The 119,585-nt window shown below is 41.0% G+C and overlaps 3 protein-coding genes across 8 annotated transcripts; 1 reads left to right on the forward strand and 2 right to left on the reverse strand.

Moving 5' to 3' along the window:
• Positions 1–16,633: 16,633 nt before the first annotated feature.
• On the reverse strand, positions 16,634–43,733 carry LOC115051985 (TBC1 domain family member 13-like). The gene is made up of 12 exons (XM_029515820.1): positions 43,629–43,733; positions 37,156–37,229; positions 37,028–37,068; positions 26,354–26,415; positions 21,799–21,898; positions 21,234–21,316; positions 20,975–21,134; positions 19,524–19,734; positions 19,274–19,437; positions 17,632–17,792; positions 17,372–17,429; positions 16,634–17,288 (listed from the first exon to the last, which is right to left on the reverse strand). Exons 1-12 carry the CDS (start codon positions 43,649–43,651, stop codon positions 17,223–17,225), a joined length of 1,203 nt encoding a protein of 400 aa, XP_029371680.1. The 5' UTR covers positions 43,652–43,733; the 3' UTR covers positions 16,634–17,222.
• A 2,897-nt stretch (positions 43,734–46,630) lies between these two features.
• On the forward strand, positions 46,631–65,321 carry LOC115052385 (protein zer-1 homolog). 6 transcript variants are annotated; one of them, XM_029516456.1, is made up of 16 exons: positions 46,631–46,758; positions 47,763–47,945; positions 48,049–48,199; positions 49,151–49,605; positions 50,873–51,046; positions 51,122–51,236; positions 52,247–52,393; positions 52,481–52,654; positions 57,115–57,330; positions 57,986–58,027; positions 58,767–58,886; positions 58,975–59,090; positions 59,926–60,114; positions 60,671–60,768; positions 60,911–61,013; positions 62,478–65,321. In XM_029516456.1, exons 2-16 carry the CDS (start codon positions 47,779–47,781, stop codon positions 62,563–62,565), a joined length of 2,355 nt encoding a protein of 784 aa, XP_029372316.1. In that variant the 5' UTR covers positions 46,631–46,758; positions 47,763–47,778; the 3' UTR covers positions 62,566–65,321. The 6 variants fall into 6 exon arrangements, with proteins under 6 accessions (XP_029372316.1, XP_029372321.1, XP_029372317.1 ...); XM_029516457.1 differs by having other exon boundaries at positions 46,646–46,758; positions 47,661–47,945; XM_029516460.1 differs by having other exon boundaries at positions 46,691–46,758; positions 47,759–47,945.
• Positions 65,322–81,779: 16,458 nt separating this feature from the next.
• Positions 81,780–118,948, reverse strand: LOC115052492 (peptidyl-glycine alpha-amidating monooxygenase B-like). Its single transcript, XM_029516650.1, has 25 exons — positions 118,616–118,948; positions 114,354–114,474; positions 114,121–114,175; positions 113,316–113,403; positions 112,093–112,184; positions 111,919–112,002; positions 111,088–111,136; positions 110,933–111,000; positions 108,450–108,530; positions 108,191–108,267; positions 106,025–106,128; positions 104,738–104,931; positions 104,579–104,638; positions 102,916–103,191; positions 101,227–101,356; positions 100,958–101,074; positions 100,804–100,876; positions 100,519–100,729; positions 99,336–99,539; positions 99,044–99,159; positions 98,711–98,804; positions 98,465–98,515; positions 85,585–85,830; positions 84,940–84,999; positions 81,780–84,312 (listed from the first exon to the last, which is right to left on the reverse strand). The coding sequence occupies exons 1-25, from the start codon at positions 118,708–118,710 to the stop codon at positions 84,137–84,139; spliced, it is 2,922 nt and encodes a 973-aa protein (XP_029372510.1). The 5' UTR covers positions 118,711–118,948; the 3' UTR covers positions 81,780–84,136.
• Between the last annotated feature and the right edge of the window lie 637 nt (positions 118,949–119,585).

Consider the following 119,585-nt stretch of genomic DNA (forward strand, 5'->3'; position numbering starts at 1 on the left):
AATGGGACCCAAGTGTGTGTGTGTGTGTCATCTAGTGTAAGGCAACACAATGGCGTGAGCCAGCTGCGTCCTCAAGAGACAAATCATGCACATTTGAGGTTTCATCAATCTTCCAGCTGCGGAAGTATACAGGAGAGGCTCCAGCTGAGGACCCACCTATGTTCACCCTAACCCTTTAACTGCAGTAGTTGCCCCCTGTTTTGTTGTTTCCTGAACTCTTTTAAGGACAGTTTAGTGGGATAGTGGTTATCAGTGTTGCCCTGCAATTAGAAGGTTGTGGGTTTGGTTCCTGGGCCTGGGGCCTGTATCATGAGTCAGCTGAGTTAACATACCTCAGATCTCTTTTCGTTAACCCTGACATCCAGAATCCAGATAATCGGTGTATGAAGCTGTTTATCAACTCGCCAACTGAACTAAGATGTTTTCCTATCTAGATCAGTGCGCGTTCAGAAGGGGGGGGGGGTTGCTGTAGCCGACCAATCACCATGGAGAAGACGCAAAGAGCTGCGTATTTCACAATGGAGGAGCAGAGCATCATTTTGTGAACATATGAAGAGTATAAAACAGTAATTCTGAGAAGGAGCAGCACAGTTACAGCAGCAAGACGTTGCAAGGAATGTTGGCAAAAAAATCAAGACTGTCAATGCGTAAATTACCAGGATTTTTATTTTAAATCTCCACCACATAGGCTGTGTTTGTCCCATAAATACATTTATTTATTTATTTATTTATTTTTTGACAATTTCAACCTCATTATTTCAGTTGCAACCCTAGGGGAGCAAAAGTGACTTGCAGTGTAAAAAATTTCAGGTTGGTTTAACTTAAAAACTTTAAAAAAAAAGTTCAAAAGCTACCTTAAATACATGAGTAAACTACATTTTGAAAAAAAAAAAAGCTTTATTTATAACTCAGGAAGGTAAGTTTTATAAATTGCTTAATTGATGGCCATTTATTGATTGATCTTCACTCACTCACTCAACTTCATCCGCTTTATCTATGACTGGGTCCCTGGCAGGAAGTTACGAGACACCTGAGACCACTTATGGCGCATCTGGAGCTCTGGCAGGTATTCTCTCACCCAACGTTTCCAAAAAAGGTCCACCATGTATTGGACCTGCCTCCACCTTCGACGTGCATACAGGTTATCCTTCCGGAAAAGTCCGGGAGGTAGAGATGGCTAGGTCCTCAATAGTAGCAGGTGATTTGGGCTGAGCGCCTTGAGGTCATTGGGATCACTGGAAGGGGTGACAATGGGTCGCCCATTAATAATGGCCTCTGCTTCACACAGGAATGTTTGGAGGCTTTCCTCATCCAGATTCTGTGTCTTGAGGGTGGCATTGAGGATTTTCCTGATGGATCTGATTAAACGCTCCCATATTCCTCCATGGTGCGAGGCAGCTGGGGGGTTAAACATCCATTTAATGCCTCGTTGAAGCATTCTATTTTGGAGGTGTTCCATTCTTGAATAGCCTTCCTGAGCTCACGCTCTGCCCCAACAAAATTGGTCCCGTTGTCCGAACGTAGCTCCACAACCTGACCTCTTGTGCAATGAACCGTCGAAGAGCATTAATGAAGGAGTCTGCGTCAAGGGAAGCTGCCACTTCTAAGTGGACGGCCCGAATGGCTAAGCAGGTGAAGACGACACCGTACCTCTTCACAGTAGCTCTTCCTCGCTTCGCCTCAAAAGGACCGAAGACGTCCACACCAGTTCGAGTGAACGGTGGTTTGTCAGGTAAGAGTCTGTTTCGTGGCAGGTCTGCCATTTGTTGCTGCCCAGCAGCACCATGCAGCCGTCGACACACCAGGCACCTGGACAGGACTCTTCTAATAGTTGAACTGACGTTGGGAATCCAGTATTTCAGACATAGCTTGGATAGGACATGGTTGTGTCCACTGTGACCTACGTTGTTGTGGATCTCTTGAAGGATGAGCTCTGACACTCGAAGGTCCAAGATAACGGGATGTTTGGATTCTTCCGGCATGGCTGCTCGGTTAAGCCATCCTCCGATTCTAAGGATGCCATCTTGAAGAATTGGGTTTAGCTTGTATATGCAGCTAATCCTCTTGACCGGTTCACCCTTTTTTAGGGAGGTGATTTCTTCTTGGAATCCTTTTCTCTGGCAGTGGCGTATGATCTCCACTTCAGCCTCTTTCAAATCACCCACTGTGATACTTGCTTTGCTGAGGCTTGTCTTGTAGTTCGCCATAAACTTGTGCAACTGCCGTTCCTGTTGATCTTTGTCAGTTTCAGACAGTGCGATGGCTTCTCTTTGCTCCTTTCTTTTCTTGACCATGGAAAGCAATGTGTTCCTCACCTTAAGGATCCATGCTACTGCTTTCTTAAGGCGCATCCACAAAGAGTAGTATTCGATGAGTTTCTGCATCACATCAACCATTTCTCCTGCTGCAAGAGCGTTTATGGTGGCACTTTTCTTGCTCTCTGGATCAGCAGCACTGAGATCTGTCAGACAGTCAGGGTTCTCTGGCCAGTTGTCAGACGACTGGGTGAGAAAGTCAGGTCCAGAGATCCAGGCTTGGTTTTGCACAAACACATCCACTTTCAGTCCTCTTGATGCGTAATCAGCAGGATTCAAGTGTGTGCTGACATGCCTCCATTGTTAATGTTAATGTACTTGAGCACAGCCGTGCTGTCTGTCCAAAACACTGAATTTGTGAGCTGTAGCTCCAGTTCCTTCCTTAGCAATCTGTCCATGCGCACTGCAATAGTTGCCGCTGTTAATTCCAGGCGTGGGATGGTGGTGGGCTTGATTGGAGCAACCCTAGCCTTTCCCATAACAAACGTGATATGGACTTGACCTTTGCTGTTGTGCTGAACCACGTAGGTAACCGTGCCATAGCCCTCTTCACTGGCGTCACAAAAATGATGCATCTGAGCATGTGTAGCCTCTCCTAAATGGGCTGGCTTGAAGCATCGATCAATCCCGAAATCAGCAAGCAACTGCAGGTCTTTGATCCAATCCAATCACTGTTGTGCAAGATGATCCGGAATCATGTCATCCCAGCTGAGCTTTAACCGACAGAGCACTTGCAAGATATTTTTTGCAGGCAGAACCACCGCAGCCAAGATCCCCAAAGGATCATAGACAGAACCCACCAATGAGAGAACGTTTCTTCTGGTTGGAGGTTTACCTTGGATGACAATCCTGAACTTGAATTGGTCAGGTTCCACGCACCATTGTATTCCCAATGCTCTTTCCATGGGGAGTGACTCTTGAGCTAGATCCAGATCTTTTACTTCTTTTGCCTTGTCTCAGGTATGGCTGCCAGCACCACCCGACTGTTGCTAATCCACTTGGTTAACCTGAAGCCCCCCTTCTGACAGATGGCTTTCAAGTTGTTGCAGAGCAACAATGCCTCTTCTTCAGTGCTCACTGACTTAAGGCAGTCATCAACGTAGAAATTGTGCAGTACTGTGCTGACAACTGAAGCGTCAAACAGGTCCCTGTTGTCTTCAGCGCAACGTCTGAGGGCGTAGCTCGCACAGCTCGGTGACGAAGTAGCACCAAATAGGTGCACGACCATCCTGTATTCCTCCAGTGATTTGTTCATGTCTCCACAAGGCCACCAAAGAAACCGAAGGAGGTCAGCGTCTTCTTCTTGGACCCGTACCTGGTGGAACATGGCCTCCACATCAGCCATAGTAGCCACAGGTTCTTGGAGAAATCTGGTGATGACTCCAATTAATGAACTGGTGAGGTCTGGTCTCCTGTGTTAGCTGCTCTTCATTGGCTGCCAGTAAAATATAGAGTAGAATTCAAAATCCTTCTTTTAACGTATAAAGCTCTTAATGGCCAAGCTCCATCATATCTCAGAGAGCTCATAGTTCCTTACTGTCCTAGCAGGCCACTCCGCTCTCTAGATGGAGGTTTACTTGTGGTTCCTAGAGTCTCCAAGAGTAAATCTGGAGGCAGATCGTTCAGTTATCAGGCTCCTCTTCTATGGAACCAACTCCCAGCATCGGTCCGGGGGGCGGACTCTTTAGTAACTTTCAAGACCAGACTTAAAACTTTCCTGCATGACAGAGCGTACAGTTAAAAAGTCCTCTACTCTTTAGGTATGCTGCTATAGGCCTAGGCTGCTGGGGGAAGGACTGAGCTTCTCTCTGTCTCTCTCTCTCTCCCCCTCTCCCTCTTTCTCTCTCCCTCCCTCTCGCTCGCTCTCCCTCCTCCCCCATTGCATGCGCTGATAAGAACTATCCTTAAAAAACACAGTTTCACCCAGTTCTAAGCATTTATACTGCATTTACTAACCATGTTCTGCCAAAGTCTCTGTCTCTCCCAGTTCCTCTCCTCTCTCTGCCTGTCCTCATCCTGCAGGTGGTGACTCATCACCATCCCATGTTCCTGCAACACCTGCTGGTCCCATATAGCATGAATTCTGTATTACAGCTCAACTCCATGAACTTCATGCAGCAACATGTTCCTGCCTACACCCCCCCCCCTCCAATGCCTGTCTCTCTCTCTCTCTCTCTCTCTCTCTCTCCCACTCTCAACCCAACCGGTCGAGGCAGATGGCCGCCCCCCCTGAGCCTGGTTCTGCTCCGCTCTTAAAGGAAGTTTTTCCTTGCCACTGTTGCCAAGTGCTTGCTCATCGGGGGATCTGTTGGGTCTCTTTAAATAAATTTATAAAGAGTTTGGTCTAGACCTGCTCTATATGTAAAGTGCCTTGATGTAACTTTGTTATGATTTGGCGCTATACAAATAAATCTGATTTGATTTGATTTGATCTGAAGAAGTTCCTCATTCAGAGAACTCTGAATTAAACTGACTTATAATTGACTGTTAGACAACTATTAAACCTAAAGTTTAATCCAAAGTTAAATCCAAAGTAACAATACTAAGTATGTTTAAATGACATAAGAAAAGCGAAAATATTAGCAAACTTATTATTGCCTCATACATCCACTTCCTTCTTAATGAAGGGTCCATTTAGCTTTCTCTTCATCATTTCATTGATCAGGACCTGGCAAGCTCCTTCCAGGTTATGGTCATCCATCCCCTCTGGATACTCGGGTAAGAAATTTATTTCCCCTTTCCTTGCCTTCTTTGTTTTTGTTGGGAGGATCACCATATGTAGTGTACCTTCCACGTTTACCACTGTAACAATGACATCAACTCGACCCAGCTGGCGCACTTTTGTTCTATAATTACCCATCTTGAACTTCACACTGTTCTTCCATCCATCCCAGCTAGAGACACACATGAGTTTGTACTAAGGCTTTTGCAACAGCTTCAAAATGTTCCTTCTCTGGGTATGCTGTAAATGCAAATATGGTCTCAGCCAGTTTCAAGGATATCATGTTTCAGTTCTTTTGTTATATATTTAGCAAATAACATATGACTTCAGTGTTACCATAAGTTCTCCTTGCACCCTGTATGCTGATAACGGGAGGACATCATTCAGCTCTGACATCTTCAGCACACACATAGAGGGGACATCAGTAGAGGGAAGTTGGTAAGATCTCAAATGCACACAATATCATGCTGTCATTTTGTGGCAGACAAATAGAATTTCAGTGTTAGCTGCAACAATCTTTTCAATCTGAGCAAGTTCAGGGAGACCTGAGCATGAGCATGGGATGGTACTCGATTCCATCTACACAAACAGTTGATGCCTCAAGAACTGATCCTGCCTTTGAAATGTTTTGAGCAATTGCATTCTGAACATTCAAAGGGAAAAAGGCAAGCAAAACTGGGTTACTTTTGTCATCTCAACTGATGGTCTGAAAAATGAGCTACAGTAAAGATGGTAACTGGCTGCTTTTTGATGTATTGTAAAAAGTGTCATGGCAACATTTTTGAAATTTTGTTCATTGTGAATTGCCTTTTTAAAGAACTTATGCTTGCTCTGGAAGCGCACTGTCCAAACTTCTGACAGTGGACCAAATTCCTTACAAGGTGAGGGTAATGTTCCACATAGTGATGCTTTGGCCTTTAACGAAAATGTGGAAATGTTGACAGCTGTCTGTGCTCTGCTATCTTACAGCCCAGGAAATGTAGTGTCTCTTCAGTATGCCTTGATGCCACAGCTAGCCTTTGAGAAGCATGAGAATTTTCCACATGTTGTCACATGTTGTCACCCTCAGGGACACAGTGACCAATCAGAAAAGTAAGGAGCCTTATGAGGCACCAATTCTCATGATTTCTGACTTGAACTTCTTCCAGTTATGTTCCTTGTGTACTCTTCTCTTGTGCGTTTTGAAAGTGGAGTAGACACTGCTTTCAAAGTTACAATCTTTATAAGGGCACCTGACTTTATGGTTCACTTGAAAGTGTGCAGTACGTAGGTGAGTTAAGCAGGCAGTCTCACAACAAGCCTAACAGGTGAAAAAGGTCCGAATTGGATGCAAATGAACTTTCCCACGTCTCATCATCAGCCCCACAAATTCATCCACACTTCCACACGAAAAATACTCAAGTATGTAAACTGCTGCGGATCCGCAGCAAAAGCAGGAGGGCGAGGGGCGGGGGCTACACACAACACAGAGAGAGAACAGTCACCAGCACACCCACACAGAGATGCTGGAAACAGGTGGGAATTGAAAACGAGTGGCAGGAAAAGAAGCAAAAATTTTAATGCATTTCAATTTCATTGATCAAGCAAAGGCAGAATGAGTGCTCAAGGCTTCAGTCTACCCACACCTTACACATGTGATGGCACGGAGACTGTGTATTGTGGCTACATCTGAGGGAATCTTTACAGAGAGAAGCAACAGAAGCAGCCCCTCAAAGCTGAGGCCTTTCTCAGTGCCAATCTTCTCTTAAGACTGAAACTGTTACCCGTTTTTCTTTTTGTTCCTGAGTTCATACCACTTGTTTTTTTAAGGAAATAAACATTATATACAAATTATTTTGACTAGAACAATTACTAAGATGAAACCTGCTGTACTTTTTATCACAGAGTACTTCAGTGAATGTTTGCCAAAGTCAGTTTTTTTAAACAAGTCAAATTATCTAGACTGTGGCCCAAAATAACAACTTTTGTGTTCCTGGTCAAAACTGACCAGTATGATTTATTTATTGAAAACAAATACCACAGGGGAAGGTACACAGGGAAAACTTAATACAACTATACTACAAAAGCAAGCTACAAAGCTTGCTTGACCACATTTGCAGTTTTCTATTGTAGCTCTGAAAAGACAGTGCCATAATGTCATGTCCATGGCCCTCAGTTTTGCCCTCTCATGCACATATTGGGCAATATGCTGAGGTCATGGCATGTTCTTTGCAACTGTATACACCACATCTGTGGTACACATAGCTTGTTTTTTTATCTCTTGGTGCACACAGTTGGCACCTCTTTCTTTTGACTCCTCCTCCTCTGATGAGCGTGGTTGTTGCTGGAGGTTGCAATGGAAGGGGCAAATAAAGGGGCAAAAGGTGTGTGCGTGTGTATGAATGTGTGTCTCTGTGTGTGCATGTGTGTGTGTCACCTGCTTGTTTAGGTGTGAGAAAGGAGAGTAGATATGTGCTTGAACTCTGTTTTATACACTAATTGTAGTCTTGATGACCATTTTTTCCATAAAGTTCCATAAAACACATTTTTTTATAAAAAAAATATATTAGATTTATTTTATGTGTTCAAATGCCATGTGTGAACAAAGTCATGGAACCTCGTGACAAACGGATAAAATTTACTATACTTTTTTAGACAGGAAACTTGTAAATCGGTCAGATTTGACTGGAACACAACAGGAGGGTTAAACTTAAAGTTATTTGCACATTCAAATATGTCTGGGTGTTAAGAGAATGTACTTAAATTTGATAGTAATGCAACAGAATATACTTACATTTGAATCGTAATGCAACCACACTTATCATTTCAGTATATTATAATTGCATTGTTTAATTAGATATGAAGCAGCACCCCTGCTGCTGCCGCCACTTGTTGGGAGTTGCAGAGTGATTGAACAGCTGATGTTACGGTGTCAGCTGGCATCTTCACTATAGCAACGGTCGCTAATGTGGGGTTTTGCTGACGTCCCAAACCCCGATCGATATCTCAGAGTCGTAGAAGAATTGGCCAAAATTGATCGGCCATGACTTTACCGATCATATTGTTGTGCTTCTCAGGATAATTTCGTGTTCATCTGTTGACAAACGTTCATGATGTCATTAAAATTGAAAGTGAGGAAAACAATAACAGGCATCGGGTCCTCTCTGCCCACTGACGTGCCTGATAAAATTAAAATAAATAATGAAAACAAGGATTTAATCTCGTGATTACACGTTAAGTAATGTAGCGGATATCATTAAAAATATTAAGAAATGCATGAAAAACAACACAACACTCCCGAATCCTGACTTACACAAAGAAAGATACACATACATGTCACGGATGGGCATTGCGACAATAAGAGGATAAACTGACTGGAGTTATGATCACGAACAGTGATTGAGGAGGGGGCATTGAGTGGAGATTTGGGGCGGAAATTGTGATGGGAATGGGCGTGTTTCTGTTGGGTTTTGCTTTTGTCCACAGGTGAGGTGAGTCTGTAATCAAGGTTCCCCCCTCGAGAGGACAGGTTGAAAAAAGGAGCCAGATGCGGCGCGACGGGCTGATGGGACGGACTGTGTAACGAGCTGGAGCTGGAGAGTGCCGTGTTGGCTATCGGACTTCTCACCGCACCTGAGGCACCGCTCCCTTTCCCCGAAGAAAGGGACTATCTATCCGATGCCGGCATTGTGCGTGAGTGAGCTAATGTTGGTATATCCCTGTGACTGATTGTGTACCCTCTCTGCTCCCCACTGTAGCCGGCTCCCATTGCGGGCAGTTCCCTCTACAACGTGGACGAAGGCTGTTTTGAACTCTTGTCAGCTACGCTGCCTTAAAAATGGTGTAATAAGCTATTATTAGCCGAACATCAACAAAAAGCATGTGTTCAGTGGTTTGTGAAGAGATTTGAGAACTTTGGTTGTGTGTTTTTTTTTTTTTTTTTTTGAAGCGTGAAAAACTCACTCTAAATGGGGAAGTGTTTGTGGACTCCAGTCAAAAATAGCGAAATAAGCAATTTCTAGCAGAACATCAACAGAAAGCATCTATTTAGTATGTGAAAAGATATGAGATTTTTTTTTTTTTTTGTTGAAATGTGAAAACTTCACTCTAAATAGTGAAATGCTCGTGGACTCCAGTTAAAAATGGTGAGATGAGCAAAATACCAGCAGAACAGAAAGCGTGTATTTAGTAGCTTGTGAAGAGATTTGAGAACTTAGCTTTTTTTTTTAATATGAAAAACTCTCTAAATGGTGAATTGCTTGTGGACTCCTGTGAAAAATGGTAAATAAAGCGAATTTGAGCAGACAATCAACAGGAAGCATGTATTTAGTAATTTGTGAAGCAATGTGAGAAACTTCTGTTGTATTCTGCTGAAAGGTGAAAAACTCACTCTAAATGGTGAACGGTGACCCCCCTCCCCACACACACACACACACACCTTTGGTCTATACCGGCACTTTGGACTACATTTTTGTTACAAAGCAGTGTGGCACCAAATAGGGGTGGGTTTGATCCAAATGAAAATGTTTTTTTTTTTTCATGCTTCTCACTCAAGTTAACGAGCTGCTCCATTCTAGCTTTGACAAAAAAGTGTTTTGTTTTGGGTTTTTTTTTTGACTAGTCCATCGAGCACTCGTAAAACGGATAACACCATTCCCAATTGATCTGCATGTTTTGACGTATAAATTGTTGGGCTTTTCTCAAAGCTGTGGGAGCTGTGAAGCTATGCATCAACGTCTGCAGCTGATCGAGCTGAAGCCCATAGCAATGCTCGTTTCACCTCATTTCTGCTGAAAGTTTTAGTTTCCCGTGTGTGTGTTGCACGGAATGTTGGTGGTTAGAGTGGAGGAATCTTCAGTTAGAGTGCGTTGGTGAGCTGATGATTATCGAAAAAATGTGTAAATTGCCTTCGGGGCACATAGTTCAAGGTAAGCACATAATTTTCTCCAAAGTAGTAGTCTTGTCCTCTCTTGAAAAATGTCTTTACTTTAACTGTGGGACAAACCAAATTTGAACTGTGCCCCTCTAAAGGACATGCTCACCCCTCCTCTCTCCTATTACTCCCCATGTATTTTTCTCTGGCTGGAAGGAGAAGAGTTCACATTTTCATGTGTTTTTAACTCGCTCCCATGCCCACATTTTACATCGTAGAAACACCAAAATACACACACAGCTTCAGACACTTGAGGCGCTCAGCGTCTGCTCGGTTTTCTGATAGGAGTTACCTTTTTGTCACAAATTGCCACAGAGTGAGAGGCTTTCTGAGAAGGATGATGCAATCCAAGCTCAGACACACAGCTGCAGTCAGTGATGTCATCAGACTGCTGATCAGCTGTTACTACTGACATTTGTGTTAGACTGCAGGACAGACTGATAGACACACACGCATACAAACGGGCACACAAAAACACAGGCAGACACATGCAAAGGGACACAAATATACTGACAGTCCTATACATAGACACATACATCCATACAGACACGCAGAGAAACATATACACACAAATACAGACACACACGGTTGGTGACTTAGAGTGGAGGAATCTTCAGTTATTGCATCAATGTGGCCATGATTATCGAAAAAAATATTTATAAATTGCCCTCATGTGCACTTAGTTTAGTGTGGTGCTGTTTTAACATCACAGCCAAATTCACTGTATTTGGTAAGGCTAAACATCATGAAATGTCTTAAATTTGATGTGCTTTTATATCATGGAGAACTTGATCCTTACTCCGATATTAGCCGAACAGCATTGATGCAGTTGAATTATGATGGCTTTTCTGCTGACCAAGTGCTACTGTGTGTTTTGCACTTTTAACATCTCAAATACATTGCTGTATTTGGTAAGGCTAAAAATTATTCTGAAATATTTGAAATTTGTTGAAGCTGTGCCTTTCTATCACGTTTTGCTTGATGCTTACTCCGCTATTAGCTGAACAGCAGTGATTCATTTGAGCTGTTATGATGGCTTTTCTGATGACCAAGTTCTACTCAGTGTGTCAACATTCTCTACATACAGCAAGACACTCCTAGATTTATTTGTTTGGTGTTAGTGTTAGGGTTGCTTGTTTATTGTATCTCTTAAGTTTTATCCTACAGGATGCCAAGGAAGGGAAGATGATCCCAGGCCCAGAAGCTGCGATGGAAGAAGCTCGACCTGACCAAGCCTCAGTCCGTGAGTCCCACTCTTCTGGTACTTAGAGTATATAAACTTTCATGTTGCAGTGACAACTGTCTGCACGGAAATAAAGTAGAAATGTCAAATTTAGTCCTTTTTTTTTTTTTTTTTTAAAGCTAGTGAGTGCAGTATCTAACAGTGTGCGTTTCTTTAGACGGTCCAGACACTGTCTTCCCCAGTGCCAGAGGAGACCAGCAAGGTGCCCACCCCACCAGGGACACAGACCCCCTGCACCCAATCTCCAGTGAACAATGTATGTTCCTACCACAACTGGTACAAAAACACACAAAGTAATTTAAGCAATGCAGTGTTTTCAGTTAAACATCTAAATTTTCCACAATGTTATGGGTAATTTTTTAATCATGTCTCCTCAGATGTTTGGCTCGTCTGATCCAGCCATACCATTCCGGAGATGTGATGTGTGCACCTTTTTGTGCACGTGGGTAATTCAGCAATTTTATCATGTTATGTATTTTTTAGAATATTTTTAAGTGTGTAGTGTAGTTTTTTTTCCTGCACGTTTTTGATTGTATAAAAATACAAACAGTTTTTAAGATATCCTGTTTTGAAATCTTTTCTTTCTTTTTTTAATCTTTATCCATTTTGTCTTTTTCCAAACAGACAATGGTACTGGTTACCGCCATCGGGTAAGGCGATGGCCAATTTCACCCTTCACTGGGCACAGCCACAAATTGGTCATCCCACCTGAGTCCCCCAACAAGAAGGTATTTTTTACTTAAACTTTTTAAGAATTTACGAAATTATTGTTTTTGTGAAGGACTTGTGGTGATTAGGGATTTACATGCTGAAGGAATGCTCTTTGTTGTTGCAGTTCGTTCTGATTGTTTGGGAATCCCAGCTACGATCCCTTGTAGATGGTTTGGTCTCGATGCCAGAGGGTCCTCTCTTTTAGCATCATGTAGACTCCGGGGGCTTCTGCCTCCCAGCTGCGGACTGACCGTCAACCTGTCTATTAGACCCAGTACCAACTAGCCTCTTTAAAGAGATGTTTTATTTAATTGAGACGTTCATTCTAGATTTGATTAATCTGACTTTATTTCTGGGTTATGTACCTCAGGCACTTAAGACTGTGGTCATCAAACCCCATCTTAAAAAGCCTAATCTTGATCCAGATGTTTTGGCAAACTATAGACCCATATCGAACCTTCCATTTATTTCTAAAATCATTGAGAAAGCTGTAGCAAAACAACTACATGGCCATCTGGATGGGAACAAACAGCACTGGTTAAAGTCTCCAATGACATTCTAATGGCTTCAGACAATGGATCAGCCTCCATATATCTCCTTCTAGATCTCAGTGCTGCATTTGACACCATAGATCGTATATATATATATATATATATATATATCTGTCTGCTGGACACAATGCTGTGTAATGAATAATTAGACTCACCTTTGGTCGATTCTTGTAAAATTAGACATTTGCAGTCCAAAATTTTGCTTTGCGCCAGAGACTTTCAGCGGGGTGTGCTCATTTTTGCATCACCCTAATTTGAGTAAAACTAAAAATTTTATCTACATTTTATTAACCTTACATGTTATAAGTTAAACAGATGTTATATAAAACTTATTCTTGTCAACATTTTAGAAATTATTTTTGTGTTCATTGAGATATTGTTGAAAATGTTACCTTTCGAAGGGTGTATACTCATTTATGCTGAGCACTGTATGTAGAAATAGGTTGCTAGTCATCATGACAGAACTTGAGCCTGGTAAAGATGTGCCTTCTGACCCCCTATATCAGGATGTAGTTAAAATGATCTGGAACAGTCAAAAGCTCTATAAATGTTGTGCAGAACTCTGATTCTGAGACACTGCTTGTATCCTGTGTATAAAATTTGTCTCCTATATTGCACATTACACATATCCCTTCCAGACAATCAGTGGTCTTTGCGTATTTACTAGGATTGTGGTTCAGTGTTTTTAGATGAAAACTTCCACAAAGGCCCCAGTTTGATACAGAACTTTTACATTATAATCTGGCCATGACAGACTCGGCAGAGGGAGCCATCTTTTGTTTGGCTCGCCATACCCAGGGGAGGAAGCTTCATGATTATGAGCAGCAAATGTCTTCCCTTATGTGGTGTGCAGCAGTTGCACATCAGACAGGGCACTTTTCAATCTGCTATGACGAACCAATTTCAAGATCATTCCCTGCAGAGACAGCGGATGCTCACTCTCCTGAAATCCTCAGCCTGCTGCCCAGCTCAGGAAGGTTCAACCCTCCATTCACCCTGAGCCTGTCCACCTAGTATAGAGAGGAATGATGGTAATCATTCTACTTGCCACTCTTTCCTGTCACTGTGCTCTAGGCCTTTTGATCTGCAGCCTCACTCTTACCCCACTGAGAGCTCCTGTGTGGCATTCATAACTCACCTCACAGGAAGAGGTCAAATGGGCTACGGCTGAGTTGGATAAACAATCTTTCATATGCAGCTCAGGTAAGATGTTTGCAGAGGCCATCTACAAGGGTTTTGTTTTTTCACATACTGTAATGAAATTTTTAACTATCTTATGTACTGTTGTGTAAAATGCTTTTATTTATTTATGTTATATACTCGTGTAGACCACAGCAAGAGTAGCTGCTGCTGAGGTGGAATCCAATGGGATCCAAATACACAACAAAAACCTTTGGTCAGTCCTTGGAGTCACAGCATGTCCTCCCCAATAGTGAAGGAATTAATTTTTAAGGTATCCTGGTTCTCTAATTCAGACACAGCAGTCAGGCCCTCACATGCCTGGTCCTCAGTGGCCATGTGAAACCTCATCAGGTTTCATTAAACCAGTTCACAACCAAGAGATGTTTGCCTTAGACCATAGTTCATTTTAATGCAAGTATGCAAACGTAAAAACACATGTACAAATGTGGCATACAGATTATAGAAAACTAAGCCTAGAAAACCGGAAACATGCTAACAACTGACAGACGATGGTTTCACTTACACACGTACACACAAAGCTATAAGAAAAAGCTAAATATGTGAATCATGTTCATATGATTAAGTGGCGGTCCCACAGAGACTCAATACTTCCTCACATGAAAAAAAAAGATTTTGGGTGTCTGTGCAGACAGTTGATAGGACTAAGAATTTGTAAACTTCATAGAACAGAAAGGACTTCTGTTATGTAAAGTACAACTGAGCCTCTTGAAACCATGCACTTTATTGAATTACTATCCCTGGGATAAAGATCTTAGTAGTTGATTGGAGAAGTTAAATTAATAAATGTTGTTTAAATATTTATTTGGGTCTAAAACGGTTTTTATTTTATTCATTTCTGATGTGAGGGGCGCTAGTAAAACAGAATCCCCTGTAACCCCTCATTTGATAAGCATGTGACCTGAGTCTCTCTTTGAATTGGTTTGAATTAGATTCGTCATGGGGCGCTGCTGTGTGCGTCAAGAAACATCAGCAGCAAATCTGTATTTTTTTTATTTATTTTTTTTTATCAAATTTGATTCGACAATTCATTTATGGTCTTAGCTGAGCGAAGTGGCGGACACAAACAATATGAAGGAAACTAAAATGTACAAAGGTCGTACTGAACAGTGACTTCTGTGTACCGTTACACCCCTATGTATGCCAAGGTAAATTGCGCCCCCCAAAAGTTTTTTTTTTTTTTTTTTTTTTTTTTAGCAACAGCCGCCACTGCTGTACACTCAACTCAGTCACTACGTTTACAAGGCACCTTTAAAAAAAAAAACAAAAAAAAAACAAAACATGAATTCTTGCATTAGTATAACCAAAACTGGACTTTTAAAGTACATGTAAACATGCTAGCTCGAGTGAAGTTGAATTTATAAATGTCAGACAAACACACCCAGATAATGCGATTGAAAGTCAATATACTGCATTTATATGGACAGTCATACTGCATGCGCAGTATGACTGTCGCAAGCTATGACCCAGAAGTCAAACGGCATTTAAAACGTAAACATAGGTGGTCATTTTTGGTGGGATACAGAGGCTAACTTGCTAGCTCACTGGTCTTTTTTTTTTTCTTCCCACCTCTGTTGTGGTCTGTGACGTCATAGGCCAATTTGTAGTAGCCAATTACCCGCAAGCTGAAACAGTGCTTATCGCCACCTATTGTTGTGGAGGTAACATGACTTCAACAAATACATCAATGTCACTCCCCAGCATGTATACTGGGACAAGGACAGAAGTCCTATGAGATGGTTTTATTGAGCTCTAACCATTGCTAGACTTCACTGTACATGTAAAGGTGTTGAGCGATAAATAAGACAAAAGCATACTGACAGCATGGAGCCACAGACTTTAGTCAAAGAGTCAATTCGGTTATGGACTTTTTATTAGATTAGTAAAGATGTGTGGACATATTTTCACTTTGACATCACAAGTCCTTGGCAGCGAGCTGATGAGTCTGGACAGCTCTAAGGTAATGGAGACTATCGCAGTGCCAGATCTTAGCTTGAATATGACTGACTCCAAACAGTTTTTGTCCTCTTCCTTATCAATGAAATCTTTGCTGTGATAAGGCTGAAGAATATAAAACTGTCAGATAGCCATAACTTAAGTAAAGCTTTCACCAGCCAAAGTATAAGTAAACCAACAGCAGGCTATAATACTTATGGCCTTAAGTTAGTGTTTTCTAAGAAAAAAAAGAAAAGAAAAAAGGCACAAACAAAAAAAATCTCAAACAACACATTCCTTCCCCTTCCAGAGTTGTGTTTTACTGCTTTCTTCTTCAAAACTTCAACAACATTGATTCAAATTTTCATTTCTTGCAGTAGACATCTAATTCGACAGTTCTGACTGGTTATTCATCATGTAATCATGAAACACACTCCAATAAATCCTCTTCAGTTTTAAAAACAAAGCTTCTGATAATCATGATTTTTGAGCAGTTTAAAAAACATTTAAATGGCCTGTACACACGCACACACACAAGTCTTGACAATATTGAAGATTGCTGTGTCTGCTACAGAAGATAAGCTCTGACTAGACCACCTGCTGCAGATACACAAACAGGGAAAATCAAGACTTTTAATGAACCACTTGTCACACAGATCATATGACCAAAGAATAGACCCCACTTGTGCTGCTGTTTCACACTGAACATAATCTGTAGTTACAGGCCAGAGGTCAATATAGCTGATCTGCGTTGACTGAATTTGTTTGATCCCATCATTTTGCACCAAGAGACTGAAGAGGTGAAACCTGTCCAGACATGGTATAACCATTCGTCTCAGGTGATCTCATCACAAGTAGACAGTATTAAAGTCAGGAGTGAACACACAAGTTGCAATGGAGATCGAGATCTGTTTGAAGGTTGTCTGGGCCAAATTGAAGAACTGACACTCAGTGGTCTGTTGCTGAAGTAGCTCCAGAGAGGAGCTGAAAAGATGAGATGTGAAACCACGCTGAAATGTATCTTTTATGGATATGAACACTTCAGAAAGGGCTCAATGAATCAAGTTTATTATGAAAAGATCCAGGTTCTGCTGATTGTTTCAAAATCAAATAATGTTTATCTACATTTAGGACAGCTGCTCAAGAATTTATGGTTTAACTCACAGAAAATCCCACAAACCAATCCATGTTTTCACTGACTGCAGTTTAATGCTCTGCCTGACTTCACACATGGTTGCAGTGGGATTTAAGTCAAATTTTCAGCTCCAGGTCTTCACAACAGAGTAACATTGGCAGTGGAAGTTTAATGTAGCTCCCTCAGAGGTTCAGTGTGTTAGAGCACAGCGCATTTCCCAGGAGAGACGACTGAGGCAGCCTTTCCCGATAACGAACTGGAGACAGCCGGCCCCTCCAGTTAACTGAGGAAGCACTGGTATCAGTATGTCCTCCAGTTTTTTACAGCATCCCCCAATAACCAATCACACATCCAGTTCAAGCAGAGTGCCAGTTTCCCCAGCATGCCTGTCCAGGTTCTTCTGCAGTCCTCCACACCATGTTAGACATGACAATGTTTCTAATGTTTGACCTTTACCTACCACATCTGAGGGTAGGAGGCGGAGGAGAGGGGAACAAGTTAGGAGTTATCCTGCAACTCTTTGGCCTTCGTCAGGATGGTGTGAACATCTGAGATTGGGTAATCCTAATCAGAGGGATAAATTAGTCTATAAATTTACATTAGCTGCGTTACCACAAGTGTATTACTGTATTAATAATAGGCTTTACCTGCAAAAATCTCATGTTCACTGTGAAGTCACCAGCGAGTAAATTCTCTCTGATCAGTCTGTGAACAGACAAAGAAGAAACTGTGATTGGGGTGACCCCATAGTCCAGTGGTTAGGATGTATATAATATGAGCATATAAATATATAACTCCCTCCTGCATACCATTCCCCCTCTCTAAAACCCTGCATGTCTTGCCTCTCTACATGGATTCAGAGTCAGAGGTGTCACTGCTGTAGGAGGGTGCAGTGTCAAAAACTCACATCAGCATAGCACAGCAGACCAGGATAAGGAAATTGAACCGGCCCTCATCAGAAAACAGGGTGTCCCAGATGCGAATGACATCTGGCAAGAGGAACTCCTGAGATAACAACAGGGTCAGCCAGCGGAAGGTGAAATACTGGGGCTTGATGTTTTGCTCTTCCTGTGGGAAAAAAAATATAGCAGAAAAAATTAGGGAAGCTTACATCACTGCAGAATGCACAGAGGATGTTACTCATGTGCAGACTAGACATTTGAATATTATGTGAAGACTTAACCAAAATGCAGACTGAGATCAGGAAGCTCTTTGTTTCATTGACCCAGTTCATGTGTGTATTAAGATGTTAACCAGTTAGTTAATAGTGTCAGACCAGCAGTTTAATATCCTGATATCAGCACCATCTGAGCAGTTGACCAGACTCACAGCAAACTTACCAGCTGCTGTGTGGAAGTGTGTGTCTCCTCCGCTGAAGACTGACCCTGAACCTGCTCGGTGTGAGGTTAAATGTGTGCCTAACTCATCCAGTTAATAACCACCCACCTACACTGAGCATGTTCAAGTCAGTGAAAACAGGAAGCAGCTGCTACAAAGACAAAAAGCTTAATAACACTGTAGTCGAGGCAGATAAGACTGAGGGCTCCATGACAAGATAGACTACGTTCACACTCCAATGCGAACTGGTCATGGCTGCGATGTGACACAGTACACTGTAAAGAACTAAATGAGAATTCTGGGATAAAAGTCAAAAAGGACACAGATGTGAACATTTTAATTTCATTTCATAAGATCTAATTCGTTGTCCCTCCAGTGACCACCTCACTTGCCACTGTCTGCCATGGTTTTGCTTTTTCAGTCCTTATTGTGCACAATTACAATTACTTGATGGTCGACTATGACTGGCGTAAAAAGTCACATCAAATTTCCAATACAGGTTGCATGGCTGTTCAGGCAGTGCCTCAAGGACTAACCCATTTAAAAAAAATCTGAACTGTATCCGTTACTGTGAAAATAACAGTAATTTTTTCCCCAAAGGTCTCAATTTCTGTCCAGACCTACACACAATCCAGAAGTTTTCCAAAAACATCCTGCAGCATCTCAGCAAGTCTCCGTTTTAGGGGCTGACAACATCAGAGTTTGGTTGAAAGCAGGAATAAACACAGAAGGGGAAATGAGCTCCTCTTTACAGTGAACGAAGCACACCAACTGAAAATTGCACATGGTGCACTTGAGTGTGTTCGTTTTTTTTGTTTGTTTTTTTTTCTTTTTAGACGGACGTGATCGATTACAACTTTCTCACCCTTAAGCTCTCTTCCTCCTTCCTTCCCTTCTTAAGACTGACTTACTACATGATTTGCAAATGTAAAGATTCACCTTAGGTTGTCAAGAGAGAAGGGATGTGAACATATCTCTGTGAATAAACAAATCAACAACCAAAGAAATCATTGCAAGCTTATGCCACGCACTGACATTAACATCAGTGTGAAAACTAGTGTGATGTGATCAGTAGCTCTGCATTAAAGACTGGAAAAGTAAGAACACGGCCGATAGCATTATCTTAGCTTTCTCACACTAAAGGCAGTTAATATTGAAACGTCTATAAAAGAAGCGATAATGAGAGAGTGGGCCTGCAGCCTCAACCTCACCAGCTTTAGATAGAGCTCCAGGTCTTTATCTTTGAGCATAGAGTATACACTCTCCATTTTGTAGGTGATGCCACACTGGGAGTCATCCAGGCTTTTGATGAAGTTGTCTCTGTTTTCTGACATCAGGTTGGTGAAGCAGAAGAAGGTGTCAGCTTCAGCATGCTCTGCATTTGAAGCAGAATCAGACAGGAAATTGTATTTGTCCTTTAAAACACGGGGAATGTTTAGATCCAGCTCAGTTGTCACTCACCTTTCCATTGACTGTTGGGGTCTGTGGCAAATGTGTAGTAAATTGGCCCAACAATCTCATTCATACCCTGTACATAGGCAATCCCTGGGTTGAGTTTGGCATAGATGAAGAGGATGCGCTCCACCACCTCCCAGTGTGCTTCACTACCATTTGGCAGCACCTCATATTCATTAGATGGATATAGATTTAAGGCCTTTCCTGGGGAACTGACCTGTAAACAGAGCAGGAAGTGACCACCTTTTCCAAACAATGTAGACAAGGCAGCGATGCAGTTTAAATTCAAAACAAAAGTTAAATCCCTAGAAACGTAAGAAGATTCTTTCCTGGTGAAAGAGAATACTCATTTCTTGTCAGGAGCCTGGTGGTTTCTGATCTGTTGGAAAGATACTAAGATTTCGAAGGAAGTTCCTGTCAATTGGACAGAGATTTAAACGTAGAAACCTGGACTGCCATTGAAAACAGAAATTAGTCAGGAAACAGTTAAGTTTCTGCCATGAGCCAAGCCACCTTTTCAGACAGAGCAGGAGCAGTAGCGCCTCTAGATATTTTTCATAGAGGGGCCCAGATGGGCCTACTGAAAATCATGGGGTGGCCATACTGAATTTCAGGATAAATATAACATATAACGTTAGCGCCAGCCTTTATCATGCCAAAAAGCAAGTTAAATAGCATATATCGCCAGCTAATGTTTGCTAAGCAACAGAATTTATCATGTCAAAAAGTAAATAGCATGTTGTGCCAGCTAACGTTAACTAAGTAATTGGATTTATCATCTCAAAGACCCCATTAAATAGCAAATAGCTCAAGCCAACGTTCGCAAGGTAATTAAATTCAGCACTTAAAAACACATCACTCCAGCTGCTAAAGTTTACTGATTCTATACACTTTCCACTTGTTTAGAAGTTAAGGCTTACTCACTCACTGGTAGTCCTCTTTCTTCACTCCCGACCAACGACTGTTGTTTCTTGTTTGATATTAATGTTACTGTACTGAGCTGCTGCTTTCTGAAAGCCTGTTGCCAGGGGGCGTGGCCGTGCTATGTGTGAATGAAGGTAAGAGCACCTTGCTGACTGCATTTTTTGAAATGCATGCAGTGGGGGGGCCAGCAAATTTATCAAGGTTGCCGTGGCCCCTCCTGGCACCACTGAGCATGAAAAAGCATCACTTCGTACTGGTTACTGATAACTAGTTTTAGCTCTCCTTGCAGTCACTGATTTGTCTAACCTGCCCCAGTCCAGCGGATGTGTATCAATTTATTCTTAAGTAGCCAATGGCTAAACTGGGTATCTCCCTCTGTCCAAGGGGGTAACGAGAACAGGAAGGGGGGAAAAAAAAGTCTGGCAGTTGTCCTAAATTAATGTCCACCTTAATTAATGCTTTTCCTGGAGGGCAGGTGAGGACATTCCAGACAACACAATCCCATAAATATAATGAAATCAGCACACACTTACGTTGGTCACGCCACTGCGGTTGCGATTCACAGTTTGAGCCTTCAGGGTGGTTTGTTCAATCCGTCGACGCAGCGTCTCATAGTCATTTTGAGGGTCTAGAATGAGCTGGCAAGGGTACTCAGTGGGACGCTGGAAGAACGCCATGTCTGGGTATAGCCGCCTGGAAACATCATACTTGTTTTTCTACCTAGGACCTTGAAAAGCTTGGAGACTTGTATTTCTTCCTTTCTATGGCAGAAGGAGAGATTCGTGGTCATACCTCACATCCTTGTCAATCTGCAGAAGAATTTCATTGTCTTTGAAATAGGTGTTCCACCTGCTATCTGGGTTCGGGTTGAGAGGCTGAAAAGATTTAAAGAGAACAGAGAGAGGGTTTCTGCTTGCATTATCACTCATGCTTTTAAAGAGCTTGCTAAGTGAACAGATATGCATGAAATGAAATTGTCAGAACAGAACATTGAGACACAACGGGGAGATTAAAAATGAATCTTAAATTATAGGGCTGAAGAGCTTTCTGCAGGAACAACCTCTGGCAGGCTTTTCCAGATTGAGCTGCACAGATTAAAATAATTTAATGGTAGCTCTTGTGCAAGGCACACCCAGCAGGAACAGTTAAACATTTATACAAACTCTAAACTGAACAGTTGGATCTACATCACAGAAGTACAGAAGTAGAAGTAGAAGTAGAAGTAGAAGAAGTACAGTCACAACCTACAGAGATTTTGCTCAATCAGACTACAGGCATGTCACTGCAGCAGTGGGACCTTTCAATGAACACTGCCGCCTCATCTAAGTTAACAGCACAACAAAGAGATGTCACTCACATGGTCCTCCATGGTCACATCTTCTCTGGACTGGCCCAGGTCGGCTTTGGTGATGCCAGGCTGGATGATCAATTCTTTTAGGAATTGGCAGTACACATCCCTGTGAGATAATCAGACAGTCATTCTGATTTCAGTTCATTAAAGACCACATTCAGCTCTTCTCACTGCAATCTGTGTATTGGCATCCCTTTAACCACAAAGACCAGATGAAATATACTTGCGCAATAGTATGATTTAACTCCTTGGAGTCGAGAGACACACCGGTGTGTCCAAATCATAAGACTGACTTAAGATGATAAAATAGTGGTAAGATGTAACCTCACTGAGTGTCCAATTGAATGTGTATTGGATGCATGGAGTCCAAACTATATACCAGTTTTAAAATTGTGTTGATAGGCCAAGTAAAACCCAAATTATGATAAATATTCTCTGCCATGCTTTTTCCTTAATATTGTTGACACGCTTGGTGCCCATTTGGCATAGCAAGGAACAGTAAAATGGTCTATTCTAAGTGCTCACAAAGAGAAAGAAACCCTTCCCCCTCCACTCAGACCCTCCACCTGCACCGAGGATCTGTGAAAAGGATGTGTTTCAGCTCTATCAGAAGGCAGAAGACCAGGAAGGCTCGAGGACCCGACAACATGTCCCCTTCCTGCCTGAGAACCTTTGCCCCTACCGGGCAAACAGGTCGGTGGAAGATGCAGTCAACATGGGACTGCACTTCATCCTCCAACACCTTGACTCCCAAGAGACATGCACGGATCCTGTGTTTGGACTTCAGCTCAGCGTTCAACACGATCATCCCAGAAATCCTCAAAGATAAACTCATCCAGCTCACCATGCCAGCCTCGACCCGACAGTCGATTTCCAACTTTGTCACTGACATTAGACAGCAGGTAAAGCTAGGAAGCATCTTCTCCAACAACCACACCATCAGCACTGGTGCCCCCCAGGGTTGTGTTCTTTCCCAACTGTTCTTCTCCCTCTACACTCACAAATGCACCTCAGATGACCCGTCTGTGAAAATTCTAAAGTTTGCAGAAGACACAATGGCCTCATCCAGTTCCTCTCCTCTCTCTCCCTGTCCTCATCCTGCAGGTGGTGACTCATCTCCATCCCATGTTCCTGCAACACCTGCTGGTCCCATATAGCATGAATTCTGTATTACAGTTCAACTCCATGAACTTCATGCAACAACATGTTCCTGCCTACACCCCCCCCCTCCAATGCCTGCCTGCCTGCCTGTCTCTCTCTCTCTCTCTCTCTCTCTCTCTCTCTCTCTCAACCCAACCGGTCGAGGCAGATGGCCGCCCCCCCTGAGCCTGGTTCTGCTCGAGGTTTCTGCCTCTTAAAGGAAGTTTTTCCTTGCCACTGTTGCCAAGTGCTTGCTCATCGGGGGATCTGTTGGGTCTCTTTAAATACATTTATAAAGAGTTTGGTCTAGACCTGCTCTATATGTAAAGTGCCTTGATGTAACTTTGTTATGATTTGGCGCTATACAAATAAATCTGATTTGATTTGATTTGATTTGATCCAGGACGGTGATGTGTATAGACACAAGGTGGACCAACTGGTCGCCAACTGGTTAAATGGTGTGAACCACCTGGAGGTTAATCCACTCAAGCCTGTGGAGATGACAGTGGATTTCAGGAGGAACCCACCCACCCTACCTTGCTCACAATCCTCAACGAAACAGTGTCTAGTGTGGACTCATTCAAGTTCCTGGGAACTACAACCTCCTGGGACCTGAAGTCCGCTCAGAACGTTCAACCTGCCTCTGGTCATCTTCTACACTGACATCATCCAGTCTGTTCTTTGCACTTCCATCCCCATCTGGTTTGGATTGGCCACCAAGCAGGACAGGAACAGACTGCAACGGACAATAGGGTCTGCAGAGAAGATCATTAGGGTCAACCTTCCCTCCATCCAGGGCCTCTACAGGTCCAGAGTCAGGAACTGGGCAGGTATCACTGCTGCAGACCCCTCACGACCTGGACACAAACTGTTCAGACTGCTTCCCTCTGGTAGACGCTTACAGAGTACTGTTTGCCAAAACCACCAGACAAAAAAGTGTTCCCCCAGATCTGTCCCCCAGATCTCCCCATAAGCCAGCTGACAACCTCATGGACATTTGCACCTTACTCCACTATTGCAATATTGTACCATATCCATCCATCTTCTACTGCTTTTCTGTTTCCAGGGTGCTGGAGCCAATCCCAAGGCCTGGGTACACCCTGGACAGGTCACCTGAGGTGACCAGTCCATCACATAGCCAACATGCAGCGACACACAGAGACGAACAACCACTCATACTCACACTTAGACCTACAGACAATTTAGAGTCACTTAGACATGGATGTTTAAGTGGGAGTCAGTTTGCATGCTCTCCCTGTGTCTGCGTGGGAGGAAACCCACACAGACACGGGGAGAGCATGCAAACTCCACACAGAAAGGCCCCACCCTGGGAACGGAACCCACAACATTCTTATTGTGGGGCGACAGGGCACTACGCCACCGTGCTGCCCCCATTAATCGTACAATATCCTGCTATCCACCTGGGGGCGCTGATGTAGAAACAATTATGGGTGCAACTTCCTGTGAGACACTGGAAGTAGCAGTGAGCCATTTCTTTGCTAGCAGTTGTTGTTTCCTGTAGAGGTTTTGAAAGTTTGCTGTTCTACTTTCTGTGATCAGCTCCATAGCATTTAAAAATGAACTTGTGCATCTCACGGGACCATGTTGCGTTGTTCACAGTTGTACTAACAACCAAACGAAGTTGGATTTGTGGCTACAAGAGCAATGTTTTGAACGTGCATCCCAGTCTAAGAGAGAATGTTGAGAATCTGTACAGTCTCCACCGCCTACCCACGGATGATGAAACCTGAAAGATATGGCTGAAAAACCTTAAATTTAAAAGACCGCCTAAAACATTATATGTGTGCTCTTTTCACTTTGTTGACAGAAAGCCCATGGAGGAACACCGGCATTCTACTTTGTGATTGGGATATGACAGACTATTGGAGAAGAAACAATGGTTTTAAAAGAGGATTGACAGCAGTGTCACGAAAACAACAGGTACAATTTCATATGTATGGAGGACAGAGCACTGCAGTATTAGTCAGGCAATAACATCTTTTACCCTTTTCTGAACAGTTAAAATGTAACGTGTTTGGACTGCCGGTCAGTTTTAAAATGTCATAATTTCAGTTCAGACATAAGAAAAATGTTCAACAATGCAGTAGCCTATTTTAATCTTAATCTGAATTTTATATTGTAGCTGTTATTATGTACCAGGTTATCCCTTGGTTTCTGGAGTGCATTGGTGATGTGGTTATAGGTGGGAAGTAGTGTGGTTCATGGATGTTTAATGGGGTGGGTGTAGTAAAAAACCCTAATGTATCATGTATTGCTACCCTCAGATTAGCAAGATTAGATGGATCAGGGCGAGGAGCTGTGTGCAGAGCCGAAGTCATCCTGTGATGCCCAAACACAGTGGTCGGATGCTGATGAGCCTTCATGAATGTGGTGTGCTTTATGGCATTTAAAATGTATGTGCTTCAGCCTTTTCAGCTCGGAATTATTACTTGTGCCTGCATTCCACTTTCTCTGTACATCAGTGCATGATGTCCCTGTCTTTCTCTGTCTGACTACATTGTCAACCTGAATTGAAATGAAAATGATCAATGAAAGATATATACATTACATATAACTTCTTTACAAAAGCATCATACATCATTGAATGCTATGAAAATTATTATTAAAACGACCAGAACAATCAACATTTACCTTAAAAGGCTGGCTGATCTGCCTTGGCCTGCAATACATGTACACTCTGGTTTTTGTATGTCACCTGATGCTGAAACTAAAAGCCAGGCTTGGTGATAAGGTACTTTAAGGCTTTGGCTGGGCTCTACGTCTACCTTAAGGTAAACAAGTTTGTGTCCCATCTCTTTCAGCAAAATGTGACAAACCTTATTATTCATTGCCTCACTGTCCGAAGCGAAAGAGTTCAGGACGTAGCTAAAAATGCTAATGTAAGTTATATAAGGCCACTTTTTCAAGTCATCCTCCTACCCCTCTAGGAAGCGGGATTGTAATGTTATCTTGTTTGAGCTGCGACAGCTGATGTTTCCACATGGTTTACGTCTCTAATGCTCATAGAAAGTGGATTAGCGTGAATCAATTAGCATGTAAAACACATGGGGGCTAAGGGAAAAAAAAAAAAAAAAAAAAAAAAAAAAAATATATATATATATATATATATATATATATATATATATATATATATTTAAAAAACTTTTTTCAAGTCAAAACCATTTGACACCTTGAACATCTGGCTTCTATTGTAGGCTATTGGCTTTACCCTGGTAAAACATGGAATGATAAAAACAAGCCCTAAAAAAACTTGACTAACATCCAGGATTAATAACACTCAACTGCAACATTCAATATATCAGGAGTGTTTTTGTGCTCACCATGCTGTAAACTCACAATGACAGTGCTGTTTCTAACCTGTGAACACCAGAACAGTTGATCAGTAAAATGTTCCACTGACCTCTGTTTCTTTAGAGAGGACTCCCATAATGTCTGATCCAAAGGGAGATAATTCAAAAGAATCTGTAGAGAGGGAGAAACAAGCACAACATAAACCAATTACTTTACTTCACAGTAATTCTGCGACTGCTTTGATAGCTATGGTTGGCGAATGCTTTAAATGAGCTGGTCGACACATATTGCTTATACTGCAAAAAGGTCATAACAACTTAGATTGAACATGAAAAATGCTCCATGAGTTCTGTGACATGAAATGTAGAAATACAACCCTAATAAAAGTTTAAGTAAAAATAAAAAACAAAAAAAAAAAAACAGCTTAAACTAACTCAACTAATCACAGCATATAGAAATTCAGATCAAAGTGCAAATCTTCATCAAAGTCTCACCATCTAAATGACCAAATTAATTCAAATGCCCTGCCCAAAAATCTGAGCAAATTAAAAAACAACCAACATCCCTACTGTCACTGTCTTAAAATAAGACAAACAATAAGCTACTCAACCAACTCAGACACCACAGCAAGGACCCAACTTTCCATTGTTTGATTTCCAATTTTGGAGAGCAATGGAAAATTACACCAAATATTGCATGATGTGTATATTAAATAGTTTAAACTGTAATGAAAATGATCTACAAAACACATGCAAAACCTATCTTAGATAACATTATCAGCAATAAAAACGCATCCATCCTAGTCAGAGTCGTTGCTACAGTACTCACAGTCTTCAACTGGCTCCTGAGACTGAGGAAAGCCAAATGGCTGTTCATGGTTACATTTCCTGGATTTCATTCGTGTTTTTGCTAGAGAGGTTCTCTGTCCAGGTCAGATCAGACTTTAAGGTCTCCTGCCGACTTCCACAATTTTGTCTGTGTGCGGGAATGTTCATACCTGTCAGCTTTACTCCCCATGTTCTTCAGTGTCCTGTCTGGAATGAGTCTCCCTCCAGCCTTCACCTTCAGTGCACATCCAGTAGAATCCTATATGATGTTCATATTGCAGCTTTTTGAGTCCAGGCTCTTTCTCTTCCTCTCCTTCTTTCCTAATGTCTGTATTTCCTTGGACATGGATCCTCATTCAAAAAGAAGATTATCTATCAATCCATCAAACCATCCAGCCACCATCATCAAACCATAAATCCATGTCAAGCTGTCATCCATGTATTAGCATTCAAATTATCTATCCATCCCTATTCATCATTAAACTTTCTACCCATCCACCCATCCATATATCTATCAAACCATTTGTTCGACCAGCCATCTGTTGGGCCACAGCCCACTAAGAAAGGGACAAGAAAACATACTTCTTTGTTCCACAGACAAAGGAGGAAACTTTGAACTTGGCCCCACAATAGGCACATTCGCACCGAAGGAACTTTTCCATAGTTCTTAGAATTGTTGGAGAAAGTACCAACAATCCTGTGTTTGCACCGCAGGAACATAGAACCATTCTAGTTCTAAGTGTAGTGTATAAATATCCTTAGCATGCGGTGTCTGTCTTCTGTTGACTTCATTGACACAAGTCAAACATTACACAGGACTGACCAACTGGACTGCACATGGACTAGCTGCAGCGTAATCAGAATACACATCACTAACTGTGTTGGCGTCATGTATCCAGATACTCTCCTGCGTAAAATAGTACCACTATGATACATCATCCTTTGAGTCTTTTAAGATGTGTACAAATTGAACTTTACAGTACTTTCATGTGCATGAATTACCATGACTGATGACTGATGATAACAAATCCCTTGAAAAAAAGAATTCCCATCAACACATCTACATGCAGTAGGTGTTTTTTGTTTCAACATGACCATTATAATGTGACAAAAGAGCAATTTCTGCATTTTTTTCTTCTTCTTTCTTTTGTTTAACAGAACAGTCTCTTAGTTTCTCTCTTTGTGACAGTCGGAACTCTGCTACTTAACACAGTTTATGATTTAACTATTTCACCTACTCTCCATATATGTCTGGTGGCTTTACAAGTCTGCCACTGGAGGTCATGTGTACCGGAGTCACTGGCACAGTAGCTGGAAGTAGATCAGGTGGTAAATTGGCTGTTGGAGCAGGTGAGTGCTGCTCTCCATCACACTCGATGTGATCTTCTCCAAACTTTTCAGAAGTCTCTGGAGCACTGAGGAGGGGTCTCAGGTGACAGGTTGTCAGGTTCTTCAAAATACTCCTCTGCCTGTTTGGACAAAGTATGACTGTGGTGAGCCACTCTGTTTAAGGACAGTGGCTGTCTTTGTCCATCCTTTGTCGCTGTCCAGCTTCACAGCAACACTGAGTCCCGGCTGGAGTTCTGGTAAGGGTCTGGCATCATATCTGTCATTGCAGGCATATCTGTAGCCTTGTGTTGCTCTCTCATCAACCAGTCTCACATGCTGGAGATCTCGGCATACAGGCTGTAGCTTGGTTTCCAAGGTTGGAAGAGTGGTGCCAATCTGCCTTCCAAGCATGAGCTGTGCTGGGCTCACACCTGTGGCCTGTAGTGGGGTCAATCTGTAGCTCATGAGTGCTAAAAAGGGATCAGCCTGTCTCAGAATCTGTTTGGCTACCTGTATGGCCCCTTCTGCTTCTTCATTTGCTTGAGCGCAGTGGGGGCAGGTGGTAATATGTCTGAAATCGTACTCCTAGAGAACTGGGGACCATTATCCGTGATCACTTCATTTGGGCAGCCCCATCTGGAGAAGATTTCTATGTACAATGAAAAATAGTTCAAAACTACCAAGTAGTTTTGTTTGTTAAGTTCACATGTCAGCTGCTATTCTTTCCCATGGGCGACTAGGTAGTAGAATAGTAATCAAGAGTTCTCTTTTCTGAGTGGGTTTGGACTCTTGGCAGTGTTTGCAGGTGCTGACTATTTCCTGAATGTCTCTGCTTATTCTGGGCCACCATGCACTACACTTAAGTTTTTCTCTGTACTTTACAATGCCTTGGTGCCCATCATGAATCCGTTGCAAAATCTTCATCTTTTGCAGCACTACTATTGTTATACAACACTAGGCTGTCTTGACACTGTGAGAAAATGTCTGGAGGTGTAGTAGGCTTTTACCTTGTCTGGCACCTTAACTGCATAATTGGGCCATCCAATCAGCACATAGTGTTGGACCATCTGCAGTTCTGCATCCTCTCGGGTCTGCTGCTTGACCAAGTCCAGTTTAGTGGAATAGACTGACCATGATTTGTGAACTGCTTCCTCATAGGCTTGTATTTCAGTTTCAGTTCTGCAACTGAAACTGAAAGTTGTTTCTTGTGTCACAGCTGCTTGGGGATGTGTATAAATGGTATTTGCTATTATAAGCTCTTTTTCCCGGAACATATAGAGCTTTGGGGTTGTAGCGCATTTGACACCTCACAGGAACTGAATCGAGATCTTTGTAGTTTATTAAGGGAATCAGGGGTTTGTGATCACTCTGCAGGGCAAAGAGGTCTAAGCCATAGAGATATCTGGTAAATTTTTCACAAGCCCAGACAGCTGCGAGACATTCTTTCTCAATCTGTGTATAATGTTGTTCAGCACTTGTGAGTGTTCTGGAACAGGACTCCTTCTAAACCATAAATACTAGCATTTGCGTTTACAATAGTTGGCTTATTAACAACATAGTACAAGGGACTTTGTGACAAGCTATATCACCTTCTGGAAGGCTTCCTCCTGAGTTGCAGTCCAAGCCCATGTTGCATAATTTTTTTACTAGGTCGTTGAGGGGTTTGGTAACCTCAGACTGGTTTAGTAGATACCTGCCTAAGTAATGGATCATTCCAAGGATCCTCCTCAGATCAGTAATGTTACTTGGTGGTTCAAGCGCCTCGGTTTATCTGTGCCTGGCGGTCGCTTGTATGCTACTTCACTGACTTGTGCACTTAGCATTAGCCCCTTGCTCATTGACATGCTGTTTAACTTTCTCTGACTGTCTCACTAGCTCCACCACTTTATTGAGTGTCAAGTCAGGCATCAGCTGTAGCTTTTCTGATAACCTTTTATCTAATATTCCTATGACCAACCTGTCACGGATGTTTTCATCTTTGGCATTGGTGAATGCGCAGGTGTCTGCTAGCTCATGCAGGCTTCTGATGTATTCCTCCAACAATTCCCCTGGATGTTGAGTGGCTGATGGAAACGGGCTCTCTTGTGAATCATATTCACTTTTGGCACAGTCTCATTATCATTCGGCTCTTCCTCATCCTTTTCTGAAAATGTGAAAGTCTTATAAACTTGCTCAGCCTCCTTCCCAAGTGAATAGAGCAGCGTACAGACCTGTACTTCTATGTCTTCCTTGTTAAGTTTGTTGCTACTCTGTAACGGTGAAATCATTGGCGACCTTCTGGCCATTGCTCTGGCCGCGAGAAGTTGAAATTCTCTGGAGGTGGGAACTTTGCCAACTTCGGACGACTTCTGACACCATATAGTGTTATGTATAAATATCGCCAAGAGGCATTTTTTTTTTTTTTTTTTTACTTTATTAACACAAGTCAAACATAATACAGGACTGACTAACATAATCAGAATGCACATCACTACCTGTGTTGACGTCACGTATCCTGACACTCTACTGCATAAAAATGTACCATTACAATACATACAATACAACCCCTAGTTCAGGGTTCAAGAACTTTGCTTGTGACGCAAAGGTGATTGGTACAGATGTAGGCATACTACATCTTGTTGTTGTTGTATTTGTACGTAGCGCAGAAGCGATGTTGCTATACAGACCGTTGACGGGCTTACGTCACGTCAGCATTCCAGTGACCACATGAGACATGTGGCCCCAGCAGCCATCTTGTTTATATGTCTGTGTGACAGTGACCAAATGACATACAATGAAACCATTCTCTCACACACAGACACACACACGTCTGTACACGCCCTCACAAGCGTAGTACCTGTGTGTTTGTTAGTTTGTATTAAGTGTTCTTAAACACAACCGCTGGCCTATTTGTGTTAGGCCTTTTCTTTCTCCTTTCCCTGTGTATTCCCTGTTCCTAAATTCCCATCTGGCTCCTCCACCCTGCACACCTTCCTCCATTGCCTCGCTGTTTGCCTGCCTGCCTGCCTCAAAGCCTGGTTACCTACCTGTCTGTTTATGTGCCTGCCCACCCAACCGCTGGCCTACCCAAAGAGTGCATGATTGGCCACCCTTTTTCCTGAGTTTGGTCCCATTCTATGCCCATTACAAACTTGGCTTCATCACTACCTACTAGGGATGCAAAATTTTTTAATATTTTATTGAACCATTCAACATGTCCTGTTTGGTTCAATACACAAAGGCAAACAACAGTATTTTGCTGTGTTTCAGCCCATCACAAAACTTGGTACAGCGCATGCTCACAGCAGAGAGAGCAACACCGCACTCTACAGGTCCAGTGCCACGCTCTGTTCATGCTGCCTTCAGAGCCGATCAGTGCTCAGCATGCAAATACTGGAAAAGAGAGTTGAGAGCAAACCTTGAGCAAAAAATGGCAAGTGAACAGGACTCAGAAAAAAGAAAATTTGGAGAGGCCCTCTTACAAGTCTGCGGTGTGAGTTCATTTTGGATTTAGTGTAGACTACGATGAAATCGGAAAAATGACACTCAACAAGCAAAGCACAGTGTACACTTAATGTCATGTTCAATGAGTGGGTTAAAATTTTGTTCATTTTATTAGATACTACACTTTCTATATTCTACATTGCCTATTTTTGATTAAGAGCAAGTAAGGTACAGTTGGTACACTTTGCATGAAATGTGCATCATAACTAGCTACTAGGTGCAAGCATAGTACTGAAATACAGCTCAAAGAATTTTGGGACAATTCCGTGTTTGACCACAATTTAGCTCTAATGGAGAGTGGCAATGTGAACACTGTTATTAGCAGTTTTGGTCGCGAGAGCTAGAGAGTGAATGAAGAGAGGGACCGCTAAAAGTATAAAAAAGCGGTAAATCAGATCAATAAATCTTTATTTTTCTGATTGCTTCACACAGCACTTATGTTCAACAGGACAAATAAACCACTCAACCCAGCAACTCCACCTCAAACCTCTGAATGTGAAACGTCTGCATCATGCTGCTTTAAAACACAGCAGTCAATTTATGCTGCTTTGGTTCATTTTAGAAATGCTCAAGCATCTGTACAATAAATCAACTCTGATCCAGATAAATTTTTTTTGTCATTTGTAAATCTTGTTTTTTTAGCAGACATTTAGTTTAGTTATTTAAAGAAACGATGTCTACTGAAAAATGTCAAAATCTAACAGGGTTTTATCTGTTCCTGAATTATTTACATGAACTTGGATAATCACTTGTGCTGTCTTTGTTTCAGAGCTAAAGTAGGGTTTGTTTTTTTTATGGTTTGGAACATTTGTTAACTGGTAAAATAGAAATTGCCGGTCTGAATTATTGTTCCAGTCTGCCCCTGTGAGCCTATATCACGACCTAACTGGATGTTGCTTATATATAATAATATAATAATATCTGATATGGATAATTAGCCTATAGCCTATAAAGTAATAAACAAAGACGTCTGAGGTTGTGATTTTCCTTGCTCTCTGCCACGTCTAAGCAGAGAGAGAAACAATTGCGCACAGTATACAGAAGTTTCAAAGTCCATACAAGCATATTTTTTGACAAGAAATGATTCTAATCAGTTCCATAATTCAGAGAGGATTTTTCCTCAACGAAAACATTCATGAACATCAGTTTTTACAACTTTACAAAACAATTCTGTTCCCAATTAAATTCTCTCTACAAAACAGGCTGAACTGCTGTAAATGAAGGGGGTAAGGCTCGCCTTTTTTCCTGACATGTACAGAAGGCTATTGTACTTAAAGCTTTATGGTCCTGTGTTAGCTCAATGCTGTACCTACACCGTTGCCGTGACGCCGTCGGGGACCCTTCAAACTTCTCCATCACTCCATTTTGTCACGGTGCAATATACTGTCTGAACGGTAGGAGGCTGCTCTCCTCTCCCGAAGTTAGTGTTGTGTCAAGTTGATTCTTTGTGTAGCTTCCGACTTTTCCAGTCACAGTGAACAATGGTGACCGAGAGGGAGAGAATCTCGCTGTAGTTTAAGCTGTTGTATGTCGAAGTATCCTGCAACATCTACATCGCAACAGAGGAAGAGGAATCTGGAAATACGGAACCGGAAATGCGTTGCTACCAAGCAAACCAATCACAGCCCTCTCAGTTTGCACTGGGTCTACATCACCTCGATGCTAGGATTGGGTACCAATAATAGTGAGAGGATCAATACAGATGCCAAAGGCAAAATTCTCAAAAGTCTGGATGCATTTCACAGCCAAGGATGCAGGCTCAGCAACATGCAACAGATGCAACAAAATAATAGCATGCAAGGGAAGTAACACTTCAAATTTAATGAAATACCTGGCAATGCATGGGATTTATTTAAAAGATGAATATTGCACCGTATTTGACAAAATACGTGATATGAGGCCGAGCATGTCAACAACAGCAGAAGCCAGCGTCGGCCTGGCTGCTGAGTTTTAACTAGAGGTTAAGAAGCCACAATTTGCAACTACACAGGGACGCAATAAATGGGTTAGCTAAAGATAGGCTTGCTGTTTCGTGACCTATACTGTGTGTTAAATGTTTCTGCTCAGTGTCAGATATTTCTCTACTCAAAGTAAAAGTCATAATATGTGAAGACAAAATGTTGAACAGAATAGGCTACTAGTAGTAACCTGACGAGTTAGGGGTATGTTTTAAACAATTTTGATAGTAAAATTTTTATTTCTATCTTTAAAGTTACCACAGTGACTGCACTACCCAAAGAGAAGGTGGAGGAAATCCACAGGGCAGTCATCAAATTTGTGGTGATGGGGCTTCATCCATTTTTCACGGGGGAATTGCCATCTTTCAGGTGAAAATATGGGCTATGACATCAAAATAGAATTTGAGTGTTTGTGTGTAGGCCACACCTCTGTTCCATGAATACATTCTGTGTACAAGACTAACTTGTACACTATATATATATATATATGTATATATAGCAGATGAGCACTGCCCTCAATCATAGATACCAACCACCATCCAAGGATGACATATCCAACGCATTTATACCTGTGTGGTATTCTGTTATGAAACAGAATGTCATCAAGCAGCTGCGACAGGTCAGCAAAATTGCAATTACTTGCGATGGATGGACCAGCATGGCACAGGACCACTATCTAACAGTGACATTTACAAGGGCAGCATCCAGCAGAAAGTGTTGAGCAATTAAGTAGTTTATGAATCTAAGACAGGGCCAGTGGTAGCAGAGGAAATCTGCAGTATTTTTGAGGAGTTCACTGGAAAAGTCATTGCTGCCACAGCAGACAAAGCAAGCAACATGGATGTTGCCCTGAGAAACTTGACCTTTTTAAAAGTTGGGTGCTTTGCCCACACACTCAACCTGGCAACACAGAAGAGGAACGGCATCTAAGCTGTGACAAGGTGGCGTGCAAAGATCCACGCACTGGTGGTGTGGCTGGAGCGCTCCACCATAAGCAAAACTGTTCTGAGAGAGAAGCAGCAACTCCTCAGTAAATAGCATAGATATATTTATAATGACATCTTGAAAAGTAATACTATTAAATATAAGCAGTAGTTTATTGTAATTCAAACGTCTGTGCTTTAGATTTGCCAGAGCATAATGTTATCGTGGATGTGAGGACTCGCTGGAATTCTCTATACCTTATGGTGGAGCGGTTTGTGGAGCAGTTCTCTGCAATCCAGGCAGCTTGCCTCAATCAAAGGCTAAGAAGGCCAAAGGAGAGGGACAGGTGACAAAGTGGACAAAAGGGTCACTTTCAACGATGTCAACTTAACTTTTGTTCTTAACATTATTGTTTATTTTCCATAGACTAGAAAGGCTCACAGATAGTTATTTCGAAAAGGCAAAGGAATTCATGAAATGCATGAAAGTCTTGTACAGCTCAACCTTCTGCGTGTCAAGTGACAAGCCCCCCACATGCAGCCATCCTCACAAAGGTGAAGGCACTATTCAACCTCCGATGATGACAGTCTATTTATAGCTGCTATAAAAGAGAAGGTCTAGGGAGATCTCGAAAAAAGATACCAGGTGCTATCCATTTGCAGCCAATATCTATGTTCACAAGGAAAGAAGGCAAACTACACCATATTTACTATTAGAAACTGAACCATGTTTTCATTACAGGATCAAGACATTCAGAACTTCCTTCAGGAGGCCACATTGATGGATCCTCACTTTAAAGGCAGACTGGGAGTTGGTGTTGCAGAAGCTTGAGATAGGGTTGAGAAAGCAATGACTGACAATGTCACAGCAGCTCAGGTATTTTACTGAATGTTAGTCAGAGACAGTGTACAAATTTATCATCCTTTTCATATGCACTATGTCCATGCCCATCTTACAGTTTCTGTCATTAAGTATTGCTGTTTTATGGGCAATCTGCTTCCAATAGACAACCCTCATCAGAGTGAGTCAGAAGTAAAAGGTGAAGGTGAGGGTGATGATGATGAGGTGGAGGAGGCCCAAGCAGGCAGACATGTAAGTTCAAGCATATACTATCTATCTAGTCAAGAATAAATAGTTGTTTTTTGTGCTATACTAAACTTGTTTGTATTTTCCAGCCAAGAGGAGCTCACAAGATGTCAGCCTTGTAGCATTTGTTTGAGGTTGAAGACTGAGAACTTCTCCATACAACTCAGACCACAAGCAGTGCCCTCTCCATGGCAGAGCAGGTCCAGAAAGAGATTGAGATCTACAAAGGATTAATTATTTTTACATGCAATATATTGCCTTTTCTAGTGAGTAGTTTTATATTAAGATATTGAAACTGTACCATTACCATGACCCAAATCTGTACCGTTGCATCCCTACTACCTACTGATTCTTGTGCCTGCTATTTGGGGTCCAGTTTCTGTATCTCACACAAGAAGGAATATTGCCAACCATGTCTCTGCAGAACTTTGAATCATTCTACTGTAATACGGTAATTTGGCTGTAGTTATTTTATTAATCAGAGATCCAAATTAATAATAGTATTTCATGAGGCTGAATTTCTGAATTTACTCTCATATTAAAGACAGCAATTAATATGAATATTTTATAATAATAGTTATGTCAATTTTGATGGCCATCACCAATTAACTACCAATGCCCATAAAAGTGATGCCCCATGTAAATTGCATCAACACATTCATCCATCCCTCCTGCCCATCCTCACATATAGGTGTGTTGTCTTGCAGATGCTGAAGCCTCTCAGCCAGCCCATGTCCTCTATCCTACTGAGCTGTAAAGACTGTTTGGGGTTGATGGAATCTGTTATATTCAACCCGCCATAGGTCTTCAGCTTTCAGTTTAATGTCCTGTCACTGCTCAATGATCATGAAAGTGAAAAACACATTCACCTGCTGCTGACAGTCCAAATATAGCCGATGGTAAGGGCCTGTAAGTGCTGCACGTACAAGTCAAGAAATAGAAATCTTATTAAGATTTCAGAAATTACTATTTTTTTCACCCAATTTTCGACTATCATTTCACCCATCATTTTAGACTAATTTATTTTGAAGGAAATGATTATTGTGTTGAAACGTATTAAACTGGCAGTGTCATCATTGTAACAGGTAAGTAGGATAAAGGTAAAGGATACGAAAAATTTTATACATTACACCAAATACATTACAAACGTAAGGTTAAAAGAAACAGCTGACTCACTTTCCAGCAGACAGCTCGTATGCCTCCTTCAAATGGAATTCCTGAGATGATGAAATAAGAGAGCCAGGGTTAAACACATCACAAAAACATGAACACAACACATATGAGGAAGGGTCCATTGAAGTTACCATTGAAGCAGAGGTCCCTCAGGGTCTTCAGGTTGATATTTTCTTCACTCAAGGTGACTTTAAAATCCTGTATTCTGAAATCAGAGCCAAGACAAGGTCAGAAAGTCAAAATTTTCCAGTTGTTGCTGAAACATACCAAATGTCATATCCCAGCAGAGCTGGGTGACATCTCTTCATCAACTTCTTTTTTAACACTAAATACGATTTAGGATTGTAATTTGTAATCTGTTTTGTCTTGAAAACAAACTACAGATGAAGAAGAAATTATTCAAAACAAGTAACACTTTTGTTTTGATTTTCCCTTGGAAGATTTTAACTAAATTTCCCATTGTGGTTAAGAGCCAAAATGCCAAAAGACATTAATTCACATTTTCTTGCTAACTGTGTTTAAGTCGGACTCCATTTTTGTCCAAATAGAGTTGTCATACATGCCTGTCGGCGGACGGCAGACCAAGCTGAGCATCGCTGCACATGTGCAACTTACATCATGACAAGTTCAGCCCACTCTACAGGAACTATGTGAGCCCAAGGGGAGTATCAGCCTTTGAGTGAGTAGGTTGTACTTATCCAGATGTTTATTCTGGGTACGATGAATAACCAATGTTAAATACAGTTTTTACGTCTAAGTCACAGTGACTCATTTCTTTTGCATGTCCATTCTACAGGGTCAATATTAAAATCAGAGCACCATGACGCTGATACAGTCAAAAAATCTTTTGCTCCCTGGCCACACCTGCCTCTCCTCACCTGAAAGCTGACCTAAGTGCTTTTTCAGTGTGAAAAACTGCACTTTTTTTTTAATCATAGGTGAAGTCACACAATATACTAATGCATTACACAGAACATTTTATTATGATTCCAACAAGTCCTAAACTACAAATAAGAGTTCATTCATAAAATTGATTTTATCGCCCTATATCTGAAATTGAAGGCTGGCACATACAAGAAATGAAGGATAAGTTTATACTGACAAAAAAAAAAAATTACAATCGGATATCCTACATGATGAAGCATGTAAGCAGTCAAGGGTCCCAAATCTCCTAAATTACTGTACACCACATGTTAAGAGACGTGAACTAAATTCCAAAGCAAGAGGCTACAAACAAATCTGTCTTGTCTGACAGTGATTTTATCAGCATGCAGTTTCCTCCAAAACGTTTTATATTGACATTTCAATGGCTAAAATAAACAAAAGTGAAATTAGCTAAGTATTAATCCTAGGGTTGTTCCAAAAAAAAAAAATCAATTCATATAAGAATCGCAATTTTCACGATTCAGAATCAATTTAAAATATCCCAAAATCAATTTAAAATATCCCAAAATCAATTTTAAAAATGAAACAAATCTGCAGGCTGTCTGCCTCCATTTTGTATGCAGGGTGTAACATCACCACAGAGCTGGTTCTGGAACATACACATGTGCAATAAGCACCAAAACAAGGAGGAAACTACAATAGGAAAAAAAAAAAAAAAAAGTGAGCTTCAACCAGACCTGTCCTCATTTACAGCAAAGATTTTGACTTGAGAATTCTGTTTTTAGCATTTTACGCAAATTTAACCCCAAGACACTGTTTTAAGTAATGAAACCCAGACAATTTCTTCTAAGCTTCAACACATTTAAGCAAAAACAATAAAAACATACATTCCACAACTTTGGTGGAAATATGAAATCTACTGTAAACTTTTAGATTTCTTCAATCCCCATGCTCTTTGGTTTTCCAACAATTTCTGACATCTCCAATGAATATTTCTGATTGCCAGAGGAACGCTGGAGCACCTCGCAGAGTTCAGAGGCTGAAACTGGCTGAAAAGAGGATGAGAGTCATCATTCCCAATGCGCCTCATGTTCTTACTTGTACCGTCAGGTAAAAATTGTTTCAAAGAACTTACGTAAAAGGTATACAATCTATTTTACTAGGCATGACAAAAATCTTAGAGTTTGTTTTTAGATTAACGGTTTAAGTCACCACACCAAGCTGGAAGATGAAATGTAAAAACACTCTCTACAAGGCTCTTGTGAACCAGACCGGAGCCTTCTAAGAAGACAGTTGTGAACATTTTATGAATGAAGACTGTGTTTTAGCTGGTGTGGTAACAGTTTTCCAAAGCTTTTATGTTGGCCAAGTATGTAGCTTCACCAAAACTCAGTTGTTTTGGTGTGTGTATATGTATCTCTGTCCCACAGTAATGTATGAACAAAGTGAACAAATACATTAATATATTCTGTGATTCTCAATATTTACATTGGATAAAAAAATCATTCAGACCCCCTTAAATATTTTACTTTTTGCTACACTGCAGCCATTTGCTAAAATCATTTGTTGATTTTTTCCTCTTTAATGTGCACACAGCACCCCATTTTGACATTAAAGAATGAAAAACACAGAAATGTAGAGATTTTTGCTAATATTTAACTAAAATATTTTTGTGTATTTAACTCTGGTGTTGTCCATTTCTTCTGATCATCTGTGAGATGGTTCTACACCTTCGTTGGAGTCCAGCTGTGTTTAATTAATATAAGACCTTACAGCTCACAGTGCATGTCAGAGCAAATAAGAATCATGAAGTTGAAGGAACTACCAAAGAGCTCAGAGACAGAACTGTGGCAAGGGACAGATCTGGCCAAGCTTACAAAAGAATTTCTGCTACACTTAAGGTTCCTGGGAGCAAAGTGGGCTCCATAATACTTCAATGGAAGACATTTGGGATAACCAGAACTCTTCCTAGAGCTGGCTGTCTGGCCTAACTGAGCAATCTAGATTGGACTACTGTAACTCATTACTATCTGGATGTCCAAATAAATCTGAGAAAGGCCTTCTTCAGTTGATTCAGAATTCTGCTCCACGAGTATTAACAGAATCTAGGAAAAGAGATCACATCTCTCCTGTCTGAGGTTTCTGCCTCTTAAAGGAGGTTTTTCCTTGCCACTTTTGCCAAGTGCTTGCTCATTGAGGGATCTGTTGGGTCTTCTTCAATACTTTATAAGAGTTTGGTCTAAACCTGGTCTATATGTAAAGTGCCTTGATGTAACTTTGTTATGATTTGGCGCTATATCAATAAATCTGATTTGATTTGATTTAATAGGAGGAGAAGAGTCTTGGTGAGAGAGGTAAAGAGGAACCCAAAGATCACTGTGGCTGAGCTCCAGAGATGCAGTGGGGAGATGGGAGAAAGTTCTAGAAAGTCAACTATCACTGCAGCCCTCCACCAATCAGTGCAACACACATAAAAGCCCGAATAGAGTTTGCCAAAAAACACATGAAGGACTCTCAGACTATGAGAAATAAGATTCACTGGTCTGATGAGACCAAGATTAAACCTTTTGGACTTAATTCTAAACGGTATGTGTGGAGAACACCAGGCACCGCTCATCACCTGCCCAATACAATTCTGACAGTGAAGCATGGTGGTGGCAGCATTTTTTCAGCTGCAGGGACAGGATAACTGGTTGCAACTGAAGGAAAGATGAATGCGGCCAAGTAAAGACATATCCCAGATGAAAACCTTTTCCAGAGTGCTCAGGATCTTAGACTGGGCTGAAGGTTCACCTTCCAACAAGACAATGACATTTGACAAATTTTTGTTAATATGGGGGTGCTTTGTCTACATTAATGAGGAAAAAATGTAACTGAATTTTAGCAAATGGCTGCAATATAACAAAGAATGACATTTTTAAAGGGGTCTGTACCCACTGTATGTGTGCACGTGTTTCTGTGTGTGTATGAAAAAAGTGAACAACATGGAATGTAACCCCATGTGTGTCTCTGTGTATTGCATGAGCATCAGTGATTTTGTTTTTGTGTGTATGTCAGTCAGTGTCTGTGTGTGCATCTAGCTATGTGTATCTGTGTATATGTATGTGTGTTTGGAATATATCACCAAATTAAACAACATGGACTTTAATCCTTTCTGTGTTTGTGTGTGTGTGTCTGTTTGTTCCCTCTGTTTCATGTGATTAACATTGATTTTAACTCCATCTGTGTGTGTGTGTGCGCGCGCGTCAGTGTCTGTGTATGTCAGTCAGTGTTTATATCTGTCTATGTATCTGTCTTTCATTGAATTTCTTTGTACAGTTGTGTCTGTATATGTCTATTTGTGTGTGTCTGCGTCAATTGATCAATTTCTCCCAAAGCAGTGCGTCAATAAGTCATGGAATGCACCTGCAGGGCTGCAGGGACAACACCATGGGAATATGGTGTTGAACGTGGTGTTCCTAGAGCCAACTATTTCCCACAGTCACGTATTAACAAAGTAAACAACATTGACTTTAACAGTGTTTCCTCTCAATGCATGTGTGCATTTGTATCTGTCTGTGAATGTGCACCTACAGTGCACACGCGCACACACACACACACACACACACACACACACACACACACACACACACACACACACACACACACACACACACACACACACACACACACACACACACACACACACACACACACACACACACACACACACACACACACACACACACACACACACACAAAGCCCTGAGAGCAGAGGCAGAGAGCTGAAAATGAGCTGATTTTTGGCTCGGTGAAGCCCTCAAACCAGGGCAGCATATGGCAAAAAGGTAACCTCTATCCTAGCAGTGCAGTATCGATGTAAATAAAAGATAAAGTTCTGCTGTTCTCTGAAGAAATCGTATTGGAACAAATGAGAGACATGGATGGTGGACATGTCTGTCAGAGGGTCACAAATCAGATCAGATGTGTAGTTGTGCGTGTGTGTCTAATGCTCTGCTAACACTGCACTAATATCAGTCTGTCATTGAGGGATTGCAGCTGTCACCTGTAGCTCCAGAGCCCTGAGAGCAGAGGCAGAGAGCCAAAAACAAGCTGATCTTGTGTAAATAGATCTTGACAAAAGAGGTTCAGCCTCGATAATGACTATCTAAAAGGGGTCAGAGTTGCTACAGAATACAGAAGAAAGCCAAACTCTGAGCAACAACAAAAACAAATGTGGGGTGATGATATTGTTTTATGGACAGGTTTACTAACTTTTGTAGTGCCTCATGTTCAGCTCCTCAGAATATTCAATGGAGGGGAACTGCGTCAGATGGTGGACAGACTTGATGCCTTCCTGGAGCTAGTCAACTCCTCTCCATCACATTTAGCAACACACTGACTTTATTTTGACTTGTGGAAACTTGTTCAGTGACATTTTATTTTGGTACACATTTAGCATACCATATCAGAACCTAATATACTACAGCCTGTGGTGACATCATGAAGCACCTATGTAGCCTGTTGTGTTGAACGCAATGAACTGACAACAGCTCCCTGTAATGGTTGTTAGTCAGTGACAGAAACTGTAAATGATATAAGATGGGAATTTGAACAAAAGCCACATCACTGTCATTGAAACCTTTTCTATCACTACATGCATCAATATTGACATTCTCCAGCCCTTTTTGAAATAATTTTTTGATTATTAATTCATTGGTTAAAAAGGGGAAAAGCACACATCTGGCACATCTGGCATACTCCCCCTGACACACACCTTTTGAGGGGCTCTATCAAGAAAATCAGACCCTTATAAATGTTAGAATCACTTAACCTTCTTAGAATATGTGTTTTCATGGAAGGAAAAGCAGAACTAAAATCCAAAAATAAAACCCCGGCATAACCTTGAGGATGCATTAGCCATTTAGTAAGAACATTAAGAGCATGAATGTATGCTCCCAACAATGTTCAGTAGGGAGGTTTCAACATGTAAAAGTCTGTCCATTTATCAACTATGTAAATTTAAGAAGTATTCACTATTATCATTATAATTAAAAAACAGTGCTTGTTTGCTATGGTCTGTCAGGTTAATGACAAGACTTTTATTTTTACATGGTTAAGCATTGTATTGATTTTCCTATGAAATCTTTAGTCAGGACAAATCACCACTCGATCACTAAACACAACACCTCCTGGGTGGTAGAGGCGCAATAACCCTTTCAAATAATATGTATAGCTACAGTTCTCCTTCTTTATAATTAACAACAGATTTCCACTGTGGGGTGAAAAAAATAATAAGTTTAAGCTTTGATAAAGACAAAATGGTCGAAATGGGCGAATATGTGTTTCTGAACTCTTGTTCGCTCATTTACCTTCTGTTGCTTTTAAAATAATCCACATTGGTTTCATCTGTTATACACGGTCAGCAGTTTGTGTTAGCCGAATGGCAGCTAAGGCTTAAGGAAGTATGATGTGTCAGGTGATGTGCTAACAGGCAAACGCGGTCAAAAACGATTAGGCTGCTGGAATAGATGGCACCTAAAACGCCAGCATGCAACAACCAAAGCAAGCAAAATCACATTAGCAAGTATGAAGTGTGTGTTTTAGAGGCTAGAAGCTAGCTCGTGTTTGGCTAACTGAACCGCTTTTAACTAAGATACCTGAAGTAAATGTCAGTTTTGCGGCTTGGATGCTAGATGCTGTAATAAACGATGGGTGATGATGTTTGTCTGTATCTCACCTGTTCCTGTAGGCAGTTGACATGTCTGGTGTGTTTTGATTAAACTCAATCCACGAGAAATTAGACAGAGGGAAGTCCTCATACCACTTCCGTCTTCACCACCAGCAGGCGGGGACGTGGCTTGGGCAGGGAGAGGATCCTCCTACACGCCTGTCTGCTGTGGCTCACTACACATCAGATACTTCAGCTTTTTATTAATGACATTTCTCATTTCTCACTGAATTTAGCACGTCACAACGTACCCAGCTATTTGATTTCATCACTTCGCAATGCAGCTGGCCAGGAAGTGTGTATATATATATATATATATATATATATATATGTGTGTGTATATGAGAGTAGCTTACAAGATGGGATCCAGTCCCAACTAGGAGACAAGTGTGTCTTGCACCAGACCAAATGTGCTGAATTAATTATGATTAATGAATAATTGATTATTTAATACAGTGCCTCTCTCCTCCAATAAAGTTTGGGTTTAAGAGTTCCTTGAGAGTATTGCCAGATCTTGCAAAAAAAACAAGCAACCAGATCTATGAAGCATAAGTAGGGTAATAAGAAATAAATAAAATTCAGGGCAATTGCTGGTTGCCTGTTTCTTTCACAAGCTCTAGCAACAGTTACTGCCAGATATAAGTTTGTGCAAGCAAAAAGAAAATACCATTAAACCATCAATTCCCTTACTGTTACTTTGTACTTTTACTCCTCTCATCTCCTCTGTAACTCCCAGCCAGTCATCACATTTACTTCCAATTCACAGATGAACACTAGTGGACTGACAACAAGAAGGTGTCAACCAATTAATCAATCAATAAATATAAAAAAAAAATAAAATACTGTGTGTGTGTGTGTGTGTCTGTGTGTGTTTTCATTTCACTTGTTTTTGTAAAATGCCAAAAGTGTATTGAACATTTTACACTACTTTAGTAGTGTACACTGTAGTGAACACTGCTATAAGCTGCCCTTTGGTGCATAAACAGTTTGATGGGCAACGTGTTCTGATTTTCTAGAACTAGTCTCAGACACCTGTTTAAAGCACCCTGAGACATATTAAACTCTCTTAAGGGAAAAGAGATAGGTGAATGGATTATGGTTGCTCTGCTGAAGTGTTCCAGAGGCTGAGGCCTAATGTGGAAGAGATTAGGATAGAGGCACAGCATTTGGAGGGAACTGGGTGGTTGAAACAGCTCAGATTGAAGCGGTAGCAGGGGCATGGGCAGAGGAGATCAAGAAAATTAACTGCATGCAGAAAAAAACTGTGACTATTACTACTGTAAACTAACAACAGAAAGGAGACACTATGCAAAACATTGCAGAGACTTGCCATTGTCTGCATTGACAGGGAATACAGAGAACTGATCAAGGACTTTGTGGACTGGTGTCAGTGGAACCGCCTCCAGATAAACACAGGGAAAACCAAGGAGCTAGTGGCAGACAATCACGCCCCCCTGTCACCAGTGAACATCCAAGGTTCAAGTGAACAATAAACTGGACTGGACTCATAACACCCATGAAATTTATAAGAAAGGTCAGCGCAGACTCTAACTGCTGCGGAAACTCAGGTCCTTTGGAGTGCAGGGAGTGCTCCTGAAAACCTTCTTTGACTCTGTTGTGGCATCAGCCATCTTCTCTGGAGTGGTCTGCTGGAGCAGCAGCATCTCTACAGCTGACAGGAAGATACTCGATAACCTGATAATGTTAATGTCTTGGGTTGCCCCCTTGAGTCAGTGCAGAGGGTGGGAGAGAGGAGGGTGATAGCAAATCTATCATCAATGATGGATAATGCCTCCCACCCCATGCAGGACACCATCAGCGCACTGTGCAGCTCCTTCAGTCACAGACTACTTCACCACAAATGTGTGAAGGAGAGATATCGTAGGTCCTTTCTTCCTGCTGCTGCCAGACTGTTGTACTGACCAGACTGTAATGACCAGGACTGACCCCCCAGTAGTCCACACACACACTAAGAACAATACTGTGAAAATAAATAATACTGTGCAATACATAATGTGCAATGTTTTTCTAACTACCCAGTTACAACTGCTGCTATGGGTAGTACTACCTGCTATTGTGTGTCTCTGCTGTTTGCTTGTTTGTTTGTTGTCTCTTCTTTGTTGTTAAGTTAAAAATCTTGCTGCTGTAACAATTTGAATTTCCCCATTGTGGGACAATAAAGGAAATCTAATCTAATCTAATCATCTAAAACAAATTGCAAGAAAAGCAACAAAGCTGCAGTTAGTGGCTTAATCCAGAGCAGAAAGTTAATCTTTCAACAACTTTTTCAGTACTTTCACAAATTATGTCTGTAATTCTGTGTCATCCCATTAAGTGTCAGGTGGCCAAGTCTCGAACTTGGAGAATTCATCCGCAGAGTGGGACCCCTGATGGAGGTTTAGTGGATAATTGCAGTGAGGTTACTCAGTTCTTATAACTGACAATGACTAAAATAACAAGGTACATATTGTAAAAACAAATAATAGAAAAGGTCATGTGCCATTGTTTTAACAAAGATAGCATTGAACTCTGTTGTGTAGCCCATTATTTATTAATGATCTGGTTCATCATGACATGAACAAAATGACCGTGGCTCAGCCTCTGTAGGCTTCTTTAACACACAGTAATAAACATGCATATATGAAGTGTGATATGACTCCCTTATTGTACTGTATTGTACTGCTCTCGTATGCGTGTTTGCGTATGTCCCTAAAGATCCTGGGAACTCTGTGGTAATCTCTTTACGTCTTTACGTGGCACAAATCATGCTTATATATATAACAAGTTTGGTTACACAAAAATTAATCGTTTTAAAGAGAAATCGTCATCCATTACGTCTATTACTATCACAGTTAAGTATGTTTTTCATTAGAATTATGAAATACTGATGTCTGGTCAAATTGGAGTAAAACGTAAGTGTAATAAAATGATAAAATTGTTCCCTTTTGACTTCAAAATAAAAACATCAGCTGGAAGGAAGCGAGATGAACAAGAGGAAGAGGGGGAAAGAGAAAGGGGAGAAGGAGGAGGAGTCGGTTTGTTGACATCGGACGAAAACGAAAATCAGATGAGTGAAGACTATTGAAAAAGGCTCCGCTTCTCGCCGTCATCAGGACACACGGCCTTGGCGAAAGCTAAGGTAGAGCCCCGGCTGCCGAGCCGTGCACCCAAACACCGTTGACCACTGCTGACAGCCCGCCTCTCTACACACAGCTATTAAGCTAGCGCTAGCTTCACTGCCTTAGTTAGCTAACATCATAGCAGGGAAAATCTTCTTTAGCGACAAGCTAATTAGGACGCCTAAACGCACTCCTGACACCGTATCGGCAAATGAAGTCTTCGATTACAATAATAAGTGTTGCTGTTTAGGACTTGGCATTCCTGTGAGTGAGTAGGCTAAACTTGATCTATCCTTGTAAACAGCTATGAAACGTCAGGAAAGTGTTGTAGTGTACCTAGCTAGCTAGGTTGCTAATGTAGTGACAGTCTGCAGTGTCTCCCTCAGGATACTGCTTTGTGTGGTTGGCTAACAAATCCATAGTAAGAACCAAAACTCAAAACAGGCTGGTTATTATATCTAGCACCCGCTCAGTACATCATAAAGAATAAACTGTTTTTTTATTAATGTAAAAATAAGTTGTTGCATAGTAGGTACAAATAGTTGCTGACAGAGGGCATGACAACTTACTAAAGCTAAACCTGCACAACCCTGCGGTGCCTGCAGGTAGTCTAAAATGTATTTATGGCCTGGCTTCTGGTGGCAGGGAGGCCTTATGATCCCCAGTCTTTTTTAAATAAAACAGACATGGACATCCATTATGATTTAACTGTACATTCAGGTAATACATTTGATGCTACAGTTTGTTTTTGGGACAGTCACTGTAAAAGGTTTCCCTTCTTAAATGTGACATGGTCCCAGGCCAAGATATGGCTCAGTACATTAATTTGAAGAATTATTCTGTACTTATTGCCAAAGATAGTGGTAAAAGGAAGCACACATTGGATTATTGTGATTTTTTTTTTTTTTTTTTTTAATAACAGGGTGCTGCTTGTATTCAAATGAAATTGCATCTCACCCTCAACTTTGAGCTGAGCCAGCCTCTAAAGATCTCCTGCACTGCCTTTGTCTTTGATGTAAGCTAGAGAGGAGGACACTAACATGGCAGCCAAAGCAGGAGACAACCCTGAAAGCCTCATGACTCTGGCCACAGTATTCTGCCTGAGGAACCTCAGGAAGACCATGTGCTACCAGGGGTTCAGGAACAAGGTCTGCCTGCGCTCAGACATCTTCCTTCCAAGTGAAATATGTGACAAGCTGGTCAACACGTATGTAAACTAGATTCTCAATTTTCAGTCTTTCAGACTGCCCCGTGTTGTTACGATCTTGCAGATTATTGTCTCAAATTGGAAATTTTGTTTGTGGAAATAGATATATAGAGTTGGTCCATACAGACAGTAACTTTGAACCAGAAGAGAGCTTCTTCCAGCTGTTCTCGGACCCTCGAAGCACCAGACTGACCAGGGTACAGTTGAGAGAAGACTTTGTGCGTGACAGAGATCTTGAAGCCATTAGAAAACAGGTAGGATGCCACAAATAAGTCATTTTAATTGCTCACAATATGCTGATGACATCGGTAGTAGAACAATTTCATTTTCAAGTATACCTCTGTGGACCATCTCAACCAGAATGTTTTACTTTTTCACAAACTCCATCTTCAGGCTATGATAGGAGTATATTTATATTTTTTTAAGTCCATCTCTCAGTCAGATTGACTCACTGCCAGGTTGAAAGTCTTTTAAAATGCTATTTAAGGCCTTTGAAAAATGCAGCAATACTTTTTTCGGTTCTACAGAATCTTGGACTACAGGTCATATTCTTCATGTGAAAGGAAAATGATGGGTTCAGATTAACCATTTCAGTGGACATAAACCACTTTTAGGCCTTCTTCAGACCTGGTATGAAGATGTATCTTTTGTGAGCCCATCACCAATGTTCAGCTGTGAACACATCCACAACACTGAAAGTGGGTCAGTGACATCACATAGGTGGTCATTGGAGACACATTTTAAAGCCTAACCCTGGTCCTAACGCAATATTTAAATTTTTGAATTTTTCTGTAATGTGTCACAATGATGGACACTTGTAAGCATTCTCTGGACACTATTTTTAGCTATATAGTGAAATAATATATAAGAAAGTAATTTAATGAGTATCTTATTAGTGTCATGATTAGCCCACTGATGGAAGCGAGTCATCTATTGCTAGGGAAAGTATATTTATTGGCTGCTGGAATTTATTAGTTGTCATTACAGGTTTATTTTTTTTTTTTAGAGGCGGTCATTGTTGCCAAAAATTACAGAAGGCTGCCCATAACAGTCAGCCTCTTTGATCAGTAACTGTGTGTCAATGTAAGAAATTATTAAAGTTATTTGGAAGTTGTTTCAAATGAAATATTTAGCTAAAGTTGAATTCTGAAGCTCTCTGTCAGTGTTTTGCTCAGTAATTATTTCCTGTGTGCTTTTTTTTCCAGGACCTAATCGAGCTCCACCTCACCTACTGCAACAATCTGTCGTCCCGCAGTCTGAAAACACTCACCTGCTTCCGTGAGACTTTGGTCTCTCTCTGTCTTTTTGGCTGCAGCCATATCTTCTACAGGAAGGGTGGTGCCCCACTTGCCTGCAATGAAGACAGTGAGGAGGAGGAGGATGAGGGCCCTGCCTCTAGGCAAGCATTAGAGACGGACTTTAACTTCCACGGGTTCAACCGCCTCAGATTGCTCAACTTGGGTGGTCTGCCTGATGAAGTGGATGCAGAAGCCCTGCTCAAACCATTGATGTCGCTCACCTCACTAGATTTGTCAAATGTACAGTTGCTGGGAACAGCTTTTCTCACCCAGTGGAAAGATAGACTGGCCTCGCTGATCCTCTACAATGTGGACTTATCAGAGGAGTTGGTCTGTACAGTGGTGGAGCTCGTTCATCTCAGGTAAAGAGGAACAATGCTTTTACTTCTTTGTCTTACTGCAATAATTCACTGGACTGATGTTGTAGGTGAAAGTTGCTCTTGGTGGCCACTTGCATGAGCTAAATGTTGTGAGTAAGTCAGAATTAACGAATGCAATCCATCATCTGATGTCACCAGTTTAATAGATTAGGCCTTTTTAGAACAGGCCTATGTTCACACTGCAAGCCTTAGTGCTCACTTCGGATTTCTTTATAAATCTGATTGTTTTATGCAGCTTTTCACATCATCTTTTAAAACTTTAAAACTTTAAACTTTTAGAACATTGTGAACCTTTCATGACCTGTATGTGACAGGCATGCAAGGAAGAACAACAAGATGTCATATGCAGCACTCTGTACACAAGTAAACAGGAGAGGATTGTAAATGACAAACATGTACTCCGCTGATGTTAGCATTTAGTGTTTAGTTTTTATGTCACTGAGTACCTCTATTTCCGTATTTGTTTTTTGTCTTATGACTACTGCCTGTGTACAATTATGTCAAATGTTGCTGTGATGTAAAAGTTTCATTGAATTCCGATATATGTTCCATGGCTGTTTAGTCTGAAGTAGCTTTAAGAAAACTAAACAAAACAAAGATTTGTATCTGATTGAGAACCACATATGAAATTGGCCCAGTTGCATCTAGTTTTTCACAGCGGGTGAAGAAATAGGATTTCAGCCACTTGGGCCTGCTGTGTGAACGTAGCCTAGGAAGGCCTTTGCGATCATCACCCAGCTGTGGTCGTGTTGCCCATGCTCAGCTGCCTTTTTCTGATATCATGTTATTGAAGCTGAAGGAGATGAACATTTATTAAATGAAGGTTTACTTACTGGGTTTTAGCAGAGCTGTGTTGTTAAATGACTGTTGTTAACGAACAGAAAAGGTTAGAACTGCGTGGTATCAGATCAGAGTTTGTGACCATTTAATGTTTTTCTTACCACTGAATTATGATCAGACAAACTTGTAGTCTGGTGTCAGCAATAATGAAAATCAGTTACTTTCTGCATAACGTGAAAAGCTTCGACCAGGTGTTACACATGATCTAAATGTGGGGCTATTAAATCCCTCCTATGTGTCAGTGATGGAGAGGTGAAGATGAAGGTATTTATATTATCCTTAATCATCTGATGAGCTGTTATGAAGGCACGGTTGATGTTCATGGTTTCTTGCTTTTCTTCTTTAATTTACAATGGATTATGACTAATGTAAGTGTGTTATTTTCACCTCACAATCTATTAAACTTAAGGCATTTGGACATCTCACGGGAGAGCAGACGAACGTCTAAGTTCAAAATGAACAGGAAGATCCTCACAGCAGTTGTGCAGCGTCTGGTCAACTTGGTGTCACTGGACATGTCAGGTCACATCATGTTAGACAACTGCACAGTTCCACATTTTGAAGAAGCTATGGGACGGCCAAGGTGGGTGACTAACCGCAGAGTTTACTTCTGCTTCAATGGAACATATTGATGAACCAAGGTGTGTTTTTCTTTCAGCCTTGAGCCATGCAAGAGCAGCATCTATCCTTTCCAAGAGCTAAAGAGGCCCCTGCAGTTCCTGGGCTTATATGACACCACCCTCTGTAATGTGACACACATCCCTGCCTATAAGGTAACGTTCACACAGGCTGTTGACATGATAGACATCAGAGTCCAGTGTGGGACTGGTTGGATTGGTTTCATAAAATGTTATGTGTCTAAGTCTAATTTCTGTGTCATGTACTCTGTCATCCTCACTTTGTCACCTTCAAACTTTCACTGTGTCACACTGACTGCTTTACTCTCGCTCCCTCAATTTTACCTGGTCATCCTCACTTTCACAGTAACCTGTGACCTCTATCATCCTCATATAGACCCTTGCTTTTCCACATTCACTCTGTCATCACTTTTGCCTTTGCTCTTTCACCCCAACTCTCACCTTTACTGTGAGTCCTGTGAGTCCTGACTCCTGTGACTCCTGGCTTATGTTCACTTTTTCCATCAGTGGTGGTCAGAGCCAGAACTGAGAAAGACCACTTCTAAATCAAATCAAATCAAATTTTATTTATATAGCAGCAAAAAATAAGGCAGTTTAAATGAAGAGCAGGTCCATCCCAAACTATTTATAGAATTATTTAAAGGGACTAAACGAATGCTTCCACAAGCAAGCACTTGACAGTGGCTGGAAAACCTTCCTTAAAAGGCAAAAAGATCAGATGAATCAGGCTTAGGGTGGGCTGCCATCTGCCTCGAAAGAGGAAAGAGAGAACAATGAAATGCAATTTAAAATGTACAGATGTTGAAAGTCGTAATGACTGTTGTAATGATTCACTACTTGCAGGATAGGGAGAGAGAGGACGGTAGGGAATAGCACAAACATCGAGGAGAGGAAAGATAGAAAGTTGATGACATGTAGCAGTGTGACATAAATGTTTGGGAGGGATGGGGTGTTCAGTGCATTCCCCAGCAGTCTAGGCCAGCAACTTATAACTAGGCCTTATAACTAAAAGATGAAGACACTATGTGTCAGAAGGCTAGATTCCATCCGAGGTTATGTGTCTTCCAGCAGGCCACTGACTCAAAACTTATTTCAGAAAGCACTGATAAATGTGAAAATGTATATATGTTACTGGGCTTTTTCAGGTGACTGGATCAAAGAATGAAGACCAGGTCCTGAATGCTATTGAGGCATACACAGAGTTTCGTCCTGAGCTGGCCCACAGAGCCATCAATCAGCTGTTTGACATTGCTAGAATACAACACTGCAGCCAATTGCTCCGAGCTTTACAGGTATTGTGAGTTTAAGTAAGGAGGTGAGACAACACTGTGTTGTGAATGTTCACCAATCCTCTCTTGTAAACTCTGTCCTTGTCTTAGCTTGTCATAGCAGCGCTGAAGTGCCACAAATATGATAAGAGCATTCAAGTGACTGGCAGCGCTGCCCTGTTCTACCTGACTAACACAGAGTACCGCAGCGACCAGAGTGTTCGGATGCGTAGAGAGGTCATTCAGGTGGTACTAAATGGGATGGAGGAGTACCAAGAGGTTACTGTAAGTACTGTCTGGACCATCGTCTCTTTCTTTTTTCTTTTTTTTTTTTAAACTGTCCTGTTCAGCAGCTGGGGCAGGCAGTATGAATATTTCTGGGGCCTTGTGCTGAAGCATTTTTACTGTGTGAGTCGTCTCCTGTCACCATCTGTGTCTAACCCTAAGCCTTTATTGGCAATGGTATTGGTTTATTAATAAAGCTACTGGACTGACGCTCAGGAGTGAATAGAAAGAGAGAACAGAGATGGGATAGGGATGACAGGAGGCAGGACACAAAAACAATCTCAACAGAAACAATGGTCACAGGATATAATTTAAGATGAATGTATATCTTTGTGCACCTGTGTATGTATATGTGTATGGGTATGCAACGGTTTGTCATTTGATGCTGTGGCTAGCTGGCCTGTGGGTGTTCTTTGTTTTAAGTCAATTCACCTAGTTTGAATGGTAAAAGATGGTTAGCTCCATGGAGGTTCTGGGATGTACATGAACACAACCATGTGCACACATCAGGTTAACAGTAGTTAACCAACAGTCTAAACAGATGCAAAAAATGCTAAGTAGATACAATAACCCCTTGTAAATTTATAAAGTTAACAATCCTGTGTATAGCGGTGCCGCAGAGTTCCACAACGGGTACGCCTTTGGGTTGGATTCAAAAATGGTGTCTAATGAGTAAAAATTATAATTGTAAAAATTCATGGCTATGACAAGGCCTTCATTGATTCAACTTTTTCTTTTTTCATTTTATTATTTAAAGCAGAAAAATATAAATCAAATCAGATTTATTTTTATAGCACCAAATCATAACAAAGTTACACTAAGACACTTTACATATAGAGCATTTGTAGACCAAACTCTTTCTAAAATTATTTAAAGAGACCCAACAGATCCCCCGATGAGCAGGCACTTGGCGACAGTGGCAAGGAAAAACTTCCTTTAAGAGGCAGAAACCTCAAGCAGAACTGGGTGATCATAATATTTTATTAAAGCGACTGGAACATGAAATTGGGATTAAAGGAACTGCACTAAGATAGTTGAAATCCTATTTATCAGATAGACATCAGTTTATTCATGTTAACAATAACTCCTCCTCATGCACTATAGTCAATTATGGAGAAAAAAAAGAACAAAACAGGGTTTCTCTTCAGCACCGTAACCAGGCTGAGTGTCATAGCTCCATTGAACCAGTGATCCCCTAGGTCTCAGCAGTTATGATTTAATTGACTTTTTTACAGGTACAATTGTCACAATCAGAGAAAGAATTAATCAGCTCTTACCTATATTAGACAGTAATCGTCTACTGACTACAGCAACTTCTGAATCAACTGCAACGACTATTTTACATCTGGAATCATTCTCATTTCTGAATCTCTCAGAGCTAGCTTCTATAGTTTCATCATCTAAACCATCTGAAAATTCTGATAGGAATTTGGAGTACAGGTACTGTAACTAAGAGAACTGGTTTTTCAATTTTCCAGTTAGAGTGAGAAATGCTAAGAGCGAGGCTTTCAAAAGACCTACAGGCAGATTTTGGTCTAGGGTTGATAAAAAGGCTTGACTGAAATATCGCAGCCACCCCTCTCCAAATAACATGAGTTGGGGTTGTAGATTCATTCATACTGACATACTCATTATGCTGTAGCCAGTTCTCCCTTCTACAAAATTAATCAATACGATGATCAGTTATGAGATCATTGACTAATAGAGATTTTGATGATAGTGATTGAATATTCAACAATCGCAGTGTTATTTGAAACCAAATTGATGACTGTTTTGATTTCAGTAAAGTTTTTGTTTTTAGCTCCTCTTCTGTTGAATTTAGGTATAGTATTTTTTCTAAATTTAGGTGGTTAGGGGACAGACACAGTTTCTATAGACCTAGATATGCAAATAAACATATACAAAGACTCTTTCTACTCTTGGCAGGGAACCGCTCTGACTGAGGCGCAGAGAAGTGTGCTAAACTGCAGTTTTGACTCCTGGTCTCGACTTGGGGTTATCAGGGTTTTAGCTTTCTAGTAAACTTGGCCATATTCTTAGTTAGGTAAGGACTATATATAGGACTAGTTTTGAATGATGTTTGGTGGCCTTTGTCTGTGTTGGACGTGGAAGACTAATCCAGGGAAATGGGTCTCACGCATGCATGTATGTGGGTGTGTATGTACATATATATTCACTGGTTTCTACAATTTGACCCATGCAACTCTCTCTTGTGCTGTGCAATATCAGCAAAAGTGACACTAAACCCTAACCCTAACCCAAAAAGTGGAAAGGTTTTTCGATCCTAAAGTTGAGTGAGGCTGTGTGACCCCCACAATTACAAAGATTATCCTATTTGAATATTTTAATCAAATCAAATCAAATCAGATTAATTATATATATATATAGTGCCAAATCATAACAGAGTTACATCAAGGCACTTTACATATAGAGAAAGGCTAGACCAAACTCTTTATTAACTTTTACAGGACTAAATTATTTAAAGAGACCCAACACATCCCCCTATAAGCAAGCACTCTGCGACAGTGGCAAGGAAAAACTTCCTTTAAGAGGCAGAAACGTCAGGCGGAAACAGGCTCGGTGGGGCGGCCATCTGCCTCGACCAATTGGGGGATGGGGGTTAGGGGCAAAGTTGGTGATGATTCACCACCTGCAGGATGAGGACAGGGAGAGAGAGGAGAGGAACTGGGAGAGACAGAGACTTCGGGGAAAACATGGTTAGTAAATGGTTACACATGGTTGGAACTGGGAGAAACAGAGACTTTGGGGAAAACGTAGTTAGTAGTATGTCAGTGCATGGGGTAGGGGGAAAGAGAAAGTGAACTTTGACTTTTTAACTATAAGCTCTGTCATATAGAAAAGTTTGAAGCTGAGTCTTGAAAATTGCTAGATTCCGCCCCCTGGACAGATACAGGAAGTTGGTTCCATTGAAGAGGAGCCTGATAACTGAAAGATCTGCCTCCAGATTTACTCTTGGAGACTCTAGGAACCACAAGTAAACCTCCATCTAGAGATCGGAGTGGCCTACTAGGACAGTAAGGAACTATAAGCTCTCTGAGCTTTATATGTTAACAGAGGGATTTTAAATTCTATTCTGAATTTTACCGGCAGCCAATGAAGAGAAGCTAATATTTGTGCAGCAGCATTCTGAATCAACTGCAGGCCTTTCAGAGATTTGCTTGGACACCCAGATAGTAATGAGTTATAGTAGTCCAGTCTAGAAATAATGACTGCATGGACTAGTTTTTCTGCATCCTCTCTCAAGAGGATTTTTCTGATTTTCTTAATATTTCACAGGTGAAAGATACAATTTTTTATTTTGTTTTCCCTGTTCGGGGTCACCACAGCAAGTCAGTTTCTTGCGACTTGCATGATTGATTTAGCTACAGTTTTACACCGGATGCCCTTCCTGACGCAATCTTCCCATTCATCTGGGCTTGGGACCGGCAATGTTTATATGTACCAAGTGTACCTAAATGTATTTGTTTAATGTAAAAAAGTACTATTCCATCTGGAAAACTAAATGGAGGTACAGCCTACATTCAAGAAAGGTATTTGCATACCTTTTGACCATTTTCGAAACAGGAGAGGATTGATTAGTTGGTCTTAACATTCCCTTTTACATTTTGAGCCCAGAGAGCTTTCTGTTGTTATTAATAAAAGCATCATGAGTTTCTATAGCTAAGGTCAAAAAAAGATTTTCAGTGAGCCACCTTGTAGTAGGCAGACTATATAATACACCATCATCCTGATGTTTATGCCTTGCACTGAGACAATGATTTTCTATTTAGCATATTTTAGTATTAAAACAGATGGAATGAATACAAATTACCATATTTTAGGATGGGATAGTAACTGTGCGCTATCATCTGGTTAGTGCTGGTTAGTGCTGATGCTCCACACTAAGAAGGTTGCGGGTTCTGTTCCCAGGCCCGGGGCCTTTCTGTGTATAGTTTGCATATTCTCTCCCTGTGCTTTCATGGGTTTCCTCCCAACGTCCAACGACATTCATGTTTTCATTCATTAATTTGTAACTCTAAATTGACTGTCGATCTGAGTGAGATTGTGAGTGGTTCTTCGTTTTAGTCTGTCTCTGTGTGTTGGCCCTGCAATGGACTTGCAACCTGTCCAGGGTGTACCACACCCTTGTCCAATGTGAGGTTAGGGTTAGGGTTCTCTACTGCTTGTTTATTTCCTGTGTAGTCCCTCAAAAATGCCAATATAAAAACCTTGACTAACAAAAAAGGCTCAAGCAATTATTCCCAATGCCTAGCGTCAAGCCTCAAAATGGCAAAAACTACAAGTCCACTGGTTGGAAGTGAAGCTAGCTGCTGCCACCACCACAAGAGGGCAGTAAATTAGACAATGCATGAAAACAGGCAACTGATCTGTTTAGGGATAGAAAGCTTTTCTGAGACTTTGCTTCTATATAATCCCTACTGATGCATATTCTTCTCCAGGTCCAAAGGAACTGCTGCCTGACACTGTGTAACTTCAGTATTCCAGAGGAGCTGGAGTTCCAGTACAGTCGGGTCAACCAGCTACTTCTGAAAATCTTGGAACCAGCGAGACAGGATGAGTCCATCCAGAGAATTGCTGTTCACCTCTGCAATGCTTTGGTCTGTCAGGTGGACAACTATCACAAGGAGGCCGTGGGGAAGATGGGATTTGTGAAGGTGATAAAGTTCTCTGTGTACTCTTATTTCAGAGGAGAATGAAAATATTGTATTCATCACCTCTTGTCCCTAGTCCTGAAGTCTGTAAGTTCTTTGCTGAATTGACAAAATACAATGACAGAATACTTCTGTAAATACCCCAGTTGTTATTTTTCAAGCTTTTAAATGTCATTAGAAAAGTTCAAGATTGATCGAATCAGAATTGGAATCACTTTATTTTCCCCACAGGGGGAAATTGTTTGTGCTGCAGCTGGTCCTGACCGCATATGCAAAACAGAAGTGAAATATGTACATTAAAGATGAAAAAGTAGGGAAATATGTACATTACAGATGCAAGAGGACAAATACACAATATTGCCAAAAGCATTCACTCACCTGCGTTGACTTGTGTACAGTATGAATTTAAGTGATACCACATTCTTAATCCATAGGGTTTAATATTACGTCGGTCCACCCTTTGCAGCTATAACCTGTTAGTACAAAAAATTAGAAGGGAAACCAGGAACGTGACACACAATACATGTTCCTTTTTGTGAAACTGTCAATCCAGACCCTTGACATTTTTTTGCTGTGGTGTGACTACTTCTGTGACATCACCCCCAAACTCTGTTCATGAGTACAGTTTGATTAATTCATTTTTTTTTCTTTTTTTCAGACAATGTTACATTTAATTCAGAAGAAGCTACAGGACAGAATGGTGAGTTTTTTTTCTGGCAACTTTTTTCTGCTTTGTCGACATTAATCTTTTCTCGAGTTTGATTGAAGTCAAATTTATTTATACAACACCAAAGCATGACAGAGTTGCATCAAGGCACTTTACATATTGAGCAGGTCTTGACGAAACGTTTTATGGAGTTGTTTGGGGGCCGTGGCGGGTTAGAGAGATTGAGGCAGAACAAAAGCAGGAGGAGAGAAGATACCATTAAAAATTCCAGCAAAAAAGAAATAGAGTTTTTAGCAGAAGTAAAAATGGGAAATGATAACTGATAGTTAACTAATGGTTATCATTACACAAACTATTGTAGCAGCAGGTATTGATATATAGGAACATGGAGCAGAGATTATTCAGCACCTGTAGGAAGGGGACAGGAAGAGAGAGGGCAGTGACAAAACACAGACTACAGGAAGAGACAAAGTTAGTGAGATGTAATGTACTGTACATGCTTTGGGGAGGGACGGAGGGAGGGAGAGAGAGACAGAGATGCTTAGTGCATAAGTATAGGCAAATAGCAGAATAACTAAAGAAACAGCATTTAAAATTAAACTAGTACTTTAGTACTAATTAGTTATTAGTACTAATTATGATGGTGACACAAGGTCCATTATGAATAGTAAGTTAATAAGAATTTAAAATCGCAATAAACATGTTTTCAGTATTGATATTCCAAATTGAATGTCAGGAGAGTCTTTTGTTCAAAGTTTTTGTTTGGCCACAGTGCGACCAGGTGATGGAGTTTTCCTGGAGTGCTCTCTGGAACATCACTGATGAGACGCCTGATAACTGTCAGATGTTTCTGAACTGCCATGGGATGAGTCTCTTTCTGGAGTGTCTACAGGTGAATTGTCAGACCAAGCTTGAAGTCATGTTGATTTAGTTTAGTTGCAGCTTGATGCCTTTCCTCTTACCGTATGATCTAAATCCAGGAATTTCCAGACAAGCAGGAACTTCACCGCAACATGCTTGGGCTTTTGGGAAACGTTGCTGAGGTCAAAGCTCTAAGGCCACAACTAGTCACCCCACAGTTCATCACTGTGTTCAGGTAGGACAGCTGCATGGTTCTTAATTTGTTCTCACCAAGAAAACAGCAAGGACCTGTTTTCATTATCTCCTACTACTTTTCCACCACATGGTACCAATTCAACTTCCATGGACTCATCTTACATACTTGATCAGTTTCCTCTTTCAAAGGTAGTTTCCTTTCAGTCATGTGTTGTTACTACACATGAAGCTAACATGACCTTTCTTTGATTGCAACACACATTAACAAAGGAAAACCAAACAGAGAAACATCTGCTGCTCCTCTCTAACTGTAATGTGGAATAATAACCACGGTAACTGAAATGTAGTTGGCTACAGTGAGCACACAGCAGTGGCACAGCAATGAAAATTCTCTCTTACCAATCAGCAGTGAACTTATGTTTTCAAGTCACCTTATGGAATAACTTCAACTTGCTTGGCTTCTGTCCAATGAGGTTGAGCAAGTTCTTGTTTCTGTAGTGTGTGTTTTTGCGTTCACACTAACTCAGCAGTGTGTTGTCTCTGCTCTTGCAGCTACTGATTGTAGCGGTTCTGAGCTTTAAAAGGTGAGATTTAGTTTGTGAACCTAATTAACCGTCACATACCATACTGGGCTGTAGCACGAGACTATCTTTGTTATGTTAAACTTTGTTGCGTCATTGAATACAGCTGACCTCCAACCACACAAGAACCCACACAATAGTTATTTTATTGAACTATATGAAGACATGTAAACTGCTCAAAAGATTTCAATGATGTTTGATTGTTTCATACACCAGTCAACCTCTCATTAGATCTGATTCTCATACTCCCCTCCCCAAATCCCTTGCCCTCCCCCAATATTTTATCTCTCACAGTAATCTGCTGGACAGTAAGGCAGATGGGATCGAGGTGTCATACAACGCATGTGGGGTGCTTTCTCACATAATGTTTGATGGGCCGGAGGTTTGGGCAATGGATGAGCCACGAAGAGACACAGTGATGGACAAAATGTGGGATGCTATCCAGAGTTGGGATGTCAGCTCCCGCCGTAACATCAACTACAGGTTTAGCCCAGTGTTCTCATTAATCTTGCATCAACTGTTTAACACACAGTGTCGCTCCGTAAACTCCAGGGCCTGTGTAAGGCTGAATTTATGTTAAACCAACATGGAATATTCAGAGTGGTTTTTAATGGCCACCAAACAAAAACGAGAGAATTGGAATATAATTAAGTTTTGAGGTATTGGGTTATTATCTTTGGATAAATAAACATTTTGATCTAATGATGACCCTGGATGAGAAGTTAAATGATACCCCCTGAAAGGGGAGCATAGATGGCTGCATCAAACTTCATTTTAATCCCTTCAATCACTGAGTCTATACAAAAAGTTCAAGAAGTCAGTAAGATTGATCCTCTGGGAACTGTGTTATCCTAAAGAAATAGCCTGACAAGGAGCCACAGTACAAGCACAACCAAAAATATGTCACACCATTAATAGAGTAAAATCCAAGTAAAGAAGTATGTGACTGTTTTTTTTGTTATTATGTTATTTTATGAGGTGTCTGGTGTTAGAAGTCCTGTGTCTGCTGAATTTTTAAACTGACCTGTTGGTCTCACAGGTCATTTGAGCCCATCCTGCGCTTGCTGCCCCAGGGGATCTCTCCAGTCAGCCAGCACTGGGCCACGTGGGCCCTCTACAACCTGGTGTCAGTTTACTGTGAGTATCTGATTTTCTCAATCTTTTCACATCAAGACCAACACTTAGTTTTTACATCCTCAGGAGTCTTGTGAGTAAAGTATGTCTGACTACTATTAGACAGGGATATTTCTCATAGTCTTCCATTCACTTTTGCCTGCAGCGAGTAAATACTGTCCCCTGTTGATAAAAGAGGGAGGAATCACTCTCTTGGAGAAAGTGCTAGAACTGGACAGTTCACATCCAGAAACAAAGGACATGGCAAGGTAAGTACTCATTGTAATGGCTTTAGATTGTCTTTGTTACTGACTGGGACTGGGGGTTTTTAGGCCACATTTGAGCATGTATTAAAGCTTAGGTGAACTGAACACAGACGCAAATTAGGTCACTTAAGTTTTGCTAAGAAACAGAAATAAAAATAATTTCCTGTCAGTTCAGGCTCTATGACTTTTATTTCTAAAACCACATACAAGAACACATACATGGATGTATACCCTGACCCTAACTAGCACATCAGAAATAACACGTAGCCTTGTAAGGATGAGGCTGAGGTTCCCATGTTGACAGCTTGTCGCTGGTTGGTCTCCTGCTCTTGTGGGAGAACATGTACCTAAAGTAAGGCAACACTAATGGCAATATTTAGTTTTTCATCGTCAGTCACATTGTTGTTTCAACATATGGAGCATTGATCTTTGACTGAAGGTTGTAGGTTTCAAGCAGTTTTCTGTAATAAAACATCTGAAGGCAATAATTTCATCAGTTTGGGTCCATGGCTGAACCAACAAACCTGAAGGGATCTTGTGGAACAGTTTCAGAACCCCTGACATATAGGAGTGATTCACAGGTCTGCTTCCTTGAAGCCACACTTCATTCTGTAGTACTGGTAAGGTATTTACCAACATTTATTCTGCCATGGTCAAAGACAGTAGCTGGCTTTGCCGATGATGTGGACAAGGTTTACAAGCCATCACCAATTTAGACAACATTTTAAAGGGATATATTTTCCTATTTGTCCACAAAAGGAATCCCTGGAATTCAGCATTTTGCTGAACTATTTTCTACAGAAATAGCTGGAGGCACACCACTATCACTGTCACTTAAATGGACCAGCCACCTTAAATCTAATTGTAAATGTCCAATATGAGTACCCATCTAACGTCAGGACATGCAAGGAATTAAGTTTACCAGTTGTAAACTTTTACCCCTGTAGGTTTATGTTACCACTGCTGCCATATAAAAAATTTGTATAAATGGATCCCCCACAATCTTTTATCATTTAATTTGTCCCATCAATTCCAACAGGTGACATCTGTTATCTGTGTCAGTATTTTATTTTAGAAGTGAAATTTATGTGGAAAAATCACTTCTCATTCACATGACATGACATGAGTCGTGATTTCATGGTTCTAAGATGATATTCATATTGACCTCTCAAGACCAAAACAGATGGTTTTGGTCTTTGGTCAATGAAATACCTCAGTAATGTCTGGGGGATTTTCTCTTTTGATTTGCCACACACTGATGTTCAAAGTTTTTAAAATTACCTCATACTAGCTAATACACGGATATAATGAGCACATTATACACAAATGATTAACAACTGATCAGACTTTGAAAAAACAGGTGTAATCTGAAACTAGTCTAAATGGCGGAGGGTAGTTTCATAAATTCTCCTGTGTAAGGAACTAACGCACAACACCTTTAAACTTTTTTTTTTTTTTTTTTGTTAGGAAGGTAATGGAACAGTGTGAAAACTTCAAAGAAGACCCCATGGAGACAAATCATGGACAGGAGGTAAATTATGGACAAAGAGGTTGACCCCACAGATCCTATGAATCCCAGCAAATATCAAGCAAACCAACCTAAGGTCCTGCCTACCATCATCCCCAAAAGAGTCATTTGTGTGCATTTTTATTATTATTTTTTTATTATTATTATTATTATTTTGTAGAGCAGAGCTGAGTCTCTGATCCTATTTGCAGCAGTTTTGACTAAACCTTAATCTCTCCAGTGAGATCTGGTGCATGAAGTTTTGTTGTGTTACCTTTGGTGTACATATACATCTCATCTGTAAAGATGGCGTATTGGAGTTGGTGACTATTCTCTGTGTGCAAGTCAGTCAGAATGACTGGAAAAACCCTTGATTCACTTCAATGTGATTGCAATTTTGAATGAACAGTCATTTGGTGTCCTGTGGCGCCATTAGAGGTCACAACTCGCACAACATGCTCTCCCATTCACTCATCCTTGTAAAGGCCACTTATTTGCGACAGATGTACAGCAAATAGCAGCCAGTGTGTAGGCTGCAGATAAGCACCACACTGATGTTGGTGGGAGGGAACCCTCCAGACCTTGTTGCACAATGAAGGACTTCTTTGTTAAATATGTAAATATTTAGGTGGTGTTAACCTTTCACTGTGTGTATGTTTTATATTACAATTGTAAACATTCATGACTTTCCTCTGTATTTAAAATTATTTTGGTTTTACTGATGTATAGTCAGTTATAAAGAACAATACACAGAACACCCAGCCGCTATTTACAAATCTTGAATCCTCACATTTTAATCTGATTCTGCAGAAACCAGTGGTAAGCTTTAACTGTGAAGCAGGAAAAAACACAAAAAAGTAAAAAGTAGCCAAAAGTGTGAGAACACTTGCAATGTTCCAAGTTTGATTTTGAAGAACTTAACTGACTTTCACATGGCTCAGAATGATCTTATTTCGCAATTCAACTGAACCATTCAGTAACTTTGGGATGAACTTGGTGATTCAGTATCCATGAGCTGTGTGTAGGGTCCATTTCTTTTTGTGAATATAGTGTGAATCAGGCTGATTTTGTAGTGACCCTGTGCTGCTCCTTTCCAACAATGACAGACTTGTCAGAAGTTTTGGCTCGGGCAGATGCCAGATGATAAAGGAAACAGTTTATTTAATCAGTTTGACTGGTCAGTAAATATACTGCTTCACTTCAGTTACCACACCACACAAACATTGGGAGATAATAAAATGGTTGTATTCAGGTGTATGTTTAAAGGCACAAACCTTGATATGATCAGGAAGTGCCCGGTTTCTGGGCCTGGGACCTTTCTGTTCTGAGTTTGCATGTTCTCCCTGTACATGTGTTGGTTTCCTCCCACCGTCCAAAGACATGCATGTTTGGGTTAATTGGTGACTCTAAAATTGTCCGTAGGTATGAGTGTGAGTGTGATTAGTGGTTTGTTTCTGTGTGTTGGCCCTGTGATGGACTGGCAGTCAAATATCAAACCTAGAAAAAATCTGACCAAATCAAATGTGATCATGCTCCCCGAGTTGATCAGACATATCTTTCTGTGATAAGCCAGCAGCAGCACTCTGAAAAACATGTACACACCTGGTGACCTGTAAAAATGTTTCACGACAATAATTAATTCCTTATTCTTCTTGGAACTAGAATGCAAAAAGCACTTGTTCTAAGGACCAGAAGTCATCTGAGTAGTATAACAGATATGTAGATTTCTCCTGTTAGGCAAACAATCAACCTTCTGTCACTGTCCTGCCACAGTCATGTCAACACCAACATTGATAACCACGCTCAATGTGAGCCCTCCATGACATATAGGCCTTTTTACGAGCTGTGCTGCATCCTGTACTGATGAAATACTTTTTGTAATTTGTTATTGTAAACACTGCTGAGCTCAGTCAAAAGTTATTGGAGGAGCAACCGAATAAACACTATTAAATAGACTTAATTGTAACTTTAGTTGTAATTCTACCTTATTTTTTTATTCCTCTCCTCTTCAAAAAAATACATGGATTGTGTTGAAAACTGAACATTGTGAAGAATTTACCAGAGCCCAATAAACAGCTTTAGGGAGAGAGACTGATATGTCTACAATATGAAAGAGTTGAACTTTCAATTGACTTCTGACCAGTTTGACTTATCAATGTTTCAGTTTTTCAGGGAGTGCATAGACAGGGCTTTGTCACAACAACACACTGAGACCATTATATCTGCTGTGTCTAATTCTGGATAAATGCAGGGACAGATGATGTTCATGAGTGATGCCTTACTGATTTTATAAGCTATTTCATATCATCTGCATTGGCTTTGACTTCCAGATTTTTATGTACATTTTTATGGTCAAGTTGTGAGTTTCTCAAAGTCACAGTGAATGTTGGATTAGACCAGAGATGAAGAGCTTCATGAGAGACCAAATCTTTCTGGCTGGGTTCAAACATGTAAACATGACGAGAATTTCTCTTCCTCTTCAAGTCACAAGAGGAAAAGCAGGTGAAGGTGTGCACATCATATTATCTGTGGTTTGGTTTGATGATAGAGACATGATGTCAGCTGGCTGCTGCTGTGGCTGTTGATTTTCTCTGATTATTTATGAAGATATGTCTACTTAAAATGAACTCTGCTTGAGAAGTGTTATGTCACAAATCTCTTCTCATGTTGTCCAATAATGTCATCCTGTTTGATTCTTTTGTAACTGCTGATTGGTGTGAAGAATGTGTGATCTAGTATGGAGTGCAAGTTCTTCCTGATCTCAGTAGAACCAGGCCGTAAGTGTAAAGGTATGAATAAGCAATAAAAATGAAATGGTAAAAATGTCCCAGTTGATTTTCTGTCTTCACTTCAGCCCATAAGTCTGAGCAGTAATGATGAGAAATTATGGGACTGTAATTACAGTCAGTTAATACACTTATTGTAGAGGAGGTTGCTCTATGTCACCCTTGCTTCTTGCCCTTGTCTCAACCAGTGGCAGAAGCAGTCGGGGTAGAAATTTGAGCATGTGGCTCAGGGATGGCCCTTGGATTTCGGTGGCCCAAAACAAGATTTTGTCCATGTCCCTAAAACACATCCAGCATAACCACCAGATCACACACAATGCTCATAACCTAATGAATACAAACATGAAAACACACAAACACTCGAGATATACAAATGAACAAACAAATCTATTACTTTATTTTAAAACAATGTATCTTAAAATATATTCAAATTTGAGAAGTTATGAAGAAACAATCACAAAGCATTCAAAATTATACTAAACATAAGGGCTACAAGGAGAGGGATAAATGAAAATCAACAAACATTTTGACAAATAACATTGAAAATTAAGAGTGCAAAATGCTAAAAAACATTAGAATTTAAAAAGCTTAGCTGCAAACATGGAAGCTATACAGAGGCAGGCAAATTTAGGAGGGTCTAAGACAGAGAGAGTTGCAATTCAGTTTGTTCAAGAAGGAGGGAAAGTTAACAAGATAACAAGGAGGCAAGGCAGCTTAGAGGATGCCATGACTGGGAGATGCAGGTAAATTTAGGAGGAAAGCTTGTTGTTCCCCAGGAAATAGCCAGTACAGAGCTAAGGCCTGATATAATTGTGTGGTCTAGGAATAGAATGAGAGTATATTTCATACAGCTGTGGGAGGATTCAGTTGTAGAAGCATATGAAAAGAAAAAGCTCAGGTATGCAGCTCAAGGAAAGAATGCTGAGCAGCAAGGATGGAAAGTTAGGATTTGTCCAGTGGAAGTAGGATGTAGAGGGTTTGTAGCAAGATCTGTTGTTGCTTTGTTGAGGGAGTTAGGAGGAAGGGGACAGAGCATAAGGAAAAGAGTAAAGGAAATGTTGGGGGGGGGGGGGGGGGGGGGGGGGGGCTCTTTAGATAGACAAACTCTTAGGAGAAGCAGAGGAAGTGTATTTAAGTGGAGGGTGTGGCCTGTTTGAGCCTCTTTGAGACCATGCCACTGATCACTGTCTAGCTTCCTGGAGGTGTCCCGGGACTAACTAGATGAAACACCTGTGAAAGGAGGTTCCCACCTGATGACCACAAAGACATGTAAGCTATCACTGCTCACTGGCCTAGTTAGGGCAGGGTGAAAGTTTGTTGTTAGGTAGTTAGTCATTTAGTCTGGTACATTTTTTTTTTTTTTTTTTTTTTTTTTTGGTAGCACAAGTTTCTTGTGTTTACTCTGAAATAGCTGCAATGAAAGTAGTGAGTTAAGGTGAGTGACAAGTCAAATTGGGTTAAAAAGTGGCGAGCATTCAACCTCGTAGCAGTTTGGATGTAAGCGAGGTTCTTGTGATCTGTCCAGATGATGAATTTCTGCGCCCTCCAGCCAGTGCCTCCACTCCTCCAGAGCTAGCTTGACGGCTTGTAGCTCCTGGTTGCAGACATCATTGTTCTGTTCTGTAGGCGACAAACAATGAGACACAAAAGCACAAGGATGTAGGCAATTGTCGGGACCAACATACTGTGACGGCACAGCCCCAACACCAGAGTCAGGTGGTATGATTACCAAGTTACTGGAACGCCAATTTCCTTGATGTCTGCTTTTAGGTTAGTCTCAGAGAGTCTCACAGAGCCTGGAAAGATAGCTTAAAAACATATAAAAGAGCTCTCCACTGTGCTAGAAGTTCATATTACTCAGCTGTAATAGAAGAAAGCAAGAACAACCCCAGGTTTCTCTTCAGTACTTTAGTCAGGCTAACACAGAGTCATAGCTCAATTGAACCATTGATCCCCTTAGCTCTGAGCAGTGATGATTTTATGGACTTTTTTTTTTTTACAGATAAAATTCTCACAATCAGAGAAAGAATTAATCAGCTCTTACCTACATTAGACAATAATCTTCTACTGAATACAGCAACTCCTGAATCAACTGCAACGCCTGTAGTACATCTGGAATCATTCTCACCTCTGAATCTCTCAGAGCTAGCTTCTATAGTTTCATCATCCAGACCGTCGACCTGTCTATTAGACCCAGTACCAACTAGCCTCTTTAAAGAGATCTTTTATTTAATTGAGCCGTTCATTCTATATTTGAATAATCTGACTTTATTTCTGGGTTATGTACCTCAGGCACATCAGACCGTGGTCATCAAACACCAGCTTAAAAAGCCTAATCTTGATCCAGATGTTTTGGCAAACTATAGACCCATATCGAACCTTCCATTTATTTCTAAAATCATTGAGAAAGCTGTAGCAAAACAACTACACGGCCATCTGGATGGGAACAGTTTGCTTGAAGAGTTTCAGTCAGGATTTAGAGCCCATCATAGCACAGAAACAGCGCTGGTTAAAGTCTCCAATTACATTCTCATGGCCTCAGACAATGGATCAGCCTCCATACTTCTCCTTCTAGACCTCAGTGCTGCATTTAACACCATATATCATAACATTTTACTACAGAGACTGGAACATGAAATTGGAATTAAAGAAACTGCACTAAGGTGGTTCAAATCCTACTTATCAGATAGACATCAGTTTGTTCATGTTAACAACAGCTCCTCCTCATGTACTGTAGTCAGTCATGGAGTCCTGCAGGGTTTGGTACTTGGACCAATCCTCTTTACGCTTTATCTGCTTCCTCTAGGCAACATTATCAGGAAACACAGCATCAACTTCCACTGCTATGCAGACGATACCCAGCTGTACCTATCAATGAAGCCAAATGAAGTCACCCAGATAGTCAGACTGCAGGCATGTCTTGAAGACATAAAAGTCTGGATGACTGCAAATTTTTTACTTCTCAACAACTGACAAACTGACAAAACAGAAGTTACTGTCCCTCGGCCCTAAGCACCTCAGAAAAATACTATCTAATCATCTCATCAGTCTGGATAGCATCACTTTGGCTTCCAGCTCCACTGTAAGAAACCTTGGAGTAATTTTTGACCAGGACATGTCCTTTGTCCCTCACATAAAACAAGTTAGTCGGGCAGCTTTCTTCCACCTGAGAAACATTAGGAAAATCAGAAACATCCTCTCTCAGGATGATGCAGAAAAACTAGTCCATGCATTTGTAACTTCTAGGCTGGACTACTGTAATTCATTACTATCTGCATGTCCAAACAAATCTCTAAAAGGCCTTCAGTTAATTCAGAACGCTGCTGCACGAATATTAACAGGAACTAGGAAAAGAGATCATATCTCTCCTGTGTTAGCTGCTCTTCATTGGCTGCCAGTAAAATATAGAGTAGAATTCAAAATCCTTCTTTTAACATATAAAGATCTTAATGGCCAAGCTCCATCATCTTTCAGAGAGCAGGCCACTCCGCTCTCTAGATGGAAGTTTACCTGTGGTTCCTAGAGTCTCCAAGAGTAAATCTGGAGGCAGATCGTTCAGTTATCGGGCTCCTTTTCTATGGAACCAACTCCCAGCATCGGTCCGGGGGGCGGACTCTTTAGCAATTTTCAAGACCAGACTTAAAACTTTCCTGTATGACAGAGCTGATAGTTAAAAAGTTAAAGTCCTCTACTCTTTAGCTATGCTGCTTAAGGTCTAGGCTGCTGGGGGAAGGACTGAGGTTCTCTCTCTGTCTTTCTCTCTCCCTCCGTCTCACTCGCTCTCCTTTCCTCCCCCCTTGCATGCGCTGATAAGAACCATCCTTCTTAAAAAACACAGTTTCACCCAGTTCTAAGCATTTATACTGCATTTACTAACCATGTTCTGCCAAAGTCTCTGTCTCTCCCAGTTCCTCTCCTCTCTCTCCCTGTCCTCATCCTGCAGGTGGTGACTCATCGCCATCCCATGTTCCTGCTGGTCCCATATCTTCATGAATTCTGTACTACAGCCCCCCTGAGCCTGGTTCTGCTCGAGGTTTCTGCCTCTTAAAGGAAGTTTTTCCTTGCCACTGTTGCCAAGTGCTGGCTCATCGGGGGATCTGTTAGGTCTCTTTAAACAAATTTATAAAGAGTTTGGTCTAGACCTGCTCTACATGTAAAGTGCCTTGATGTAACTTTGTTATGATTTGGCGCTATACAAATAAATCTGATTTGATTTGATTCATTCCACAACACCTTGACCTATGGAACCTATGCAAGGATCCTGTTTGTGGACTTCAGCTCAGCGTTCAACACTATCATACCTGAAATCCTCACAGCCAAACTCTCTCACTGTCTCTCCTGCCATCTGTCAGCTTCCTGACTGACAGGCGTCAGCATGTGCGGCTGGGTAAGGTCACGTCTGGCACACGCACAACTAGAACTGGGGCACCACAAGGGTGTGTCCTCTCACCTCTACTCTTCTCCCTCTACACAAATGACTGTACCGCCAAAGACCCAGCTGACAAGCTTCTAAAATGTGCAGATGACACCACTGTTATTGGGCTTATCCAGCATGGTGACAAGTCTGCATATTGACAGGAGATTGACAGGTTGGTGCTCTGGTGCAGTCAGCACAACCTAGAGCTCAACACTCTAAAGACTGTGGAGATGATTGTGGATTTTAGGAAATGCCCCATTGCACTGCCCCCCTCGTATCCAACAGCCAACTCCTTCAAGTTCCTGGGTACCATCATCTCACAAGATCTGAAGTGGGAGTCCAACATACATTGATTGTATGCCACTGTATGAACGTAGCCACATTATTCTTTGATTGTTGTTATTTTTGTGTTTGTGATACAGAGGTTGTGATTTTTGGTTCATAGTTCTTGTCTGCAGCCATTTTGGGGTGTTTAATATGCAAGTCAGTTTTGGACTTTCAATTTTTATTTTTGAATTGAAATGGTGAAAAGCAAGATCGTGTTCCATATTGTAGTATTATTAGCATATTGCCATATCAGTGTAAATGGACCAAAATAAAAACATTAAATGTCAAGCAAATAAGTAGTGTGATACTTAAAACGACAGTGACACTGGCAATAGGTGGCTAACCCTTTTAAGTGCCCAAAATTTTCCAAAGTTGTTCCCAAAAAAAGGCAGAAATTTCCCATTGGAAATGAATGGGAATGAACCCCCAAAAAAAATTCACTTTTCTTCTGAGTCACCTAGCTTTCTTATACCTGCATGTAGAAATCTGATTCAAACTTTAAAACTGAGGAAAACATCTGCTCTCTCCAAAACACTAAACAGTGTTTATATAAAAAGGAAACTTTTCATACTTAGCACTCAAAGGACGAGTGGAAATTTCTTTTTTCGTCAAACCCAGAGTGCGGAGTGTCAGTTGGTAGAATGGGAGAGGCAAGATATAATAACCTTTATTTTCATTTTTAACTCGAGACAAACCATAAAAAGGAGACAAAAGGAGACAAAAAACCTTCTCATTCATTTGAATGAGAAGGTGTGTCCAAACCTTTGGCCTGTACTGTAGGTGTTGGGATTCATAAAATGTGACTTAGACAGATGGGGTCTGCACAGGAGACAAGAGTTGGACATCTACCTTTTTCATGAGTCACAGAAGGATTGGGATGAAAGCGTTTTACTGGTTTTGTTTGCCACCTGTGAAGCTACACAGGAATCACTATGGTTCAGCCCAGCTGAACTAGTGTTTGGACATGTGGTCAGGGGCCCTTTAAAGATCTTCAAAGAACAACTAGTGTTGTTCAGGGGGCAGCAGGGGGGCCCCGAACTCAGGAAGGGGTGCGGCAAACTCTTGAGGCGGCGGCAGGGGTGCCGTGGAACAGGAACAGGAGATGGCGGCGGCCCAGTCAGAACAGGCCGGTGGCTAGTACAACAAAAACATGGTAGGGCTCTCAGGGATATTGATACCAAAAAGAGGACAGGATAAGTTCCTGGTCCGTATTTAGAGGGAGTGGCATCACAGCCTGTTATTTCGGCTCCCTGTGTTGTAGATAAGTCTCTGCCAACCAGAGACAAGAGCCTGCAACCTCCTGATGTGTTCACTTCAGGTGTGAACTGCAAGGGAAATGAAGAGAAATGGAGTCTGTAGGTGGATTCTTTTGTCTCCCGAGAACAAAGGGAGGGAGGTGACCTCGTGGTCAGGCCCCAGGGTTTACATGTAGGCCTTTCTTTGTCTCACCTCGTGTTGGAGGCCCAACACCTCTTCACAGAAAAAAATATTCACTCTGACTTGGTGCCACCTTTGTACTTATTTTTGGTTCAGCACTGTGTTGAAGATCAGAGTCAGGGTTTTGTTTGGTCATTTTGAGTTCAGTGTCAGATTAGTTTTATTGTATGTTTGTCAGTTTATTTGGCACAAAAACATCATCCCACACTCCTCCACAATTGTGTTCCTGTGTTAATAGTTTTCTATTGGTCAATAAAACATTTCTTTTGGCTCACAAGAACACTAAATCCATCTTCTTTTGATTGTTGTGTTTATGGCTCCTTATTACTTAAGGAGCCATAACAGCAACACACACCGTTATAAATGTGTATGTTATTTTGTTACAGTCGCTGTTAGCACCAAGCTGGCTGTGATATAAACGCACATGTTCAGCAAATGTCAAACACAAGAGAATAATGTCTAGATTTAGCAAATACAGTGGAATCAGCAAACATGTTAAAACAACTGCCTCACAGCCACACACACACCCACAGAGCAGCACATATTCAACAGAAAAACCATTGTAGCAACACACAACTGCATAAATGCTATTCTGTTAAAGTCGGAATTAGCACCAAGCTAGCAGCTATATAAACGGACATCTCAAGCAATTATGTATGGCTTCATGAATTAAAAAAAATCACATCTTATACTTACAAGCACAACCTCAGTTACTGGGGAGCTCTTAAAACCAACAGTTTTTAAAAATTCCCGCCATTCACGATCATGCACATAGGTACGCACACACTTTATACAATGACAGATACGTTTTTCTGTTGAAGTCAGTGTTATCAACAACCCAGCAGCAATATAGAAACATCTTCATGAAAACATGACAGAATAATATCGAGCTTCAAATATATAGCTTGTTGGTTCACTAATATAAGCTAATGCTATTAAGCTAGCGAAGCTGAAGAGAGAAAACACTTACCTCTGGTGTGGTCAAAGGGGGTGAGCATCTGCAGAAGGCTTTGATATCACAGGAGAGAATAAGTGTAACAGGCTGTCCAATAAAATGATGATCAGATGACTGGTTGTATCATGTCAGATTTTAATAGCTAGTAGATATTTTCTTTTTAAAATTTGTGCCGAAAACGATCACATGCATAGTTTCACCAACATATAGAACACAGGTGCTGTTCCTGTTAGAGTAAACCCCTTGTGCCAAACAAGACAAAAATGTATTTTTTTTGTTTGTTTGGGGTTTTTTTTTAGAAAAAAATTGTAGGTCTTGTTCAAAGTATGTGCCTGTCAACACAATCTACATTTACTGTATTTAGTTTTTGGACTATTTTCACATCTACTCCCCCCCTAGTGACATCACTACTTTGACCCTGAATATTTCATGTACTGCAACTAAAGCAACTAAAGCTTTCTCAAAATTGAGCATGAGGTAATCAAGGTATCTTGATTAGAAATGTCAGTGAAATCGTTGGTAAACTGCTCACATATCAGAGGAATGCTTGATTACCTCATTGCTTGCACCTGTAGACCTCTCCTGCCTGAAGATCAGGGGCTCAGGAGTTGTCATGTCGACCATCTGAGACACCTGAAAAGGGTAAGTGTTTGGCTCGGTGAAGCTCTGATTCTGGGGCAATTTGTGACAAACCGGTAACTCCTGACCAGAAGCTGAGTGCCACAACAACTTCCTGAAGCTATGTCTGTATTTTAATGTTTCTAGGATCTAAAATGTGGACACAAGACCGATTTATAAATATATGGAAAATACTGACGGTTCGCCTCCTCTCCTGTGAAATAACATTGAAAGAAGTGGCACACACGAGGGGTGACTGTGTCTTTTAGAGGCTCACAGGTCAAATTCTGCTGGGCTCACTGTTAAAGTAGACACAGTTTTTTTTAAGAGAGGACAAGCATCTCTACTACTTTGGAGAAAATGATGTGTGTGCTTCAAACTATGTGCCTGTGAGGGCGATTTACAAATCTTTCAGCTCGGCACTCTAGCTGAAGATCTCCCCACTCTGAAAATACACACACATGTGAAATTTAAGATTTTCACCCAATATGAGCAAAACTGAGTGTAGCTGGATGAGATGTATCATTCCTGCTCTCGTGGCAAGTGAGTGTGCCACCTGGTGCTCCCCTTAGCTTATTAACCAATCAGCACCTGGGGCCACTGTATATAAGGAGGCAGTGCCCATTTTGTCACCCTCTTGCTCTTTGGCTCTGAGGACCGCCCACTTTCTAGTCGCATCACTTCCCCTTTCTCACCGTTGCTGGTGCAGAGGTTGGATTGTTGGACACTGTGCCAATGTAGCGACTCTCAGGGAATCTCCATTCCGACGTATGTGGCTTATTGGCAGCCACGGTTTGTCACTGCAGCCAGCTGAGTGTGAAGCTCTCCTCTTCCACCTGTGGTCTGACGCAGCCTGATCAGTATGTACAGCGCACATCAACATGTCTCTTTGCTTACAGCCTTAGTATTTATTTTGGTTTTGGTTTTTATTATTGGTAGACATTGAATGGTGGGACGTGTAACGTTGCTGGCTGGGAACTATTGCTGCTTTGCCTCACAGTTTTGTTCCTCTACGTTGTGTTGAAGTCACTAGACTTCCCCGAGTTGGTTGATGTGAGAAGATCAGTCGGAGCTGTTCAAGTACTGTCACCTAGACTTAATTAAAAGCAAATATCTTTGGAGTTCACACAATGCAGAGTCAATTCTGCATCAACACCAGTGAGATCTGATCCACCCTTCTGAAACACAGCTTTATAATTGTTTTTTCAGTCCCCCCCCAATATCTCAGACATTTCAAAGGCTATGCGTTTGTCTCATCTCAGTGCTTCTATTCTCAAGGACAAGGCCATAGCATGCGTTTTTATCAGTAACTGGCAATTTGAGAGAGTTTGATACTTTTCCCACAGCTCTGCACCTGCGTGGATATTTCCCTTCAAAGTGATCTCTCTTCTCTCGTTATGCTGACTCATCTCCTCCTCTGTGTGAATGTAGCATTGAGACGAACAGTTTACTCCTCTCATTGTTCACACAGTCTAAACTTGTAACAGTAAGCATTGCAGGATCATAGTGTATTGGTATTAAGCACATCACAATTATAGTGTATTAGTATTGAACATATTATTATTATTATTATTATTATTATTATTATGTGTTAGTATTAAACATACCACAAACATAGTAAGTTGGTTTTAAACATGTCACAGCTGCTGCTTGCCATGCCTTGCTAAGGTGTTGCTACCTTCCTGCCCTGCTTCTGCCAGTGGCCACTATACTGTTGCCTCGCCGCATGGGTGGTCAGCGTGGATAGCCAGCTCGTGCAGCTAACACCGGACTGCATGCGCTGATATTCTTAGCCCGTTTTCCTTGGGTCTATATTTTATTTGTGCAAGCTGGCGGGGTTAAGTCTGTTTAGTGACCGCTTAAAGTGGATTAAATTAGTTCGTTTCATTTACTGTTTTTGTTTTGTTTATCTCTGAGTTGTATCATTAGCTTCTGTTAATGTTATTTTGACTAAGTCGTACTTTTTTTTTTTTTTTTTTTCTTTAAATTAGATTATTCCATTTGTTTGTTGAACTGCACTGCTGGCTTGACTAGTGCGGTTTATGATTCTTTTGTGTACTTTAGTTTTTGTTAAATCGGTTTGTTTCTTTGTTTCTGTTGAATTATCACCCTGAATTATTTTTGGCAGTTAAATTAATTTAGTTTATGTTAATTTGGTAACTTTGTAAATTTGTTTGCTGCCAACCCCTGAAAGTTTTGTTTATTGGTTTATGGGTCTTATGGTTCATTTGAGTTTCCCCACTAATTATTCCTCTTTCCCTTTCAGGTACTAGAAGCTTACGGTGGTGGTCCTGGTGTCCCCTTCTGTGTGCTGTGCCACACCCTGGTTTTCCTTTGTGTGTTTGCATGTGTGAGTTACATGAGTGACTGGGGTGCTTCTTTTCCTGGGGTCCCTCTCACCTCCTCATTACCCCAGTTTCCCCCCACTGGTAAGCTCCAGCCCTGTTAGAGTCCTCCCTTCCCTTCACATCCCTGTATGCATGTTATTTTTATGAGGAAATTTTATCAATTTGTGCAATAAAGTATTTTTTTGTATTTTAACCAGAACCACATCTCTCAACTAAAGCAAAACAGACGTGAGTGCCTTGTGCTGGTACTGTGAAAACTAGTTCCTAGGGTGGCATTGTCTGGCTTTATTTGATTGATATAAATTTAATAATTGTACCCTACCCCAATCGTACAGGTGTGCTGCCACACGAGCATGAGACTCAAACAATCTCTGATCTAAAAGTATGAAGGATATCAGAAAGGTGAATACATGACTTAGTAGAGAACATATTTTCCTAGGTTTTACAGTTCAATTGGACCAGAGGTTTGAAAAAGTTAAAATTTGGGGTGATTTTCGTTGTCTCTCGTCGGGAATGAATTGATTTATTTGGCTGCGTTTTTGCCGTTTATGGTGCCAAAATATCACATTCTACAGAGAAAAATCAAAGCACACCGATCCCAACAGCCCTAGGCGTGGGTGTTAGGCTTGTGTGGGCTTATTCAAAGTCCTACCACAAGTTTGCACTTAAATTTTTTTTTTATGGAAGAGGAATAATAACTAGAAAATTCCTTGGCAGAAATTTCGAGAGTGATTCGGGGGGCTGCTGCCGGGACGTCGACTTGGCAGATGTACAGATATACGGATATTACTATGATCTGTTTGAATGAGAACATACACAGACAGACGTATGTCTTTAGACACACAACTATTTCTTTGAGACATCTATTTCGGACATGCACCCTGTGACACTATTGAACACAGGTGACTGACCAACTGACCAATGCTGTCTATCTGTTGTGTGTCTGTGTGTGCCCGCTGTGTTTCTATTTGTCTCATTATATGCGTTCCTGTGTGCGTGTGCATATTTTCCCTGTGTGTGTCCGTATATGTGTGTTAGTGCGTCTGTATATCAGTCTTTGTGTGTGTTCTGCAGGTTAACAAAATTGTCAGTAGTAACAGTTGATCAGCAGCTCTCATATCAGAGAAGTCTGATGACATCATTGATTTGTCAGTCAGAGAGAGAGAGAGAGAGAGTGTGTGTGTGTGTGTGTGTGTGTGTGTGTGTGTGTGTGTGTGTGTGTGTGTGTGTGTGTGTGTGTGTGTGTGCGCGCCTAAGTATAGAGCTGTAAGTCTGAATATTTGTGTCTCTTTGTATGTGCCTGGCTGCCTGTTTGGGTCCCATAGATGGCCATAGTCAGTGTTGATCAGCTGTGTGTTTGTGTGTCTGTTTCTGTGTGTGTGTGTCAGCTTTTTGTGTAGCTCTTTGGGTTTGTCTGTGTATGTGTTTCTAAGTATAATTGTTCCTATGAACAGAGCTCTTTCTGTGTATTTGTGTCTGTTTGTGTTTTTGTGTGTGTGAGTGCGTCTGTATATTTGTATGTCTGTCTATCACTCTGTGTGTGTCTGTATATCACTGTGTGTGTCCTGCAGTCTAACACAAATGTCAGTAGTAACAGCTGATCAGCAGTCTGATGCATCATCCTTCTCAGAAAGCCCTTTAGCCTCTCACTCTGCGGCAATTTGTGACAAAAAGGTAACTCCTATCAGAAAACCGAGCAGACGCTGAGCGCCACAACAAGTGTCTGAAGCTGTGTGTGTATTTTGGTGTTTCTAGGATGTAAAATGTGAGTTAAAAACACATGAAAATTTGAACTCTTCTCCTTCCAGCCAGAGAAAAATACATGGGGAGTAATAGGAGAGAGGAGGGGTGAGCATGTCCTTTAGAGGGGCACAGTTCAAATTTGGTTTGTCCGACAGTTAAAGTAAAGACATTTTTCAAGAGAGGACAAGAATCTCTTTTGGAGAAAATGAGGCACGTACCTTAAACTATGTGCCTGTGAAGGTGATTTACATATAATTTTTTCGATAATCATCAGCTCACCAACGCACTCTAACTGAAGATTCCTCCACTCTAACCACCAACATTCCGTGCAACACACACACACACGGGAAACTAAAACTTTCAGCAGAAATGGTGAGACGAGCATCACGCTTGAACAATCGCTGAAAAGTATAAAAGATATCAGAAAGATGACAACACGACTTGAAAGACAAGTTTTCCTCCGTTTTGAAGGTAAAATGGACTGTGTAGCTGGACGTATGCAAAAGTATCAGAGGTTTGAAAAAGCTGAAGATTTTCGCCGTTTATGGCGCCAAAATATCGTATTCTACCCTGAAAACGGAGAGCACACCGATCCCAAACAGGCCCCGGATGATGGGCTTTGGTCCGTGGGGCTGAATTCAAAGCCCTCCGACGAGAAGCGAATCTGGAAGAAGAATAATAAAAACGTTAATAAAAAGAATAATAAACACACAGGATAACAATAGTGACTCTGGGCGGGGCCCCGTGGCACTGATAAAAAGGAAAATAATTAGAAACATGAGCAATAACAATAGTGACAACAATTCATATATTAGACTCACTAGTCACTACCAGCATACACCAGCTGACTAACCAGATGGGCTCGGAAGCCCCAACTCTTCCTCCGCCTGATGTGCTTGCTCCACCTGTCCCAGTGCCTCTTCCACCTCGTGAGCCATCCATCCTGCCGTCCAAGCATTACAGTAGAGGTAGGAGCATACGGCAGGTTCCTACTTTAGTGTTGAGCTGTAGTACAGAATTCATGAAATATGGGACCAGCAGGTGTTGCAGGAACATGGGATGGCGATGAGTCACCACCTGCAGGATGAGGACAGGCAGAGAGAGGAGAGGAACTGGGAGAGACAGAGACTTTGGCAGAACATGGTTAGTAAATGCAGTATAAATGCTTAGAACTGGGTGAAACTGTGTTTTTTAAGAAGGATGGTTCTTATCAGCGCATGCAAGGGGGGAAGAGGGAGAGCGAATGAGACGGAGGGAGAGAGGGTAACAGGGAGAGACAGACAGAGAGAGAGAGAGAGAGAGAGAACCTCAGTCCTTCCCCCAGCAGCCTAGGCCCATAGCAGCATACCTAAAGAGTAGAGGACTTTAACTTTTTAACTATCAGCTCTGTCATACAGGAAAGTTTTAAGCCTGATCTTGAAAATTACTAAAGAGTCCGCCCCCCGGACCGATGCTGGGAGTTGGTTCCATAGAAGAGGAGCCTGATAACTGAACGATCTGCCTCCAGATTTACTCTTGGAGACTCTAGGAACCACAAGTAAACCTCCATCTAGAGAGCGGAGTGGCCTGCTAGGACAATAAGGAACTATGAGCTCTCTGAGATAGACTTTAGATAGACAATGATTTTAGAAATAAATGGAAGGTTCAATATGGGTCTATAATTTGCCAAAACATCTGGATCAAGATTAGGCTGTTTAAGCTGGGGTTTGATAACTGCAGTCTTAAGTGCATAAGCCAAAGATAAGGTGAAATTAATCAAATCTAGAATGAATGGCTCAATTAAATAAAAGATCTCTTTAAAGAAGCTAGTTGGTACTGGGTCTAATAGACAGGTTGACGGTCTGGATGATGAAACTATAGAAGCTAGCTCTGAGAGATTCAGAGGTGAGAATGATTCCAGATGTAAAAGAGGTGTCGCAGCTGATTCAGGAGTTGCTGTATTCAGTAGGAGATTTTTATCTAACGTAGGCAAGAGCTGATAAATTCTTTCTCTGATCATGAGAATTTTATCTGTAGAAAAGTTAATAAAATCATCACTGCTTAGAGCTAAGGGGATCACTGGTTCAACTGAACTATGGCTCTCTGTCAGCCTGGCTACAGTGCTGAAGAGAAACCTGGGGTTGTTCTTGTTTTCTTCTATGAGTGCTGAGTAATATGAACGTCTAGCACTTCGGAGAGCTTTTTTTATGTTTTTAAGCTATCTTTCCAGGCTATGTGAGACTCTTCTTACTTAATGGAACTCAATTTCTTTTTAATTTCCTTGATGTCTGCTTTAAGGCACAGTTTGGTAATTATACCAGGGAGCCATCCTCCTCAGATTGAATACATTCTTTTTGAGAGGGGCTGCATTGTCGAGATTCGAACGCAGTGTGGCCATAGTGCTAGTCACAAGGTCATCAACCTGCGTATGGAAGAAATCCTCATTTGAATTTAGATGAGGCATTGTTGGGAATGATGACCAAATGTTCTCATTAAATTTAGCCACAGCAGCTTCAGATAAACATCTTCTATTGCTGAATTTATTCCTCAGTGCTGTGGAGCCCATTAAAGTAAACTCAAATGTAATAAGGTAATGGTCAGTCAGGAGAGAGTTTTGAGGAAGAATTGTTATATTGTCAATTTCAATGCCATATGTTAGAACAAGATCAAGGATATGATTGTAGAAGTGAGTGGGTTCATTCACATGCTGGGAAAGGCCAATTGAGTCTAGTAGGGAAAGAAACCCAGAACTAAGGCTGTCGCTTTCTACATCAACATCTTTATTGAAATCTCCCAATATAATGACCCTCACGATTTCCGGTAATCACTATTGGCACATCAGGTTTTTAGTTATTCCTTCCCACCTGGTTCTCAGGTCACCTTGGTTAAAACATCACAATCCACACATTGACTGGGTGTCAAATTCCATTGCCAATTGGAGTACATTCTGCCACTTTCACTGCCTTCATTCAGCTTCCCCGGCTACTCACCGTTTGCCAGCTTCGGTCATGCCCCCTGATGTTTCCACAGTCCCCAAGGAGTATTACGACCTGGGTTAGGTGTTTAGTAAAGATAAGGCTCTGTCACTTCCCCCTCACCGGACATAGGACTGCGCTATCGACCTCATACCTGGCTCTCCCCTGCCCTCTAGAGCTTCTTTGTGTCTAACCCTTAGGCCGTGCATCGATTTTAGGGGGCTTAACAACATCACAGTGAAGAACCACTACCCCCTGCCACTTATAGACCTCTCTTTTGAGCCCCTTAATAGGGCTTCCATCTTTAGACAAGTTAGACCTGTGCAATGCCTATCATTTGGTGAGTATTAAAGGACGTTTAAGACGTATCTCGGCCATTTCAAATACCTGGTCATGCCTTTTGGCTTCACTAGAGCTCCTGCAGTCTTCCAGTCTGTTTACGACATCCTAAGAGACAGGCTGAACCAGTTCATTTATGTTTACCTTGATGACATTTCTATTTTCTCCTCATGTCAGGCAGGTTTTCCAGTGGCTGCTGGAGAACATACTTTTTGTGAAGACTAAAAAATGTGAGTTGAATGTCCCCCTCTGTGAGTTTCCTAGGTTACATCCTAACCCAAGGAGAGCTTAGTCCTGACCCAGCCAAGATCGAGGCAGTGACAGGCTGGCAACGACCATCCGTCTGGAAGCAGCAAAAGCACTTCTTCCATTCACATTCCTAGTTTTGAGGGAGAGGGAGAGAGAGAGAGAGAGATCGAGATCGAGATCTGCCTCCCAATTTACTCTTGGAGACTCCAGGAACCAAAAGTAAATCTCCATCTAGAGAGTAGAGTGGCCTACTAGGACAGTAAGGAACTATTAACTCGATGAGATATGATGGAGCTTGGCCATTAAGAGCTTTATATGTTAACATAAGGATTTTATGTGATGTTGGAACAAGTTTTGATATGGACCAGAGTAGCAAGATGTGAGAATGGGAATAGGAACAGTCCTCCGGTAATAGTCAACCAGTCAACCAAAAAAAAACACAAGCCACAGGGCGGCAGCAGAAGGCAGGCTGGCCACAGGAACGAAAGAACTCAGGCACGAGGCACACCACACTAGCGAAAAACAAAAGGAGATAACCAAATTAGAAACAGGGGTAACAAGGTAACAAAAATCATGTAGGCACAAAGGCACTGACAATGTTCATTAGGTCAAGGGACAAAAAGTATGCACTTTCACTGTACCAACAAAGCAGAATTGTCTGGCAGTGAAGTGGGGTCTGAACCGGTCATTTATGGAGCGCTTGATGAAGGTGAGATGGGGAACAGGTGTGCCTTGTGTCATCCCAGGAAGGTGGATTTTGGCCAGCCAAGACTCCTGCCACAGGAGGGGAGAACAGAGCACAGAAAAAAAAAAAACAATACAAACACACAAACCCAGACCATGACATTTTAAATTCTATTCTGAATTTTACAGGCGACCAATGAAGAGATGCCAAAACAAGAGAGATGTGATCTCTTTTCCTAGTTACTGTTAATATTTGTGCAGCAGCATTCTGAATCAACTGAAGCCCTTTCAGAGATTTGTTTGGACATCCAGATAATAATGAATTACATTAGTCCAGCTGAGAAGGTACCATCTTTGTTTATCGGCTGTCATGTGACTGAATAACTCAAAACACCTTGATGCTTTGCAGACACTTTATTACACAAACAACATAGTGAAAATAGTACTTCTGCACGAAAACCCGTGTTACAGTAAATACCAGAGCCATACATCGTGTGTGCTGTTTAGAAAATCTGTCAAATCTCAATACAGAGGAACAGGGACTGAGCAAATGAAACCTGAGAATGTAGACTGGAACTAAATGTTCTGAGTGGACAAAACAAAGATCTGCATTTCTCTTCCTCTTATGCCTTTGTGACTCTTTATGATGTGTAATATAATGATTGATATTTTTATTGATAATTATTAGTTGTTACATAGTCATTTTGGCAATTTATGATTGCTGTCACCAGATTTAATTGAATTACTTAATTTAGAATTTCCAACCATATCCTAAGCTTTTCATTCATTTTACTAATAATCACCTAGACAATTTTTGACCATCAATTAATCATCAACCATTTTAAACTCAAGCTGAGGTGATACAACAGAAAAGGTGAGCATCAACTGATTAAGATTTGATTATTTTCTTGATTTTTATGATCCAGTTCAGTGCCTCAAGGATCCTGATCCTCAACCTTTATACTCAGTAACTTTAATCCAAGATCTTTAATGTTGTATGTTACACAATGTTGTCCAGTCTATAAAATGTCTTTAAACAGCTGGTGTGCCTATGTATAACTGCTCGCACTGAACAGAGGATTGAACTGGATTCAATCAAGAATCCAGTTCAAGAAACCAGCTGCCCAAGACTAAAACCTGTAGTTACTCTCTGGACCACTCATGTCTGGTTCAAGCATGAAGTTTTTACAGCAGGTTTACAGTCTGGAACAAACACTGTTCTGGTCTCTGGAGCTAACTTTCTCCTTCATAACAACTATTAGAGAACTTGCAGTACTCAGCCAGTTTAATGTTTATTAAGGACTAAAGTTGTGGTGGAGTCAACACTGACATGATAGTAGAAAAGCTTACTCTAGCTTTACATACCTGTGGGGACCTCAAAGAGGCTGCGTCTACCTGGTTTTACAACCTGTGATTCAGACTTTCCATTTTTCTTAACCTTCAATATTAATCAGTGAAATGCCAACCCATGAATTTTATAGCTTGTTCTTTGAGGGCTTAAACAGGTGGATTGGTCACATTTATCCTTCCTCAGTTCACTCACTCAAGACACCTCTGTCTTTGTGAGGTCTCTTAAGACTCTCATGTGTAGAGACTCGACAGTGTGCCCTTACAGTACTTCTTAAGGTCTACAACTGATATTATTCCTACTAAAGACAGAAATATCAATCAAATCAAGTCCAAATACACAGACATTATTCTGTGAGTCAGGTTTAGTTGAATGGAAAAGATGAAGCTGTGATACAGGTCATAATGGCAGATGCAGAGAAAGGCACAACACACACATGAAAAGGCACAAAATAACGAGATACTGCCAATTAAAAAACTCAGTTTCAGCTTCAGTGAGTGGGATTTGTGTAATGATGGATGATCTGCTCTGATTCTCCCTGAATCACATTCTGATGTTTAAATAGTCCAGTAAAAATCACATCTTATTGTTTTTTATGGCCTTATTTTAATGGTACCAACACAGTGACTCAGACCCACCCAGACTGTGTGGTCATCTCCCTCTGCTGCTCTGGTCCATGGGTGTGCAGCAGAGATCAGAAGAGGCGTTGATTTGTAAATATACTCACTCAGGAGCTGCTGTGTAGAGGCCTATAAACACAGTGTAAAACTTTGTGTGATGTAACAATGGTCCGGCTTGGCATATTCAGAGGCTGCAAAGACTGAATGAAGCAGCTATGACAGGAGACACGGGTTTACAGATGCTCCTGCTTCAAACACAATATGGGCCACTGAAACTCAAACATTTTCACGACCACAACACCCAAGCTTCTAATTTGCTTCTGTTGTCGGATGTTGCTTCACAGAGAGAGCCTCCTTTCTCTTGGTGAGGCACACAGCATTGGACAAGGACAATGTCACAGTCATGGATCTGTCATTGTGCTTGTCACAGCTCTTCAGGTATGAAACCCATTCTCTACCTAAAACAGTCAGCGGGCTTAGACATGGTTTTCCTTGGTCTGTTTTACGGCTGAACCTGTCTCTGTGGATTGTGCTGATAATAATTTCACTGATGCTGTATGATTGGAAAAATATCTTTTGCAATTAATGTGTTGCCAAGGCTGTATCAAGACCACAGTTCAATTCATTAAATAAGATTAAATTAACTGTCTAAATTAAGCCAAATGGTTTTATATACAGTATATATTAAAATATATAAACAATAAGATTGGCGGCTAACACAACAGTTACACACTTGATGAATAGCATACATCTTGGCAACATAAGCATAACGTTCACAGCTGGGCCCATAGGGTTTAGGAGGACTGAGGAGGTGGCAGAGCAGAGTACTCCTCATTGTCTGAATCACTGCTGTCCTCATCGTTATGCTCTTGGTCGCTGCTTTCAGTGCTCAGCTGGTCAAAGCCCTGACGGCTATAACCCTTGTGGGATGCAAAGAAGTTCCCCAGATTCAGAGTGCCCACTGCTTTACCTGATGACAGGAGGAAAGAGAGGACGGGAGATTAAATCAGAGAAGTGAAACATAAGAAAGGTGGAATTATCAGCAATCAGTAAACATTGTTGAGGAGGGAAGACACAGTAAATGAAAAAATGGGAAAGGAGAAGGCACCACAGGACAGAAAACAGGAGAGGAGAAACATCAGGCAGTACTACATATGCACTACCCCACACTGAACAGCACAGCGAGCGCATAAAAGTTAAAGTGTAATTGTTTGAAAAATATGACAATAAAGGATTGGAAGCATTTGTGTTGGTGTGGTAACTTTCCTTCAATGTTTATGAAAAAAATTTGTCTGTTCAAGTTAATTTTAAAGGCGTGGCATGGACTAGCTAACCCTAAATTATGAGCTGTGACATTGAATCATAATTTACAAGCTTCATCAACTGAGCGAGAATAGCTGTCACAAAAATGGAAACACATCACGTGTCAGTGTAGTTGTGTAGATAGCAGTTTATGCTGTTACAGAGGTGCAGTCTGTATGGAGGTTTACTCTACCAGAGCCAGTAACTGTTGAGTTACTGATCCACCGTTACTGGAGAATTGTCTGTAATATGTGAGTGAGACAGCCACGTTTTCATATTTATTTTAATGGCTTACCTCTTATTTTTCCAAAGATCTCGCCCACAGAAGTGGGGTCAGTTTTCACCTCACATTGATCTGAAAATATTCCAACAACATTCAGAATATTTAGCAGAATGCTGAGAGCTTGGCAAAGTTCACCCCTGTTTTTATGAAAAGATTGGTCCTGAAGGGAGTTGATCATCCTATCTGTGGAAGACACTTGTAGACCCATACATTTTCTCCTGCGCTGACTCTTCTTCTCTTTCTGTTCACTTTTTTGCTGACCATATATTCTCTAAATCACAGAGTTCCATTGATTAAGTAAAATTATTCCTGCGCTATTGTCAAATAAATGTACCCACTTTGAACAGTGCTTTTACTTGCCAAACCTGAACACGCCCATTAAACTTGGCTTCTTCATTCCAGAGTAATGTTGGATGACAAAATCCACTGATCTTTATAGAAATGGGTTCCAAAACTTAATCACTCTGAATCGAGAAAAAAATATTTTGACATTGTTCCTGAAGGTAAAAGTAGATTTTCTGCTCATCCTTTCCTGACAGTGAAGGGATGAGCAGTGGCCTCCACCTCCTCTCCGGACACACAAGTGAGCAGAAGGCAAATGCCTGCAATTAATCTGATCAAACCCTGTACAGACGACGGTTCTACTGTCATACATACTGTTCTTTCTCCAGCAGATGATGACTCCTAAAGAGATGACTAGCAGCAGAGGAACAAGCAGCAGTGTTGTGATGATGGCTGGAAGTAGGCCCTGCCCTCTGTTGTGTTTTGCGCCACTCTTCTTCTCCTCCTCCTCCTTCTCCTCCTTCTGTGGTGGAGGTTGCTGAGCCTTGTTCTGCTTCTCTTGGAAGGCTGCCGTCTTGTTATGTTCAGGCCTCAGCTTTGTTTGGACGATTGTCTCCATTTCTACACAGAAGAAAATCTGATGGTTATCAGGTTGTAATCAAGCCACCACAGACCGTCAGGTTGTGCCCTTCATCACAGCTGCTATGTGAATTCTTGGTTTGTTGATTAAAGTAAGGAAGTAGAACAGATGAAGCTGAGGATATCAGTCCAGTCTTTTTTCCCACCAACAGAAAAATCTACAGAATCACTGGATAATGACATGACAGAAACCACTGAACTCTGATCTTTCTCTGACCTTCCACTGCCTCTTGGTGCAGAACTGTGGCCACAGTGCCCTCGTGCTTATATTTGCTTTTATTTTATGATAGGTATGTCTTTTAATTATTTGTCTGGCTTGTGTTGTTATTTATGGATGGATGATGCTGAGTTGGAAAAGTGTTATCTTAAATATTTGGCCAGAGGGAAGCATAGAGCAGCTACAAGACTGTTTAGAAAGGATAACCTGGGGCTTCCGATTTCTGCTTGATGGAGTAGGCAGCAGAGGACAAAAGCTTTCACAAATAAACACTTTCTAAATAAGTTTAACCCTCCAAAAACCAAGAAAAGGGAGCACTGCCTTCATTTTTAACCACTTAGTAACAAAACTCCTGATATGTGGAAGAGCTCCCTGCAGAGGGAAACAACAAGAAATGCAGGTACAGAAAATGATAACTCCAATCACACGAGGCAGCCCAAAAATGGCACAGCAGTGAATACACAGGAGAAAACACCCAATACCATGCCGGATGCTTTCCCTGTAGATGCATCGAGAGGAGATACAGATATCCAGAAAACCGGTATAACAAATATAAAAAGATGGCAACTGCGCTTGGCGAAACGATAGACAGAGTAACTGTGCTGGAGAAGTCACAACAATTGATAACTAAGGAATATAATAAAATGCAGGACAAATGTAAAGAAAACAGAAGCAGGAGACAAAATCTAAGGTGGGTCAGTATTATAGAGGGAGCCGAAAGAGCGAATATGATCAAATTCCTTGCAGATTTCTTCCCCGTTGTGCTTGGAACTGACATATTCAGCTCCCCAGTGGTTATCGGTGTTACCAACTCCTTAGTTTGGGGGGGTTTGTTTGGTTTTAAAAAACAACAAATCACGGTAAAACATGAACATTTTAAACAGTTTGCGCAATAGAATAGACAATAGAAAAAACTGTCAGTGGCAATGTGAGACAGTGTGTTAGTCTTGCCCTAACACAAGTACAGACCCCCATCCAAACACACCCATCCACACACAACACACACACACAGGCTGCACTGCCTCACAGAAAGAGTGGGTCATCGTCATTTTGGTCAAGGCTCTTTATGGCAGGTTCAGCAACTAAGGGAGCTGACTTAAGTGAGTAAGCTGCTGATGTGCCAAAAAGCTGCAAAACATTATCAAGCTGGTGCTCATAGCAAGCCTCACCAAACAGCTTCAGTCCATACCGGATGTACAGGATGAAGTTAAGGGTCTGCAAGGACATCCGATTTCTGAGTTTACTTTTTACCACACTCATCTGGCTAAATACTCTCACAACTTCAGCATTCGAGTGTGGCAATGACAACACAGACACAGCCGCCATGGCACTTTCTTGGAACAGGTTGGTATCAGCTGCATCCCTGAACTTCCAAATCTCACTCCAGAAGTCCGGTGTGTGTTTTGTCTCATTCCATTTACAAAGATGGATGACACGCCATTCCTGGACAATCTTGTCTATCTCTGCAGGGGAGTAGCCAAGAAGTTTGCTCATTTTTACAATTTCTCCAGGGCACATACTGCTTCAGTGCTTCAGTGTTTCCTCCACATTGAAAATTGATTGACATTCTTTGATGTTGTCTGGCAGTCATATAAAACCTCAGCCATGCAGAAGTGTTCACTGGACTTTGTGACTGAGAAATGCAGCCTAAGTTCCTCCCACTGGTCCAAAATGAGTGAAACCACAGGTTCAGTGGAGAGCCAACGTGTGGCACACACCTTAGTTATATGTAAGAGTTTCTCACAACATGGCCATGTAAGCCTCCCTGCATTTTGGAGACACTGAAAACCAATTGCAAGTCTCTCGTACCAAGCACCAAGGAGGAGCCTGAAACACTGGTCACCCACATCTGCAACCAACTTTTTCAGAAAGTAAGGTGCTAGAACACCATTGATCCTTTCTGTTCACTTCGTCCTGTGTATTTTGAAGTGGGTAGCAGCAGTTGAGTCTGAGAAAGCCACTCTACATGCTTCTCCAATGTGGTCACATCCCAGCTGAACAGTGTTCAGCGATAGCTAATGCCATGGTGGCCTCAACCTTTTTTACCGAATCTATTTTTTTTGGCAGCTTGTTTTGTGTGGAAGTGTTACATATCTTTACCTTTTGAATGTGTTTTTTTGATGTCATTTGTGTTTTGTTTTGTTTTTTTTTTTACAGTTTGACATAGAAATCAGCCTTACAATACATACAGTATGCCCACTCCTTCCTGTATTTTTGACTGTACAGTTTAGACTGAGACGTGTTCGGTTTCACACACACACACACACACAGTGGACGAGGTGAATAAGTGACTGAGGCTGTGTGAGTGAAATGCAGTGATTTATTTTGCTGCAGTGATTTGTTTTAGACAAAAACTTTCATATTTACTTCCCACCGTTTCAACCTACTGGTTCACACGTCTCATCTGACTGCAGCTGGGAGGGACTGCTGTGACTCACGAGGACTGCACCGCCTGTGAGTGCTGTGGGACAGGGGAGAGGTTGATGGCAGCACACGCTGCTTGTTGAGAAGAGTAGATGATATGTGATTTAATGTCAGAATCTCCAAAAGTCTCCAATGACACCACAAAAAGTTGCTAGATTTGTCGATTGTCGCTTTTGGAAAATTGGTCTGAAAACTTGTTCATTTTACCGACAAAGTTGCTAAGTTGGCAAAACTGGTGGTTATAGACCGGGTACACCGCCCACTTGCCCCACGGCCAAACAACTGAGAGAGACCCCAGGCCATCGTGCACCTCCACTATTATACGGACAGACAGAATATAATGGATCTGGGCAAAACTAAAGGGTGACTAACATACAAAGGAGACCAAGTGTAAATCTTTCCAGACGTGAGCCCGGAGGTCAGCAGACAAAGCTACCTATATTTCATCAGATATAATCTCTGACTCAAATGGCAGATATGTAATAGTAACTGGGGAAATTTATAACACTCCATTAAACATTTATGGCCCCAGCTTTGATGATGAAAAATGTATAGGTTCAGAACTAGCTTCCTTACCCAATTGTCCCACCCACAACCTGATTTTGGATGGCAAATTTAACTTTGTGAAGGATTCAGTCCTCAATAGATCATCAAACAAACAACCCTCTTAATGGAATAGATGCATATATGAACCAGAACCCAAGAAAATAAATTTTTTTCTCTCAACCACACGTCCTTCTCTAGAATTGACAATTTCTTCATAGACTCATAACTACTTACAGCAGTAATGAAGCCATTTTTTTTTTTTATCAGACCATGCCCCAGGAAGACTGCAAATAAACTTTCCATGTAGACAGAAAGCCAAAACATGGCATATGGGTAACAGTTTACTAACTAGCAAAACCAATGTAGAGTTCATCAGATCACCAAATAGCTTTATATATGCGAACCAATAAGACTCTAGAGGGCCCTAAAAGCAAAAATTAGAGGACAGATTATTTCCTACTCTGCTCACTTGGTCAAAAAACAAAATGAGAGAAGAAAAAATATAACAGGACAAATTGTTGCATTGGATAAACAGTATGCAGTGTCCTGACCGGATTGCTAAGAGGACAAGTGTCATATCCTCACCTGGCAGCCTGTTCACCTCCCCACCTTCTCTCACTCTTTTCTTGCGATACTTAAGTCAGGCCAAACTGAAATCATTAGTGTTCCCAGCATGTTTTACCCCTTTGTGTTTCTTTGCACTCAGCCATGTCTCTGTGTCTCAGGAGCCTACCAGCTCACCTGCTACACTGCCTCCCTGGACCCACTCTGATCCCGACCTTCCCAGCTACCCTGCACCTGCCATCTCCACCCATACCCATCTCTGTCCCACTGCCTGGGTGTGCTCCGCAGCCACCTCATGGCACTGTAGCGATTCCCCCTTATCCAACAGTTTGCCTCAAAAAATTCTGTTATACTTCAGCCTGTTTCTGCTCTGTGTCTGTGCCTGGTCCACCTCACCGCATCCTGTCTGGAAACAGAGACAACTAAATTAATAAATTGTTCCAAGCATAAATACTTTGAACATGGGGAGAAGGCAACTGGCTCATCAGACAAGAATATCTAAGGCATCTAGACATATAGTCTCACACCAGTTCCGAAAATACAACAAAAGACCGATAAGAAATAAACCAATTCAAACAATTTTATTCTAAACTATATACTAAAGAAACAACTGTTCATTCTAGAACTATACAAGAGTTTTTTTTTTTAACCTAAAGATTCCTTCCATCTGTCAGGAGGATAGGTATTTGTTGGAGAATAGAACTCCAGAGGAGGTGACCTTTGCAATATGCCACTTACAAAGCTTGAAAGCACCAGGCCCAGATGGGTACACATCCGAATTTTATAAGACTTTTGTTGTGGAGGTTGCACCTCTTCTTTTTAAAGTTTTTAATTCATCATTTGAGACAGGGTTTCTTGCAACAGCATTCTATCAGGCAACAATTTTTCTAATACACAAAAAAGGGAAAGACCCCATGGAAGCAGCATCTTACAGACCAGTGAGTCTCCTGAATATAGACACCCAAATTCTAGCTAAAATACTGGCAATAACACTAGAAAATGTACTCCCAACAATAATTCATGAAGCTCAAACAAATTTAATTTTAACAGACAATTGACCCATAGCATCCACAGATTACTCATTATTATATATACATCCTACTCCAAGTCAATCTCTGAAATATTGATATCACTGGACACAGAGAAGGTTCAAAGTGTATTTTTCATGGCTCAAGCTCCTTTAACATCTCCAATGGCGTCAGTACAGACAAATAAGATTAGATCCGAGTACTTCAGGTTAAGATGTTCGAATAGGCAGGGATGGCCTCTTGCAGTCTCTTTGCGTATTTCAAAAGAAAACAGTGGGACATTGGCTATTGCGGTAAGCGTGTTACATCATTTCCTGTCACTGGTGGTTGTGCTCTGTTTCCTCGTGTGCCATCTCTGCTATTCACCTGATTAATCAACAGTTATCAAACTTATACTAGCCAAGAACTCTATCTCTCCCCCCTTCCTAAGCTTTACAGACAATTCTGTAGCTCTGCTAATCGAACTAAACGATTAGAAATGGCCTGTAGCTCTCTGCCTCCTTTTCTGATAGCACCTCTTCATAGATGCAGGAAGATGGTAGAAATGGAGGCGAAAATTTGTTGAGTCAGAGTCGAGCCTGCGCACCTTAGCTAGCCCATCCTTTGCTAGTGTAGCTAGCCTCCCCCCTATAGCCAGTGCGGGCACCTGAGCAGCCGGGATCTAGCCAGGGAGGCTGGGTGAGACAAGAGGCATAGTCATAGGCAGCAGCCCCCGGCTCACCACCAACCAGTTAACGTTTCCAACAGGTTCAGTGACACACCCGTTAAAAAGCCAACTCTAGTGATTGGTGATTCTATTCTGAGGAATGTGAAGTTGACACTGGCAGCCATAAGTGTATCAAGGGGGCCAGAGGAGGCGACATTCCAGTTTTATCTGAAATTACTCGTTCTTCTTCTTTTTGTTGGTTTACGGCGGTTGGCAATGGTGCATGACTGCCACCTTCTGCTCCGAAGTGTGAGTCAGACTAAGCTTACATTCTTGGTCCCCACAAAGAAAAGACAATATATATATATATAAATAAATAATTAAATACATAAAATGTAAAACAAGACAATCAAAAAAAAAAAAAAATCCTCTAATCTGCACCTATTCATATATACCCACCTACTTCATTCACTTATACTCTTTCTCTATCGTACACCCCTAGTGCCCTCCAACCCTATAGCTCTTTAGGAATTCTAAGATTACTTTGACCTGTGGTATTTCAGCCATTTCTACTTGTAGGGCTGGTACTGGTGAGGTTTTAAATGCGCTGCTGCACACTCTTAAGGCCTGTGCCTGCACTATATCCAGCCTTTTTAGATGAGATCTGGCTGCAGAACAATATACAACACACCCACAGTTAATCACAGATCTAATCAAGGCCACATATATTCTTTTAAGGGCCCAATTGCTACCTGTCATACATTTGTCTTCTATTCTTTGTATATGTCTTGACCAAGTTAGTCAAGTGTCAAAGAGCACCCCTAAGAACTTGAAAGTTTCAACTCTTTCTAATTCCTTTTCATTCATTCCTTCAACCCTTCTTTCACTTTCCTCCTTGTAAAAAATACTGTCTGAGTATTTTCCACGGAAAATCTGCACCCTCACTCATATCCCCATTCCACCACCTCATCAATTGCTCTTTGCACTTTCCCAACCGCATATTCCAAATTCCTTCCTCTCTTCCACAGGGCCCCATCATCAGCAAACAGCGACCTCCCTATATCTTGTGGTATCTTTGCAAAGACATCATTAATCATTATACTAAATAATAATGGACTGATAACAGTGCCTTGTGGAGTACCATTTACAACAACATGCTGTCTAGAGCTTTCAGAGCCAATCTGGACCTGAATTTTCCTTCCAAATAAAAAAATCTTTTATCCAGTTGAACTTTTCATATCTTTTTGTATCTCAGTTTCTAGCCTTATCACTGAGTCCATTGTGTGCCTACCTCTTCTAAACCCACTTTGATAATTTGCTAGCAATCCTTTCTTTTCTAGTTCATATGCGAGCCTTTCTGCTGTCACCCTCTCCATTATTTTACATAAATTGGAAGTCAATGCTATTGGCCTGTAACTTGTGGGTTTAGATGGGTCCTTGCCAGGTTTTCTAATGGGGATCACTATAGCTTCCTTCCATGCTGTGCGTAGGATTATATTGCAGAAGTGTCTCCAACTTGCTCTCTTGGCTTGGTGGACTGACTCTCCTCACCAGTGCCAGTGCCTTTTTAAACTGGATTAAATGCTGCCTGTTGTGTTTTTTTTTAAGTTGTTTGAATGTTTTGTTTCTGTTCCTTACAGTCTGATGACATTCCTCTGTCCACCATGGTACCATTTTTTTATTTTTTATTTTTTTTTACAAATTTTGCTTTTGCTCCTTGGTATTTATTCCTCTACTGCCTGAATAATTCCTACGGTCACCTGCCTATTAATATGATTCACATTCCCCACAGTGTTAGCCTTATTCATACTCTGCTCTGGGAGTAATTGGAACTTCTTCCAGTCTGCTTTACCAAAGACCTATCTTGGTACTCATCATTTGGCCTCCCTTCCACTCTTTACCCCACTGAGCATACTATAGGATAATGGTCACTTCCTACCTGTTTCTATTACCACTCCCCAATTACACTTTTTAAGCTGATTTCAGCAATGAATTTTACCAAGGCCCTTTTATCCACATACACTCTATCACTTATGTTTTGCTGCTTCTTGTTCTTTGTTCTGCTCGGTTGACATTCTCATAGCCTCTGCATATGCAATTCTCCCCTCTGCTCTCAGTTTTTGGTTCTCCTGTCTCATTACCTCACACCCCACATTTTCCATTTTTGGGGTTGCCTCCACATCTGGCACATCTTTGCTCCTTACAAAATCTGGCAGTATGACCAAACCTTTGTCAGTTGTAACATCTTAATGGTTTCGGATATTCTTACCAGATAGCTCATACACCCCAACAACACTTTCTTTGGCACAGTTTTTCCATCATTCCATCATTCAATCATCAAAGTCTCACTGTCCCCTTTTACCCCAACTTTTGTAGTTTTCATTCTTTATACGCTAATTTTTACTCCTTTCATGCTCCACTTTAGCTCCTCCATTAACACACTCAGTGGAACTCCTGTGATAATTCCTTTGCACCCACCTCTATTTTGTACTCCCACTCTCCTTGCATTTTCCACCTAGTTTTTCCCGATTTCTTTCAGGTCGAATGCTTTTTCAACTTGTTCATTATTTGCATATTTTACAGATTACCATCACTGAAGATTTTTGCATGCTTGATCTCTCTGATCAACAGCATTGTTGTTAACACAAACGGGCTGATTTTTTTTGATATTCCGCAGGATTTTAAGTGCGCCTTATAGTGCGAAAAATTCAGTAATGTGGAATCGGTGTGCAAGTTTCCCAAAACAAAGTCGGACACTGTAGTTTTCTCCGCCCCCCTCCCCAGTCGGACCAGTGATGACATGTACAGTCGCATGTCGTCATTTAACCGCTGGCTGTCGAGGTGGTGTCCCGAAAACAACGTGGGCTACGCAGATAACTGGAACGCTTTCTGGGGGAAACCTGGTCTGATTAGGAGAGATGGTGTCCATCCCACCATGGATGGGGCCGCTCTCATATCTAGGAATGTGGCCGATTTTATTAGAAAACCAAAACCCTGACAACCCTGAGCCAAGACCAGGAGTCAAAGCTACAGTTTAACATGCTCCTCTGCGCTTCAGTCAGAGCGGTCACCTGCCAAGAATAGAATAGAGGTCTGTCTGTGGAAACTTTGCCTGTCCCCCGAACACCTAAACTTAGAAAAGTTACTATACCCAAATTAAACAGAAGAGGAGCTAAAAACAAAAACTTAACTGAAATCAAAACAGTATTCGATCACTATCATCAAAATCCCTACTAGTCAATGATCTCATTGCTGATCATCGTATTTATTTATTTTGTATAACTGAAACGTGGCTGCAGCAGGATGAGTGTGTTAGTCTTAATGAAGCTACACCCCCAACTCATGTTAACTTTCATATCTCTCGTACCACAGGTCGAGGAGGGGGGGTGGCTGCGATATTTCAATCTAGCCTATTAATCACCCCCAGACGAAAATCTGGCTGCAGGTCTTTTGAAAGCCTCACTCTTAGTCTTTCCCACTCAGACTGGAAAGGTGAAAAATCATTTCTGTTAGTTACAGTTTTCCGTCCACTTGGTCCGTACTCAGAATTCCTATCAGAGTTTTCTGAGTTTATATCAGAGTTAGTACTTAGTACAGATAAAATCATTATACTGGGAGATTTCAATATACATGTTGATGTAGAAAGCGACAGCCTTAGTTCTGGGTTTCTTTCCCTACTAGACTCAATTGGCTTTTCCCAGCATGTGAATGAACCCACTCACTTTTACAATCATATCCTTGATCTTGTCCGAGCATATGGCATTGAAATTGACAAGCTAACAATTTTTCCTCAAAACTCTCTGACTGACCATTACCTTATTACATTTGAGTTTACTTTAATGGGCTGCATAGCATTGAGGAATAAACTCAGCGATAGAAGATGTTTATCTGAAGCTGCTGTGGCTAAATTTAAAGAGAACATTCAGTCATCAATCCCAACAATGCCATATCTAAATTCAAATGAGGATTTCTTCCATACACAGGTTGATGACCTTGTGATTAGCACTATGGCCACACTGTGTTCAAATCTTGACGATGCCGCTCCTCTCAAAAAAAAAGTAATCAAACAGAGGAGGCTGTCTCTGTGGTATAGTTCCCAAATTCGTGCCTTAAAGCAGACGTCAAGAAAATTAGAACGAAATTGACGTTCCATTAAGTTGGAAGAGTCTTACAGAGCCTGGAAAGATAGCCTGAAACATATAAAAAAGCTCTCTGCAGTGCCAGAAGTTCATATTACTCAGCACTAACGGAAGAAAACAAGAACAACCCCAGGTTTCTCTTCAGCACTGTAGTCAGGCTGACAGAGAGCCATAGTTCAGTTGAACCAGTGATCCCCTTAGCTCTAAGCTGTGATGATTTTATTAACTTTTTTACAGATGAAATTCTCATGATCAGAGAAAGAATTTATCAGCTCTTGCCTACGTTAGATAAAAATCTCCTACTGAATACAGCAACTCCTGAATCAGCTGCGACACCTCTTTTACATCTGGAATCATTCTCACCTCTAAATCTCTCAGAGCTAGCTTCTATAGTTTCATCATCCAGACCGTCAACCTGTCTATTAGACCCAGTACCAACTAGCTTCTTTAAAGAGATTTTTTACTTAACTAAGCCGTTCATTCTAGATCTGATTAATCTGACCTTATCTTTGGGTTATGAACCTCAGACTCTTAAGACCACAGTCATCAAAGCTCAGCTTAAAAAGCTGAATCTTGATCCAGATGTTTTGGCAAACTATAGACCCATATCGAATCTTCCATTCATTTCTAAAATCATTGAGAAAGCAGCAGAAAACCAATTACACATCATAGCACAGAAACAGCATTGGTTAAAGTCTCCAATGACATTCTAATGGCTTCAGACAATGGATCAGCCTCCATACGTCTCCTCTTAGATCTCAGTGCTGCATTCAACACCATATATCATAATATTTTGCTACAGAGACTGGAACATGAAATGGGCATTAAAGGAACTACGCTAAGGTGGTTCCAATCCTATTTATCAGATAGACATCAGTTTGTTCATGTTAACAATAGCGCCTCCTCATGTACTGCAGTCAATTATGGAGTCCCCACAGGGTTCGGTACTTGGATCAATCCTCTTTACGCTTTATTTGCTTCCTTTAGGCAACAGTATCAGGAAACACAGCATCAACTTTCATTGGTATGCAGATGACACTCAGCTGTACCTATCAATGAAGCCAAATGAAGTCACCCAGATAGTCAGACTGCAGGCATGTCTTGAAGACATAAAAGTCTGGATGACCAAAACTGTTTTACTCCTTAACTCTGACTCTGGCCCTAATCATCTCATAGAAACGGTATCTAATCATCGAATCAGTCTGGACGGCATTAGTTTGGTTTCCAGCACTGTAAGAGCCTTGGAGTAACTTTTGACTGTCCATTGTCCCTCACATAAAACAAGTCAGTAGGGCAGCTTTCTTCCACCTGAGAAACATTAGGAAAATCAGAAACATCCTCTCTCAAGATGATGCAGAAAAACTAGTCCATGCATTTGTAACTTCTAGGGTGGACTATTGTAACTCATTACTATCTGGATGTCCAAACAAATCTCTGAAAGGCCTTCAATTGATTCAGAACGCTGCTGCACAAAGATTAACAGGAACTAGGAAAAGAGATCACATCTCTCCTGTGTTAGCTGCTCTTCATTTGCTGCCAGTAAAATACAGTGTAGAATTTAAAATCCTTCTGTTAATATATAAAGCTCTTAATGGCCAAGCTCCATCATATCTCAGAGAGCTCATAGTTCCTTATTGTCTTAGTAGGCTACTCCGCTCCCTAGATGGAGGTTTACTTGTGGTTCCTAGAGTCTCCAAGAGTAAATCTGGAGGCAGGCCCCCGCAGGCGCTGACAATAACCATGCTTCTTAGAAATCCCTGTGTCTCTCAGTTCTAAGCATGTGTACTGCATTTACTAACCATGTTTTCCCGAGGTCTCTGTCTCTCCCAGTTTCTCTCCTCTCTCTCCCTGTCCTCATCCTGCAGGAGGTGACTCATCAACATCCCATGTTCCTGCAATGCCTGCTGCTCCCTCGTCTTCATGAATTCCATACTGCAGCTGCATCCACGCTGCATCATGTTCCTGCCTACACCTGTTTGAATGTCCCCCTCTCCTGCTCTCATTCTCACCCTACACTACACCCCCTGCCCCCCGTGCCTCCCCCTCTCTCTCTCTCTCTCTCTCTCTCCCCCTCCGTCCCTCCCTCCCACTCTCCCACTCTCAACCCAACCGGTTAAGGCAGATGGCCGCCCCCCCTGAGCCTGGTTCTGCCTGAGTTTTCTGCCTCTTAAAGGAAGTTTTTCTTTGCCACTGTCGCCAAGTGCTTGCTCATCGGGGGATGTGTTGGGTCTCTTTAAATCATTTGATAAAGAGTTGGTCTAGACCTGCTCTCTCTGTAAAGTGCCTCAAAGTAAGTTGTTCTGATTTGGCGCTATAAAAATAAATCTGATTTGATTTATCTATCAACAGCAGTATAATCACTCTTGCAGAAGAATGGGAAGTCAGTGAAATGTTCAGGTAAATTGCATGAACTCTTTCTGTTCTGTCTTTCTGTAGACCCTCAAAAACACTAACACAATGAAGCGTTATTGCTGTCTTTTTAAGGATTTGCAGTAGAGAGTTGGATCACTAATGCCATCACTGTCTGCTTCAGCATCTGCATAGCTCAGTACAAAAAAGAACAAAAAAACAAAACCCCCAAAGATATTCAAAACAGCAGAAAAAAAACATTAACATACAGCATCCCTCCCTGGCAGACATATATATAAAAACTGCTGTATAAAATGAATATTTAACATCATGAAAAACTGTTTGCACCCTGTCTTCTGGGACACCCACGAGAGCAAGAAAACCTTTCACAAAAAGATTCAGAAACACCTTCATCCATATGCTGAATCAGTTACTTAACAATCATGTATGACTTGATTACAGTATGTACATCTGTGCTGCAAGCACTTGGTTTACTCTGTTACTTTATTGTGCTCTTTATTTTAATATTATTGTGCCCCATTTTACTGTGCCTTAAAGTCTTTTTTCAGTATGGATTTCAGGGAATTGCCATTTCATTGTTAAACAATGACAAATACAGTTCCATTCATTCTTTCATTCATTCATTCATTGATCAGTAGCATTAGCAGCAGCTGACTTGTTGGACACACTCTCCAAATCTCACCTTGTAGTTCTTGGACCTGGATCCCTGCTTTCTTTACAGAACGATGAAGTTCTGGAAAATTAGGATGAAAACAATAAACGCAGAAGTAGACTTTAATTGAACATAAAATAAATGAATAAAATAAATTGCACATCAAATATACAAGAAACATAAAACCAGGTAGTGCATTCTCAGTAAAAACATATACACAAAATGGTTAGGACAAAGATCATGACAGTCTCGCTCTTACTAAAACTGACAACTTACTCTCAGTAAATTTGAAGACTGTTTTACTGTCTGCGTCCCCGACAAAGATGCTGCCATCCCTGGTTTCCACAATATCATGAGGCATTTTAAACTCCTGAAAATGAAGAGAAATCAAAGTCTAGAAACCAAACCTGGACTTGTACTTCCTCCTGAGCACCAAACAGCTCTGATCTGATCTACTGAAGAGCTGGTTTCAGGTTTCTGCCTCCACAGTTACTAAATCAAGGTTCACAGATTGTTTCCCTGAGGTTTAATGACTGTGCTCAACAGAGACCACATACTTTGTCTACATATCTGATAATGATGAATATCAGCATATGTGAGTGTGTCTACCTTCTTGTTTGGACTGAAGGTATCCAAAATATCCTTAGATGAATAATTGATTATAAACCCTCTGATTGGAGCTGAGTGATACGGAGAATCTCCATTTACTGCAAAGAGCAAGCCGTCTACACACACGCACGCGCGCACACACGCACACACACACACACACACACACCATCAGTCATCATTTCTCTAAAAGAGTGTTTAAGACATTACGTCTTTTTAAATAATTGTCTTATAAAAAGGGATACAAGCAGGCATTATGTTCTGATCATCCCCAGCATAAAAGTCCTTCACTCACCTCCAGCAGGGCTGTACGTGATGGCAAACACCTCCCCTCCAAACTCATCCTTCTTTATCTCTTTGACAAACTCTCCAGTCTCTGCGATGAAGCACTGAATACGGCCATTCTCCCTGTCAGCTACGCACACCTCCTGTCGGTCAGCGAGAAACACTAGGCTGTGGGGCACCCTGAACGGTACACGCCTCCTCCTGTCTGAGGAGCCTGCAGAGAGAAACATGCATAGAGACAACTAAGGCCAGACACGGTGTGGAATCTTGCTTGAACATGGCACAACATCTGACAAACAGGACTATCAGTGTACCTCTGGTCGCAACACAAGTTTATGATGGGTGGTTCTTTAAAAAGCTAAAAATACAAAACTGGACCAGTATCAAATTGCACAGTCATTTCAGTTTGAGAAAATCCATGTGCATGTCTTTAGCTGAGCAAGTACAGCTGTATTGTGAACACTCACGGGTGCCTACTAAAGTTTCCTGTTTCTTTTTCTTGAGTCAGTAAAAGATTTTCAAGAAACATTCAGAGATCTACACACACACACACCGACACATAAAATATTCAGCTGCATCCCCACACTGATGCCACTGTAACAGGATAAAACAATATTTCTAAGGTCAAGACATTGAGGAAAGAGGCTCTCGAATCTCACCTGGATGAGGAGAGAACACACGCAAGGTGACATAGATGAGATATGTTTTTCTAACCCAGCATCAAATCAGATCAAATCAACTGTATCTATATAGTGCTAAATCATAACAGTCACAATGGACTTTACACAGACCCAACTCTTTATGGAGTTGTTAAAGAGACCAAACAAATCCCTTCAAGAGCAAGCACTTGGCAGTGGCAAGGAAAAACTTTCCTTAAAAGACAGAAACCTCTGGGAAAACCAGGTTCAGGGAGGGCAGCCATCTGCCTCAACCTGTAGGGTTGACAAAGAAAAAGATACGAAAGAGACAGACAGACAGTGAGAGAGTGTTTGTGGGCACAGTAGAGCGATGGAGAGAGAATGAGAGCAGAGAAGTTGGGGCCAGTGTCACTGAGAGCACTAAGGAAAGATCAGTTCACTACAGGCTCTGATCTCATCAAGTGTCAGTGTATGATAATGAACCTTGAGATTTGATTGTATTGTTTGGATCAGGTTCAGGTAAGACTGGTGTGTGCAGAATCAGACTCTACCTACCTGCTCCCCACTCAGACAGATACTGGCCCTTAGGAGAGAACCTAAGGATCCTAGTATTGCAGTATCCATCAGACACAAAGATTTCTCCACTCTTAGGGTCGACGGCCACATCAGTGGGCTGGCAGAAGTGTTTACTATCACTTCCTGGTGTGAAAGCCTCACCAAGGGCAAGCAGGATTGTGTCTCTTCCATCACTGCTCACCTTTAACACCTGTGAGAGTGTGGGGGATACTCTTTACTCTTTATATTCTGTAATTAAGACCCTGATCAGTAGTGTGATCTTACCTGATGAAGGGCTACGTCAGTGACCCAATAATTATTCTCCTTGTCTGTTGTTATCCCATGAGGTAAATAAAACCTGGAACAGCACAGCACGTCATCACTGTTTGACAGCTTATATCATCACACTCACCTCGGACTGAATCCCATTGTCACCTACATGTTTCTGCCTGATGCCTGCAGGATGTTGCCTTTAGCTGTGTCCACTATCAGAATAGTGGACTGTTGAATGGGACCCAGAGACCTCTCCAGGTACCTGGCCTGGCTGTTAAATGAGCTGAAGAACAAAAAAACTGCTGTTTTGGTCTGTAAAAACTTGTTCTGACAGTGCCTCTTACCAAACACACCTCACTGTGGCCTACCAAAATTTAAAACCAAAAGTATCAATATTGTTTTGATGGACATAAAAAAAAAAAACACATCACTTACTTGGACCCCCAGTGATGGTCTCCTCTATGGAAGATGACCAAGTTTGAGTTTGTGTCCAAGGCAAGTCCTGATACTTGACCCAGCTGAAGAGAACTCTGTGGCCATGCTAACACTGGCTCCAAATGGTAGTCTACAACACACGCATACGAAAAGAGACCAATAATAGTTAAATGTGATGCTATATTTCTTTCAAATTTTTTTTCACTGTACACAGTGAGACCTTCCTAAATCCACAACAGTGGACCTGGTTCTTAGAAGGTTAAACTGCATAGAGAGCAGACAGCAGAATGAGGTGTGATGATTACCTCAAATGGACATTCAGGTGTCAGATATAGTTGTGATCACTGAGTTGACTGAAGGGTGTATCTGTAAAGGGGTCATGAGAGAGCTCGGCAGCAGAGTGAGACCTCTTTTCATTAACAACAAACAAAAAATGTACTTTTCTTCATGTTTAGGTGTTGGCAAATTTCAACAGTTACCTGCAGGTATCTGCGGATGTTGCCAGCAAATGTGTAACTTTCTGTGAATGTGTCTTCCAGCCTTATGTAACTTAATGAAGCCCAACTGTTGTTCTTGAATGAAGCAAACATTTTTACCCAACAGTTTTTCAATGGTTAAGAGGTATGCTGGGTGGTGATGGATAGCTCAGGACCATGTTCTTTCAGCTGAGCACCTAGGCTGCACTTGAGTATTGGCTAACTATTTCACTAAGAGAGTCAATCATATTAATGCTTCCTTCACATGATTTTTATCACCTCCAACTTGTTGCTGACTACTTTGTCATCTGCAAACAGCTCTCACCATCTCTAACAAACTGAAACCAAGCAGAGCAACAACAAAGCGAAGACACTTCTCTGAAGATGGAGGCTAACATGAATGCATCCAACAGAGAAATCCTGTTAGTAGATATAAGAAAGATCATTAATTCCCACAAGTCAAACTGAATATTTTCCTCTCATCAGTCTTTACTAATCCAGGTTAAAGAAAACAGTCTTACCAGCTAGCTGCCTTTATAACCTGCTAAGTCACTGTGACTGTTGTGATTAAGAGATAAATGGAAGCCCCCATTGAGCCCTTTTCACATCCTTCTATCAATCTCTCTGTGATGTGTCCCGGGTAATCATTTCTGTCACTGTGCTACATCACTCCTAATAGGAAGCAAAAACATTATGGTATCCATCCAATATAAACTCGCTATATATCAATATAAAGCCGATTAGAATTTATGACATTTTAAATACTTTTATCAGTAAATGAGGTGGCAGACCTGTCGTTGACCTGATAAAGTATGAGAGATACTTCTCAAAAAAAAAAGGAACATTGAACATTCCTTTAAAGCAATAACCTCTGACACTGATGCCAGAGCACACCAGAGTGTAAGCTGTTTCCATACAGCAGATGAATGAGTCATCCAGACTGTGTTCAAGCAAATGCAGCAAATGCAGTGGGGGGCCTGGCCATGGAGAGGAGGAGACAGTCATGAGTAGTGAAAAGGGGAGGCTGCAGGAGTAATGTGGTGTATTATCGAAATAATTATATCTATATCAATTTCACAAATAAGAAAAGACGAAAAGGACTCAACAACTACATATCCTAACAGAGATGTAATATGTATGCAACATGCACCAACATGCACAAAGCATGTTAATGTTTTCAGAAGCAATGACAAACAAAGCATCCAGGACCCACCTTGTCCTGCAGCTAGCTGCTTGCTTCGTGGGGACTTGGCAGTGGTCTCAAGTTGTTGGAACCTGTGGACTCTGTCTCTAATTAATATTGGATCCTCCCTGGTTGGCAAGGCTAATGTGGCACTGGGAGGGCCAACTTTTCTCTTTTGCATTAAGTTATCAATCTGAGCCACCAGCTCAGCCTGAACTTGCTGCATGTCATTGGGGCTGTATTTATGAATGTGAGTTATGTCCTTACTGTGGCCTAACAGCTTGGATATTTGAGAGTAGCGGGCACCTGCACAGGGACACAGAAGGAAAGGAAAGAGAAAGGACAAGGAGGCTGTAGGCTCTCAGTAAGTGTTGCTTGAGATGTCAAATGCAGTGTTGCAATTAACTTAGCTCTTTCGGTCACATGATGTGAAAAGAGAGAAACTAGCATGGTGAGAAGCTGGTTCTAAACCAGTGTCAATCAACACATGAACACTTCTGGTCCACTGCCCCTTCCTCCCACATTATTATTAGCTGCTAGAAGCTGCAAGGGGCAAGGAGAGGTATGGGTGGGAGGAGAAAGTTGCATGTCTGGACAAAAGACTTCAATGTCTTTTGTCTGAGTGGTGGGTGGTGGTCTAAGTCAACAGAATTACAGTCTCCACAACATTTGACTGATCAGGCCTGAACATGACTAATCCAGGTGCTCCAGAAGAAAGAAATAGAACAAAGTCACTCAAAAGATTTGGTGCAGGGGAACCCCTATTCAGCCCTTTAACTATAAATGGAGAACAATTTGATCCACTAACATTTTTGTAATATCATTAAACATTGAATGCTAAAATCACTCATTTACAACAGACTTCATACGCTTAATATAGATCTTTGTTAGACCTCCTTTAGACTCTACCCTGTTTTTTGGTTCTAATGTTTCACTTGACTTATGCAAACATTTACAGCCAGCTCTGCTTGTGTGTAACAGATTGAACACACCAATTCTTATTGTTCAATCACGGCCCACTGTCTAAGTGACCAGTACACCAACAATGACCTGATCTCACGTAATTTTTAGTCCAACATAGCCATGGCCCAGTGTATTTGCTATTTAATGAACTTGTATGCTGGACAGAAGGAAAACTAGGAAAGATATTTGAGTTAAGACGCACCAGGTGTAACTGAGTTCTGCCTCTAGGATGCATAGAGGGAGAAAAATGGCTGGAAATCATCACTCCTTCATTATGTGTTTGCCTGCATCCAACTTGACGCATGCTGCCACTAGCTAACCAAATGTTTACAGTCATTTGTTTCAAATTAATTGCCTCTCATGCTGTCCTTCCTTTGATATTAGCCTCACACCTCACTGTTCCTGTTTGGATCTGAAGACACAGCCAGGAGGAGGAAATAGTCCAGGACCACAGAACTACCACTCTTTGGGGATGATGTGGTTCTGTTAGCTTCATTAAACATTAAGCATGTACTGGGTGAGTTTGAAGGTGAATGAGGTAGCTGGCATAGGGGTCAAAAGCTCAAAATTGGAGGCCAGAAAACAGTCTGTAAAGACTGGTGCTCAGTGTGGACCTAACAGGAGATCAAAACTCAGGACCTTAGGTTCAGTGAAAGGTTTTTGTGCTTTACTTATCCAGTCCAGTGCAATTGTAATTGCCAGTTGTAAAGATTATTATCCTTGAACTCACCTTTATCCTGAAATTGGTCTGCTTTGTTTGTGCCCAGCAGGGATCTGTTATCTTGAAAATCTTTAAGGGAAGAACGTATTTAAATCTTACAATCATGTCCTATTGAACAGAAGAAGACAAGCATGGAATCCTTTTGGGGGATTATATGTGTCTTGGTACCTGCTGAGTGTTCCATGTGCACCACTGAGTTCATGTGAGCTGGACTGACTCTGATGGGAATACTGGCTTCTGCTGGAATATGACGAAAGAGCTGTTTGGAGCCTGTCTCAATGCAGCTCATGTAGGGGATTGCATGTTTGCTGTCCATATAGTACATAATATAGAAGTTGCACATTTCATCCTCAGAGGTGCCACTACAGACAAAACAATGGGACGAAACACAAGTTATACTCCTCCCCCCAACCTGTAATACTCCAACACCTGTTTTGTGTGGCATAGTGACCTTTTATCAAACTCTTATGCTCACTTCATGGACATTCACAGTGTGATGAAAAACAAAAAACATAAAACATAAACAAACTAATAAAATAAATATAAATTTGTTTAAAACCTACCCATGAAGCACATAATCACTATTCAGAGACATAGAACACGGAAAATTTAAAACCTCCCAAAGAGGCTGCATAATTGCTAGCGCTTTTGCCTCCCAGCAAGAAGGTTGCAGGTTCAATTACTGGGACTGGGGCCTTTCTGTGTGGAGTTTGCATGTTCTGCCTGTGCTTGCGTGGGTTTTCTCTGGGTACTCCGGTTTCCTCCCACCATCCAAAGACATGCAAGTTTAGGTTGATTGGGGATAATAGATTGAGGTCCGAGTGTGAGTGGTTGTTTGTCTCTGTTTGCCTCTATGTATTGGCGCTGTGATGGACTGGCAACCTGTTCATGGTGTGCCCCCCGCCACCTTATGTCAGCCCCCCTCCCCCAAAGAGTAATGACCTGCCAGTAAAGTAGCACAAGGTATACAGGAGGAACATAACCATGGGCAAAAATACTAGCACCCTTACACTTTTAAGTATGTCTTTTTTATGTCTTTGTCAGCAGTGGGGTTATCCTCGATTTGCTAGTGCATTATAAGACTGTTGACAGAAGAGGAAAAAAGAAAAAAAAATGGTTGCAATGGGATGTCGTGTAAGGCTCACTGCCAGAAAGCTGCTTCATAGGTTTGCCAGCAGGACAATGAAACATTTGGAAACAGTTAAAGAGTGTCCCTAAACAGCCAGCAATGTGTCCACTTGTAATTGCAACAATTTTCTAGAAGTGGTGCATTATTTAACAGAAGTGTGAGGGTACAAATATTTTTGGCCATTACTGTAGACCTTCAAATACACATGGAAAACAAACCCTCATCTGTTATTCAAATGGTTTGAAGAGAACAGGATTTCAGATACAGGTCATTGACAGTGTGACATACTTATTCATTGTCACATCGGGTTTTAAAACAGAACTCACCCTATGTAGGTTTTGTAGGTTCTGCCCTCCCCAGTAAACACACATCTTGCAGCAATCGTGTCTCCATTCTTCACATTCAGCTCTTCGTTGGCAGGATAAAAGGCCTGGGGAGAAATAGTGATAATCGTGTGTGTTAGAGCCATTTCTTTTCCTGATGTTAACGGTCTTGGTAATCGCGGGCAGGCACTACATGCTGCATATTGGTGAAAGCACACAATCATGCAAGTTATTACTGGTTTTAACAGCAGCCCCAAAATAGTTTTTTGTTTTGAAAATTCAAGGCACTATGGCATATCTAAGTAGGTTCTCGGGCATTTCAGACTACAACGACCTGAATGACTGAGTTCAAAGCAACCAGACTTCTGGAGGACCTTTCAGCTTAATCAAGGGGCTTCTTTAGTTTAGGAGGTCAGGGACTCCACGACTGTTGTTAGAACTGAAGAGTCCCATTGGAAGAGGAGCAGAATAAATCACAATTTTTTACTTCAACTTGATCAAATATATCTCTACCAATCACACTGAGCAAATTAAAGGCCAAACTCTAATTTGGCATCACTGGTTTTAGGTTTCAGGAAGTTAAATTATCTAAGAAAGCCAAGAAAGTCTAGATTAGCACAATATAAAACACTTGAGTTAAGTTAGCACTGTCATGAATTTCGTACTTGGTCTGTTTTTATTTTTAACTATATTTCAGATTCTCTTTTGTTGAACTTCCTGTCTGTGCCTCATTAGACAGTGAGCAATTGTGTATCGAAGGCATTCATTTTCCAGAATTTTTTGGAAAGTCCCTGTTCCTCACATCTCTGCCAGTGGTGGCTGGTCAGTGAAGGCTGCTGGGGCACTGCCCACATCAATCAAAAGAAAAAACAAACATGCTCTAAGATACAAATAATTATTAAAAGATGGTGTTATTTCAGTCTGTGGGTGACTGTCTATAGCAATGAAATGTTGTTTAAATATTTATTTAATTCTAAAATGGTTTTTATTTTATTCACTTCACCTGAAGTAAAGGATGGCGGTAAAACAGAATCCAGTGTAAGCCCTTGAACATTTGATAAGCATGTGACCTGAGGCTCTCTTTTAATTGGTTTGAAGTAGATTCTTCACGGGACACACGGGACTCTGTGTGTGTCCCGTATGCGTCCAAGAAACATCAGCAGCGAATCAGCGATCAGTATCGTGTTGTGTTTTTTTTTTTTTAATCGAATGTGATTTGACAGTTAATTCCCAGATTTTGTATATTATCAAATATCTAAAAGGAAGAAACGTTATATTGGCAAATAACAGAAATTCCAGATGGAACAATGGAAATTTTCATGTTTTTATTTCTTCTAATATGTAAAACATCCATCCATCTTCTACCGCTATTTCCGGGTCACGGGGTGCTGAATCCAATCCCAGCCAACATTCTGGGCGAGGGCAGGGTACACCCTGGACAGGTTGCCAGTACTTCACAGGGCCAACACACAAAGACAAACAACCACTCACCCTCTCATTCAGACTTACAGACAATTTAGAATCACCATTTAACCCTGACATGTATATATTTGGGCAGTGGGAGGAAACCAGAGTACCCAGAGGAAAACCATGCAGACAACATGCAAACTCCGCACAGAAAGGACCCAGGCCGCAGGGCGACAGCGTTAACCACTACACCTACTACCATGCTGCCCATGTGTAAAACAAACTGAACCCAAACCAGGAAGAAAAATAGCAATACAAAAGAACAGTGGTGTTGTTAAAATGTTAAACCCTACTTTATGTAGTTTTCTTTTTTCACTGCAGCACAACTGAACTGCTTCACTAAAAGTTACGGCTAATGAACCATTGCTGGACGCTCACATTTTTCAAAATAAAAGGACCAAAACATTATTTTCTACCTTCCTTTTTTCCCCATTGTGCCAAGCTTGCACAAACCATGACTTCTGTGTACCATTACACCCCTATGTATGCCAAAGGTAAATTGCACCCCCCAAAGAATTTTTAGCAGGAGCCACCACTGATTTCTATCCATTTTACACTCTGTCATTTTGCCAGATAATACATTTCTGATATCAAAAAACCTTTGGAAGGATGGCTGCAGAATATCCAAGCTTGTCAGTGAGCTCCTTAAATGACCTTTAGCTAATCAGCTGGTGGGACACTGACACGGACGTAATGTCATACCTGTGGTAGTTGGGGGGACTGTCGTCCAATCAGGCTCCACTTCCCATCTCGGATCCTGTAGCCACTAACCACTTTACCTATAACAGAGACACACATCTAATCCAATCAAATCAAATGTCATTATATAGTAAGAAATCATAATTGAGTTGCATCTTGTCATTTTATAGATTCAGCATGTTTAGCTCAAGAGAATTATTTTCAATTATTATACATCCAGACCAGCACTGATAGTAACTAAGATTTTGCTGAGTTTACTCACCAAGGTGGTGTGTGTGGGTCCTGAAGGCGAAGGGGTAGATAGGATATGAAGTGTACTCACAGGCGATGTCTGCATTGGTAACTAAGACAAATAGGAGGTTGTCAAGTCCCTCTTTGACATTTTTGCAATTTATGTCAGCCCTTCTGTATTATTATAATATTATATATAATTTTCTTGTATTATTATAATATCAGCAGGAAAATTATTTTGTTTTCATCATTCATTTCAAAAATTGAAACTTTCCCATATTTAATGTATCTCACATGATATATTTCAAGCCTTTTAAAAAATGTTGTTTTGATCATTTCTGTGTACAGTTCATACAAATGTAATCTATCCTGGTATATTCTTTAAACTAAATGAAAAAGGGACTTTACATTACAGAAATGTTACTGAAAAGTATCTTTGTCTGTGCACTCAATTCTCTCTTGGGTCTTTTAGCATAGCGTAACGTAATTGTGTCCGATACAGTCCAATTCTGTCTTACTTCCGTCGTCTTCCGCTAGAGGTAGTAAAGGTGGAAATGCGTCATCTCGTATGGCCAATGTAACAGATGTGCGCAGTTACGGACATGCTTACAGACATTAAATGCACACTAATCGGATCAACAATTGGCATAACCCACCCATCTCGACCAAAAGGAAATTTTGATCCGAAGGAATGTGATCTGCTTAGAATCTTCCGATTGGGGTATTTACATTAAACATTTTTCTTCCAGTCAGGCTTTTAATCCGATTACTTGTGTCCATGTAAACATACATACTGCCAATGACATGGCCCCAAATCACTTGAGGAAATTTGACCACTGAGCAAGAGTCCAGTATTTTCTCTCCTTAGCACTTTCATGAGTGGCTTGGTATTATGTGATGTTGTTAGTCAATTGTGTGTGTGCATGTGTGTTGGCGTTTTATGCACTTTTCCTGCCACACTTCTCATGAGTATGTTGTGATACAGCTCTATGCCCACAGCCAGACCTTCAGATGATGATCTTCTCAGGCTTCCCCTTACTGTGGAAGATGTCAAGGATTTTCCTCTGGACAGCTGTAAAGTCAATAGTCTTCCCCATGATTGTGGTTGCCAGTATTAAACTAGTCTAAGAAATATCAGGTATTTATACTATATGACGGGTCACTTAACCCACCTCAGAATGATGTAATCTTATTTCTTGAGGTACTGGATTTGTGATTTTCATGAGCTATAGCCCAAAAAACAACCAAAAGACAACAAAAAAGGCTTGAAATACTTAACCCTGTATGCAATGTATCTAGAAAATTTGTACTTCTTAATTCTGAGATTCTGTAAAAAAAAAAAAAAAAAAAAAAAAAAAAAAAGCCCTTTTTCATAATATTCTAATTTAATGAGACACCTGAAGAATTATTGTATTAATCCTGTGACCTTAATAACTTACTAGAATAATACTCATGTCACTTGCCTGGATTAATCATCATTATCAGTATTTTAATGCTAACTCATTTTTATTGAGTTCATTTAATTGTAGGCTATAGGCAAGATTCTTAAAGCACAACACAGTTTCCACAGTGGGACATGTCAGAGTGGTATAACCAGACAAACAGCAGGCCTCTGTGTCCTGATATTCAGGACATATTGTGAGCGTATGATTGTGTTGTCCGAGTACTGGGTGGTTAAACTTGACACAAACATTGAAAGCAATAATAATTAAAAGGACTAAGCAGTGTTGAGTGGAGCCTGGCAATCAAAGCAGGTTATTTAAAACAGCCACACATTATTTACTAAATTCCTGCAGAGATGATTTACTTCTATGGACTTTTAATTATGTCCATGTGTGAAACCAAAGCACAGCATACAATATATGTCTGTTTTCAGGTGTAAAACACACAATGAGTGTGTGTACGTGGTTGCGTTTTTTGCAATGAAATGGCAACCTGTTATAATTATACTATAAATGGCAGAATTTCAGCTTAAGATTAGGGGTGAACAAGGTTTTGTTTTTTTCCATTAGTGTTGGTATCTAAATGGAAACTAAATGCATGTAGGTCAAACTGCAGGGATGGAAAGGTTCCATTGAAAGATTTAAGAGGCATGGTCTGTGAAGAGATGTCCATAGATATTGGAGTCAAGTGCAACTGACCTTGGTTCACTATCCGTTTCGCCTTTTATTCAAAATGCTACATCAGTTTGCACCTTTCTGACTAGGTTAAGCTCATCAGACTAGCTGACTCAATTTCCTTTGGATAGGTATCGGATGAACGAATGAGAATGTTCACAGACATCTATGAAGAGATGTGTTTTTGTGAAGACAAAGAGATGCTCCTTCTCTTACAACATTCAGGAGCAATTAGACCACCTGTGTGTCCATCCAAACAGTGTTTAATGGGAGATAGTGGATCTACAGTATAGAATATCTGCCCCATCACAATGCTGTCAACCCTAGTAGTGTGGGCCATTGAAAAGAAAACAAATCTCTAAAACAATTTGAAACCAAAAGATTTAGGAAAACATACCTCTTTTTCCTGGAAGAATGATTGTGTCCACAGACATGAGCAGGTATATCCCCGCTATGAATGGCTGCCTTTGAGGAGAACACAGTACCATTAGAGGACACTGAAACAGTTCCCCCCGTTAAGAGTAGTAGATGATTTTAGATGTTAGGACTTACGGTTTGGATGTCATCTTTAAAGTAAGCCCAGAGCAGTCTCTGTGGTGATCTGCAACACAGTAACATACAAGCATTATTATTAAGTTATTATTGACATCAGATGAAGAGATAAAATATTAAGGATAAGATAGAAACACATTGTGAAATCAAACAAAGAGTTTTCAGAATGTGTCAGTAAACAGTGGAGAGCCAGGAGATTTAAAGCTGCTTAATAGTCTAAGGATCTTTCTTAAAGGAGGAGTCTACAGCCAATGTAGCTCGGTGAGGCTGAACCACAGTAGTGCTTTGGGCCAAATGCTAACAGAGCTGAGTTTAATCTGCGTAGCTGAGAATGTTGGGAATGAAATTAGTCTTGTAGGTATATGTGGTAGAATAGAAACTTGTGATGGCACAAAATGAACCACAAATGAGGGATAATCACTTAAAAAACAAATGCTGAACCGACAAAAAAAAAAAAACATTGAGAATCAGAGCTCCCTTTGTTATTGATAATTGATATATAATTGAGTTACCTGTGAGAACATTAGGTAAAAGCCTGGTTTAGATCCTAGCACTGAAAATTGTTTGTCTTCCACACTTACACCCAGAGCTATGGGGACTTTGACCTAAACATCCTGGGATGCTAAGTGGTACCTGTCCTGATGTCTACACTACATATGCTATACATATCTACATATGAAATAAAGCATGGCAACTACTGTCGTCTACACAACACATCAGTGTTATTTTCCTATTGGCTCAGGAGTGACACTGCTTACCTCTACAGCCCTGGTTCACTCAAGATACATGAATATCAGTTAAAAAAAAAAAAAAACTTCCATTTGGGCTGACCTCTGAAAGCACTGACATCTCCATAATGGATCTGCAGCACGAAGTAGGACATTCCCGAATCTTTCCCAACTTTAAAACCAACATCTGATGAAACAGAGAACAGAGACATGAGACCACAGAGAACAGAAACCAAAGACAGAACTTTATTACTTGTGAGGTCTTTTGCAGACAAACCTTTCGGCAGCTTAGTAGGAGGTGCATTCCGAGCCCAGGCATACAGAATGGATGCTTCATCCTCACATGTACCTGGTACACTGCCACAATCCCTGGAGAAACAAATGAGGGGATCATAAACACTTTTGGTTTATGGCTGAGCAGACGAAAAAAATGAAGACTGTGGAAGCGAGAGAGCAACAAAAATTAAAGCCGTGTGCTGCAGTGTGAGGGACACATCCATAACAAAGGACTGGTCCTAGAGAAACCTGAAAGATTATGTTTTATGGATATAAAACTTTATAACCTGGCACTCATCTCCTCAAAAATTAAGGAGTTGGTCCTGGACTTCAGAAGGAAGAGGGAGGATCCCCCCCCCACTCATCCGAGGGGACCTAGTGGAGAGGGTCAGTGACTTGAGGTTTCTGGGGATGTACATTTCCCGGGAACTTACATGGGGCACTAACACCAATGCCCTCGTGAAAAAGGCACAGCAGCGTCTGTACTTTTTAAAGGTCACTGAGAAGGGTCAACGTGTCCCAGAGCCTGCTGCTGTCCTTCTACAGGTGATCAGGAGCAGCTCTCAGGATGACATGAAGGCTCTGGAAAGAGTCAGGAAGTCAGCACAGAGTATCATAGGAGTTCAGCTTTCCTCTCTGTCGGAAATCTACATCACCAGATGTCTGTGCAGGGCCAAAAGCATCACCTGTGACAGTTCGCACCCCAGACACAGCCTGTTCTCACTGCTGCCCTCAGGGAAAAGGTACAAATACTATTTACAGCTGATCTTATTCTGACTGATCAGGTAGAGGTAAAGAATCTGCAGCTCCACAAAGCTGAGGGAAACAGCAGCAGTGTTGGTCATGTTGTGGGTTTGTCACTATGAACATCATCTTTCATGTGTTGTGGCCGTTGTACCTGCTGTTAATATAAAACTGCGATAGGTCCAGCTTTATTATAAACTGAAGGGATGAAATGTGAATACATCAAACACAAATTGACTACTTATTGAAGTAATAAGAAAATATTACAACTTTTATTCGGTAAATGTTTCTATGACATGAAATGACTTCTCTAATGGCAACTTTGTCACTGCTACAGCAGTGGAAATGGGTACAAACACACATATTAAATTCATGTTGCCAGATAAAAAAAGTCTTTAGCTTTGTATTGAAACTCTTCACTTCACCAGTGAATAAGATCCAGAGCTTAGCACTTGGCTGTGAGCTAATGAGGGGTCTTACCAATTGCTCCTGGTAGAGGCTGGAGTCTGGCATCCAAACAGCAGCATGTGATGGACTGTGTCCATACTGGCATGAGGTATGAAGTCCACTGTGGAGGAGAGGCACCTCATTAAAGTTTTTAACACCAAAGAAACTATGATGAAGTACATGTGGCATAAAACTGCTCAATAAACACACAGTACTCTAGCCTCATTTACATACCAACTCACAAACCTAAACACAATGGAACCGCCAGCAACCAACTCCATATTTTAAGCCACAACTGTGCTGTTTAAAGCTCTTTCACCCATGAACCCTTTGTGGCTTCAGAAAATGAACATCTCTGTACTGGTTGTATTAGATTTAAGTGCCAAAATCTGACACTACTGATCACAACATTGCATAACGAGGACCTTAAAGCACAGTGTGGCATTGTCTTTTTGTTGTTGCCTGCTCTTGAGATAATTGTAAAAGATCAAATTGCCTGTGCACCGCTATTAGTGTCACAATTACGAAGACACTAAAGAGCACACATACAGGAACAATGATCTCCGTACCCTAACCCTAACCCCGTATGACAAGCACACCTACACTCCATTTTGAGCAGCCAGCACCCAGCTCTTTCCCTGTGACGCTGGCATTTCATGATCACCCTTGTTAACCTGCAGCAGACCCTACACTGGCAGATGTTACCTTGGATCACATCACATAAAAAGGTGAGAGTAGAAAGACTGATAAATGTAGAGGCAGATCCCCTGCTCAGACTGACAGAACAGACCTAGATTCTGTGATTTCACCTGTCAGTATTTTTAAAAGATATACTCACCTATATATGCATCTCGAGTTGGCATCGGAAATGCCATGCACAGGTAAGTGTCCGACTAAAATATTAAAAAACACACACACAAAGATACTGATTGTTGATTAATAGAGTTAACAGTTTGATGTGTCATTTCCTGTGTGTCATCTTTGAGAGGCAAGTGACAGTGAGGTTTTCTGGGAAGTCTGTAAACACAACCTCAATACACCTGATCAGCTACCAAATATTGGCAGACTCACCACGGCAGGGGCAACACTGTTCATACGAATCTCCACCGAGAAGTTGTGAGGATTAGTGAAGACCTGTTGCTGGGTCCTGGACTCACAACTGCTGGGACCCACCAATACATCTTCCTGAGACCTTTGAGAAAGACACAGATAACCTTTAGGACAGAACACAGCTTTATCAGTTACTGCTGAATTACTGATAAGTACAGACTCACACAACTAAGTACAGAAGACACATCTAAAAACACACACTTTTCATAGACCATTATTTTTTCAGTCCATGTAACCACTTCACCAATGTTGGGCAAGTTACTTTAAAAAAGTAATTAGTTACAGTTGTTAGTTACTTCTTCCAAAGTAACTAAATTAGTTACTCAGTTACAAATTATCACAGTAACTTGTTACTTCAGAAAGTAACTATTGCGTTACTTTCAAATAAAAATTTAAATGCTGAAATGTGTTGGGATTTTGAAGCCCACTTCCACCCCTCTTTAATTTAAAATGCATGTGCATGTTCAATTACCGTAATTTCCGGATTATAAGCCTCTACTTTTTTCACACGCTTTGAACCCTGGGGCTTAAACAACTATGCAGCTGATTTATAGATTTTTACGGGTAACAAGCTTCATGCCGCCAATACATTTAGCATCACATCAGACCAATGAAATTACCAAACTGGTCACAGAGGACCAATGAAATTGTTTGCATTAAAGTGAACACACCCACACTAAATTCTTCAGATCAGTCATTTATTTTGCACTTCATGCACACACCCTTATCATGGAAAAAACACAAAGCGATGCATATGATCCAGTTTTCAAGTTAAAGTCGATCAATCTGATGAAAAGGCGAAATCTTTCTGTGTAACATAATTCCTGCCATATGCCATTTCCTCTCATATTTCCGACACCTGCGGCTTATAAACAAGTGCGGCCTATATATGTACAAAACAGTTTTTCTCTTTAAATTTAGCAGGTGCAGCTTATATTCAGGTGCGCTCTATAGTCCAGGAATTATGGTATAAGACATTTGAGTAAGTTGGAATTACTTGACACGTACGTGGAAAGGCACTTTTGTCCAGGGCATAATATGCATTTCATAATTCCATTCATTCCTTTAATTTCTTGGAGGGAAAAGTAATAGCTATCCTTCCATTTAAAGAAAGCAACTTTTGGATTATTTGGGCTCGCCATTCCTGTTTCTCATTGACTGACTCACTTGTGTCGTTTGTTGTGTGTCTGACTCTGCATGCGTTTGAGTTTCTGTAAAAAACACCTGCCCACCTCTGCCTCTGATTGGCTCACCATGTAATTTTACTCTAGCTCAGCCAATCACCTTCATTTATGCAATTGTCTCCTATCCACTAACCAATAGAACAGTAAAAAAAAGTCTGTGCCTCTCGGCTCAGAGATCCAGTTGGTCTGATGAAAAGAACAGCTTCAATTATAGTAGCACAGTGGAATCAATTAGATTGCTTCTTATTAAAAAGCAGCTTTAATAAGTCTCTGTGTGTTGGCCCTGCGGTGGACTAGTGACCTGTCCAGGGTGTACCGCTCCCTCGCCCAGTGTGAGCTGGGATTGGCTCCAGCACCCTGCACGACCCAGAAACAGATAAGCAGTTGAATGAATGAATGACACCTGAGGCCCGGTGAAGAAACACTAACTGATATTCACCTAGACAGACCAAAGACATAAACTTTAGACCAGTGTAACAATAAGAAGATTGTTTCTTTAGGTCATGAACATCAGTGACATCTGTCCAGCCACAGGAGCTGGACGTCTGGATGTCTGTCTGATGACTTTTATTTTTGTGTTGGAGGCCAAAAATCTATGTGGGTATGGATCATATAGATTATCAAGGTTATCTTTTGTTATAAACTGGAAAGGCGAAATCCTTCAGTCTGATAATGAGCTACTATTCTATACTATACAGCTACTATTCTAAAGCCTTGTCAACAACAACGGCAATGTATCCATGACAGCAACCAACTGTTATAGTAGGTAGCAAAACTTAGCAGTAGTGTTTTGACAAAATTAACAAATATGCTAAATTAGTTGAATTCACATGTTTAAGGTTAAGTTTCACCTCCAGGGAGGGTTGACAACGGTGGAGTGGATTGAACAGTGACTTTCTCCTGAAAAAAAGTCAAAGAAAGACGAGCTAAAGTCAGGAGAGGTGGGACTATTTTTTTCACAGTGGGGCTATTTTTATTGGATAATATGTAATTATTACTGTACTAATAAAAAATTACCATGAAATAGATTGTGTATTCCTCTTTCATATTTCCATTATCAATAACCATTTTATAAAAGCAATACAGCACTTTAGGCCATGGTATATTGCTTAAATAGTTAAGGGAAGTGGATCTCTGAAATATTGTACATCCTGTGTATCATAATCACCCATGTAGTTGATGATATTGTCACTTTCACTATCTGAGTGAGGTTTTTCCACTCCTGTCTCTCCTCAGAATAGACCATATCATGATCACTCAGGCTGTCTGAGGCTAAGACACAAGTTTTTTACTCAAAATAAAGGTTTTTTAAATATAACGCAAAGTGTATTCAAGCTTCAGGTCCATTCTCCTGTGTATTACACTCATAAATTCTTTGACTATGTACACATGCTGTGAAGCATGACTCTCCTGATTTCAGTCAATGGTGATAATAAGACTGATCACACAGTAATTTTCAAGAACTTGTTTGACTCCCTTTTCTGTCATTGTATGACTTGTTAGTTTTAGCAATTTATCCATGATAATTGAATGACCATGCATGTACATATGTATACACATGTACAACACACAAACAAGTGAAAAGATTACACATACAAGTAAAATGCTCTTATAAATACAGCTGAAAACATTTTGATCAGGCTGGAGGAGAAACTAAGATAAAAATGTGATCTGTGGTGACTTGTTGTCTAGCAGCTCATGACAACCTGCTCAGCAGCATACATATATCTGAACTTGTATACCCCCCAGGGGCCACAGGAATATACTAGGGCTGAACGATTAATTGTGGCCATGTAAAAAAGTGTTCACATGACGCGCGCGCAGAACGGACAACTCGACTGCACCATAACCTGTTGCGCAATGGCCTCTGACTCGACGGAACAGTCAGAAAATGGCTCAACTGAGACTTTAGTCTCGATTAGGAACAGCACATCAGCGAGGTGGGAATTATTTCTGTTTTAAAAGGAAGATGCTGCGCAGCGTCAGGTACCGTGCAGAACATGCCGCGCTGCTTTTGATAATTCACGAGGCCACACTACAAACCTATTCCAGCACTTAAAACCCCCCACAAAGCCATTTGCGACAGTCGTATAGCTAAAATGCCGAGCACCAGTGCACCACACACACTAAACCCAAGACATCATTCATCATTGCCCGACATGTTTGAAAGTCAGTCCATATGAGCGCAGTTCTAAACGGCACGGGGAAATCACTCGGGCAATAAGCGAGTTCACTGCTAAAGATGCGGTGCCTCTCAGCACGGTGACCCGGGCCTGTTGAAAAGTGCACGCTATAAAACAGTGCCTTTTTCCTTTCAATGACTTTTTAAGTTATGTACATAAAGGCAACGCCAAAGATGTGTTGCTCTTACGTTTCTGTAATGAGCAGTTAAATAAAAGCATGAACTGATGAAGCCCCTTGAATAAGAGGCGAAACTTCTTCATAGACAAATACAAGTCCAGTTGCCCACGAAACGGAACAACCTGGATGAATGAGAATATTCATAGACATATTGTTAAATAAAATGTTATTTTTCAACTCTTGCATCTTCTTGTGACAACTTATAAATCTAACAGACACCTAGCCTATGGGAAAGAAGATTCTATACTAAATGTATCAAATATTGTGTTGGCCATATTAAAATAATTCACAGCATTTGGTTGGGAAAAAAGAGGAAAAATAATGATTTTGAAGAAATCCTATATTAAATCACAATCGCACTATTGGAGAAAATAGTCGTAATTAGATTATTTTCCCAAATCTTTCAGCCCTAGAATATACTGTTTTCCAGCAAGTGTTGCTTGAAAACGTGCTCAGTCACTATCAGACATTTGCTGCCCCAAAGAAATAGGTATTAAGTATGCTTTAAAATAACAGTAAAACCCTACTCTTATACTGCTTATACTAATTGGAAACAGAATTTTCAGTTGTGTATGTGAACAGTTAATAGTGTGTGTAAAAGCTTTTCACTTGTATGTGGTGTTTTTGCACACATAGAGAAGTTAAAAAAAAGATCCACTTAAGTGTAAAATGCCATACCTTTTAGACCCAAACACAGGCTGTTTTACCTCCAGACTTTGATTGTGACAGATGAATAATAGCAACACAGCACAGAGCACAGGGATTCCCATCATGCTTGTTAAGCCTGCAGTATGTTTGGCTGCTACTGTTAGGCTGCAGATGTGAAAGACTGTCAGTGACCACTATGTCACAGCAGTGTCACTGCTGGTTCTTTACTCAGCTTGGTTGAGGAGTAGAGATGTCAAATGAGGTGAAGGTGGCACCCCTGCTGGACTTCAGTCCTTCAGCATGTCTTACATTTGAAAGGTCCTCCTACCAGATAAGATGGTTAAAAGTCTGTCTGAAGATACCACCTGTAAAAGAAATGACAACAAATCCAAGCATATCCAGGTCTGTTAGTGCTTTTTAACTATCTACATGTTGTTGAAAAGAATTATCCATAATATGTTTATTAAATATACACATGATATATCTCCTCCTGGTTCATATGGTGCATAGGGTTCATTGAACTATTTGTTTTTAAATCTATCCTCTCTGACCTGGAAGAAGCTGACACAATTACATGATAATAATTTTGTTGAATATACACAAATATCATTATTTCCTTCTATTCACTGTTACCTTCACACACAACTTCCATAATTTACACAATATATATATTGCCTGCATTGACAGTGGGTTAAAACTGCCTCCCACTCTCTGCGTGTATGCGTTCTGTACCCCTTCCTCCTCATTTTCTATTATTAACAAAACAAACAAACCTCAGGCAGACATGTAACCAAATTTATATTAATGGTTCCCTGCCTGCACAGTAGCGTAGTGCTTAGCACAATAAGAAGGTTGCAGGTTCGGTTCCCAGCCTTGGTCCTTTCTGTGCAGGAGTTTGTATGTTCTTCCCCATGTCTGCGTGGGTGTCCTCCCACCGTCCAAAGACATTCATGTATAGGTTAACTGGAGACTAAATTGAACCGTAGGTGTGAATGCGAGC

The sequence above is a fragment of the Echeneis naucrates genome, chromosome 12 (assembly GCF_900963305.1).
Source record: "Echeneis naucrates chromosome 12, fEcheNa1.1, whole genome shotgun sequence".
Lineage (NCBI taxonomy): Eukaryota > Metazoa > Chordata > Actinopteri > Carangiformes > Echeneidae > Echeneis > Echeneis naucrates.

Bases quoted from the DNA above. Each gene is read 5' to 3' on its own strand.
- LOC115051985 (XM_029515820.1), bottom strand. From the start codon at position 43,651: ATGTCAACTGCCTACAGGAACAG. The intron at 26,416-37,027 runs GTGAGTCAGCTG...CCCTCTCTACAG, and splicing joins TACGAGCTGTCTGCTGGAAA to ATTCTTTTGAATTATCTCCC. The intron at 19,735-20,974 runs GTAAGTGTGTGC...CTCTGTTTACAG, and splicing joins ACCGCAGTGGCGTGACCAAC to GTCAGTTCCCCAGGAAAGGC.
- LOC115052385 (XM_029516456.1), top strand. From the start codon at position 47,779: ATGGCAGCCAAAGCAGGAGACAACCCTGAAAGCCTCATGACTCTGGCC. The intron at 49,606-50,872 runs GTAAAGAGGAAC...ATTAAACTTAAG, and splicing joins GTGGAGCTCGTTCATCTCAG to GCATTTGGACATCTCACGGG. The intron at 58,887-58,974 runs GTGAATTGTCAG...ATCTAAATCCAG, and splicing joins TCTTTCTGGAGTGTCTACAG to GAATTTCCAGACAAGCAGGA.
- LOC115052492 (XM_029516650.1), bottom strand. From the start codon at position 118,710: ATGATGGGAATCCCTGTGCTCTGTGCTGTGTTGCTATTATTCATCTGT. The intron at 101,075-101,226 runs GTAAGTGATGTG...TTTGTTCTTCAG, and splicing joins GACCATCACTGGGGGTCCAA to CTCATTTAACAGCCAGGCCA. The intron at 98,516-98,710 runs GTAAGTTGTCAG...CTAATTTTCCAG, and splicing joins AGTCTTCAAATTTACTGAGA to AACTTCATCGTTCTGTAAAG.